This window comes from Nyctereutes procyonoides, unplaced genomic scaffold (genome assembly GCF_905146905.1).
Source record: "Nyctereutes procyonoides isolate TBG_1078 unplaced genomic scaffold, NYPRO_anot_genome, whole genome shotgun sequence".
In the NCBI taxonomy this organism is placed as follows: Eukaryota; Metazoa; Chordata; class Mammalia; order Carnivora; family Canidae; genus Nyctereutes; species Nyctereutes procyonoides.
In genome coordinates this window covers 7,349,827-7,494,005 of record NW_026575148.1, presented here as the reverse complement: position 1 = coordinate 7,494,005, position 144,179 = coordinate 7,349,827, and the positions used below count along the sequence as shown (strand labels likewise).

Sequence of the window (144,179 nt, the reverse complement as noted above, 5' to 3'; positions counted from 1 at the left end):
ACATTAATCTATTTCTAATCAAAGTAATCTGTTATAAAAAGAGAGCTTAATTCATCTGTTTTTATCAGGTAATAAAATGGAAGTTAGGGGCTAATAAATGTCTATTATATTGCTACTAGCTGTAAAAGACATACCTCAGGTGTTTTATCTGCTGTAAAACAGCAGATGTTTCTGCTGAGATTCTGTGTAAAATCTTTGGAGCCAACAAAGCACTTTTCTTTGTGGTTGACAGGAGCCAAAAAGGGAGTCCTACTGAAGTCTTGTCCAATCTCTAGGGATTCTAAACAGCACTGCCATATTTCTTCTACTCAGCCTCAACTGGGAAGTGAAACATTACTAACTTTTTTCAATTATTTTCAGGTGAAGAAATGTTTTAACTTTTTGCCTTTATAAAGCATCATGTAAGTATGCTTTTCTTTCTTCCCCCAACTCCCACCTTTGGATTGTTTATTTTTTGGTTATTTTTTAACCACAGGTAAATTTTTAAAATGACTGAACTTGCTAAGTACGGCTCCTGACACAATATGAGTAAATTGAAAATCTTTCCCTTCAAAATAATAAAATCAACTTTGTGTTCTAGAGGTAGAGACTGCTAAAAAGTCACTTGGGGCAAATACTGCACAATATTTCTGCACAATTTTTATTTCATGTCAATTTGGGGATTATGGCTTTAGTAAATGCTTTGCCTGCATTGGATGATAATACCTCTGTGGCTTTTGTTAGCTATTTCATTTCTTGGCTGAAATTACTTTGAAATAAAGGAAAGTCTGTGTTTACTTTGTAACTATTTCATTAATAGGTTATATGTCACATTTTCTTATTGGTCAGATTTTATTGTGTAAAAACATGAAAGTTATTTCTACAGGATTTTATTAGCTATCCATGTTTCCAATGATAAAGTTGGAAACAAAATTTCATCTCCTTATCACATTGCAGACTTATTTTTTATTTCTACCCTTCATTATTTAACTGGCCTGTTATACAAAACAGGATTATTTAAGATTATCTCACAACATTGCTATGTCCTAAAATTTTCCATGACCCATATTTTGGATCATATTTTCAAGACTTTTAAATAGTGAATAATTTTATGCTTATCCAGGATCCAATCTTTCCATGACTGTTCCTGTTCTCCGTGTCCCCATTCACAGGTCTTTTCGCATAAAGCAGCCTTAAGAAGACATAGTTCAGAGGTTCTGAAAGCAAGAGAGATTTGGAAACCTCAAATCCCTCACTAGTCTTGAGCGTAGCTGTCAGTCTGACAGTATTAATTTATTAATTAATATTACAATTTTGTGTCAAGGTACAGGAAAGGCCCAAACAACTCCCATAAGTGGCATATCAAGGTAAAACCTTATTTAGACTCTCATCAGTAAAGCGAAACCAAGGCTATCATTTTTACCAAGGAATGATGCCCTTCACCCTAAATCCACAAGAGTTATTTGTTAAAAGCCATCCTAAAATTACCTACATCCTTACCTCTTATACCCAAGTTTCCCAAAAATGGTTAAACCATCATTTCCTAGCTTATCTAGAGCACAGAGTCCCCTCTGCTCCACCACCATGACTTCACAATCACTAGGGAAGTAGTGTGGGGGATGTCTTGAGGGATAAAGGGGCAAGAGGAAAGAGGAGACACCTGTTCTACCTCCTTTTCCCAGTCACCCTTGAGCAGACGTTGTGCTATGTCTGAAAATTTTCCAGAGACTTCCATCCACCAGCATAATTGCCACATAGAGATTGAGGGATGATTAGTGTATGTGCCAACTTGGCTATGCTATAGCATCCATTTATTTAATCGAACACTGATCTAGGTGTTGCTGTGAAATTATTTTTGTAAATGTGCTTAATATCTACAATCAGTTGACTTTAAGTAAAGGAGATTACCCTCAATACCATGAATGGGCCTCATCAATCAACTGACGGCCTTAAGAGTAAAAGCTGAGGTTTCCTGGAGAAGAAGAAATTTTGCCCCAAGACTGAAACATCAGCTCCTACCTGAGGTCCAGCCTGCATGCCTGCCTGCATCACAGATTTCATGCTTGTCAGTCCCCAACATCTCATTAGCCAATGCCTGAAAACAAATTTAGTTAGTTATTATACGTATTGATTCTGTTTCTCTGCAGAACCCTGACTGATACAGAGCCTAATTCCATTCCTGCTCCTTCCTAGTAAAATTATATACTGTGAATTAAGAGGAATTATGAATAGATATGCCTGTTCATATTGGAGAAGTACAGTTCTAAGAACTACCCTTAAACTTGGGAGGATTGCTGGAGAAAACCAGAACATAGCTGTCTTCCATGCTTGGCTATGTATACATAGGGACCACTGCACTAGATGTCTTTTTTATACCTTTTTTTTTTTTTGCCTCATTTTATTTTATTATTTTTTAAAGATTTTATTTATTTATTCATGAGTGACAGAGAGAGAGAGAGAGAGAGAGAGGCAGAGACACAGGCAGAGCGAGAAGCAGGCTCCATGCAGGGAGCCCGATGTGGGATTCGATCCCGGGACTCCAGGATCCCGTCCTGGGCCGAAGGCAGGCACTAAACTGCTGAGCCACCCGGGCTTCCCGTTTTGCCTCATTTTAAATATGTAATTGTATTTGTTATGGAGGAGGGAGAAACCAATGCCTATGAGAAAACAGATACCCTATATATAGAAAGGTATTATCTTTTATTGTTCTTTAGAAATCATATGCCCTGATAGTTCACCATAATAACATATATTGGATAAATTCTATGGGTCAGGAATTATGTTAGTTCTTTAATGCCCCAAACACACACACTAAGAATAATAGCAGAGAACCTAGGATTGTGAGTAACCACGTAATACTCCCAAATAAGTTGATGTCACCTGGAAATGGTAATGACAAATTTCCATTTCCACTTGTATATTTGGAGTGCCTTGGGAAAATCCACTCTTTTCTTACCCTGTTGCCCACCTTTATTGGTCTTTGCCACCTTGGTTTCTGAAAGTAGCAGGAATGGTAGCAGTATCTCCCAGTACCAAGATAGTCACAAGATGGGCTTTCGAGGTAAGGAATAATGAATGAGAGGCACCCTGAACCTCCACAGGTGCCCAAGCTCATTTGTTGACACTGGAAGTGTATTTGTGATGCTAATCTACTTTATACTCCTGATGGATGCAAAAAGTGATGGAATACAAACACTATGCAATTTAGACTCTGTTTAACTTCTCAATTATGGTGAAGTGGAAACTTTTCCAATAGTTACAGATGATTAGATGGAATTCTTCCTTCTTTGAAAAAATAGCAGTAAGCTACTATAAGGAATTATAGCAATGTATACCTACCACGTGCTCACTTACTTCAGGCTAATTTAAGTTATGCATAATTCTAAAAAAAAAAGTCCCAAAATTTGCAACAGAAAGAAAGCAGTATACTAGAAGGTCAATGAGATTATTTTTTAAAAATTGTCAAAAGTACACTGAAAACAGCAAAGATGTGACAAAGAATAAAAACTGCTATAAAAATACACCGAAACACCAGAGGAGATGCCCCACACACTTCAGTGTCCTCCTGTTCTATATTACATTACAGTATAATAACTGACATTTATAATGATGAGCCTAAGTCTACAAATTCTATTTAAGGTAGAAAAGGATATGATACATTTTAGAAAGATGTGCAAGGAAAAAAAATCTTTAAAAAAGGGTGGGTATAAAGTGAGTAAACTTGAGGAATACTATGTATTTTTAAAATCAATAAACTTATTCCCCAGGATTCTGCATAATGATGGTAACAGTAGCAGCCAACACTGATTGAGGATGTACTATGTGCCAGACATAATGCTTTAGCTTAATAATATCATTTAATCCTCACACCAGCCCCAAGGTAGTTACTTAATATTTCTATTTTACAGATAAGAAAACTAATGGAGTTATTTACTTATTCCAGGCCATTTTGTTAGTAAGGATAGGTGAGATTACAGTATCACAACCCCAAAATCTCAGTGATTTAAAACAAGTTTTATTTTTCATTCATGCTTCCTATCTCTTGTGGCTTGGCTAGGACTTCATTCTCTGTAGAATGATGAGGCATCTGTTGTCTGATATGAAGCTGGCTGCTATGCAGGGGGAAGAGAAAGATGGTGACTTATGCCCTGACTCCTTCCTAGAGATCACATGGTCATGACCTACTTCAAGGAGGAGAAGAAGTATAAACCTACCAAGTCCTAAAAGGAGGAAACCAAAATATTAGTGAATAGCCCTTATGACTTTAAGCACAATCACATAACTAGAAAGTGGGTGGAGGAGAATTCAAATTCATGCATCCTAAAAACATTGAATTTAGAATAAAGACTACAGAGGTCTCTAAGTCATGTGTAGTTATCAAGGAGAGTGATTGGGGGAAGATACCCTTTAGAGAATTTTGTTCTCTCCCTGCAAAAGTGTTATTTTACAGATCTTACTTAAATGTTGTCATGTTAGGGGAAATTACATAGTTTCAAGGCAAACTTTCCCTTTGTACAAGTTATGGGATTAACCAGTATGTTTAATACCAAAGGGGTATTTATTTTCAGGGGTCAAATGCCCCTTTTGCATTGTCTAGGGATAACACAAATAGACAGTAATAACCACTGACATCTCTGGCACCACGTCTATGCTTACTTAATCTAAGCAAGCCTCCTTATCAAGTAATTTGTACCCGGGAGTAAACAAATGAAGGATGATTCCTATTTTGTTCTTCTGATAGTTTGCACTGAGCTCTACTGGTTTATATCTCGAAATAGTTTTTCTGCATATTTTCCTCGGTAGCCTATATTGGGAAAGTGAAATGTGCTCAACTTTATACTTTACAGATTTGCAAAAGTGTGTTGGATGTTTACATATTTTCTGTATGACTTCAATGTAGGGAATTATTCCTTACAAAATTCTTGCAGAAGAGAAGGAATAGCACAGGGATTAAGTACATAGATATTCAAGTTTTCCACAGGACAAAGTAAGCAGCACAACACAGTACCAGCAGCTAAATTACCTGGAATAAATTGAAAGAACTATCTCAGATTTTATATTGGCCTTAGGATTTTTCAAAATGAAATGCATGTGGTTTTACTTTCCACATGAAGTAAACTTGTCCTATATAAACTTTAATATAAAATTTTGTGACCTTAGAAGAATGAGACACATTCCACATTTTGTGGCTTAGCTCACACAGTCTATGATCCATCTAAACAAAATTTCTCAATCTCTAAGTAGGGTCAAAAATTTTAAGTTCTAGTTTTAATTCTGAGTATGCCTAAATGCTTAAAGGGTGCCTACTATTTTTACATCTTGTTTTCTTAGGATTTACAATGGCCACAGGCATACACGGGTGCCCCAAAACAAAGATTTATTGATTTATGATACTAATACCAAACATTATATAACCATTAATTGTTACTCTTTTAAACATGAGTCATCTACTGAAGAACTATGAAAGAAATGTTTTCATAGTACATGAAAGTTAAACTGGAATTTATTACAGCTGAAAATGGGCCTGCTAAGTTATAAGAAAGGCTGAGGAGGACTTCTTACTCTCTAAACAAAAGATGTATCACATACTTTGAGCCTAATTGATAAGAGATGAGAAAATGTTAAAGAGAGATCTTACTTAAGAAACAAAATACAGATAGAAAAGGAGAAAAACAGAAAAATGTCTTTGGGATCTATCACTTCATCAACCCTTAGGATCTGCTCTTTGATAACATTTTGACCTTAGATTTAGGGCTTATGCATAGTAAGGAACAAGTTCCTTCTATTCCAACTGTATTCATTGGAGAAATGAAATTTTTTTAATTTTTCTTGTCAATATCTGTCAGAGGTCCAGCCCTGGAAGGATTGCAGCACAGGTGAAACAGCTAAGCCAAAATCATCACCCAACACTCTGAAAGAGTATCACCTCTTTCTTCTACATTATCCACGACAAATCCTAATAATTGATAAGACAGGGGACAGCAACATTGACTAAAATTCTAAGCTCCTAAAAGCTTATAAGTTAAGAATTAAAACAGAAAAATAAAAGTAGGAAAAAAAATAAGATGGTCCCCAAATTTGAGAGAGTACAAAAGCAAGAAGGCAAAGGACATGTGACAGAAATCATTTTAGTAACAGAGCTGTGCGTCCTGTGTGCATGATATACAGTACAGGAAAAATAAATAAGTAAAACCTGGTATCTGCCTTCAAAATTCTTATCAAGTGCAATGTGCCCGATATACAGTACTCAGTAATTATGACTCATTATCATCCTTCTTCTCAGTATCTGGGTGATATTGAGAAGGTCAACCCCTTTCTCTGAGCTTAAGTTTCCTCACTTGTAAAATTAAAATATTAATAACTATAATTCACAGGAGTAATATGAATATTAAATGAATATATATTAGAGGTGATACTGTAATTGTGCCAAAAGTATGTTATGTACCTTACAAAACAGACACTTAGACACGTTTCCCAAAACCCATTTTAAAGAACACATTTTCTAAAAATTCAACAATTATAAAGATTATTTTTTTAAGATTTCATTTATTTATTCATGATAGAGAGACAGAGAGAGGCAGAGACACAGACAGAGGGAGAAACAGGCTCCATGCCAGGAGCCCGACACGGGACCCGATCCCAGGACTCCAGGATCATGCCCTGGGCCAAAGGCAGGCGCCAAACTGCTGGGCCATCCAGGGATCCCCAAATTCAACAATCATAAACACAGAAGTTTGAAAGTGAGTTGAGATCATAATGGTTTCTTATATATCTTATTATATCTTCAGGTTTGTAAGTGGAAATTCATAGGATTCCAAAAGGTACAGTTAGTTAAATACACATCCACACCCACACAATTTATAGATTATTTTTTATGAAAGCTATCAAAACAGCTGTAAAAACGAGTAAGGAAGTTTTCTATTTACTGATAGACAAATATATCTAAGATAACAGATGAAAAAAACAAAATAAATGTAAAATGGTAGAAATGGGAGCCAAGATTATATATTTTTGTCTGTCTGTATTTACATAAAGAAATTTTAGAAGGGTACAAAAGAAGCCAATCAAATGGGTACCATAAAATCTTTAAAAAAATAAAAAATAAAAAATAATTTTGGGGATCCCTGGGTGGCGCAGCGGTTTGGCGCCTGCCTTTGGCCCAGGGCGCGATCCTGGAGACCCGGGATCGAATCCCACGTCGGGCTTCCGGTGCATGGAGCCTGCTTCTCCCTCTGCCTGTGTCTCTGCCTCTCTCTCTCTCTGTGACTATCATAAATAAATAAAAAATTAAAAAAAAAAAAGTTTAAAAAAAATAATTTTGGTAGACGTTAATGGTACCTGTTTTATCACAAAAATGCTGTGTCACAGACAACACTAAGACAATAATTATTTATTCTTAAAGATCTACAGGTAACTGAGACTTGGTTAATCCAAGCGTGGCTCTATTAACAGAGGCTGTGCTTCCTCACTCAGATCTGCTCCCCATGTCTCTCCTTCTCCTTTTTTTTTTAAATATTTTATTTATTTATTCATGAGAGACACAGACACAGGCAGAGGGAGAGCAGGCTCCAGGCAGGGAGCCTGACATGGGACTGGATCCCAGGTCTCTAGGATCACACCCTGGACTGAAGGCAGCGCTAAACCGCTGAGCCCGGGGCTGCCCTCTCCTTGAACCAGCAAAACAGAAGCACAAGACGACTAGTAGCTAGAAGTATATAAGCCCTCTTAAGTCTTACACTGAAAAATGACACAACTGTTGCTCATATGTCATTAGCCAAAGCAAGTCAAGGATTTAAGGAAGTACCCTATGCCCACAATGAAGCCATGGCAGGAGGGCAGATGCAGGAAGGGGCCCATGATTCAATCTATCACACCTGTTGGTAACTATAGACATCCTAAATATTCTAAAACTAGAACACTGAATCATAGGCCTAAGGAGTAGCAAAGAACAGGCATAACTTTCCTGAAGCTTGAACACTCCATGAGCATCATGTCTTGTCTTGACGACTATGTCAACACTGTCCATCTGGATCAAGAATGGAATCAAATGAAATGAAGTGGAAGACAAACTTATGTGCTCACAGGACCAAAAGAGATTTTGGAACACACTTTAGCCAACCAACGGGTTAGGGAACTGAGAGCTGTAGAGTTTAAGTACAGTTAGGCCACATCACTTGCCGTCAGGGAAATACAAATCCAAACCACAATGAGATACCACCTCACACCAGTGAGAATGGGGAAAATTAACAAGACAGGAAACAACAAATGTTGGAGAGGATGTGGGGAAAGGGGAACACTCTTGCAATGTTGGTGGGAATGTGAACTGGTACAGCCACTGTGGAAAACTGTGTGGAGGTTCCTCAAAGAGTTAAAAATAGACCTGCCCTACAACTGCTGAGGATTTACCCCACAGAAATAGATGCAGTGAAATGGCAGGAGACCTGTACCCTTCAGAGCAGCAATGTCCATAATAGCCAAACTGTGGAAGGAGCCTTGGTGTCCATTAAAGATGAATGGATATGGAAGCTGTGGTCTATAGAAACAAAGGAATATTACTCAGCCATCAGAAATGATGGATACCCACCATTTACTTCAACATGATTGGAACTGGAGGGTATTATGCCTAGTGAAGTAAGTCAATCGGAGAAGGACAAACATTATATAGTCTAATTCATTTGGGAAATATAAAAAATAGTGAAAGGGAATAAAGGGGAAAGGAGAGAAAATGAGTGGGAAATATCAGAGAGGGTGACAGACCATGAGAGACACGTAACTCTGGGAAACGAACAAGGGGTAGTGGAAGGGGAGGTGGGAGGGGGGATGGGGTGACTGGGTGACGGACACTGAGGAGGGCACATGACAGGATGAGCACTGGATGATAGCTGTATGTTGGCAAATTGAACTCCAATAAAAAAATAATTTTTCTTTAAAGTACAGTTAGGATACACAAGAACTTGAGAGTTAATTTAAGTAACGACTCATAAAAATCTTAAGAGGTACATCAAAAAGTTTGTTAAATGCAGGATCTTCTAGGTTGATTAAAGTTCCTTTGAGTCCAGGTCATGAGCCGAGCCAGGAAAGAGGGAAAACTGCAGTGACATTAACTACCAACAGCACACACAAATATAAATCAGAACAGATTTCATGCATACAAGGGAATTATGATTTAGAGATAGATCTAAACATACATGAATAATAAAAGTGCATATTATGTTTTGTTTTGAAAATTTTCATTATTTTTTTAACTTAAAAGATTTCAAGGGTATTCAAAAAAATAAATTTCTGTCCTTTACCAGACACTGACTCCATCTGTCCCCCAGAGCAAAATACTGTTAGTTTTCCTATGTATTTCTCTATAAATGTACTACACATTACAGGTTTATAAAGATAAAAATACTAGGCATTTGCATCTTAGGTATACATTTCTGAAGACCCGGCATAATTCAATACCTATTTTCCCAAAGGATTGTTAAAGTATGATGAGTATTATTTTTTTAACCAGTTCAAGTGACAATGGCATTAGAAACAATATATAATTCACTAGTCCTACTAGCTTGAAAAAGTATGCAATTCTTAACTAATTATTTTTAATTTGGGGAAAGTCGCAGCATTTTATTTATATGGAAATGCAGAAGGGCATAGAATAGCCAAACGTCTAGAAGAACAAAGTTGGCAGAGTCACACTATCTAATTTTTGACTTACAGTATAGCTACAGTCATTAAGACAATATGGTACAGTATCATAGCATGGACATAAGGATAGGTTAACAGGTTAATAGAACAGTACATACATATTCTTGATGGTTTCCTCACACTAATTATTGTGTTTGAACTAACAATTCACTAAAAGGACTAAATCTTTTTCATATTTATCCATGTTAGCCTCACCCTCATTTTGCTTAGCTGATCATCTGGAGCAAATATAGGACTTTACATTTATCACCCTATGTTTTATCTTATTAGGTGCTGCTCTTCTTTTTAGCTGAGATCTTTCTGGATTTTCACTCTGTAATTAATATATTCTAATATATTCTCTATCTCTTCATGTTTCTTACTGTCTGTGAATTTGGTAATCGTGTTATTTAGCACTCTTTTGGTTATAATTATTAAAGATTCAACTAAAACTGGCCTAAGCCAAAGAGGAAATGTATTGACTCACACAATCAATAAGTCCAGAGTAGATTCAGATACAACTGGATCCAGGTAATCAAATAATACCACCTGAGTGTTCTCCCTCTCTCAACATCATTTTCCTCGATTGATTATCACATTCACTCCGGGAGCCATGGATGAAGTAAGCCTCCCTTCAATCACATGGACTGAGGAGTGAAAATGGGAAAAGGTGATTTTCCAGGGAAAACAAGGCACTATAATCAGGTTGTAAGAGAATGGACATCATAGAAAGGAAAAATGAGATACTTACATTACAGCACTCATCTAGATTGCTGACAAAAAATGCTGGGCATGGCCAAATGAAAGGATAAATAAAATGCTTACAAACATAAAGATATTGTCTTCAAAAATAAACTATTTTTTTATTTGGTTTTAAAGCATGGTGTCAGGAGAAATAAGTGAATGTTGTTAGGTCTAAAGGAAGTAGAATTATTATCACCTCCACATGCTCAATACTGGTTAAGGTTTAATTGCCCTATTCTATTTATATTGAATCCAAAAACTAGAAAAGGCCTATGTCTTAGATGGCCAGGCTGCTACTATAACAAAATGCCATTAGCTGATCTGTGGCTTTAAACAACAGATATTTATTTCTCACAATCCTGGAAACTAGAAAGTCCAAGATCAAGGTGCCAGCAGAGTTGATACTTGGTAAGTGCTCTCTTCCTGGATTGTAGACAGCTGCCTGAGAAGTGTGTCTAAATGGCCTTTCCTTACTGTGTGCTCATAGAGAGAAAGCTTGTATGTCTTTTCCTCTTTTTATAAGGGTATTAATTCCATCATGGGAGTACCATGCCTATAACCTCAACTAAACCTAAATCTCTCCCAAAAGCTCCACCTCTTAATACTATTACACTGGTGGGGGTAGGGTTTCAACATAAGAATCTTGACTGGTCAGAAACATTCAGTCTCTAACAGTCCACAAAAGACCTGTAACCAAGTTCAAATGTCAACAGAATGGCCGAAGGAGAAAAGTCTATCTAGCCATTATTCACACAATGAAAACCAAAAGAACTAAGGTAGTTGATCCAATCTTGCACCCAGAAGTAGCATTATTCTTAAAGAAGCTTAATCTGCAAGTACACAGAAGAATATTCTCTGTACCACCTCCAACATTTCTCACTTGGACCAGAAACTTGTATTTAAGTCAACAAATCAAGAAAAAAGCCTCCGAAGATTCTACTAAACACAAATGTCCCATAGGCAGGAAGTCAAAGCACAAGAGATTACACTTAATGGAAGTAAACTGGTCAATTAATTGAAGAATATGACACCAAAACTACATCTTAAAAATCCACAAAAATATCTGATAATTATGTGATTGAGGGAAACTGGAAATGCAAGATACAAAATGGGTGATGCCAAAAAAGAAAAGAAAATTACAGGTTATTATACCAATTAGGGCTTTTAAAATATGTTTTAGCTTAGATATTTAGCTATTGCAGGGCTGTCATTTTCATTTGCTGGATCTACAGAGAGAAAACAGGGTATCAGAGGAGTTTCCTACAATGTCTAGTTCTTAGAATATAAAAAGAGATCTTAAAAGCATAGTAAGTAATAAGGGAATTAGTAAACCTGCCCTAAAACATGCTACCAGCCCCAGTCCAAGCACTATTTGCCCATTATGGCTTTGCTTTAGGGTCAATCTCACCATCCTGAAGTTTACACTTTCAAGTTTAGTGCCCATTATGATGACAGCTACAAGAAATACCACTACCTTTGGTGCCCCAAGATAACATTATACCCCTACCCCTGGCAACAGAGGGCTCAATTTCTAAGTCTCAGTCTACAACTAGATCAGCAGATAAATCACTTAATTCCTATAAAACTGAACTACCATTTATTTACCTAAACCAATGGAGAAGAAAAAGGGAGCAATAATGCCCAATAGATAATGCAACATTTTGAAGAAGTGGCCTAGCTAGACATGCTCATTCATTATCCAAACCCGACTATTCTGCCCAACTTCTAACTGCAGTCTGCTCTTACAGGTTTGGGATGTTTAAGTGGGGATGAAGAGGTTAACTTGAAAAATCATAATTCAGGGATCCCTGGGTGGCGCAGCGGTTTGGCGCCTGCCTTTGGCCCAGGGCGCGATCCTGGAGACCCAGGATCGAATCCCACATCGGGCTCCCGGTACATGGAGCCTGCTTCTCCCTCTGCCTATGTCTCTGCGCCTCTCTCTCTCTCTCTCTCTCTCTCTCTCTCTCTGTGACTATCATAAATAAATAAAAATTTAAAAAAAGAAAAATCATAATTCAAAACTAATTAGTCCACTGATTGAAAAAATATGTCAACTTAATTTTTTTAAAGATTTTATTTATTTATTCATGAGAGACAGAGAGAGAGGCAGAAATATAGGCAGAGGGTGAGGCAGGCTCCTTGTGGGAGCCCAATACAGGACTGGATCCTGGGACCCCAGGATCACGACCTTAGCCAAAGGCAGATGCTTAACTGCTGAGCTACCCAGGCATCCCAACCACTTAATCTTAAACAAGGGCATTCATTTACTACATAAAAAAATTTTAGGCTTCCATGAAAAATGAATAAACTGACTGGTAATATTGAATAATTCAAAACACAAGACAAATACACAAGATTTATTAACAATAATGCAATATTTTATTTTTAATAATTTGTTTTGAAAATCAGTAATGAAATCAATTTTATTTTTTGCATATTTTGATGTTCATTAATTTTATTGACTGTACTTGATATATACTATGCATTATAGCGTACTTTTCTTTTTTTCATCTCTTGTTTCTGAAGTTCAATTTTTAAGACTTTATTTTTTAGAATAACAGCTTAAGATTTATAGGAAAATTGTGAAGAAGAGTTCCCATATGCCACACACCCAGTTTCCCCTATTATTAACACCTTTACATAGTTTATTTTAGTTTGAACTACTTTTATTTCCATTTGATTCTTATTTTTAATCAACATAGCCGATATACTTGATAATATCAAATAGTACTAAAAAGCTGATAGTCAAAATCATCAGTCCTTGCTATATTCTTCCGCATGAACAATTATTTTTATCCCTTTCACTATTTCTTCTAGTCATTTAACCTCTGTGCTTCTAAATAATATATTTATACCTAAATTCCTTAAATCATCAACATTCGAAATTTGAATAATTTTTTCCCAAATGCTCCATCATACTGATCACAGACCCATCAAAATTAATTGCTGAGTAGCACAGTGTAATCAAATAATCCATCCCTTTCATTTCTAGCCCCTATTTCAATATAGAACTTGCATCCTCTTGCTGCAGTTTGCAGCTGGCAGCTCTCTAGGCTCAATGCAAAGCTGAAACTTCCTTTGCCAATTACCTAAATTATATACTCTGTTCTTGGGCCTTGGACCCTTTTTGTCTTTCTTGGGTTGCACTCCCATTTTTTGGAATAGATCTTCCAGTCACTTCCTAAGAAAAGACTCCAAGTCTACCCTCACACTTGATTGGCTGAATATAGAATTCTAGGTTGAAAAGCCTTTTTTCTCAGAATTTTAGTGCAATTGCTTTATTGTCTTCAACCTTCCAAAATTTCTACTAGGATGTACTATGCCATTCTATTAGCTATTGTATATCATGTGGTCTCCCAACATTTCCTCTTTAATCCTAGGGTGCTGAAATTTTCTGAAGACATGTTTTAAAACTGTCTCTTTTCATTCACTGTGCTAGGCATAGTGCTAGACACTTCAGTGGACCCTTTCAAACTGAAGACTCATGTTCTAGCATCTTAGTTTTTGCTTTTTTTTTTTTCTAAAATAGTGTTGGAATCTCTCATCTACTCATGACTCCATTCCCACATTTTACCAGAAATCTTTTGAAGTAGTACTTTAAATGTATAGTCAACTCAATTATTAACTCTAATGGCACGTATATTGACTTTCGAAAATGGTCTAACTTTGGAATGTATAGTATTACAAGCCAAATAATAAAACTACTTAAAGAAAACTCAATTGCCTGAATTGAAGTTATCCAGTTTTCTTTTCTCCCTCCACATATAATTACCAAGAAAGGACTGACTGAATAAATAATGAAATATTTATATAATAGAACATCATATGATTCTTATTGTTGTTCTAAACCAATTGAGAATAAGCGGGAGACATCATGCCCTTTGCCACTAAATATTTCAGTGTGTATTTCCTAGGAACAAGTCATTCACATAATGCTTCTAATTTATGAAAAGGAGATTGAAAGAACAAGATATGCTCTTGCTAAAATTAAGCATATACATAGAAATTCTGTATATAATACATCTGCACTGGACATAGTCCAGAAAGATTTAATGGTAACAATACAGCGTGGCCTTTTGGTCATCTTTCATCCTATGATGCAGACCTCATAAAGCTTCAGAGCATGGCAACACAGCCAATATCCAGAACGTTTTTTAAAACCAAAATCAACTTACATTTTATAACTCATCTTTGATATGCAAAGAATTCTAATGTGCTAAATTTAAATGTTGGTTTGCTCTGTATGTGTGCCACCCCTTCTTCTTACTCTATTTTAAAAGCTGGAGCTGTCCTAATTTGTGAGTATGAAAAAGAAAAAAAAAAGACTACTGTATTTGGACTTGCTATTTAAAACACCTCAATGTAATTCTCTCCTTCATGTGTGTTTTGGAATTTTCCCCTATCAGAAAGCTTATCAGGGTCAAGATCTGAGAATTAAAAGGAAGGGAAATGTGGTTTACTGGAAGCTTATAACTGTGGTCACTTAAAAGTTCTTTTCTAGGGGTGCCTGGGTGGCTCCACAGTTGAGCGTCTACCTTCAGCTCAGGGCGTGATCCTGGGGTCCTGGGACTGAGCCCCACATCAGGCTCCCTGTGAGGAGCCTGCTTCTTTCTCTGCCTGTGTCTTCCTCTCTTGGTGTGTCTCTCATGAAGAAATAAATAAAATATTCCAAAAAAAAAATCCTCCAATCTAGTCTTTAAGTAAAGATTTGAAACAAATTCCATCCAAAGTTTTTTTTAATTCTACATAACCAAACACCATTAACACACCCAAATAATCTAAGAACTGCCTTTTAAATAATCTCTCTTAACTAAAATACCTGTGATTTTTACTGTGAAATAAACATAGTTTGTGCAAGTAATCACAATGAGAATATGTACAAAAATTTGATGATTTGAAAATTAATTTCAAGAACTGATGATGAATGTTAATTCAGTAAAAAAGCATTTGTTTGTAAGATCAAGTAAGTACTTTACTGTAAGATCAAGTTCTCTCTTGAGTTATATAGATCTCTAGAATGTTTGAGATGGTTTCAAAGATAAATACGTATTGCAACATGATTAGTAGCAGCTTTAGGTTTTTGTGGCAAACAAAAGCCAGTGCTCTTTGCACTTAAAAGTGTTTAGTAACACCTTACCAAATGCAGTGGACATCTGTTGTTTGTGCCTACCTGGCATCTACTAGGGATCTGCTCTTCTCTCACCCCATGTGGATTTGGAGAATTTGTCAGAGATGGCTTTACTCTGACCTGACTTCATGAGCTGGGACAGCTCCAGGGCTAGTCAATCTTTATACCTTCTGTGTTCACAAATTGGTACATGGGGATGAACATATGACCCAAGAATAACCAGAGTTCCCTGATGAGAAGCAATATTTGGACTCCAGAGTCTTCCTCTGAACTCAACTTATAAAAGACCAGAGGAGCCTGGATGTGCCATTGGCCATCACTGACTACCACACACACAGAATCTGCTAGAGAATGATGTCAATACCCAGAGGAATACTGGATTGAGTGACGGGTCAAGAGAGCCAAGAAGTCTGTCGAGTCCCTGGATTCAGCTGTGCCAAGGCTAGTTCCACACTGGGACTTTGTAGTGAAAAGAGCCAATAAGTTCTCTTTTTGATGGACTTAATTTGAGTAGATTTTCTGTGTATTGTAACCAAACAGCCTGACTAACACACAAAGGCAAGGCCTTTTCAAAACACAATGTATAGGTAAGGCATATCTAAGTACACTTGAACTATGGTTGCCCCTAAATAGTACATCTACCAAGTAAAGATTATGAAGTTATATGAATGGAATGGAATGTTAGCTTATTTATTTTATAACTTTGCAAACATTTTCACTACTTACATACAAACAGCCCCAGACTATCTACTGTCAAAAAGAGAAAACATACCTGTGTGTGGAGGTAAACTGGAAAACTGGATGATAAACTCAAGCCAAAAGAGCACAGACACCCCTAATCTGGAAAACTTTTCAAAAGTCAGAGGTTTCATGTCTTTACATTATGCAAAAGACTATTAGATAATTTAGGTTCAAGTCTGAAGGTACTGTAGTTATAAAGAGAAGTTTAGAAAATTTACTGAAGAATGCAACTCAGAAGCTAAAAGACAAGTCTTGAAAACAGGGGCATGAAGTTGATTTATATCACATTCATGTTCTTGCACTACATTAAAAACATATTTCTTAACAAAATGTCTCATACTATAGATTTGCTCTTTAGGAAAACCTGAGATACAAGAAGTGCCCATTATAATCTTTAGTACAATAAAGAGAATTATATACCAATATCTACCAAGTTCTTTATGTAGTCCTGAGTGTTATATACCTTTCCCTTTTACTTCTCTTAGGGAAATAAATATACTTTTTTACCACAATGTAAAGAAATCTCATTGTCCAAAGATAGGTTGCAGTTATAGAGGCTGGAACTCATCTGTCACATGTCTAACATGTGAATTCTTTCCTATAGAGCACATTCTGGAAGCTGATTTTTGGAGTTGTTTTCCGTCTTGTTTTATTTTCCCCAGTTAACTCCCCAGTCAGGAGAGATATGTAATTCTAGACCAGGGAAATCATAGATGTACAATGTTATCTTCTAATTTGTTTTCTCAGTTCTCTCTATAAAAGCATCTGGCTTCTTTGTCTTACCTTTTCTTAATAGTGCCTCACAGTGCCTGGCACAAAGTGAGTACTCAATAATGTTAACTAAATGAACAAGTAGAACATTCCAAGGTAAAGAGCTTGAAAATGAACTGCCATGTTAAACTGGGAGCAAAGTGAAGGTCTCAGATGTTCTGTAACGTTCCAACAACACAAAGCCATAAGGCTAGTCCCAGACTAACTCTCGATTCCTAATCTAATGTTCATCCACTAAACCAGAATTTTTGGACATTTTTTAAAAATAATGTCCAAATGGGAAACATGTTCTCAGGGCATAAACTGAGATGTAATGAATTCTAAAATATCACTCACTATAACCCCCACTATAAAAATATCAAATGTTTTTTTTTAAATAATTAGCAAACACATCTGTATCTGAACTTTTCATTAATCATAAATTTTTGGAGATACATCTTAAAACAGATGGTGACAAACTAGTGTGTTAAGAGACCAAAGAAGTAGAAATCATTACACTAGACTCAGCTAATATGTACAGGTCTTTTCCCTAAGGACATCAGAGCCATCTCCTTGATTTTAACTCTGAGTTATTCTTCTTGAAGTCACCAGATCTTGAGATGATGTGTTCCTCCATTCTATACTCCTTGGTTATGCTATATTCCTCCCTAGAGTGTACTGGGAATTGAAAATCATATCATCCATTTTTGTATCACCAGTGCCTACCTTAAAGTCAAGTACTCAATAGAGATCAGTTTATTTTTATTTTATTTTTAAATATTTTATTTATTCATTCATTAGGGACACACAGAGAGAGGCAGAGACATAGGCAGAGGAAGAAGCAGACTCCCTGTGGGGAGCCTGATGTGGAACTCGATCCCAGGACCTGAGCTGAAGGCACACACTCAACCACTGAAGGCACCCCTAGAAGTCAGTTTATAAGACAAGTTAGTACAATTAATTTTTATTTTTTTATTTTATTTTATTTATTTATGATAGGCACACAGTGAGAGAAAGAGAGAGAGAGAGAGAGAGAGAGAGAGGCAGAGACACAGGCAGAGGGAGAAGCAGGCTCCATGCACCGGGAGCCCGATGTGGGACTCGATCCCGGGTCTCCAGGATCGCGCCCTGGGCCAAAGGCAGGCGCTAAACCGCTGCGCCACCCAGGGATCCCCAGTTAGTACAATTAGATATCCACATGCCCAATGATGAACTTAGACCCCCACCTCACACCATATGCAACAATTAACTCAGAAGGATCACAGACTTAAATGTAAGAAATAAATAGAAAAACTGTAGGAGGAAATCTCTGAGACCTTGAGTAAGAGAAAAGAATTTTAGATATTATGCTAAAGCACATTCCATAAAAGAAAAATTGATAAATGGATCTTAACCAACTTTAAAACTTCTGCACTACAAAAGACAGCTTTAAGAAAATAAAAAAAGACAAGGACTAGACTATAAGAAAATATTTACAAAACATATATCTGATGAAGAATTTATACCCAAAATATACAAATAACTCATACAATTCAATTATAAAAAGACAACTCATTTTTTTTTAAGAGAGGGAAACAGTATGTGCATGTGAGTGGGATGTGTGAGGGGCAGAGGGAGAAGAGAGAGAAAATTTCAAGCAGCCTCCGCTTTCAGCATGAGGCTTGATCTTATAACCTCTAGATCATGACCTGAGCTAAACCTGAAAGTTAGACACTTAACCAACTGAGCCACCCAGGTCCTCCAAAAGACAGCCCAATTTTAAAATGGGCAAAATATATGACTTGGTTTTTCACTATAAAGAAGATATGCAAGTGGTTAATGGCTAATAAAGTCATGAAAAGATGTGCAGCATCTGTAGTCATTAGGAAAATGTAACTTAAAATAAGAATGAGATACCATTTCACACCCATTAGGATAACAAATGTTGATGAGGATGTGGAGAAATGGGACCCCTCATATACTGCTAGTGAGAATATAAAATGCTGCAGACACTTTAAAAAACACTTTGGAAGTTTCTCAAAAAACTAAACATAAAACTACCAAATTACCCAGCAATTCCACTCCTAGATATCAATATAAGAAAAATTAAAACATGTCTACACCATGACTAGTATAGAAATTTTCAGTAAAAAAAAAAAAAAAAAGAAAAGGAAATTTTCATTGCTGAATAGCAGACCTGTTGATAATAGTCCCAAACTGGAAACAACCTGAATGTCAATCAACCAGTAAATGGATATGCTAAGTGTGGTACATCCATATAATGGAATACTATTTCACAATAGAAAGGAAGAACTACCAATACATGCTACATCACACAAAAACCTCAAAAACATTATGCAAAGAGAAAGAAGCCAGACACAAGAGACCACATATTGCATACTTCCATTTATATGAAGTGCCCGAAAAGGCAAATTTATAGACATAAAACAGATTGGTAGGTGCCTGGGCCTGGGAGTATTAATAGGATTAACTATAAATGGCCATAAGGGATCTTGTTGGGAAAATGAAAATGCTCTAAAGCTGATGTATGGTGATGGTTGCACCGCTCAGTAAAGTTACTAATAATCATTTAATTGTACACTTGAAATGGATAGATTTAATATGTAAAATACATCTTAGCAAGTTGTTTTTAAGTAGGAAAAGTGAATGAATCATTGCCTCATTTATACCCCTTGCAAAGATCCTTCTCTTCATTGTTGTTTAGTATTTCATTAAATAGGTACATCACCAATTCCCAGAAGTTCTCTACTCTTATTTTTAAGGTTCTTACCCTCCTTCTCCCCCACTCTCCAAAAGAAAAAAAGAAAAAAAAAACCCTCTCTCAAAAGCCCTTAGTACATTTTAGCATATTTGTCCTATTCCTTCCATTCATAGCAGGAAAACATGGGCCCTTTGCAAGCAGCCCATTCACATTTTTGTGGAGTCCTTATTCAGTTCACTTACCCTTGCCCCAGGATGCTAACAGTTTGGCAGAACAGATAAAGGATTCATAGAAATGACAAGATCCTACTGGATACAGATGTGGAAAAATAAAAAAAAAAGTCTTTCTTGTAAGAGGTGTCATCCAAATGAGACAATGCATGACGGTCAGAATCTCTACAAGTGGAAATGAACAGTATAAGACTTCCATGACCAGGGCCAACAGTGAGTACTCCCATTTCTGAGTGCTTTCAGCTATAGTTCCTGATCTTTCTCTTCTCAAGCCATGTTCACCTGCTATTGGCTGTTATTGTGCCTAACTAGTCAAACTTCAGCAGACAAAGAACCAAAGCTAAAGAAATAAATAAGCTTTCATCTGAGCCCTGTGATCGTCATCTCCACATCAATACATTAATGGTACCTCAGAAGTTACTATTTCACAAATGCTGTTTTTCTCAAACTTAAGCTCCTGACACCCAGAGAAAGTGTCACAGAGGGGAGGGCTAGAAGAACAGCAGGAGGCGAAGTCCTGCTAGAACTCAAGCATTAAAGTTCTAGGAAAAAAACACCTTGTTTAATAATAAACAAATCAGATGTATGGATCTTCCCTGATAAATATGCAAACCAAAAATTAGTATGTAGAATCTTATGTTTGATCATAAATTAAAATTGAATCCTGGCTTTAGTGGGAAACCCACTGAACCAGACAGTTTAATGATAGAGAATCTGTTGAATCCCTGTACAGAAAAATATTATTCAATTTGCTTCTTTAATTCCAAAGCATTCTTAGATTTTGAGCAACATGTATATGTAAAGTGTGACTGTTTTAAATATTTCTGTCCTTTGTTATTCGTTATGCAATAAAGAGATTCAGCCATTAAGCAAATACTTACAGAGTATCTACCATGTATCAGACATGGGACTAACATTGATGAATGAGGGTAGATACAGGTAAAGATGCGTAAGGAGTTTCAACTATAGTCCAATATTTATAAAAGTATGGTCTGTGGGCTAGCTGCCTCTGAATCAGCTGAAATGTTTTTAAAATGCAGATTGTTGGGCCCCACATCAAACCAAACGAATCAGAATCTCTGGGTAGAGCTCAGGAATACACATCTTAACAAGCTCTACAGGTGACTGTACACACCGAGTTTTAAGAATCATTGCTGGGCTGAGTCCTAGAAAGACTCATTCATATCACAAACAAGTATGGTACAGTAGAAAAATAGATGTCTCCATTAGATTCAGTGGTAATTATGTGCCAGAATGATCTTGTATAGTATTCTCAGTTCCGATAATTTTTACATGAGCTTTTAGAATAAAGTTTTCAAAGAAACTACTATAAAATTATACATATTATAAAATTAATTATCACTGTTAAAGGAAGGCACAAAAGAGGATGAGACTGACTCACCAGAGTCAAGAATATTCGAAAAAATTTTTGAGTTGGGTCTTAAGTTAGAGCTTTAAGCTGGGCCAGTAGCACACTCAAGAACTCCGTGAATGAAACTGCTGCTACCACTGATCCTACAAAGGGTTGGTTTCTGCCATCCACTCTATAGCCAGCAAAATAATGCCTTGTGACCAGCCTGTTTCCTTCTACAGATCACTTATGACTCAAGGTCTTCCTTAGGGCATCAAATTCCTAACTTAAATTTAAGTTACCTATCTGGACATTAGCTATAGGAAAACTGGGGAAAGCAGCTTGTTTTTATGCTACCGTGGGAGAGGTAAAATTCACAACACAGGAAACTATCAAACATGGAGTGGATGGTCAAGAGATATTAAGCTGCCTTGATGTCATTTGTCTACCACACAGTCCATTTCCAGAACCTAGGCTTTTAGCCATTCTGCTGCCCTGTTTATGATGGTGGCCAAGGAGCCAGGGGAAAGCAACTGTCTCATTTACCATCTCTGAGTCATGCACAGAAATTAAGAGGTTTTTCTTACTCATTCTAGCTGCTATAACAAAAATACCATAAACTGGGTGCCATATAAACAACAAAAATTTATTTCCCACAGTCTGGAAGCTAATAAGTCCAAGATCAAGGCACCAGCAGATTCGGTGTCCAATTAAGAGTGCACTTCATAGTACTCAGACTGTCTTTCTGCTATGTCCTCATACCAATGAGGGATCATCCTGTGGTCTCTTATATAAGGGCACTAATCCAATGCAGCATCATGACCTAATCACTTCCCAAAGGCCCTGCTTCCTAATACCATCACTGTGGGGATTAGGATTTAACATATGAATTTTGGAGAGACATAACCATTCAGTCCATTGCAGAGGCATCTGAAAGTGGCAGGGATGAAGATTTCACAAAGCATATTCCAAACCTCAAAGGGATTTAATGTAACTGTTTCCAAAGCCTGTACCTCTACCTAAATAGTCTCAATTGGGTCCTGACACAAGAGATAGGAATGAGAGAATATTTCCTACAGGAAGTAACTGAATCTGTTGATCTGCTGCTTCAGAAATCAATAATCCAACTTCAAGTATGCTAGGACCAAATCTTCATTTTCCACGTGTAAATTTCAGCAGCACTCAAATGGAAAATACTAAATAATTCAACAGGTCAACCAATGTCATTACCTAAGGTTATATCTTGAAGATAAGTTGGCAAGCTTATTAGGCTGCAGACCAGCTCAAATCAAAACATTTAACATGGTCCTTATTAGAGTTCTATCGAACAGTTCTAACCATTGATTCTTATCAGTGGAATTTGTCTTCTCTGCTTGTGATATAAAAACTAGGAATTCAGGACACTGGATTGGCTCAGTCGGTTAAGTGTCTGCCTTTGCTCGCTCAGGTCATGATCTCAAGGTCCTGGGATGGAGCCTCCCATCAGGCTCTCCGCTCAGTAGGGAGCCTGCTTCTCCCTCTGCCTGCCACACCCCTGTTTGTACTCATTTTCTCTCTCTCTCTCTCTTTCTTTCTGTCAAATAAATAAATAAAATATTTTTTAAAAATAAAATTAAAATTAAAAAAATAAAAACTCAGAATTCAACAGAATGCTTGTCTAAACATTTAAAGACATAAACTCTACGCAGGGTGGGATGAGTTCTCCTGGGGTTAGGTGTTGAATTCTTATAAAAATGTGAACATCTCGGCCCCGCAGCTCGGCTGCACCGCGCGCTCAGACCTCCTGGCTCGACTGGCGGCGCGGGCAGCGGTAAAATGTCTGTTCCAGGATCCTACCAGGCGGCCGCTGGGCCTTCCTCGGTGCCAACTGCGCCCCCATCCTATGAAGAGACGGTGGCCGTCAATAGTTACTTCCCTATGCCTCCTGCCCCTGTGCCAGGGCCGACCACGGGGCTGGTGACGGGCCCGGATGGCAAGGGCATGAATCCACCAGCCTACTACACCCAGCCAGTGCCCGTCCCCAACGCCAATGCAATCGCCGTGCAGACCATCTACGTGCAGCAACCCATCTCCTTTTTTGACCGTCCGATCCAGATGTGCTGTCCTTCCTGCAACAAGATGATTGTGACCCAGTTGTCCTATAATGCCGGTGCCCTCACCTGGCTCTCTTGCGGGAGCCTGTGCCTGCTGGGGTGCATCACGGGCTGCTGCTTCATCCCCTTCTGTGTGGACGCCCTGCAGGACGTGGACCACTACTGTCCCAACTGCAAAGCTCTCCTGGGCACCTACAAGCGTTTGTAGGACTCGGCCAGACCTGGAGGGAGCCGCATGCTGCCCGGAGTGCTCTACAACCCTCACCCGGCCCCATTCCACCTTGGTGGCCTCATCTCTCCAGGGGCTCCACCCTCGTGTCTTCTTTTGGGGGAAAAAATATATCGCAAAAAGTAACACACCTCCAAAAAACCCAGAGATTGCTGCTTGGAGTCATGCGCAGGACATGCAAAGACATTCACCTTGAATGCTGGTTCCCGCCTGCCGTGACCCCAAGGCACCCCACCTTAACTGTGACTGTCGCCCCTGTTTGAATATCTTCGGGTGGTTTGCCATGGGCCAGCTTCGTTTACTGGCCTCCGTGGGCCTTCCTGGGGGTGGTCTCAAACCGAGAAGCTGCGGCTTGCCTTATTTTTGAGACTGTCCTGGCCCGCAGGCGGCCAGCCCCACCTTCAGTGCCTGCCACCATGTGCATCTGTTCCCACTTCCGATGACAAAACTCTTGCCTTAGAAACAAAGGGCTTGCCTCTCAGAACCCTTTTTGTTAGCACACAAATTCACTTTGATTTCTTCATTCCTTTTTTCAGCACAAGGAGGAACAATTCACACCCACCACATTTATACCCTTGAGATCATAAATACGTGCTAGAAACATGTAGGGCCAGGTCTTGACCATGGATCTTTTCCTCAGTTCTCCGCACCAGACCCTCAGCCACTTTGCATGAAGGGCTTTTTTTCTAGTAGGGGAGTCATTTATATTCACCATTTTTATGACCCCCTTTGGGTCTTAAACACCTTTGAACATAATTTTGGAAGGAGGGATTTATAGAACCATTTTTCTTAACTGTAGGATTGTTACTACTTTCCTACTTCCCAAGGAAGGCACTCTTTTTTTTTTTTTTTTTTTTTTTTTTGGTTCTTAACAGAAAAAGCAATGGATGATTTTTATCCATGGCCTCTATGTGGGTTTAGTGCAGTTCTACAAAAACCTCTATAATGGAACTCTTCAAGTGGGACCCCTTTGGGGTTCCCAGTGGTGTGTTTAGAGAAACAGAGGAAAGCACAGTGTGAGCATCCAGGTACCATGGTGCTGGAGAGCTTGGGGACTTACCTGTTTCAAAGAAATTTGAATTCTGACTTTATTTTTCAGAGATACCATTCGTTGTATGGCATCAGAAGACATGATTTCTAAGAATCAGAAAACCAGAGTTCTCATTTAGCTGCTGCATCAGCTTTGAAAACAAGATAAAACTGGGCTCGAGTTTCGAGTGTCCCCATTTTGATAATAGACACAGAGAACGCACATGAATGATAATACATAGAAAGGAAGCCTAGACCTGGAACACACACACACACACAAAAATGTGTATATTGGCTGAAAATTATAGTTGTAACCAGTGATTCAGCTTATTCTTTTGATATTTTGAAAGTCCCAGTAATTATTTTTGCAATGAATACGGATATGACATAGTCCTTTGGTGTTACCTGCTTTTAAAAAATAAAGTCTTAAAAAAAATAAAAAAAAAATGTCAACATCTGCAAGTCTCATAGATTATACACAGTCTTCCTCCGTGAACTTCAACATACCTCCTTCACCCTTGAGCTCACATAAACTTGTCTTGGTCAGATTACTGATATCTGAAAAGCTGCTCCTAAGGGTAGAATAACAAGAAGATACTTTGGCTCCTAGGGGAAAAAATGGATAACTCATGATCAATGTAACTAAGAATCAACCATACAATCATATAAAGAATATTTTCAACTTTTTCTAGTCCTTTGAAAAATAATGTCCAGTGTGGTATTTAATGTTCTGATGTGAAGATCCTCAAAAATAAATACTTTTTCCCATGTAGTCTTCAGACAGGCAAATACTCTTCCGTTTATGACATAATAAAAAGTAAGTAGCACGTGAAGTTTTCATTTTTGTATTATCTACTAGGGAACTTGAAGCTAAAATTAGTGCTCTACTGCAATAATTACTGTTAGCTGGTTTTTAGATATAATTAACTTTTTCCTTTATTATTTTGCTTCTATTCTTTTAATAGTGTGTTATTAATTTCAAAGTCTCAAATTCTTTTTTTCAATTTACATTTCTATTGGTTGAATTTAACATAAATGTCACTCACTTTAAATGTAGTTTACGTTTTCACAATTGTATGTAATCTTATAAGCCATCACCACAATCAAGTTGTAGAATATTTCCAATCAGCCTAAAAAAATTTCCTCTCTGCAGTTGATCCCCTCCCAGTCTCAAGCAACCACTGATCTACTTTACTATAGTTTTATCTTTCCCAGAATTTCATATGAACAGAATAATACAGAATATAATTTTATGACCTCTCTTACTTAGCATAAAGTTTTTGAAATTCATCCATGCTGTTGTATTATCAGCATTTTGTTTCTTTTTTATTGTCAGAATTTCATGGCAGGGTTATATCACAACTTCTTTATCCATTAACCAGTTGATAGATAATTGGATTGTTTCATTTGAGGCTACTATAAATAATGTGGCTATAAATATTCGCATACAGGCCTTTGAATGAATATATACTTTCATTTCTCTTGGGTGTATTACTATGAAGTAGCAATGCTAGGTCCTATGATAAGTATATGCTTACTGTCTAAGACAGCAGTCAAGCTGTTTTCAGTCAAGTTGTTTTCCAAAGTAGCTGACCCATTTTGCAATTCTACCTACAATGTATGAAGAGTTTCAGTTGCTCCAAATCTTTGTCAATACTTGAGGTTGCCAGGGTTTTAATATTCGTCTTCCTAATGAATGTGTGGTGGTATCTCATTATGATTTTAATTTGCATTTCCCTGATGACTAGTAACGTTAAGCACCTTTTCAAGTGCTTATTGGTCATATTTGCATATTCTTTTTTGGATTGTCTGTTCAAACTCTTTGCCTATTTTTTGTTAGGTTGTTGTCTTATTATTGGTCATAAGAGTTCTCTTTATATTCTGAATCCAAGCCTTTTGTCAGATATATGCTTGGCAAATATCTTCCCTCAGTCTATGGTGCCTTTTCATGGTCTCAACTGTGTCTTTCACAAAGTGGGTCTAAATTTGTATTTACAATTTTTATTTATTTTTATTTAAATATTTAGTTTTCTTTTAAGATTCATGATTTCTATATCTATTTAAGAAATCTTTGCTTAGGGCAGCCCCAGTGGCTCAGCAGTTTAGTGCCGCCTTCGGCCCAGGATGGGATCCTGGAGTCCTGGGACTGAGTCCCAAGTCGGGCTCCCTGCATGGAGCCTGCTTCTCCCTCTGCCTGTGTCTCTGCCTCTCTCTCTCTCTCTCTCATGAATAAATAAAATCTTAAAAAAGAAAAGAAAAGAAGAAAAAAGAAAAGAAAAGAAAAGAAAAGGAAAGGAAAAGAAAAGAAAAAGAAAGAAAAGAAAAGAAAAATCTTTGCTTAACCCAGGGTTTCCCCTATTTGGGGGGAAGGATGAGGTTAGGAGCATTAAACTCTTAAATTTAGGTCTACAGTCCATATCAAGTTAATTTCTATATAAGGTTGAGGTGAGGGAAAAAAAATGAAAAGTTCATTTTTTCCACAGATATTTAGTTCTTCTAACACCTTTGTTGAAAAGATTGTCCTTTCCCCCACTGGATTACCTGGGCACTTTAATTGAAAATTAATTAATCTTGAGGCACCTGGGTGGCTCAGATGCTTAAGCATCTGTCTTCAGTTCAGGTTATGATCCCAGGGTTCTGGGATCAAGCCCCATATCAGGCTCCCCTCTCAGAGAGGAGCCTACTTTTCCCTCTCCTTCTACCCTTACCCCGCTTGTGCTCGCTTGCTCTTTCTCATTTTCAGTCTCTCTCTCTCAAATAAATCTATCTTTTTAAAAAAATAGAAAATCAATTAATTTTATAAAAGGGGATATATTCTAAGCTATTATCTTCCATTTCTATATGTCTACCCATATGTCAATACCACACGGTCTTCATTATTGTAGTTTTGTAATAAGTCCTAAAATGAGCCCAAATACTTCATTCTTCTTTTTCAAAATCATTTTGGCCGTTCTAGGTCCCTTGCCTTTCCATAATTTTTAGAATAACCTTGTCAACTTATTTTAATAAAATTTTCATTTTGGAATAATTTTAGATTTGCAGGGAAAGTGCAAAGATAATATGGAGAGTTCCCATATACTGCTCACCTAATTTGTTTCCCAGTGTTACCATTTTACATTACTGTGGTATATCTATCAAAACTAAGAAACCAACACTTGCATATTGCTATTAACTGATGGCTTTATTTGGATTTCACCAGTTTTTAAATGAATGTCCTCTTTCTGTTCCAAGATACCATCTAGAATATCACATTGCATTTAATCATCATGTCTTCCCTTTCTCCTCTAGTCTGTGATAGTTTTTAGCCTTTTCCTTGTTTTTCATGCATGACTTTTATGGTCTTGAGGAGTACTGATTAGATATTTTGTAAAATGTCCCATAATTTGGTTTATTTGATTTTTCCTCATGATTAGACTACACTCATGGTTTTCGGAAAGAATGCCACAGAAGCTCAGTATACTCACCACATAATGTCAGGAGGTATCTGCTATCCACATGGCATTACGAAGAAGGTTAACCTTGAAGTCATGCAACTTCATGGTTAACCATGAAGTCAGTCAATTTCCTTTTTTAAAAGCTTGCTAGGATTTTGACTGGGATTATAATGACTCTATATATCAATTTGGAAAAATTTCCATTTTAATAACTTATAGTTTTCCAACCCATAAACATGGTTTATCTCTCTACTTATTTTTTTTAAGATTTTATTTATTTATTTATTCATAGAGACAGAGAGAGAGGCAGAGACACAGGCAGAGGGAGAAGCAGGCACCATACAGAGAGCCCTACACGGGACTCCATCCAGGGTCTCCAGGATCACGCCCTGGGCTGCAGGCAGCGCTAAACCGCTGTGCCACCAGGGCTGCCCATCTCTCTACTTATTTAAGTCTTCTTTAATCTCCTTTGCCTCCTCCAAGCATGGATTTCTCAGCAGGATCTATCTGCCTGTCTACTCTCCTGTACCTTCAGTAGCTGCTTTTTATTATTATTATCCACATATTCCAGAGTCTATAGTTATCACCTGGTAAAGATCAATTCAATAAGATCTAAGCCACTGAAAGAAAAATCTAACATTATCTCAGATACTTTTTAAGGTACACAGGGAAAAATAATTTATATTATTATCTTTAAAATACCTAGAGAGACTAGAATCTTAATACAATCTGTGCTACATCAACTTGCAATCTTAAAGTTTACCACCAATTAGCAGTCTATGATCTGAAAGACAGCTTTTCTCTGTGTAAAAGGAATTTGATTATATGAAATTATGACTTCATACTTAGTTAAAATTCCAAACTCTAAAAGATCAAACATGAGAGAATCATATTAAAATTTTAGTAAAATTATTCAGTGTTATCCATGATGTTGTAAAATGGGCATAATCCTATAGAGTAATATATTTTTAATGATAATATAATTTTAACTATTTTGGAAATCAAATGTATATGAGCCTTAAAAATATTCATAACTTTGACCAAGTAATCCCACTTCTGAGACTCTGCCCTATGGAAATAACGCTAAATAGAGTCAGAGGATAGAGTGACTCTTATGCACAAAGATTTCTATCAAAGTGTTATTTATAATGTGAAAAAAACTTGATAGTACTTAAATATCCAGTAAGAAATTATTATATTCATAGAGCCACAAGCTTTAGTAACCCTATAGAATTAAGCAAATGTATATGTTGTATGAAGTCAACTCTTAATTTTTTTTATGTATGGAACAAAAACCTAGAAGTTAATATAACGTATTCCTAATGATGGCTAGTAGAACTACAGATGTTTTCTTTTTCTTCTTCCTGCTTGCTCTTTTTCAATACTGAGCCAAAAAAACAATAATATCTTTTTTAATCTTATAAATATTCACCTTATTTTTTAATTTCTGAACTGCAAAATTTAGAAAACTGGTTCAGCCTCTGTGCTTCATTGGTAAGGAAATTTTTGTTGTATTCCAGAGTCTATTTCTAAGGCTAAGGAAATGGCCACAGTTCACATTGGTAATATTTAATCAAAATGCTTTTTAAATTATTAGTCTCAAATAAGGTTAATTTTAATATGAATGGTCTAGAACCTGGAATATGAAAGAATTTTAAAGTTATGTTTCCAATGACCTTTTTTTTTTAAGATTTTATTTATTTATTTGAGAGAGTGAGCAAGAGAGAGAACACTAGCAAGGGGAGAAGCAGAAGCAGAAGGAGAAGCAGACTCCCCACCGGCCAGGGAGCCTGATACTGGGCTCAATTTGAGGACTCCAGGATCATGACCTAAGCTGAAGGCAGACACTTAACTGACTGAGCCACCCAGGTGCCCCACAATAAATATTTCAAATACTGAATTTAAAAAAGTAGAATTTTATTCTAAGTACTTTTCTAGTTATGAGATTTAAGATGCCTAGTGAATCTATAAGACATTTTATTTATTAAAAGCTCCTTGTTCCCTTGTTATGGTTACTACTATTTGTTTGTAGTTGCCCAAATAGAAATGACAAAGTACAATGTGATCTACATCAGGACTTTCTGTTATTACTAGTCCACCTTTACTGTTCAACTCTAATGAGCTAATGATACAGTACTAGCATTGCTGATTCATTATCTACTGAATCATACACTGAAAGTAATGACTTTTAACTTGGTTTTAAATATCCCAAACAATTTTTCCTGATATCTCTCTAAATAGAAAAATAAATAAATAACATTTTTAGTTTAACATTTCATACTATTGGAAGATAATCTAGATGGAATGTTTAGGGTTAGTAGAGTGTTTATCTTATCAAAAGTGGTCTGGTCTGTTTGGGTTACCGTTTGGATTCCGGCTAATCAGGTCTATTTACTAAGTTTAAGAACTTTCAACAATTAACAGTGTTCAAACAGCACCAATCTGCTATGTTATTTCAGCTGGGAAAGCAGCTATATGATCCAGTACAGCTTCCTTACTAAAAATAAATGATAGCACTTTCCACTCACTGGGGAGTTAGTTTTAGGTATGTCACACTGTCACACTGCATAACAAAACAAAAGAGTGTGAAACATCTAAATAATAAAATACCCAAAAGACATGCCATGTTTCTGGATTTAAAAAAATAATAAAGTAACTTTGCCAATAGAAACATCATAGCAGGAAGACAAAACAAATATAAAGTGAGTTTAAGAGGCAAATTATGGTCCTTTTCTATCAAGAACCATGACTTTCCTTGTTTTTAAAGACTGCTTAGTTATATTAGCAATTTTTAACACATGGTAGCTCAAATCAACAATACATTTGCTCTTCAGACTTTGACACTTCCCAAGCTGCTAGGCCTATGCTTAACCAAACAAGTACAGTAGCACAAGTGGAACATTTATGTAACACAGAAACTATAAATGTTCTTTGAGGAACAAAGAGGCCTACTCATTCTAGAAGATATGACAAAGGGATAAGAACATCAAATTTTAAAACAGATTTAAAACTCCTGAGGAAAATATACTTAGCTTATACTTGTTGTAGTCAAAAGTATCACACCACTTGTTTACTGAAAATAAAATATTCTTTCTTTTCTCTAAATAATTTTTAAAAATTCATTGATCTTTTATCTGGTGTTATACTCTATACTAAGGACTTTCATATATACTCTCATTGAATCCTTGTGATAATACTAAAAAGCGTAGATACTAACATTTATCTTCATTTTGCAGATAGAAAAACAGTCTAAAATTAAGTAATCTGCCCAAGGTCACTCAGGTAGTTCACACTGTAGTATGGTCTGAACACAGGAGGTCTAATTTAAGAGCCTGTGCTCTTACCCACTATAGGTAAATGAAAATGACACTAAAGAATTTTTAGAAGAGATATCAAAATACCTGAAATAAACATTCCTGCTAACAAAATCATAAAACATACTCTATCTGTAGCCTTTCTTTTCCCACTGACAGATATTTCCAGCTCTTTCTCCCCACTACTGCCCCTTCTTCTTCCACTTTCCAGCAAACACACACACACACACACACACACACACGCCGGCAGTAGCTTTGCTGATAGTACCTGTGATACTAAAAAATAGAGCAGGAAAAAGTTAATATTCTACTTCAAAAGTGGACTGAATGGTTAAGTGAGGCCTCAGAACTGGCAAGGGTGAGGAGGGGAGGAGACACCATTATTTGAACAATCGACTGGATGTTCCCACTTGTTTGTTTACTTGAGGTAAACTCATTTACAGGTATATAGGAACATGAAAAAAGTCTCCACAAAAGAGGTGGTTCCCGGATTTCTTTCACTTTTCTGCTCAAGCCAAAAAGCCTGCTGTTTACCTGTTTACCTAACAGAAACAAATATAAAAGGTTTTCCACAACAGAGTTTAAAAGGAGGACATTTCTCTGCACAAAGTAAGGCCTTACTGAAGCAGACATTACAAACAAGTGTTTTCCAATCTATAGAACTTTCTACAATGAAGGAAATGTTTGACATTTCTAATATTCGATATGTGGCTGTTGAGCAGTAGGAGTTAGGGACAAATTTTTAACTCCTCTAATTTAAATATTCGCATATGGCTAATGACTATCATATTAGACAAAATACCTATAGTCTTATCTCAATACCTACTATTCATTGAGTATCTACTATGCGTTACTTACCTCTGAAGAAGGTACAATTTTGTCCCCATTTCACAGATTAGGAAACTGACAGGCAGAGAGCCTCGTGGATTTAAATTCTGGATTTTATACCTACATCTGTCCCGCTCAAGGCCTGATACTTTCATTACCAGTGGTTTTTAATACCAGCAGCATATTAGATGGCAAGCTTTTAAAAAACACTCATCCTCAGGTCCCACTTCCCATAATTTATTTAATTGGTCTGGGACAGGGTCCAGGCACATACATATCATCGAAACTGCCAGTTTGTAACACCACTGGTGTGACTGAAGCCCCCTGTTACAGGACAGCCTTTTCCAAGAGGGAGCTGCAAAGAAGTTCTACCTCTACTTCTCTTAGGCATGGTTAACACTTAATGCTTAAAAAGAGTTCTCCTTCTTTATTGCATATCAGAGTAAATGACCAAGAGCAGCAACTCCTAGTTATGATATCACATAGCTGGTGTTTTGATAGAGCTGAGACCGGGAACCAGGTGTGGGTTCTATGTAAATGCTCCAGTTTCTGGAGTAGAGACAGCAAATGAGCGAAGGTCAAGAAAGATCAGCCCAGGGATCTAAAGCCCCAAGCAGCAAACCAGAGGCTGCAGGTGCTGTTTGACTATTTCTAGAGGTGGGAACACTCAGCAATCCCAGTCTTGTCAACTTTTGTCCTCCACCCTGTTTGCCACTCTGAAAGTCCTCTGTGCAGTATTTTTCACTCAGCCATGGTTATTTCTAACAGATATAACCCCAACCTGTCACACAGTTGGTGCTTAAAACTGTTAACTGTGAAATGAATGAGTGAGGATTTTGGAATTCAAGAGGCTGGGACCACTTAGCTTCCAGATGGGTGCACATATCTGAGTATGTGTTTGATTCAAAAAATCAAGTCAAAAAGTCCCTTCAAACCAACAGTTACCAGAAAACAGGGGGATAGGAGGATAAGCCAAATTGGTGAGAGGGAGTGGGAAATACAAGCTTTCAGTTACAAAATGAGATCATGAGAATAAAAGGCACAGTGTTTTATGGTGACAGATGGTAGCTACACTTGTGGTGAACCTAACATAAGGTACAGAGACGCAGAATCACTATGTTGTCCACCTGAAACTAATGTAACTTAATGTGTCAACGATACTAAAAATAATGTTAACAAAAATAATTATTTTTTAAAAAAGAAATTCAGTGTCCAATATAAATAGAAAGGACATCGGAAATAAAGTACCTGGTATAATTATCAAAAGAGATCAGTCACCAAATAGTAACTTTTTAACAGTTAAAAAAATACTTTGTACTTTAAAATAAAAACTGTTTTTCAACAGTTAAAAAAAAAAAGTTCCTTTAGAACCTTTGTACTTGCCTCAGAAAAGTGGGTAGAGAAGGACATCAGTCTCCAAGACAGGATTATTTTTTGTTTCAGAGGCTAAAAGCTTGGAAGGGATGAAATAAGAAGAAATAAGAATATCTACAAAAAGTTAAACAGGAATATATACCATACCCATACATATTCCAAGAGGCCTTTCAAGCACAGGCAACCTGCATTTACCCTTACTTGGTCTAGGAAACCACAAAATCAAGTTCTAGGGTTCAGAAACAAAGTCAACAAAGCAAGGGCCTGAAGGAAACTGCCACAAAAATAGAAAATGCTGCTGTAAACATTACTCCTCAGACTAGCCAAGTATGTCTTTCTCTCCTACAATGAAGGAGTAAAAATAAAAATAATCTGTGTTTGAGATTATGCTCAGGAATGGTGTGTGGCTATAAAACACACTGTGGAAATCATCTCTCCATTCAGAAACTCAGCACAGCTGCTCCAATAAGGAGCCTGTGTATGTTCTGAAGCTAAATGAACTTGTGTTCTAAGAATCTGTCTTTAGAGGTAATAGCTCTGGATGCCATGAGCAAAAATCTCAAGGATGATTGTAGCAAATGGCTTCAAACAGAAACATCTAGTCTGTTGGGAAGTGCCCTTTAGAATGGAGGACTTCAATTCTCTTGAAACAAAATCACCAACCATTCTTGCTGGCCTGCTGCTTATTAAAGTAGGGAAAACGTAGGTTTTTCAAGCTACAGCTGCAGATCGAGAATTAGTTTGCACCAGTTGATTTTGCTTTAGTAATGTAAAAAGTAAACCACCCAGAGAGAGCAGAAAGAATTAACCAAGGGCATCTAGAGATGTGAAAGAAGATAATGGTAGAAAAAGCCACTTCAAATATCTCCAAATTTGAATTTCAAACCATGGTTTCTTTTGAACCTTATCTATCTGCTATATCCTCCATCTCAACCTGCCTTTTTCTTTTCTTTCTTTCTTCCTTCCTTCCTAGTAATATATCCCCAAGTTTTTTTTTTTAATATTTTTTTATTTATTCATGAGATACACAGGCAGAGACAGAGGGAGAAGCAGGCTTCATGCAGGGAGCCTGATGTGGGACTCAATACCAGTGTGATACTGGGATCACGCCCTGAGCCAAAGGCAGACTCTCAACCACTGAGCCACCCAGGCGTCCCTATATGCCCAAGTTTTAAAAATAACACAGAGGTGTGTAAAATTACATGTTACAGTCTTCTAACTTCTATCTATTCTCAATCCTATTCCAAATCCCTAGATTTTTTTTTTTTAATCATTGCCTAGCTCTTAAATGTTAAAGAAATATAATGTCCCATGGGTAGATGTCCTAAGGAAGTTTGCCTGGTTTCAAATTTTCCATCAGGAGCCAGCTGTGTAAGGAGATAGAGAATCAAAAGATGGAGGTTCTACTCCATACTTCTTCCCAATTATGTGTGTGCCTTTGAAGAAATCTCTTTCCTCTGTGGAATTATTTTCCCTGTGTGGAATATAAGCGAAGTGAAAATACTGTCGGTTCACCTCTAATTCAAACCTTCTATACCAGCACCATCTAACATAAGTGAGCTACAAGGGTGAGCCACACTGATAATTTAAAATTTTTTAGTAACTGTATTAAAAAATAAGAAACAGATTAAACTAATTTTAATACTCTTTATTTATCCTAATATATCCAAATTATTAACATTTCAACATAGAATCAATATTAAAACATCAATATTTTAATATTATTATTAATGGTTTACAACCCAAAACTAAATCTTCAAATCTGGTGTGAATTTAACACAAGACATCTTAACTGAAACTAGCCATATTTCAAGGGCTCAGTAGTCACATGTCAATTAGTTGCTACTGTCTCGGGCAGCACAGTTTTATACTGGCATTGGGACATTATTCAAAAAAAGCTCTATTTCAATGTGGAACTAACTTCTACATCTCTATATTTGATCGCCTCTGTTACCAAAAAACATTATTATTATTTGTGGCAATATCTACCAGGAACAAATTGTTAAATCTACTTAGATTACTCACTAGGTACAGTATCAGAGCTTTGATTAATATCAGTGCTGCTTCTCTATAATACCATTAGTCTTTGAGTGAATTTTTATTGTCTGGTTGAGTCCTTCCTATTGAATTTTAAATCATTACCCTGAGCTTCATAATGACTAGGATAGAATATCACTGTTAATGAACAAGTTTAATTTTTATTTAAATTCAACTAATTAACATGTAATGTATTATTAGTTTCAGAAGTAGAGTTCAGTGATTCATCAGTCTTATATAACACCCTGTGCTCATTACATCATGTGCCCTCCTTAATGCTCATCACCCAGTTACCCCATTCCCCCACATTACTCCCCTCCAGCAAACCTCACTTTGTTTCCTATGATTAAGAATCTCTTGGGATGCCTGGGGGGCTCAGTGGTTAAGCGTCCCCCTTTAACTCAGGGTGTGATTCCAGGGTGACTCCCGCATCAAGCTCCTTGCAGGGAGACTGCTTCTCCCTCTTCCTAGGTCTCTGCTTCTCTCTTTCTGTGTCTCAAATGAATAAATAAATAAATAAAATCTCTTTTTTATTTAAAAAAAGAATCTCTTATGGTTTGTCTCTCTCTCTCTCTCTGATTTCTTGTTTTATTTTTCCTTCCCTTCCACCATGATCCTCTGTTTTGTTTCTTAAATTCCACATGAGTCAGATCATATGGTAATTATCTTTCTCTAATTGACTTACGTCACTTAACATAATACCCAGAGTTCCATCTACATCATTGCAAATGACAAGATGTCATCTTTTTGATGGCTGAGTAGTATTCCATTGTGTGTGTGTGTATGTATTATATATATACCACATATACAATATATACCACATCTTTTTTTTTAAAGATATCATTTATTTATTCATGAGAAACACAGAGAGAGAGAGAAGCAGAGACACAGGCAGTGGGAGAAGCAGGCTCCATGCAGGGAGCCCAACACGGAGCCTGATCCCAGGTCTCCAGGATCATGTCCTGGGCTGAAGGCAAGTGCTAAACCACTGAGCAACCCAGGCGTCCCTATACCACATCTTCTTTATCCATTCATTTGTCAATTGATATCTGGACTCTTTCCGGAGTTTGGCTATTGTGGACATTGGTGCTTTAAGTATTGGGGTGCAAGTGCCCCTTAGGATCACTACATTTGTATCTTTGAGGTAAATACCCAGTAGTGCAATTGCTAGGTGGTAGGGTAGCTCTATTTTCAACTATTTGAGGAACCTCCATACTCTTTTCCAGAGTGGCTGCACCAGCTTGCATTCCCACCAACAATATAAGAGGGTTCCTCTTTCTCTGCATCATCACCACATCTGTTGCTTCCTGAGTTGTTCATTTTAGCCATTCTGACTGGTGTGAGGCGGTATCTATTGCAGTTTTGATATGTATTAACCTGATGCTAAGTGCTATGGAGCATATTTTGATGTGTCGGTTGGCCATTTGTATGTCTACTTTGGAGAAATGTCTGTCTTCTGCCCATTTCTTGACTATTTATTTTGGGGGTCTTGATTGTGATAAGCTAGACACACCTTGAGACGTGCCTCTTTGGGTTAGGTTTATTCCTAAGAATCTTAAAGACATTTTGGTGCAAATGTAACTGGGATCAATTCCTTAATTGCTCCTTCTTCTCTCTCATTGTTAGTGTAGAGAAATGCAACTGATTCCTGTGCATTGATTTTATATCTGCCACACTGCTGAATTGCTGTATGAGTTCTAGCAATTTGGGGGTGGAGTCTTGTGGGTTTTCCACATAACTTTGTCATCTGCAAAGAGAGAGAGTTTGACTTCTTCTTTGCCAATTTGAATGCCTTTTATTTCTTTTTGTTGTCTGATTGCTGAGGCTAGGACTTCTAGTACTATGTTAAACAGCAGTCATGAAAGTGACATCCCTGTCGTGTTCCTGATCTTAGGGGAAAAGCTTCAGTGTTTCCCCACTAAGAAGGATATTCACTGTGGACTTTTCATAGATGGCTTTTATGATATTGAGGTATGTTCCCTCTATCCCTACACAGTGTAGGGATCCTTTCTTTAATCAAGAAAGGATGCTATATTTTGTCAAATGCTTTTTCTGCAGCAAATGAGAAGGTCATATGTCCTCTCTTTTATTAATGTAGTGTATCACCTTGATTGATTTGTGATTGTTGAACCCTGCAGCCCAGGAATAAATCCCACTTGGTAGGGGTGAATAATCCTTTTCATGTACTGTTGGATCCTACTAGCTAGTATCTTGGTATTTTGGCATCCATATTTCATCAGGGACATTAGTCTGTAATTCTCCTTTTTGTTGGGGTCTTTGTCTGGTTTTGGAGTCAAGGTAATGTTGGCCTCATAGAAAGAGTTTGGGAGTTTTCCTTCCACTTCTTTTTTGAAACAGCTTCAGAAAAATAGGTATTATTTCTTCTTTAAATGTTTGGTTGAATTCCCCTGGGAGCTATCCAGCCCTGGGCTTTTGTTTCTTGGGAGATTTTTGATTACTGCTTCAATTTCCTTGTTAGTTATGAGTCTGTTCCGATTTTCTATTTCTTCCTATTTCAGTAGTCTTTAAGTTTCCAGGAATGCATCCATTTCTTCCATATTGCACAGTTTGTTGGCATATAGTTGCTCATAATATGTTCTTATAATCGTTTGTATTTCTTCAGTGTTGGTTGTGATCTCTCCTCTTTCATTCATAATTTTATTTATTTGGGTCCTTTCTCTTTTCTTTTTGACAAATCTGTCCAGGGGTTTACCAATCTTATTCTTTCAGAGAACAAGCTCTTAGTTTTGTTGAACTGTTCTACTATTCTTTCGATCTCTATTTCATTGATTTCTGCTCTAATATTTATTAATTCTCTTCTCCTGCTGGGTTTAGACTTTATTTACTGTTCTTTCCCCAGAATCTTTAGGAGTAAGGTTAGGTTGTGCATTTGAGACTTTCTTCATTCTTGAGAAAGGCTGTATTGATATGTACTTCCTTCTTAGACCTGCCTTTGCTGCATCCCAAAGGTTTTGAGCAGTTGTGTTTTTGTTTTCATTTGTTTCCATGAATTTTTAAAATTCTTTAATTTCCTGGATGACCCATTCATTCTTTAGTAGGATGGTCTTAATCTCCATGTATTTGAGTTCCTTCCAAATTTCCTCTTGTGATTGAGTTCAAGTTTCAAAGCACTGTAGTCTGAAAATATGCAGTGAATGATCCCAATCTTTCAATACTACTTGAGAACTGATTTGTGACCCAGTATATGATCTGTTCTGGAAAATGTTCCATGTGCACTTGAAAAGAATTTGTATTCTGTTGCTTTAGGATGGAATACTCCAAATATATCCAAATATCTGAATGCATCTGGTCCAGTGTGTCATTCAAAGCCCTTGTTTCATTGTTGATCTTCTACTTAGATGATCTACCTCTCCATTGCAGTGAGCAGGGTGTTAAAGTTCCCTACTATGTATTATTATCAATGTATTTAATTTTGTTATTAATTGGTTTATATAATTGGCTGCTCCCACATTGAGGGCAAAAATATTTAAAATTCTTAGATCTTGTTGGATACACCCTTTAGTTATGATATAGTGTGGTTCCTCATCTCTTATTACAGTCTTTGGTTTAAAATCTAATTTGTCTGATATACGGATTGCCACCCCAGCTTTCTTATGAAGTCCATTAGCATGTTAAATGGTTTTCCACCCCCTCACTTTCCATTGGAGGTGTCGTTGGGTCTAAAGTGAGTCTTTTGCAGACAGCATATTGATGGGTCATGCTTTTTTATCCAATCTGATACTCTATGTCTTTTGATTGGGACATTAAGCCCACTTATATTCAGAGCAACTATTGAAAGATGTGAATTCAATGCCATTATTACCTGTAAGGTCACTGTTTCTGTATATTGTTTCTGTTCCTTTCCGGTCTACATTCGATGGGGCTCTCTCATCACTTACAAGATGCTCTTTAATATTTCTTGCAGGACTAGGTTAGTGGCCAGAAATTCTTTTAGTCTCTGTTCGTCCTGGAAGCTTTTTATCTCCTGTTTTGACGGACAGTCTTGCTGGATAGAGTATTTTTGACTGAATATTTTTCTTATTTATTACCCTGAACATATGCCAGTCCTTTCTGGCCTGCCAGATGTCTGCGAATAGGGCTTGTGCCAGTCTATTGTTTCTACCTTTGTAGGTTAAGGACCTCTTGCCCAGGGCTGCTTTCAGAATTTTCTTTTTTCTCTGAAATTTACAAGTTCCAATATTATATGTCAAGGTATTGACCTATTTTTATTGATTTTGAAGTGAGTTCTCTTTGCCTCCTGGACTTGAATGGCTGTTTCCTTCCCCAAATTAAGTAAGTTTTCCACTATAATTTGCTCCAATAAACTTCCTCCCCCTCCTTTCATCTTCTTCTGGGATCCCAATTATCCTAATATTGTTTTGCTTTACTGTATCACTTATCTCTTGAATTCTCCTCTCGAGATCCAGTAGTTCTCTTTTTCTCGGCTTCTTTATTCTCCTTCATTTATCTTCTATATCTCTAACTCTCTTTCTGTCTCATTTATCCTAGCAGTTCAAGCCTCCATGTTTTGTTGCATCTCATTATTCCGTTTTAATTTTGACTTGATTAGATTTTAGCCTCTTACTCTCCAGAAAGGGATTCTCTAGTGTATTCCCTGCTTTTTAAGCCCAGCTATTATCTTTATAATCATTATTCTGAACTTTAGTTCCAACATCCTCCTTATATTCATACTCATCAAGTCCCTGGCATTCAGTACTATCCCTTGTTCTCTTTTTTTTGAGATGAATTTTTCCATCTTGTCATGCTGTCCAGAGAAGAACTGATGAACAAGAAAACAAAATACTAAAATGACAACAATGACCCCAAAGAAATTTACACTAAATCAGAAGAGACCCCCCAAAAAAACCCAAAAAAAAACAAAAAAATAAATTTTTTTAAAAAAAGAGAATATAATGAGATAGGTGAACAGAACAATACACTGGATCCTGTGTGTATTTTGCTCTGTTTGTTAGAAAACTAGATCCCAAAATTGTAAAGAAAGAAAAACTTAAATAAGTATGAAAATAAGTACAATGAAAGGATAGAATATAAGAATGAAAACTAAAATACAAAAAAAAAAGAAAGAAAAATAAGAATATAAACAGGTGGAAAAAATAAGAAATCGGTTGAAAAGGACAAAAGAGAAAATATTTAAATTGAACAACTAAAGAATCATGAGGAAAATACCATTAATTCTATATACTATTTTCCCCTAGTCCTGGATTTTTATAGTTCTGTGTGATAGGTAAACTTGATTTTAGCCAAATGTTCTTGCTGATTTTCTGGGAGAGGGGCCTGTTGTGCTGATTCTCGGGTGTCTTTGCCCCGGGCAGAATTGTACCACCCTTGCCAGGGGGCCAGGCTAAGTAATCTGCTCCGGATGGCTCTATGTGGCTTTTGTTCCCTGAAGGCTTTCTGTGCAGCTCTACAGGATGCATGTGAAAATGGAGGCCTCCCAATCTCCAGCTCTGGAGCCAAAAGCTCAGGGCCTCAGTCCTCAGTGCGCCCTCAGGAAGAAGCAGCCAATACTCCTGTCTCCCTGGTCTCCATCCCCACTCCAAGCTCACCCAGCCTGTGATGGGGCGTTTCTATCTAAGTCCCTAAACCCCGATCCAAGTCTCCAAACCCTGCAGCCTCCAGAGGCTGCACACCAGGGTCGCTCCTCCTGGTGGAGGATGGGGGTGGGGAGGGTTCTCACTGGTTCTGCTGCTTGCTTGGCCCTTGCTCAGAGAGTGGTGGCTTGACCATGCCAAGGTCATGGTTTATGGCAACCCCGAGTGAGAGCCCACTCCTGGGCTTGCTAATTGTAGCCAAGTTCCCTGCTCAGATGGCTGGAAACTGCCACACTCAAGCACCCCCACTGTTTCTCTGATCCTGGGGCTCCCAAGGCCATACTGTCCCACATAGGATTCTGTGCCACTTCACCACCTGAGTGCCTTTCAGGCAGGGATGTCCCTCACTGGAGCAGACTGCTAAAAGTTCTGATTTTGTGCTGAACTGGTCTATCACTTTCTGGCAGCTGGCTTATGAGCCCCCACCCCCCACCCCACACAAGGTTTATCTTCCAATATATCAGCCTCAGATTCACTTCTCTGTACTTCCTACCTTGCAGAAAGTGGTGCTTTTCTATTTGTAGAATTAGAGATCGGTTGACTTCACAGGTGTTCAGAATGATTTGACAGCTATCTAGCTGCTGGGACCAGATGAAACTAAGGTCTCCTACTCTTCTGCCATCTTGAAACTGTCAATTAACAATCTTAAAAGTATCCTAGGCTTTTAAAAACCAGACTAAAATACTAGCTGACCTAAATGCTAGTATTTCCCCAGAAATGACCCACTTGCATGTCATCAATCATGTTCTGCACCTCTCAATCCTCTCACCAAGAAAATTTAATGTGTTATAAAACAAAGTATCAACAAGTAGTGAAGCTTTAGTGCATGAAGTATCGTTTAAATACTGCATTGTTCTTCAATAAATTCAACAAATAATTATTGAATACTTGCATAGGCCAGGCCATGCTTGACTTTAAGGAATTGTGTCTTAGTGATTTAATTTCAAAGATTTCCATCAGATTAGCCCAGGGCCTCTGGCCTATGTGTGATGGGGCAGGGGTTTAGATTTGCATTCCAGCATATCTCTTCCAATAGATGAACTTTCTCCCCAAATAGGACACATTTTTAAGTAGACCCTTTCCAGCCCTCTAAGTCCATTCTGCCTAAAAAACAAAACACGCTGGAATATGCTATATATCACCTTTGGTGTGTGTTTTAAATTTACAGTTCTATATTATTTCAAATGAAAAAAAATTTAACATAATCTTCTTGATCCAGCTATTTTTCCATTTTATTTTTTTAATTAGGATCCACACCCAAAGGGGGGCTTGAACTCATGACCCCAAGATCAAGAGTCACATGTTCTACCAAGTGAGCTGGCCAGACACCCCCTTCTTTTTTTAAGATTTTATTTTATTTTTATTATGTATGCTATAAATTTAAAAGTAGCACATGTTCATTGTAAAAGAATATATTCAAACAAACTGTAAGTATATAAAGTAAAAAGTGAAAGTTTTCCCCTCTCTTAATTAACCCAGGTTCATCCCTCAGAGGTGACCACTGTTAAGAGTTTCATGAGTATCACCCCACAATTGTCCAAGCATATATTAGTATGTATATACAACATACACATATGTATACACATGCAAATTTGGAAAAAGAATTTTTTAAGTAACATGATTATAAACAAAATTCAAATAGTACAAAAGCATGTAAAATAAAACGATCTAGGGGTGGCTGGGTGGCTCAGTCAGTTAACTGTCCAACTCTTGATTTCGGCCTGGTCATGATCTCAGGGTCCTGGGATTGAGCTGGTATTAGGCTTCTTGGAATTCTTTCTTTCCCCCTCCCTCTGTCTCTCTCCTGCTCATGCAGTCTTGCTGTCTCTAAAATAAATAAATAAATCTTTAAAAAATAAATAAAATAAAATGATCTATATTCACATACAATATTTGAGGGATTATTTTAAAATAAAGTAACAAAGGATTATGAAGAAAATCCAAATTATAAATTAAATGCAAATTGTAAAATGCAAAGTAAAATGTTCCCTATTCCACATTCCCACTACCCAAAAGTAATAACAAATGCCCACAACTCTTGTGTGTGTATCCTTTGTGAAGTTTTCTACGAGCACACAGGAATACACTCATTTTATATAGATAGATAGATAGATAGATAGATAGATAGATAGATATAGAGAGAATATGTATATGCCTAATGTAATTATGAAATATGTTTTTGGTGGTTTTTATTATGAAATATAATATATACATAGATAAGTGTGCAAAATAACAAAGTGAACCCCCATCCAATCACTGCCCGGATTGAGAAGTAAACCACTACCAGCCCCTTAGAAGCTCTCCTTGTAACTCCTCCTAAACACCACCCTCTTCCCCCATCCTTCTTCAAGGTTTCTAGTATCCTGACTTTCACTAACCAATTCCTTATTTTTCCTTTTAATTTTACTGCCTAAGCACACAACATTAAGAACTATAACTTCTACTGTTTTCAGATTTTAAATAAATGGAGTCACACCAAATGTATTCTTTTGTCTCTGGCGTATTTTTTTTTGTAGTACTTATTTATTTTTAGCTTAATACATCTTGAGTATCTTAGTCAACATATAGAGAATTACCTCATCCTTGTAATTTGATGGTATAGAAGTAAACAACCTGATATCCAAAGTATTTTCACTCTTTTGGTCATTATAAAAAATAACATTGTAAAGAACCTCTTAGGCATTCATTTTAATAATTTTTTTTAAAACTTAAAATGTAATCATACTGTCAATGTAAAATGAGGTGTCCTGTTAATAATTTCAGAATTCTTGAACAGATTTCAGTTCAAATACAATAAAATTTTAACAAGAGGTCTATCTTCCAAATTCTAGACTCGTTTCCAAAACTTCTATTTTGCTAAGAGATAATGAGACATCTTTGAAGCACATTAGTGTTGGTTTTTCAAAGGATAGTCCCTGGATTGCTGGCACCATAGTTCCTGGAAGATCTTATTAAAGTATATCTTTTCCAGCATTCAACATCTTTGGAGATGGACCTCATAAATTAGTTAAGATATAGTCTAAAGTGCTGTAACCAAGAGACTCCAAAATACAGTAGCGCCAACAAGATAGAAGTTGACTTCTTTCTCATTTAATAGGCCTGTACTATACAGGGAGGCCAATGGGAAGAAGGTAGGTCTATTTAAAGTGGTTCAAGGAATCAAAGTCATGTTGCCTTGTGGGTCTGTCAGTCTAAGGGTGCAGTCTTGCTTGCATGGTAGAAAACTGGTCTTTTACCTTGTCCATGGACTATCACGCTCTTAACAGAGGGAATGGGAATACATGGAAGTAGGGAGTAATCAATCCGTCAGGAAGTGCAGAAGTTGTATACACTCCCATTGGCAGAAAACATGGTCACATATAGTTACAACACAGCCCAGGGAAATGTAGTTTCCAGCTCTATTGGCCATGTGCCCTCCTAAAATTGACAAGGGCAGGGTTCAATTATTGAAAGAAAGAAGAGGATGGATATCAGGGAATAGTTAGCAGTCTCTGTGGCACCTGGGAATCTACATCGTTAGAAGCTCCAACTTCTCTGTCCTCAAGGTGTGACTGAAGCTATGCTCGTTCATATTTCGTTTTGTATCACTTCTCCCAAGTACCCCTGAAAGTCTGTGGACTACATACACTTACAAGGAAAACCAGAAATCCAAAAAAAAAACAAACAAACAAACAAAAAAAAAAAAAAACCAGTGACTATCAACAAAGTGCCAATTACATGCCAAATGCCTTACATGAACTGTTCCATTTCATCTTTACCAGTTTATGGGGGAAATACTGTTACTATGCCCCTGTTTATAGATAAGAAAACTACAATTTAGAGAAGTTCCTTGTCCAAGCATCACAATTACTCTGCAGTTAGTAAGTACTAGAACTTGAATCCAGAGTCTATGTGCTTACCTTTAGTTTATACAGTGAATGGTTATATTTAAAAGAAACTCTAATCTTAAAAATCTACACATGTTCAATAAAAAAAAAGTTGTTGGAGTCAATAATTTGGATATAAAGAACCAAAATCTGGGGGAATTGTTAGTAGAAGGCACCCAAGGCTGGCCTAGTCCTATTATTAATGATACTATAACTGACTCTGCTTACACTTTGCAAGGCACTGTTGCATATGATTTACCTATGCAACAACTCCATGTGTTAGGGCCTATACTCACTTCCAACTTATAGAAAAGAAAACTAGGGCACAGAGATGTTAAGTCACTTGGCCAAGGTCACACTGTTAAGAATAATGTGTTTAACCACTATGCTATACCACCAAAATACAAAGAGAAGTTGATAATTATGAGCCATATTTACCAAATCTGACATACGTTTCCATTTACAATGCATGTAATAGGTAAGAAGTCTTATTTCAGTGGCATTATAAAGTAGGCTTACTATTATAAAGATGTGTGAAGTTTGAAAGCTGTCTAATACATAGAATAAGCAATTAGCAGGTCCACCAAACAGTATGATGATTAACATCTTACTCTGTCATTATCAATTAATATTTACCAATTTCCATACTGAGCCCTGGAGATCTACTGGGTATATATGGTTCTTATTTTCCTTATGTCTCTTTTATGTAAAGATTCCCCCAAATTTACATTTGATTTTGGTCATAGCACAAGGAAGGTTGTACTTCCTCCAATGAACATTGTTAATTTTGCCCCCAAAGCTTCATCTCACTTTATTGCTTCATTGAACTTAAAACTGCCAAGCTGATGGTTTGTTGGATTATGGGTACAATTCTAACTATGAGAAAATAATAGGAATTGTTATTGTTTGAATTACTGAGAATTCCTAATGAATTATATCCATCATCTGGGGTGCATGAATTAATTCTCTTTGGTAATACAACAGTTCCATATCTTGACTTTGGTGTGACATAAATCTATACATGAAATGAAATTATATATAAGTGTACAGACACACACACACACATACAAGTAAAAAATGAAAATGGAACCGGGTCTGTAGTCCAGTTAACAATACCGTACTGATAAAGTTAATTTGTATATCAGGACCCATAAAATGGAAGACATCCCAGGGGCCCAGTCCATGTCACAAATATACACCTAAGTCAGCCTACATTCATAGGAAACACCTGTCAAGGAAACCTAACAAACACTAATAATAATCATCTAACTCTGCTTTAGCTAGCTAGCTAGAAAATAGGACCTGCTTGTCTTACAAGAAAATCCTCAAAATTCTAGTGAACCATGCCTGCTTCCATGTTGTCTCTCATAACATTCTATAAAACTTGCTCTACCTCAAAGTGTCTCAGGAACAATGTTCTACTACTTGTGAGGCACTGTATTTCTCCAATTCATGAACTGTTTTCCCTTTATTTATTTTTATTTTTATTTATTTATGATAGTCACAGAGAGAGAGAAAGAGAGGCAGAGACATAGGCAGAGGGAGAAGCAGGCTCCATGCACCGGGAGCCCGATGTGGGATTCGATCCCGGGTCTCCAGGATCACGCCCTGGGCCAAAGGCAGGCGCCAAACCGCTGCGCCACCCAGGGATCCCGTGTTTTCCCTTTAATAAGAGACATCAAACTTATTGCTAAATTGTATTATTTTTTGTTATTTGACAGTATCAATGTCAGTTTCTTGGTTTTGATATTATAATAACAGTCTTATCACATATTGTATTTGCATTACATGTAAGATGTCACCATCGGGAGTTAAGAGAATATTTATTATACAGGAGTCTACTAATTTTGCAACTTCTTGTGAGTCTCTAATTATTTCCAAATAAAATGTTTTTAAAGAAGGCAGGTGTGGAAGAGTGGTTTCCAGACCAGCTATGGATGGCATCCGCTTGTTAGAAATGCAAATCTCAGGCTCCAGAACTCCCTAATTAGAAAACAAGAACCTCATATATAATTCTTACGCACATTAAAGTTTAGAAGCACTGTTATATAAGAAATAAAAGTGATATTCAAGTATTTTTCATTCTATCAAAAAAAAAATAGTTCCTTCATTTCGATGTCAGGAAGGTTATTCCAGAAGCTCAGGGTCTGCTTCACTTGTATGCAGCCAGTTTAACTCTGTAAGTATTGGTTTAGAAGACCTTCCTCCAACATGAGGTTTAATACTCCACCTTGAAATTCTTAATAATTTTATCTTTGAGTTTCCATTTTGTAAATGAAGTCCTATGAGACCACAGAGCATACCCTGGGAGCATGGAGCCTCAGCTTACAATCAGCATACTTCCCTACCTTGCTGGGATGGGTTCTCAGCTGCTCTGGCACTTTGGGATCCTATTCCTTCAGGTTCTCATTCAGCAATTGCTGCTGCCCTCCAGCCCCAGCAGGGATCTGGGCACAAACAGAAGGGCTCCCTTGTTCTCTGAGACAACTCAGAGAGGTATGCTGGCAACCATCTGCATCTCAGACTGGCAGCACAATGGGGTGTTCACTGGCAACTGGTGGGTGGAAAACAGCCTTTCACCTACTGCTGATCCAGGTACCCACCACATTGCAGTAGGGAGGTTGCCCTACCCTCAGAGGTCCCTCATCCGCCATGGGTTCCCACACAGGGCAGGCCTAGGGGACACAGGGGCACATCCAGCGGCTGGTGGGAGGGGAAACCAAGCAGCCAGTGGGTGGTATGTGTACTTACCACCCACAGGATGGTACCCTGTGACAATCTGCATTCGCTGGGCAAGTATCCCCATGCCCAAGGCCATAAAACATTACATAGAAAATAAAAACACCATTACAGATAGAGAAAAAGACAGTGGAAGAAAAGAAAAAGCTTTATATTTTAATTTTCTTGCTTTTTGAACAGGGGGCTCCATATTTTCACTTTGCACTAGGCCTGGCAAATCATGTAATCAGTGCTGCAGAGGTCACTGGAAATCAAAGATGAACTTCCAGCATCTGCATGGCAGGGGCATGGGCCCAAAGGTGAACTCTAACGGGTCCCAAAAGCAGTCTTCATTACAAGATGGCTCCAAGAAACCCTCAGCAAGATAAGCTTTACCTGTCTCTCTCTTTAAAGGAGACTTTCCACCATGGAATATAAGCACCTATCTCCTAATTCTTTGTGTTTATATCTACTATTACCCAGGTATGCTTCCATATTTTCTACATTTTAAAAAGGAAGGTATGACCAAGAGTAACACTTTCTATATTTTTAAAAATTAAAATTCCTGAACGGCAGAATGGGGGAAAATACTGGGGCTTTGGAATAAGTCTGAGGAGAGAAAAACAATTTAAGGTTTTGAGGACTATTTATGTTTAATTCTTCCTTAATTCATTCATACAATTATTACTTATTGAGCCATTCCCTAAAAGATCACTAGTGAACTTAAACCACTTCCCTCTGAAACACTTTTTCCATAAATAATTTATTAATGAGTAAAAATGAGATTCAGAAATAAAGCACATTATTCTTCATTGTCTTGTTTCTGTACCCTGGGCAGAATCAATCTTCCTTTTACTTGCATCCTTTATCTTGAACCAATAATATTGTTGAGTATATCTCATGTATAACTTAGGAGAAAGCAAAGTTTAAAAACTGTTTTGTCTGGCAAGATGCTCTCAGTGAGTTTGTTTAATGGGATAAATGCAAAACTTCATCTGTAGTAAGATCCTACTTTGAATCTTATATAGAATTGAGGCTATAAAAAGATGGTATATAAAGTTCTTAGTAATGGTTGTTTTACGGTATGGGCTTGCTGGTGGTTTTATTTTTCTTCTTTCTATTTCTCTGTATTTTCCCAGTTTGTCTGTAGTGCATATTATAGGGGACACTAGTTCCATTACATGATAGGTCCCTAATGCCTCTGATACTTATTATTTTTTAATAGGAACCACTCAGATTTTTTCAGAAATGCACCTTGATCCTTTGGGTACTGCCACCAGTTCACTGACAGAAGTGACAAAACTTGAGTGTGAACTTCCCACATTTATGGGGTGTTAATGCATTCAATAGCTAATTAAGTCACCACTTGATAACCCAGTTCATTATAACATATCAGACTCTAAACACCAATTAATTTACTCTTCTGCTCTACATGAGCATACATATCTTGAATTTGTTAACTGAATCATGAAGTCATTTTTTTTTGAACAGTGATTTCCATATTTTGTTGTAGGACAATAAGTTAAAGCAGCCTAAAAACTCCTTATTACAGTTTCTGTTGAAAAACTGCTTGACTCTGAATCATGAGGAATTTACCATAATAAAGTATATCCAATATATACACACTAAATAATTGTAACTATTAATTTGTCACACTCTTAACAGCCATCAAGTAAGTTCTGTCTTCCCATAGTATTTTCTAGACAGAACTTAAACTATGAAATGAAAGGATAGGAAGCTTAAGTATGTAAGTCTGTACCCTGCTAATTAGGCTAGACTGTGAGAATCATCTAGTCTAGTGGTTCTCATTCCTCACTGCACATTAGAGTCCCCCAAAGAGTTTTTAAATATACAGAGGCCTGAACCCCACTCCAGATCAATTTAATCAGAATCGCAGGATGGAGCTTGGGCATGGCATCTCTTTTATGTACTAGTCATCATTTTGAGTGCTTTTACATATGTTAAATCATTTAATGCTATACCTCATTCCAAGTGTACTATTATCATCTCCACTCTATCTATAAGAAATTGAGGTTTGTGAGGTAAAGTGAAGTAAGTGGCAAATCTGAGATCATAACAGGCTGCATCACAGCCTATGTTATGTTACACAATCTCACAACCCTTTAAGCCTCCTTCCCAGAGCCTAGATCACTGCCATTCAATTCTTCATAATGCAGAATTCTACTGGACAAAATATAGCCAGAAATGAATAAATGCAGAAAATCCAGACTGATTGTAGGGTTAGCTAAAGACACCAGTGCAAATAGAAGAAATAACAGAAATCTGAAATGATTAAAATGCAAACAGCCAGGCCTGCTGGTAGTGATGAGGATCATGCTATCATTTTTTGAGTGCCATCTTACAGCAAAGAAAACTAAGGCACAGAGAGGTTAAGTAACTTGCCCAAAGTCACACACCTGGCAAGAGACAAGACAAATATCTAAACTGAGCCAATATGGCAGCCAAACCTTTGCAAAAGCAAAACGGAATGAAAAAAGCCATCTGCCAACTTATTGATTGATCAAATTCACAAATATTTATTTGGCCAATTGTGCAAAATGAAACCTTCCTCAAGAAGCTGAACTTGATTATTAATAAAATCTCATGGTATTAAATATGCAAACGAGTAGGAAGCTTTTCCTTATGAAGCTAACAATTTAGTGGGAGAGTTAAAATAGAAGCAAGATGAGATTCAAAAATTAAGTAAGAAATAGTATTGGATATTCTTTAATGTACCTTTCAACTCTGGAAGATTTTGTGAAATTCTTTGCCTTGTTAAAATTTCGCTTTGAAAAGTTAAAAAAGTTTCATATAAGCCAGATGCATTTATAAACCACAAGCTAAAGGCTTCAAAGGAAGGAAAAATAAGCTCTGGCTTAGGTGTTTTAATTCTGTAAACTGCAGTACTTTGTCTGAATTTAAATACCAAGTTGGCAAATTTGATTCCCTTCTTATGTACAAAAAGAACCAATTTACATCGCATTGTATTCACTTCTACAGTTGCTTTGAGTCCAGTAACTAGAAATGCTCCATTTTACCTAAGTATCAACAAAGGAAGGGAAAAAGCCTGTCCAAAACATATTTATGCTGTTCATATGGGCAGGCAGAAATGATGCCATGCTAGGTCTATAGAATACCTGGTAGAAAATTGGGATTTTGATTGCTTATGTTTGATGGGATTTTCAAATTACTTTTAAAAGTAGGTCATAAGTGCTTGTCTGAATTAGACAAAGATTCTCTAGGGATTCCTGCTGTGTTTTAAGAAATTTCCTTTGGCCCACAGGTGCCTTGTTCCCAGAAAGAAAAGTACCCTTACACAGGCAACAATTTCTATCTTGTCTCCAACATAGCCAAAATGGGGTGGAGGGACAGGATTTGACACTCCCTGGCTATAGTCAAGGGACCAATTAGTATATTCACAGCTAACTTAATGGGATCCTGAGTAACATCATTAAGGGCACAGTAGGCAATAAATGATTATAAAGAACCCTGTGAAATTCCCTAGATATCTATGCCTGGTCTACCTTCCTTATCCAATACCATCTGTGGAGGCACAGATGACCTAGAAATGGAAATTGTGTAACTAATAATTTCTAATTGAAATAAATCCAACTTGAGGCTATACATACTGCTCATTGCATGTTTTTTTTTTTTCATTGCATTTATATCTTACTTAGTTTATACCTGGGGAATCTAAACTAGTTATTGCTAATCTCTGAAGCTCAGAGATTAATCTATCTAATCTAATCCAATCTATTGGAACTCTGAAGCTCAATGATTAAATTTCATAACACTACTGTGCTAAGTGAAATAGTATTGTAAATTCAGTTGAGGGGGCACCAGGGTGGCTCACTCAGTTAAGAACCTGAGTCTTGATCTCAAGGTTGTGAGTTCAGGCTACTTTAAAAAAAAAAAAAAATCAGTTGAGGAACAACAATTTTCCCTAGGAAAATTTTGCAACTTCTTGAGAGATGACTCAGGGTGCCAAACTGAGTGAAGTTGTTGTTGAAATGCAGATTCTTGGTCAATTCCCAGACCTACTAAATCAAACCTTTGAGGGCCAGAGCCCAGGAACCTAAATTTTAACAAGTTCCCCAGGGGATTCTTATGCACACTGAGGTTTGAGAACTTTTGCCCTAGGGTATCACCAATCCAAAGCTAAAAATCACTTATTACTACCAAATGTTATAAAATGTTGAACTTCTGGCATGACTTCAACTATAGGAAACTAGCACTTGTTAGTGTTAGAAAAATTCCAGCCACAATTTGACTTTCTCATATTTAGGGGCATGATTCAGCATGTAGCACAGATGCTATACAGCATTGCTACAGAAATCTGCGCATCCTGTACAAAGCTGCAGTAACAGGCTCTATCCCAGTCCCTGCACAGGACTGGTACTACAACTGCTATGTCCCCAAATTAATCACTGTCATTCTCCTTCATCATGATGCTCTCTCATATTCCCAGAAGTACAGATGATGTTAATTTGAGATCACTCATAAAGCCTAGTACACTTTTCCCTTATCAGTATTTTGCAATGTATTTTTCTTATATTGTTCTTCTCAGTATATTTACTGACTGACCAGCACAAAAACTTGTCCCTATGGTTGCAAATTTCTTCAACCTCCTAACAGATATTCTGCTTTTAAATAATATTCATAAGTTCATCTGAACTAAGAAACTGACCAAAGAAAAGTGAAGAGGGATGAAATTGGCTCCAACATTCCAGGAGAAAAGCCATGTCATGTCCTCACAGTATGTGAGGTTATCCCCTTAGGCCGTAAGATTTCTTTCACCAAATCCAAAATGTAACAAGTAAGATCTTGGGCACAGAATTTTTGCCTTTTGGATGATATCAGAAATGTAAAAGCTTGTAAAACTATTAAAGAATTGGTAATGCAAGAACCTTTTTTATAGAAGTTTCCATGTTTGTTTGTTTGTTTTAGGAAAAAATAACAGCCGGTATAAACATTTGATGAAAACAACATTTATCTATATAACTAAGCTCATACATACTCTAGAACCTGGAATGTACCTGTTAAAAAATAAAAATTTCAATTGCTGAGTCACTAAAAATCAAACCTCTTTCATAAAATTTGCCCAATCAGACACCATTCAGCCTGGCTCTATAAGTGTCACTTCTGTCACTAAGACAGAAATCTTAAATGGGATGAATCATAACAGCTGGTTTCCACCAACTGTCACTCCACCAGACAGGAATCTGGTTGTCCATGGGTGTTAGGGTTCAGGCAGCTAAGGCTGGGTAGTGGGTCCTATAAAAAAGAGGGCAAGCCCATTTAGGGAACTTCTACAGAGGAGTAGCTTAGAAAACTGTGCTTTTGAAAATATTTCATTGACTGATTAATTTGAGAGAGAGAAAAAGAGAAGGTGGGGAGGGTCAGAAGAAAGGGAAGAGAGAGAATCTTAATGAGGGGTTCAATCTTAAATAGAGACTGGAGATCATGACCTAAACTAAAATCAAGAGTCAGAAGTTTGACTGAGCCACCCAGGTGCCCCAAATTTTTGCATTTTGATTGTGATGTAGAGAAAGCCCTAACTGAATCCCACAGTCCATGGGAGTCTTTTTCAATCCACTGAAGGAATATAAGAAGTATGACTATGGCCTATTCTGAATTTATAATTAGTATATAACTGAATGAAGACAGAAACATTAAAATTGTTGAGAAGTGATCCATTTGCTTGGAAGAAAGTCTCAAAGGAATTTGACTAGTGTACTGCAGAAGACTGGTTTCTTTCTAGCAAAGATGTTTGAAAGTTAATTCTACTATACAGCTACAATAATGCCATCACGTGATATCATTGAAAAGATAGACACATAGAGCAATAAAGAATAGAGAGTCCAGAAATACAACCACATAAATACTATGATCAGTTAATTTTGACATAGATATCGCAATTCAGTGGAGAAAAGATCATCTTTTGTACATATCCAAATGCAAAAAAAAAGGACGTAGACATATACCTCATATCTTACTCCAAGATTAACTCAAAATGGGCCACAGACCGAATATAAATATAAAACTGTAAAACATTTAGGGAAAACATATGCAAAAATTTTTGTGACTTTTAGCTAGGCAAAATTCTTAGGTATAACACCAAAAGCACTATCCATAAGAACTTGATAAATTGAGACTCCATCAAAATTAAAAATGTTTTCTTTGTCCTATAAAAAGACACATTTTACTCTGAATAAGACATTATAAAAGAATTTAAAATATGCCACAGACTAGAGTAAAACATTTGCAAATCACATATCTGACAAAGAACTTCTATAAATATGTGGAATTATATATATATGGAATTTTCAAACCTCAATGATATGAAACAACCAAATGTTTTAAATGGGCCAATGATGTGAAAAGACAATTCAGCCAAGAAGATATGAGGAAAGCAAATAAGCACAGGAAAAAATATTCTATATCATTAGTCATGAGGGAAATTCAAATTAAACCACAATATGATACTAATATACACTCTGTAGAATAATTAAAATTAAAAACAAGAAGAGTAACAATATGAAGTGCTGGTTAGTATGCAGAGAAACCTGAACTCTCAAATGCAAAATGGTACTGACCCTTTAGGAAAATAATCTGGCAGTTTATTATGAAGTTAAATACACACTCACTATAGGCAGTTAATTCCACTCTTAGGTATTTGCCCAAGAGAAATAAGACTTACATTGACTTCAAAACCATTGTGAATATTTATAGTGGCTTTATGCAGAATCACCAAAAACTGGGTACAATGCAAATGTTTTTCAGTCGGTGGCTAAAAACACTGTGGAGCATCCATATGATGAAATATCATTCATCAATAAAAAGGAACAAACTACAGATACACACAACAACATGGATGAATGAATTTCAAATGCATTATGCTAAGTGAAAGAAGCCACACTAAAAACGCTGCATCTGTATGATTCCATTTATGTGACATTCCAGAGAAGCAAAACCCATAAGGATAGAAAACACATCAGTGGTTGTCAAAAGAGTCAAGGAAAAAGGTATGAAGGAGTTTTTCAGCAGTGATAGAACTGCCCTGTTTATCATATACATAAAACAAAAAGAATAAATTTTACTGCATATAAGTTAAAAATAAATTTTAAAGAGCTTATTCTGAGCTAACACTTGAATATTTTACAGTAAACTTTCAGGGATCATTGTCATTGCATACCAAAAAGGCTCTCAAATTTTCTATTTTTTTTTTTAAGTTTTCGTTTTGTTTTGTTTTTTGAAAGAGAGCACAGAGGGAGAGGGAAAAGCATACTCCTCAATGATCAGAGAGCCTGATGTGAGGCTCAGTCCCAGGACCCCGAGATCATGACCTGAGCTAAAGGCAGATGCTTAAATGACTCAGCCACCCAGGTGCCCCCCAATATCTATTTTTAAAGTAAATTTCCAATGGCATGTTCCTGTTTTGGCAAATATTCAAAAATAACATCAATCGATCTGTTCAAACCTATATGCTTACAGTGAGTATGTAAAAAAAAAAAAAGCTTAACTTTAAAGTCACAAAATAAAAACTTTTTTTTTTTTTTTAAAGATTCAGGAACCTAAAAATGAGGCAAAAGTACTGATCCAATCAAGATTACAGAGGACAGACCTCTTCCTCCCTGCATGATTTGTCAACATTTGACAAAGCTAAATCATGCTGCTTGGCTTTCTATACTATTGAAGTTTAACACAATACGCTGACTCCAGTACTGCTATTTTCACCAGAAGTCAGAGTTGTAACAAATCATTAACATTTTGGACAGTTCTTGTCTTTAAGAAATGTATCTTTGTTAGAGACCAATATTCTTTGGCAGGTAAATCATATCATAGCTTATACTTTTTACATTTTTTTACATTTTTTTATGTTGGCTCAGTTGAAGAGAAATCATAATTCAAATATCCAGAGCATTTAAGTCACCTAAAATCATTTTACCCATAAAAGAAGGGACTTATTCAAGGTAAAATTAGAAGGACAGAATCAGAAACAAAGAGCAACTTGCCTTATTCTCAGTTTTAATGGCCCTGATTTCAAGGTAACAAACAAACCAAAAACATTTCAGTTAATAAATTATCTTTAAAATTATTTTGCTATGACAACTTAAAGGGGGGCATTATCACTTTAAATACCAATGTACACCCAGTGAAATTTATTCAATTAGTATGTGGCTACTACCAACAGCAAAGATCTCTTACTAAATTATTTTTGCACATTATCACTTTAGCTTCACACTTTTCATTATTTCCACTGATGGTTACCCTATTTCAAACCTCCAAATGATACAGAGTTATCTCTGATCATGGTCTTCCTGCTTATCCTCTCCCCAGTAAACTCGTGTTTCCGGTACATTTCAGATCAAAGTGCCTTCAGGCTCCCCCATTACTGACTGTATCACCTACTTTCTGCCATAACATAGCCAATGGACAAAGTGTGCAAGGTCAACACATCTTCATGAGTGTACACTGAATAAATGCAATGCCTAAGAAACAACTGTTAATTTTCCATCCCTTTTTCTCCCACTCCAAAATATTTGAAGGCAAGTGACTGAGAATGATGCCACTATTGGGAAAATCTTAGAAATATATACAGGGATACATACATATCTCAGGAATAAAATATTCCTATCAGTAACAGTGGCCCAACATGAATGGTCATGATTCTTTTTTTTTTTTTTTCATGGTCATGATTCTTAACGGGAAAGAGGTGGACAGCCCTTATGGTGGGTGAGGTTTGGGTAAACTTCCCAGTACTTTCACTTCTCCTCTTCATTCCTCAAAATGTCCCTCAGAAAACTCATCCAGCTCTAGGAGTCCTACTATTATTTCAATGGGATTGACTCTGAGGCCGAAGGACCACATTTCCAAATGCCTGAACATTTTCACTCATATATTATACCACTACTTCTAACCTAAACTAGCTCCCTTTCTGGTATCCTTATTTCCTTTTTATACCAATACTATCGACAAGCAAACAAACGTGAGACTAGTACTTATTTTTGATTCCTTATGCTCACTCACTTCTCATACTCAAATAAAGCTGTCAAATCAGTGAACTCTGCCTTCAAAGAGTCTTTCATATCCTTCTCCTCTTCTTTGTTCCCATTATCAATACACTAACACAGGCCTCATTACCTATCACCTCCTAATTCAGCTTCCTCTTTCTGGTATTCCCCCATTTCAATCCATTACCCATACTGCTATCATCTAGTTAATCCTAACATATAGATTAGACTATGTCACTTCCTGGTCAGAAGCCTCCAATGGTTCCCCATTGCTCACAGATAAAAGGCCATAACTCCTTCATCCAATATTGAAAGTTCTCTTCACAATCTGTCTTCAACCTGTCTTTTCTATCTCTGTTACAACTACCTTCATGTGCCCCATAGTCCAGTTAAACCAGATTACAGTCTTTTGCCAAAGTACCTTGTGATAGCAAACTAGTGCTCCTAGGATCCCAAAATTTAGAAAGCTCCAATGCTCTCATTATCACAATTACAAACCTTGGATTTCCTAAAGCTAACTCTTCCATGAAGCTTTTCCCAAATGAGCTGAAATATGTCCTAGCGATCCAGAACTTCCTACACCACTGAACTAGTGCCTGTATAGTACTTCTCATCTAATATCCCTTATCTTCGTATCTTGCATTCTGTATTAAACTATACTGATTTGTTTCCAATTCTGTAAATATTTTAACCTATAAGAGTCATGTTGACTCTTAAATTTCCAAAACTCAACACAATAGTGAAAGCTCCCAAACAGTAGGCCATAACAGATCAAAAGATCAAAGATGATAAATACGATACTTGATTGAAAACAAAACGCAATCAAGGTAGCTGCAATTCTAATCCTGCAAGTAGAAACACAAAAGCCTTCTGTGTTCATATGTGTGACACATTTATTCTGTATTTTTTGCCATAATATGTTCTAGAAACCAAGTCATAAAATATCATTTTCCCATGGGAAGAATGATGTTATTGGGGATTGTGCTTTTCAACAAAGACTCGTTATCAAATAAATCAGAGATAGGAACAACATGCAATAAAAGTAAGGATAACAACTGTAAATCTTTACAATTTAAAATTATAATATGAGCATTTTCAAATGGGGCATCCACATACTATGCATATTTGTTATACCAAGGGTTCCAATATATCACAAATTATCTATGATGACATAAAAATAGCTTTCATAAATCTCACTAAAGTCAATATGCTAGCTATAATAAACCAAAAATGAATTAATCACTTTGTCTTCTTACTATTAGGTTATTTGATATTTGTGTGGGGGTGTGGAGGGGATTCAAATCACTTAGTCTTACTTTCAAGATCAACAACAAAACCAACCCCTAAGCAGCTCAAAATGGTAGAACCAGCCATTTAAAAAAAATTAAGATTTTATTTATTCATTTGAGAAAAAGAGAGCATGAGTAGGGATGGGGTAGAGGGGGAGGGGGAGAGAGAATCTCAAGCAGACTCTGCAGCAAGCATGGAGGTGGTATAAGGTTTGATCTCCCAATCCTGAGACCATGGTCTGACCTAAATTCAAGAGTCAGACACTCGGGCAGCCCCGGTGGCATAGCGGTTTAGCGCCGCCTGCAGCCCAGGGTGTGGTCCTGGAGGCCCGGGATCGAGTCCCACATCGGGCTGCCCTGCATGGAGCCTGCTTCTCCCTCTGCCTGTGTCTCTTCCTCCTTTCTCTCTCTCTGAATAAATAAATAAATTAAAAAAAAAAAAAGAGTCAGACACTCAACCTACTGAGCCACCCAGATGCCCCTGCTTTTCTCTATAATAATTTTACTGTGACAACCTGAGCATTCACGATAATTCCTCAGACCTTAGAGCTATGTTCCAAGATAGAAGTGCTAGATTTGGAAAATAAAATCTTAGGTTGGAACAAGCTCTGTCACTTACCAACTGGGTGATACACAGTCTTTGTGAGTATCAGTTACCTCAAAGGTAAAATCAATACAAAACAAAAGCTACCTCACAGAGTAGAGAGAAAAATCAGAGACAATGTAACTTGGATGCTTTTAAACTGTAAAGTTCCATCAAGAATAAGCTATTACTGGGGCACGTGGCTGGCTCAGTCAATGGAGTGTACAGCTCTTGATCTCGAGGTTGTGAGTTCAAGCTCCACGCTGGGTATAGAGATTACTTGAAAATAAAATCTTTTTAAAAAAGAATAAGCTATTATTATCAATATAGTTCTTAATATTGATGGCATTTGGCTCACCATTAGCATGTTTATAAGTGAGAAGCTGAAGAGGTATTTTGTCTCCTCTGGTCTTCCCATGTCCTCAGTTTATTTAAATATATGTGTTCTTTTTTAGTACAAAACAAGACAGAAGTCACCATTAGTACTCTTCTCATTCTCAGAGCTTATTTAACACCTTTCAGGGCACCTTGCATTACAATGAAAAGCCATAAAAATAATTATTATGTGCAAGAAAGGGATACTTTGGTCACTATAGTGTGCAATTCTATGGACAGGACAAGTTTCTCAATCAGCATGGAAGGGAGAACTTTCTTGGCATGCAGGAGAATTCAACCAGAGTCTTTTGCTTTCAAAGAATTGTGCAACTTGGGGATCCCTGGGTGGCGCAGCGGTTTGGCACCTGTCTTTGGCCCAGGGCGCGATCCTGGAGACCCGGGATCGAATCCCACGTCAGGCTCCCGATGCATGGAGCCTGCTTCTCCCTCTGCCTATGTCTCTGCCTCTCTCTCTCTCTCTCTCTCTCTCTGACTATCATAAATAAATAAAAAAAAATTAAAAAAAAAAGAATTGTACAACTTGCCCAAGACTGCTCCTCAAGTAGGGAAAGGCAAACAATAAAGAGGGAAAGAAGGCCAAAGAAGTGTTAGTGAGTACTGAGTATTACCATCTTAGGAAGCCAGAGTTGTGTTTTTGATACATTTGAAAAAATAAACGATAGCTCTACTCACCTAGCCTTCTCTACTCAGCTCCACCAAGAGTGAAGAAAGGATCTGAACTGGAGGGGAGGATGAAAACATGGGTATGGGTGTGTGTGTGTGGGGGGGATACTTTCCTTACTCCCATAATTTTTTAAAGAATCAGACTGTCCTAAGAAGAGAAAAAAACTTTAGAGACTAAGAGAGTGTAGAGGTGGAAGTCTAGAGTCAGGATAGCTTCCCCAGGATTAGGAAGGGAAAAGGATGCCAATTCCAGGAAGAATGCAAATCAAGTCCACTGTCCTTTCACCATCCCTAGAAAGTGCACAGCTGGAGAGAGAGGCTAGATTCGATACCCAAAGCTGCCAGTCTCGGAAAAGTTCCCAGATGTGCTATACCTTCCAAGAAATCATGTAGACTACCACCATGAAATGTTTTGTGCCAAGCAGAACTTAGAAAGTTTCAGCCTCCTTTCTCATAATCTCCATCAGTGCCACTGTCAACCTCACTACCAAACAAACACACAATCTAAATAAAACCAGTATAGGGATCCCTGGGTGGCTCAGTGGTTTAGCGCCTGCCTTCAGCTCAGGATGTGATCCTAGAGTCCCGGGATCGAGTCCTGCATCAGGCTTCCTGCATGGAGCCTGCTTCTCTCTCTGCCTGTGTCTCTCATGAATAAATAAATAAAATCTTAAAAAATAATAATAATAAAACCAGTATGTTTTTTATGTAAGCCCAGTTTCAATTCGGGTCATCTGGTTCCTTCCATCTAGATTGCACGCAATCACAAACCATTCCTAAAGGGAAATTCTTGAGCTTCCAGTGGATAATATCAGCAGTGATGGAACAGACCAGTCTTCCTCATATATTCTGGGACCTTTGTAGCACCTCTGGATTTATTGTTCTACCATAAAGTGAGATGGCAACCTCAGAGTCAGATTTAGCAAAAATAATAATTATGATGATAACACAATGTGACATTTCTTATACTTAAATGGAGTGAAGTAAATAATAATCACAGGTTTACAATAATTGTTTAGCTTAAAATCTGTGTTTAGGCAATAAATATTTACGTGCTTTTCTTGTAGGTATTGCACTTTTATTCTCTATAAATATTCAGTGAATTTCTTTTAAAACTATCAAACTCCCATTTAACTTGTGTCAAAGGAAAGGAGAAGAATTTTTTTGCACAGAACTGAAAGTATAATGGTACAAGGTCAAACCCAATGGAGACAGGAGCCATCAGGGAGAGAGAATTCCAGGGAGAAAGAATTTCCATGTGGAAAAAGAATTGCCAGAGAGTTCCTGCTGTAACTCTATAAGATTCCGTGTTCTCTTTTCCTAACAGAAGCCAATGCATTATATGAAGACATTAGCAGGACTTTTTTACAGGCAGCTTTAAGAAAAACAAAACTACTAAGACAAGTATAAGATAGAACAGCCTTGTGCACTGGAAATCACTAAAGCAGAGGTTGAGAACTAGAAAGCTGGGGTTAACTCAGACACAATGAGGTTTTTTATGTCCACAAAATGTTTATGACAAATTTCAGATAGGATGCCAACAAGTAAAAATCAGAAAGCTCACATAAAATCTGTGATTTCCAGCTTTCTTTAAAAATTAGAAGACTGGACAACACTGGGCCCCTGCATGTTCACAACAATCAGCTGGACCAGGAAATTTGCTAAACCCTTTAGACACCCTCAGCTTACCACAGTCCAGCACCTTCAGTCCCTGTGGGACCGTCAGGCCGGTTTCATTTATTTTGAGTACTTAATAGCCCCTGAAGGCATCTGAACTAATGAGCTCAGCTCCAAAGGAGAAGTGAAAAATGGTCATTATATACATGGCAACCAGGAATAAGGGGTGGCACACCATTTGAAGACCAGCAAAGACAGATGTTCAGTCCTTTGCCCATTTTGTACACTAGATATCACAAACGGAGCAGACCCAATGTCAGTCTATTTTGCCTTTTCCTTGTGCTGAATTATCATATAAGACTTACTTCTTCTCATTTATTAATTCCAAAAGACTATTTAATGTATATAGTGACTAGAAGAGTAAGTCTCAATTAGAGACTTACCTCTCCTGGTTGTAATAGGTTAAACAGGTTGCCTTTGAATGAACAATGCCTCAGTTTACTCACTCATAAAATGAATGGGTTCAGCTAGCATAATCATTCTGATCATTTCAGTTGGCCTCTGCCCATCTATACCACCTCTACTTATCTAGAATCCACTCAGCTCTCCAGAGATATTCAAGTCCAACCGCCTCTACAAAACCTGTCCAGACTTCTCTTTTTTCTTAAATTTTTGAGCTAATCACCACTAATCCCCAGACTAGCATTTTCTAGTTCTCTAACTGCTCTGCTTAGAGTCCTTTGGTTCATTTGCCATAATCCTACAGAACATTCCTTTAAATAAGAGACTACAGTTTAATTTTAAAACCCACAGCATTTTACACTTAATTGGCATTCAATAATTGTTATTTACTCTGAATGATACAGAAAATATCTCTAAACTGTAAAACTTCCCAAAGAGCAACTTTCATCAGATCCCTCCACACGAATCACAACTTGCTCGGCCGATTCAGGTGGGCCTGAGGTGTACTATGTAATGAAGGCACGCACTACTAGAGGACTGTACTACTTTGCACCTGATCATTGCTTCCTTCCTCAGCTGAAAAGCTCAAAAGAAGAAAACTATAAACAAACAATAACTCACTATAATAAGATATTGCCCAGTGAAAGATTATGTTACCCACTGAAATAGGACCTGAGAAATTTTCCCACCACAATTAAGAAAATCAACTACTACTAAGGTGCTGGTCATACATAAAGTCATATTTTTCCCAAAAAGGGCAGTGACAAACCATCCTTGATCCTCTCCCATTCCTTGGGTGTCACCACAAGGCCTGAGTAACGAGACCACCGTGACATGTGGGCGGGGATTTGCCCACTTTCACCAGAAAAGTAATGAGATACAGCTTCTGCTTGTTCTGGTCAGATGCCTCCTCCCCCCCCCCCCCACACACCAAAATAATTAGGGTCTTAGCTATGCGGTCAGTCCTTCTCTATTAAAGTAGAGCAAACATGAGGAAAGAATAATTCAAGGAAGACATTTTTTGTGACTACTGTTGGGCCGGCGGGACCGGGGGGGGGGGGACGGACCGGGGGCACCAACAACATGGCGGCGGACCCTCCATCTTGTCACCCCCGCCTCAGGACTTTCCCGCCACCAGCGGACCCCGAGGACATGTCATCATGGGAAAACGGGAGCTAGCAGGAGACGGAACCGCACCTTACCCAGGCCCCATATAAGGGCATGGGCAGTTATCGCCCCAAACCGATTCCGCCAGTAATACGATTCCGCCAGCAATACGCCCCAAAACCTATCACCCCACACAGACACAACCCCTTACCCTCCCTTAAAAAGCCCGCATTTAGGGCGGGGGGATGGGGGTGGGGATGGGCCTCAGCGCTTTAGCGCCGCCTTCGGCCCAGGCCTGATCCTGGAGCCCCAGAAGCGAGTCCTGCATCCGGCCCCATGCATGGAGCCTGCCTCTCTGGGTCTCTCATGAATAAATAAAAAAATAAATAAAATCTTTAAAAATAAATATAAAGCCGGACTTCCCCTGTCTCACCCCCTTGCGGCCCCGGTACCTCACCGGACAGCACGTCAATTAAAAGCCTGCCTCCGGCAGGGCAGCCGGGTGGCTGGGGGGTTTGGCGCCGCCTTCAGCCCAGGGCGTGACCTGGAGTCCCGGGATCCAGGCCCACATCGGGCTCCCTGCATGGAGCCTGCTTCTCCCTCTGCCTGTGTCTCTGCCTCTGTGTCTCTCATAAATAAATAAAACATTAAAAAAAAGGCGGGGGGGGCCTGCCTCCACCGACTTTTGCCTGGCCTATTTCTTTTCTTTTCTTTTTTTTTTTTTTTTGGCGTATTTCATTTCACTACCAAACCGATCAAACCTGACAATTAACCTTAATTTCTTTAGTCAATGCATTTAAGGTAATTTACACTCTAGTCAACGGAATTGACACGTGTTAATCACGTCTTAACAGCTAGCAAATTCCAGTGGATGCAAATTGTCAACTTAAAAAAATGCTCTCCTGTGATGTAACCAGCAGCTAATACAGATGTTTCCACTTACCCCATACTCGGTGGACGGAGAATTAGTTCTATAATTCCTATTACACACATTCGATGCTCGCGGGGCAGAATCAAGAGGTGGTGTATCTGTAGGATGGGGAAGGGATTGATTCAGGGCGGGGGGGGGGGGGTTGGGGTGAGGAGGGGATGAATCGTTAAAAAAAACTCCCACTTGGATCTTTGGGGAAAATCTCAGCCCTACCCAATTTAAAAGGATGGGCACTACTGCTTAAAAGCCTTTCCATTTTTCTAGGGAATCCCTATAAAACGCAGCAAGGGTTTCAATCTGGGGGAAACAATTTTTTTTCTTTTTTTTTTTTACACACTGCCTTGTAACGGTTTCGATCCTTCCAATGGTTTATTTCTCCCTGGTGTTTTGCATCACCTGGTTAATTCGTCCTCCCCGACAGGAAGCCTGTCTGGCCACGCAAGCACCGCCTGAAGGGGGCTCCCGACGAGGCTCGGGGCTTAGCCACGCCGGCCCGGCCCGCACGCCCTCGCCCGCTCCGCGGAGCCTCGGAGCTGGGCCTTCCCACATCCATGTCAAGTGAAGTGAGCAGAGCTCAAGCAGAAACCGAAGGACGACAGGTGTCGACGTTTCTCTGAATTTAGGTCAATCCCAGTTCTACTCTCAAATGGTCCTCGGAAAGGATCATACTCCACACATCCCATAAAAAGACCCAACTCTGGCCCTGGGGCGAGCCCCGGAGCAACCGGATTTGTCCCTCTGGGGTCAGAGCCGGGCACACAGTGGGAAAGACCTAGAAGTTCACATTTTCCATCGCGCCGTGCTTGGCACAGCAAAGACACGTACGCCTTGGGTGCTGTACCTCAGGGGCTCCCCGTGTTCCAGCGCAGCCCCCAAAGCCTAGGGGCGGCTCGCTAATTTCAAGGTTCGGGTGAAACGCCCAAGAAGGGCGTGCTCCCCGTTGTCACCGGCCCTCCAACACTAAATGGAGTTTGGAGAAGATGCTCTCCAGGGACTCCGCCTACCTCGCCCTGCCTCACACGCACACACCAAGCTCCACAAGCGTCCGCGACCGTCGGGGGACGAAGGGCTTACTTGGTCACACTCTGCGGGTGGGGGTGGGGTGCGGGGTGGGGGGGTCCTCCTCTCCAGGCGCCAGCGGGGCAGGAAGACTCCCCTACTCCCCCGGGTCTCCACTACTCTCCCCCCAGGGGGCGGGGCTCCGAGTCCAGGTTACCAGGCCAGGCCACCTGGGCACCCAATTAGCGGGGGAGCCCCCGGGCCAGCCTGGCCAATCGCGGCCCGCGAGCCCAGACGACCACGCGTGACGTCAGATGTGATTAAGTTGGCGCGTCACCTCGACGTCAGCCTCTCTCACCTCGGACGTCCCGTCCCGGGAGCGAAACTCCGGCGACTTTGGGCCCCGCCCCCGGGAGGGTGGAGGGCGGCCAATGAAGGCGGTCCCGAGGGGGAGCGCGGCCAATGGGACGGGCCCGAGGGCGGGGCCAGCGCCCGGGGGCGGGGCCGGCGGCGGCGGTGGCAGCCCGAGGTCTGGCTGCGCGCAGTATATGATAGTACGTCAGCAGCGGGATGGCCGTAGCTGTGGCGGCGGCTGCAGAAGCCCAGGCAGCCGCGGCCGCAGTGGAGGCTGAAGCCCGAGCGGCGTCGGCGCCGGCACCCCGGGGAGTTTAAGATGGCGGCGGGGGGGGCGGCGGGCCTGCGGGAGGAGCAGCGCTACGGGCTGTCGTGCGGGCGGCTGGGACAGGACAACATCACGGTGCTGCATGTGAAGCTCACCGAGACGGCGATCCGCGCGCTGGAGACCTACCAGGGCCGCAAGGTGAGCGGGCCGGCCGGGGCGCCCGCGCCTCCCGGGGCTCGGGGCCGCCGAGCCGTGGCTCCCGGCGCTCCCGGCGCTCCCGGCGGCGGCGGCGAGGCCGGCAGGGCAGGGCCGGGCAGGGCCGGGCAGGGTCGCTGACGCCGCCGTCCCGGGCCGGCCGGGCGCCGGGGCGTCGGGAGGCGGGCGGGCGGGCGGGCGGGCGGCCCCTGGCGGCAGGGCCGAGGCAGCCGCAGCCCTGGCCCGGCCGCGCCGCCGCTGCGGGACTTTCCGACGGCGCCCGCGGGTTTCCTGGCGCTGCGCGTCCCGGGGCGGGAGGGGAGCCCTCGAGAGCCGGCGGAGATGACTCCGCGCTCTGGGACGGAGGGGGGAGGGGGCGGGCGCTGCGCCGGCCGCGAGCTGCCCGGGGGCCCCGGCAGCCCCGTGCGCGGAGGCGGGACGCACCTTGCGCTCCAAGGACTTGGGGCCGCAGGTACAGCGCCGGGCGGGGGGCACGCCTTGTACCCGCAGAAACTCGGGGACCCCGGAGAGGGACCAGCACCGTGCCCCGGAGAACCACACACACACACCCCGCGCTCCCCCCGGGAGCGACACTAAGGTCCGCGGAGGCTCCTCGGACCCAGACACCGGCTGTGTCTAGGGCTCACGCCCGCCCGGCGCGAGGAATAAGGACGGGGGGGGGGAGGGGATGGGTCCGCGGCGTGCGGGGCAGAGCCCCGGGTCTCGGCTTCCCGTGCACCCCGCGCCCCGCGTGCACCCCGCGCTCGGGAGAGCCCCCGCGGACGCCTAACACGGCTCCAGGACGGCTGGGGCTCCGAGAGACGCACGCGTGCCGCCGCCGCCGCCGCCGCCGCCGCCGGAGGACAAACCGTAGAAACGCGTCTTCTCGTTGGGGGAGGAAAAAAAAAAACAACAAAAAAAAAAACATGGCATTTAACAAGCGGGGGAGGAGGGTAGGGAGAGACCCGAGAAGACACGCCACGACCCAGTGTGCCTGGGGGAGCCGCTTACGGACATGAAGCGTCTGGATGTATAAAGCGGAGGGATAGAGACCCGATGAGAGATCGGTAACGTTTACAACTGAGAGGAGGGACAGTCGGAGGGGAGGAAAAAAAAAACAAAAAACAAAACAAGACAAAACAAAAAACCAAAAACCACCCCACGGGCCACACTGACAGTCCAGTCCATACCGAGACAACATGCTTCAGTTAACTGAAACAGGCACAGAGGGACACCCAGACGCAGACTCACATAGTTATTCAGATAAAAAGTGGAGAACGGAATTAACATCTGTTGAGCTCCCACTAGTGCCAGGTACTTTAAATGCATAGAAGGAAGACGGCTTTGGAAGCAGAGCTGCCAGAGAGGTGTGAAACCTGGTGGTTTTCAGTGGGAGCTTGTGAAGCTGGGTGAAGGGAGACTCCTCTCGAGAGGCCCCCTGCGCGCAGAGGGAGGCACATGGACTCCTGAGGGTGTAAGGTGTACATACAAGAGGCGCGCAGAGGTGAACTTGCCCAGGAGGGCACTCAGAATTGAGTGGGCCCGTATGTTATCCACCAGAAAAGTGTAAGGTGGAAAACACTCAGACTTGGGGGGAGAGGGAGGCGTTCATGCACAGGGGCGGGGGGGGGGGGGAGTACCTTCCGACACACTGAGAAATCCAGGCAAGAAGCCTCATTTGGGACTGGGGAGTGCATGTGCACCCGGTAATAGGAACGCAAGGAAATAGAAATGCAAAACTGCGTATGTCAGTAACTGCTCCCAGACAGGTACACCTGCCGGGGAGAGATCAGGACCTGCATGGAGTGGAAGGCCCATATGGGGGAGGCCAGATAGGCAAGCAGAAGGAGAGACGCAGACAATGGAGAGAAACTCAGCCCTGCAAGATGGAGAGATAAGCTTGCCAGTTCCAAAGGGAGGGCGTGGGAAGAAATGACACTGGGAAGAAGGTAGGTCAGGGTTGTGAAGAGAAAAACACACAGGCTGAAGAGGAAGAAGCCAGCAGGAGAAGGCCAACTTTCAGTCAGAGACGGACAGACACGTGGAGGGTAGGGAGATTCATCTCTGGGGACAGTAGGTCACCAACCACCTTGAGAGGACAAAAGGCAAACTGTACAATTGATGACAGCAAAATTGACAGACGTTCTACTTGGCAGGGAAGAGGTCGGTGAGGAGACCCGTAATGGGAAGGGATGGTGCCCGTGGAAAGTGATGTGCCAGTGCTCAGTGATCCAGGCTGAGGCCCACAAAGGAGATAATTGTTTTTCTACCTTCGTATCTGCCTTCTACATTTTAGTGCGATATGCTTGGGATTAAGGTTAAAATACTTTGACTCCAAAAGTCCTCACGTTTATATGCCAATACCTTCCAAGAAACAGAAGATCAAAAATTCTCTCTCAACCCACCACTTAGTTCTTGATTCTTTTTCTTTTTACTTTTTATAGTCAAAGGTACTGAAGTCAGTGGGTTTTGGGGTTTGTTTTGTTGGTTTTTTTGTTTTGTTTTGTTTTGTTTTTTTTGGTCCTAACTACCTCTTTGCTGATTAATGTCATTACTATATTTTTCCATCTCTGTGCATGCAAATTAACGAGTCTGCGTATTGAAGCAGAGAAGAGAAAGGGAGAAGACTTTTCCAAGTCCTTCCACCTTTCTGAGGGCGGAGCCAGGTAGACAGAGTTAGTCCTGGCATTCCTTTTCTCCTGAAAAGCTAGTGGCAGAAGCAGTGACATAAAAAGAGAAAGAAGAAATAAACCGACTGGGCCTTTGCAATTGGACACTGCTTTGTTTCTGACTTAACCAGCTTCTGACCACAGACCTCACTGTCATTTCAGCTACAAAATACTTTTTTTAAGGGTCTTGGAAAAGCGGGAATTGGGGTGAGAATATTAATCCCAGGTGGTTGAGAAGTGGGAAGAGGCTGTAGGAAAATAAATGAGGGACCTTTCAGGGGCCTGCAGTGTTCATACTTACTCTGGTGTGTTCAGCTAAGTCTCCTACAGATGTGTTCTCCGTGACCTTCCTCCTGGCTCAGGCCAGACCAGGGCTCTCCCATCATGGAATTGCCAGCAGTAAGCATCTGGCTAAGCTTTTATCTTCCAATACGAAGATAACTTACTTGGTTTTTTTTATACCTTACGCTCTTATCAGAAGTAGGACCCAGGACTTGAAATTGTAGCAGCTGTTTAGAAATACGTTGGCAATATATTGGCCAAATGGGAAGAAGTTTCTGGTGGTCAAGCCTATTCCCTCTTGAGGAAAAATGGCTTTATTTTTTTTTATTTATTTTATTTTTTGGGCTTTAATATTCATAGAAAACTGTCCCTACCATTCCTGTGCTCAGATAGGAAGGTTAATGCTTGACAGGTGGCCTTCAACTGACTTTGGCCTGTGCAAAGTTATGACTGTTATTCCTCATATTTGGATGACTTTCTAAGAGCCAGAAATTTCAACAGTTTCCTAAATTATGCATCAAAGTTATTTTTACTCCGATTACTTTGCCCACTAGATTTACTCTTCTAAATTAATCCGCTTGACCTAAGATTTCAGGGAGGTAAATTTGGGGACTTTAGTAGACTACGATTTAAGCAGAATGCAAAAGTTCTTTAGATATAATTAATTTAACTGGTATATGAGGTTATTATGGTACATAGAAACAGAATCTTCAGTTGGAAACAATTCCTCACTGTTTCAAAAGACAATCAAATCTAATTGACCATCATCATTCAAGTTTTCTATTTTTAGAGAAACGAAAAATGCTATCTTGAAAATCTTTCAACACAGGGATTAGGGGTAGGGGAGAGAGGAGAAATTGTGAGTCCAAGAATGGGAGTTAGAATTGGAGTAAGTATCTCCTAAAAGTTGTTTTCCACCCCATATGAATGCGGAAACAGTTTCAAATTGATCGTATATTAAAAAGTGTTAAATGGAAAGTAAATTTAGGCATAATAATACAGATATCTAGTATATATTACAAAGCTACTTTTTTTTTTTGAACTGTAGACAGGTTATTTTAAATGAGAGGAAAGTTGCTAAATAAAGTTACAAATTACAACTTTATATTCATCTTAAATTGATGTTTGTGATTGCGTGGTCTGTATAAGCGCTGCATACTTTAAGTGAATATATATTACTATAATTACATATTTCTTCCAAATGTATCCTAAAACTGTATTTAAAATTAAAACTCTTGATTCTACAATATATTTTAGCTAATTCAGTAATGTGTAGCTGGCTTATTCTGACGTTTATAGTAAGAAAAAATATCAAACTGTTATCAAATTCTGTCGTTGCTGAGCCTGTCAAATTATTTTTTTTTAATATTTAGTCTGTTTCGAAGATGGTGGCTCAAATAATATCATCATGTTTACCTATTACATAAAAACCCTTGCATAGGTGTGTTTGGCAGGGACTTTACATTCCCCATGACTAAAATCAGAAAGCGGATGTGTTTAAGAAGGTGTCTGTTATATTCTCTTGGCAACTCTAATTATTAGCTTTAAATGAATTTTCCTTCTTTGATAAGTGTCTTCTAGGAAAATGACAGTGTTTTGAAATTTTGTACAAATACACTTACATTTAATTTTGCATGAAAAACTCCCAGTATTGCCCGATATTATTTCCAATCAAAGCCTAAACCTCCAAGTTACTGCCCTTCACAATAGCTCCGTTTGTATGTTACTTGATCTTTTAAAATCACTGATTCCACAAGTCATGAGGCAGGTGATTTCCTCTTAACTGGTCTTTCTACCAGGTGAACTTTTTAGCATTTGATTTTATATTTATGGTTTAAGGCATAGAAAAGACTCCTACCTTAAACTTTTTTCTCATCTCCCATTTTTCTGCCTGTCCTCAATTTTGAGTGTGTATGTGTTCAATAATCTGCATTATAAATATAGAAGACCCTGTTCTTAAGGCATTACTTGAGGATCCAGACCTGCCAGCACAGAATTGCCACTGCCATAGGACATGTTTATTAACCAAAACAAAGAGGTTTGCATCATCACATTGTTTTTCTTGCACTTTTTGATTGTTACCAGGTTTAAGTTTAAAACATTAATCTTACTGACTTCTACCTTAGACCCATCTTCAGGCTGAACTTGATTTTACATGCTTTTCATTGAGTAAAGTCAAATTTGTACCTCGTGTTGCAGTTAAGTGTTTGAAATTTTTATTCAAATGATCAGGTGCTCAGTGCAAAGAAGAGTGCTCCTCCCAGAGAAAAGCAGTAGCCAGATTGCCTAAAAAGATAGACAGGGAACTTTGGCACCCGAATTGGAAGGAGAAAGAAAGAACATATGTGAAGGATTGGAACATGTTCAAGAAAAGAGTTTAAAAGGAAAGGGGCGTAGAATTCTTGGAATGATTTACAGGAAAGCTTATGGAAGACAATCACCAGATCCAGCCTTTCCATTTGCTCCATTTGCACTTGTAAAAAAAAAAAAAATCATGAAGGCAGTGCTCATAGTGCTTACTAGGTAAGTTGTGATAAAGCCAACAGAGGAAAATTAGAATTTCAGCTGAACCAATCCTGGGTCATTTTTAACAATTTTCAGTGACCACAGAGAGGCTCAGGAGCCTGGCACCAGAGTCCAGGTCAGGTATTTGCCCACTGGGCCAAATGTATTTGGAGTATTTGAAAAGATGTCCCTGAAATGTGATGATCTGGGCATTTGTACATTTAAGATCAGCTAAGTTTTAGAATAAAGAAAACGATGTGTATATAACCCCACATTTGACTGTCTTGCATATCTCAGTTCCATACTACATTTTCCATGACTTAAGGCAAAAATGTAGAAAAGCAGGTCTGGAGTAGAATACGGTAATTAATGGCCATATTTCCAGAGCCAAATTGAAACTGGAAAAAAAAAAAAAAAGACATAACTCAGCTCAAATTTACCAAGGAAAGTTGCTTTCTTTTCTTTTGCTCCCACCCTCTCTTTCTTCCTACCTATCTATAATTTCTGTCATGGCATTATAGCCTTTGAGAGCCCTGTTAAATATTTAGGAAAAACGAGTTTAAGAGCCTTCACTAATACTTTGCCAACAAAAGCCAAATCTAGCATTTCCGTGGCTGGCAGTTTAATATAGGCTATAAGAAGAGAGAATCTTATAATTAATTAGGCTGCCTGCTCCTTAAAATTCATGAGTCAAATTAGCACCCGGAATTGAACTCTATAGTCAGAGCATTTGGCTGCTGGTTTTATAGTAACTAGTTAGACAAATGGTATAAATGTCCTTTCTTATTGGGGATCCTATATATTATTGGTCTAAAAAGCATCCTCACGTCTTAAAGGATATTTGCAAGATTTTAGCAGGCAAGGACTAGGTGGGGGACTACAATTCCAGCAGAGGGAAGGACAGCGTTAGAAAAGTTACAGCAGGAAAAAAAAGACAAGTTACAGCAGGGTCTGAGGAATTCCAAGGAATACCATATTCTACTTAACCTGAAGTTAATATAGGAGAAAAATATAGTTGAATTTAAGAGAGGAAAGGGAAATTACAGAAGGTTAAATTTTATTCTGTCAACACTGGGAAGACACTGAATAGAAATATAAAGAGATTTGAGCTGTGTTTTAGGATTATCCTGGCCTCAGTGTTGCATGATAAATAGAACATGAATCTGGAAGGAAGTAGACAAGTTAGGATGAAGTATGTGCTCCAGGCCAGAGTAAACTAGGATGCTTATGGAAGACATTAGAGATGAATACAGTCTATAGACTTTAACAGGTTTTAAAGGAATAAGATTGAATTGAGATTTCTAGCCCTCAGGACTACAGGTATTCTTGGTAGAAAAAGGGGAAATCAGAAGTAGTTGGGAGAGTGAGGTGGGCACAGAGAAGATGAGTACCATTTTAGTAAATGTTTAATCTTTTGTTTGGTGACCAAGAGACTTAGATTTGATTAGGTGTTTTATATTTAAGAAGTGTATTCAGGAGTCTGACACTAGACTAGAACAGTGCTAAATTTTTCACATATCCTATAAACTTTGACATTTGAATGGAAATTTGGGGGGATTGGTGATATTTGGGAGGAAACTGAAATTATTAAGTGGGAGAAATTTTTGGTTTTGAGCAGAGTTTTTTTTGTTTATATTTTCAAAGATTTTATTTAATAACCTCTATAAATTGCAATTAACACCATCATCAAGCACAGATAATGTGAAAATATAATTTGATTATAACATGAAGATCAGACCTGTGTTTTCTGTCCCTAGTGACTAGAAACATTAACACTGTATAAAGTACCTGAATTTACATTTCCAACATCATTTTGAAATTATTTTGGAGGCCTTGAAGGAGGCAATGTCTTCACTTCCCCTTTTCTTCCATTTCTGTTTTGGTGTTTCGATTCTCTTTTTTGTTGTTAGTTTCATTGGGAAAAATTAAACAAAAAAAAATGTGACTTCATAAAGCTTTGGTTATACATATACATTTTAATGGACTAGGTATGGTTGCAGGGTCCTTGGAGATAATCTTGTCTAGAAGAATTTCCACTTATTCAAAGGTGAAGCCAGGCTTAAATTTACTGATAAGATTCACTGAGATGTTTAAGGATCTAGATATGCTTACCTAGAAACTTAAGTGTTGGCATGTTTAAAAATAACTTTTACTTCGTATCATTGCTTTTGATTTCCATTATCAGAAATCATGATGCCTCAGAACCAGAAAACATATACATGTAGTAGAAACTCAATTGAGTATCTTAAGATTTTTTTTTTAAGATTAAGAGGTAAGAGTCAGAATTATAACTGCCAAATATTCATTTATTCATTTAGCAAACACTTAGTAATTTTCTGGCATGTGCCAGGCATAGAACTATGCACTAGAGATAAAAAGCTGAGTAAGTCCTGGATGGTCCCTGCCATCAAGAAAGTGCTTGTACTTTAATACAAACAGGCAGATCTGTGAATAAATAATTGCAGTAAAGTCTTCGTTCAAGGGTACACCTAAAGAGAGAAGGATTATGTTTTAAGGATGTGTTTGAAAAGCAGTGTCTACTTCTTTACCTCCCATCCTCTGCTCAATTCACTCTAGGTTGTCTCTGTCACACCTCTTGAGATTGTACCTGACTAGGTCCCTTCATTGGTCCTCTCTCTGTTCCTCCCTACCTGACCTCAGCAGCATTCCAATCTGTTAACCACTGCTTCCTGTTACGGAAACAGTTGACTGATTTTCTTCCTGCGTCTCTGCCCATTTTTCAAGTCTCCTCTGCTGACCATCCTCATTTTTTGACTGGTCTTTGAATGTTGGAGATCCCAGCTCCCTTCTCTAGCTATTCATTCTCTCCAGGTGAACTCATTTAGTTTTATGGATTTAAATGTCATCTATATGTTAATGACTTCCAAATATTGATCTCCAGCTCTGACCTTCCTCTAGCTCCTGGCACTTTTTTTCCAACACTTCATCTTATCAAAGTTTAACAGGCATCTCAGTCTTAACAAATCCAAACACAGTTCTTGATTTCACTCCTCAAACCTTATATCTTCAGAAGTGTTCCCCATCTCACTAATTGGCAGCACCTGTCACCAGTTGCGTAGTAATTGGCTAGTAATTCTTGATTTGTCTCCTCATTTCTTACTGATCTATCAACAAGTCCTGTGAATCTCCAAATATCCAAAATCTAACCCCATCCTTCACAAATATTTCAGTCCCAGCCACCATTCTCTCTCAAGGACTTCCATAGACTTGCAGCTAGCCTCCAAACTTCCATTCTTAACCCCATAGTGTGTGCTCTACACAGCAGCCAGTGATCTTTTTAAAACATTAGGTATGATCATGCAGGTTCCTGGTTTCGAACCTTCTTATGGCTCCATTTGTAATAAATAAATAAATAAATAAATAAATAAATAAATAAATAAATAAATAAATAAATTATTTTTTCGTGAGAGACACGGGTGGGGGGGGGGAGGCGGGGGGAGAAGCAGGCTCCATGCAGGGAGCCTGATGTGGGATCGGATCCTGAGACTGCGAATCACGCCCTGAGCCAGGGGCAGGTGCTCAACCACTGAGCCACCCAGGCGTCCCTGTAAAAAGGTTTTAGATGGTTTATTTTATGAATTTCTTTACTTTAAAAATAAATCTTCCATTCCAAGTTCCTTTTACTGTTTCTCCTTGTGTTCTAGAGATCATGATCCCAAGAAAAATCTTTATTTGCATTTATAGTCAGATTTGACATGTGAGCTTTTTATATAGTCACAAAGCCTACATTAAGCTTTCTCAGAAAAGAAAAAAAAAGGTGGGATATTAGGCTTCAAGTATTGTTGTTTTAACAAGCCTGGGTCACAGCAACTAATATATATATATATATATATATATATATATATATATATATATTTTTTTTTTTTTTTTTTGCCTCATCAGATAGCTACAGTTTTTCTCAAAACAAGGATTATATTAAGTAAATCAGATTTTAACCTTTTCTCACTACTGTTTTCGGAATCCTTTTATATTTCATTCTTTTCTGCGTACTCTATGACTCAAGAGACTAGGAGTCTTTTCTATGCTATAATGACTAGAAAGACATTATTCTTTATTGCACATTCACTTTAATCTGGTTCTTCCAAATTTGTAGAGACGTTTCTCATATGTGAGGCAGGATTGACTAATGAAGCAAAGTACTAGATTTTGTGAAGCCTAGTGATTCTTTTTTGGCATTTAATAAAATATTGGGGCAAAGAAGGAGATACTGTTTAAGGTAGCTTTGATTATCATTTATCAATAACTTTTACATGCATGCTATCATTCTAAACATTACTTTAGAATGTAGCTAGCTTTTGACTAGGGCTAAATATATTTGATTTCTCTAGGAGCAAGTGTCTGATTTCCTGCACTATTTCCTGCTTTTGCTCCAGTTTATTTTCTGCCTCTTCTCTCCCTACCTAGATAGGTTTTAATTACACTGGTTAAAATATAATTATTAAGTGGTCTTTGGTTTCTCTATCAGGTTAAGTCTTTAAAAACAATAAAATGACTTTCTAAATTAGAAAAAAAAACACAACCACAAGTTCTTAAAATCTTTTAAGAAAGAAATGATTTTTATACAAATTGTATCCCAAGGAAACTAATAAATACTTTTTATTATTTGTGTAAGTGACAACAAATTCAAGTACTTGATAGTATCCTTAAACTGTAGTGCAAACCAAAAAAAGCTGTTAGTGCTTATCAGTTCTTATGAATTCTTAGTTTTCTAACTTTCAGATGTTTCACATTTTCTATAACCATTGTTAAAGAGTGGCAGGAGAGGCTAGCTTTGTAAAGTGGTGGTTAAGACCACGTTTCTTAAAAAAAAAAAAAAAAAACACCACATTTCTTAAATTGAGACTGGGTTTGAGTCCCAGGCTACTTACTAGCTGTATAACCTTTGGTAATTCCTGGGGCTTAGCAGAGAATTGAAATCACAAAGGTGATCTCAGAATTCCTGGAGGTGATAGTAAGAAGGATTATAGTGCCTGACGTGTTTTAAGCATTCAGTAAATAGTAACTAAGTAGTAAGAAGCAATTCCACTTAAAGCAGTCACTTGAACCATTACCATTTCTAGAAAGTTTTCTGGGTTTTGGCAAAGTTCCAAAATTATATTTGACTTTGGAAATTTTTTGCACTATCTTGATCATGATTTAAAATGCAACTTAGGCGTTCAGATAAATACTACTTAATAAATGCCTATTGATTGATTAAATAATTGAAGTTAACTTTGAGTTGAGTCAGAGTTCCATGATGGGCTAAGAAGAAAAACTAAAGATGTATCAAGTATGTACCTAATCTGAGGGGATGAAGTTAGATCTCTATAATGTGTTTCTTAAGAGACTCTCTTCTAGGCCCAGAATGCTATTTGTTATGTTTGTATATTCATATAACCAGTGGTGCTTGGTAAAGAAAAAGTAAATCATATATTTGTCTACATAGATGAGTAATATGTAAATATTCAAGAGATAGTTATAAACAACTTTCATAGAATAAGTAACTTTCTTTATTCAACCCCAGAAAACCGTAACTCTGCTCCTTCTCTTCCACTATCATGTCAGAAATTATTATTACTCAGCAAAATTGAGATTACTTAGTAGCATTACTTAGTAAATTACTTTTATAGTCCTGATACATTGTGAGGAATAGTTTCTGGAAATAAATGGACATAGATTTATTTGGTCATAGAGCAATTTTTGTTGCAGTAGAATTGGCTTGTAATGGCAAATGTGAAAAGTGTAATGACACTTTTGAGCATTTTAGTATTGCCCACACTTCTATGCTTAAGAATGTCTTATATTTCCTAAGAGATCAGAGAGTTAATTCAAGGAACTCTAATAACAGTGAAACAACTAAGAGTTGAACAGAACCTTTTGACTACAAAACACCTTTATCAGGTTGTTGAAGCATTTGTCAAAAGGAGTTTCCCTAGTCAGTTTCATTCAGTCTGTGCTGTGTTTCTTGCTGGATGAAGATACTAGATCACTATCTTACTTAGAGCTCAACTACTATTCAGTTAAACTCTAGAATTACTTGATCTTCAAAGGAGCTATTTGGTGCAATATTTAATTAAAGCTAAAAATCAAAATTTGAAGCCCTTGTTGAAACTCATTTGTAATAGGAATGTACTTAGTAAGTCAAACATTTATTTTAAAATACGGGTCCTTATCACCTGTAATTACATTATCTTTTAGAATTGAATTAAATATATATATATATGATCAGTTGAGGTCATGTTTAGACTAAAGAACATTTAGACAAAGAGCTAACATGCATGAAACATTTGCTCATATTGGTATTGACTTTCAGAATTCCTGGTAGCTATCCCATTAACACAGTGGTCAGATGCATAATAAGTGGTATAGAGTTCTAGCTGTCTCTTGTGCATTTTTAAAGCATTCTAGAACTAGTAACATCTTCTTGTCTAAAATTGGGATTAAAATCAATGAAGCATTGGACTTTCATGTATTTTTCTCTTCTGGGTTGTCAGATAATCTTAAAGGAGTTTTTTAGTAACAGTGATCTTAGTATGTATGTCCTATTTGGCTAAGCATGCATAACTATTCCATAGAGAGGGTTTTATTACTTTTTAAATGAAGAATGATAACATACATATTCCTTATACATGATCCTTAAAGCAAAAAAAAAAAGTTATTGTTTAGTTTTTATTTAATCAGAAACTGAAGCCTGGAAATTGTAATCATTTTTTGAAATTCATTTTCCTTGGAAACAAAATGCTCCCCCACTCCCCCAAAAAAGAAAAAGAAACAAAATGCCAGAATTGAATGAGCATTTAAGGACTTTTAAATGTTCAGCACTGTGAGGTAACCTGTTACAGAGGCAAGAAAGGAAAGTGTTCTGTGTTTAGGACTTCGGAGGCTGGCTTTCAAGTCGGGCTTTCAAGTCCAGCTTTCCTAATCACTAGTTTGATGTTCCTCCACAATACCCTTTACCTGTTAGAGACTCGTTTATCTCCCTCTGAAATGGGTGATAATGATGCCTTCCTACCATCCAGGACTGGTTTTAGGAGGCTCACTAGAGACAATGGATATAAAAATGCCCTGTACATTACAAAACTATGTAAACAAAAATGATCATTTCTGTTGAGGAATCAAACAACAGAGATAGAACTGTAAGCATATTGGAAGGTTAGATTCTAAATTCAAGTCCTGAAACAAAAAAATCTGGTTAAAGTCAAAGCTACTCTTACAAGTCCCTAAACTAAAGTGAAGTGTGGTTGTATTATTTTGTCTACAACCATGAATAGTAATGTGTAAAGTATATGTATATAGTAATATGCTGCTATAAAGTAGTACAAAAAGAATATGGCCAGAATGATTTTACAATCACTTTTTTCTTTAGATGAGCATAATGTAGATAAATACTTTAAGTTAAATATGTGTTAGACTCCTCTGTGTCATAATAACTAGGAGTAAGACAACCTATGAAAATAATACACCTCCAGTGTAGTGGAATCCTAGACAGGCATCTGGAAAAACAGCAGCTGACAAGAGTTAACTCAAAGTGGGCATAGGTGAGAGCAAAATAGTGGTATCCATGTTTGGTTTGGCTGTGAAAGGTTTAATATTTTAAAATCTGAATCCTTTCTCAGGTGGGCATTTATTCTCCAGGTACTTGCCAGTCCTTGTTGCTTTTACATCAGTCTCTTTAACATTTACCTGCCTTAAACACATTGAGCCTTTGATTCCTGATTTTTCCAAAGGAAGGCCTACCTGAAGAAACTGATCTTAAACTTGAATGTTAAGTAAGTTATTAGTATGAATTGACAAAATAGTGTTTGAGAAGGCATACCAGCTTGAAGGAAAGAAGGGAAGTAGAAATAGAGGAAAGAGTGCCTGGCTGGCTCTGTCAGTGGAGCATGCGACTTTTGATTTGGGGGTTGTGAGTTTGAGCCCCACATTGGATGTAGAGATTACTTAAAAGTAAAATCTTAAAAAAAAAAAAAAAAGGAAAATGTTTACATAACAAAAAGGGTTAACAACAGCTGAGGCACAGTTGAAAGAAGTAGAAGATGAATTTGGTTAGTCCTGTCACGTGGACGGCTTTGGTTGGCTTTGATGGAACCCACTGCAGCCTGTGTGACATGCTGGGATGGTATCCGAGAGAGGCTCTGTTAGCTCTTTGAACAATGGGCAGTATTTGGAAGGAATTGAGGGGAGGAAGGAAGGCCTTTATCTAGGTGCTCAGTGATAGGGGCCTGAAACAGTCCAGAGGTTTTCAAAATAGAGACTAAGAGCCTAATTTGAGGGAATCTGGAGCTGACTTGCCAAAAATGATGATTCAGAGCCATGAAGCCACCTCTGCTTCATTTTTCTTTGATGCCTGATACTCAAGCTTTCAGCACATTTTATCATTCTTTCTTGAGAAAGTCAGCCTATTCCCCCACCTCCTGTTTGCGCTGGATAAAATCATACTAATTTAGGCCTTATCACTAGAGTATTTCTAAATAAAGCATCCGCTGGAGCTAATGTCTAATCCTTTTCCCTAGCCCCAATCCATCTCTTTCCCTCTTTCTTACACATGACGGAAAGAGCTGCTTTCCCTGAAACACTTCTTTCAGCAGCTCACTTTGTTATTCCAAAAATTAGAAGGCCCTCCAATTGTTGATCACGTCAAAGGCAAGACTTAAAGGCCATCCCTAAGGGGGTAATGGAGGAGATTAGGGCAGGGTTATTTCACAGGGTGATAAACCTTTTGAAATCCTGAGATCTAAAATTTAAATTACTGTCCTATTTATTCTGTAGTGTATAGAAACTAAAACTGAAGACAAATTTTGAGGTCAAGGAAAGATTAGGCAGGGATCGCCAGGTCCAATTCTCATCCTTTGTGTTGTGTTTCAAGTGTGAAAGAAATCTGTACACAGACACAGACCTGCCCTTTGCTCACACAGCGTCTATTTCTGTCTCCTTGCTTTTTGGCTCAGGGCATTCCCTTTCCCTGGAGTTTGTCTTTTCAAAATTGCTTCTAAGGACCATCTTTTCCATAAGCCCTTTGGCTTTTCTAGTATTTCCTCTAACCCATAGTCTTCCTTTTGAGAATTCTTTCTGCACCTCCCAGTAGCACTTAGCCTCGTATTTAATCATTCTCACATGTTCCTCAACTAAAATGTGAACTCTGGCATGAAGGAGTAGGCCTCCATACTCTTGAATCTCCCGGAGCAGATGGTGTAGAGCACAAGGTAAAAGAAAACGGCTTCGCAGAATAGGAGGATTGAGTCCTGGGTTCTGGTCCCAGCTTAGTTATTAATGGGACACATGGCCTGTGGGGGGTAGGCCTTGGCTGTATTATCTATGATTCAGAATTCTGCTAATTCTAGCATTGTGTAATGAATGGCCTAATAGAATATGGTTGGGGGAAAGGAAAAACAGACTGTTAATTAAATTTAAAGTTGTGACCCTGGGGAGCCAAGAAGATTGAAGTACACTTGCCAGAAAAGTATGAGAGAGATGCCATTTTGGTTGAGGGAGGGGTGCCAGTTTTGCTGTTGTTGAGTTTCGAATGCAAAGTGTCCCTAGACAGTAATAGTAATAAGTACTTGGCTGTGGAGAAAGGGAGTTGAGAAATAGAGCAGAGATTCAAAGTCATCATCAAACAGGTGAAGTGAGCCTCCAGGAGGGAGTGGATCTAGAAAGAGCAAAGTGAAGGACACTAGCTTTTGAAATGAAAGGCATGGTACAAGAGCTAAGAGGACTGCGTAGAAGGAAATTGTGATAATGACAGAGAAGTGAGCAATTTGAAAATTGAGAAAAGTTAGCATTTGACCAAGAAGAATTGAAATTGATGAAGAATTTCAAATTCCAGTGGTGAACTTAAGACAGCTTCTGAGTTGCAGAAAGTCAGAGAGGAAATTATAACCAGCCTCAAAGGAGTTTGGAAAAAGCATTCTCATAGAGAAACATAATGGTGACTTTCTATACAGGAAATCATGACTGGGATTATGGCAGATACTTACAGCATTTCTTCTAAATACATAACTCTATGATAAAATATTAAAGTTATGAAGAGGGCAAAGCTTGTTATAAAATAAAACGTTCAAAAATTATATTCTCCTGGTGAAAATCTTGTAAGAAAACTGGTAACCTGTTTGACCCTCAACTAGAAACTAACCTGTGGTAAAATGTGAGAATCTGGACTGGAAAACCACAGTTCATTATCAAGTACTTTAATTTTCTATTTATAGTATCCTTTTAGAGTTTTGTAAAGTTCCCCCAATTATCTCTTCCCTCCCCCTACCCTTTTAAAAACCTATTAAGAAACTAAGCAAAAAAAAAAAGAAAGAAAGAAACTAAGCAAGAATGTGTTTTAATGTGACATTTAATTAATATACTAATCATTTTTTTTGCCAAATTGCATCATTTTCAAAAACCTGAGTACACTTCCAAAATATACCTGTGGTTGCGTATTCAGAGAAATGTCAACAAGATGATCTTGCTCTAATTAAGGCATCTTAATATGATAATATATAAACCTAGGTAATTACGTAATGAAAAGATATTTCCATAGACTATAGCACTGACCAGATGCACAGATTTAAAGTTTAAAAATTTAGTTCTGTGACACATTAACAAGGTTGACCTGTTTGTTTCTTATATTTCTTTTAATAGAATTTAATTCCTTTTCGACCTTCGATTCAGTTCCAAGGGCTCCAAGGGGTGAGTACTCTTGTTGATTCAGCAAGAAAATCTAATATTCTTCTTACATACTATTATATTTAATCTCTTAAAATTTAACTTGTGCCTCAATATAAGGTCACTCGTACTTTGTGAACTTCATGACTAAATATAAATTTAGTAAATGTAAATTTGAGTTATCTTTTCCTGATTTATTTAAAAATAATTTAGATATACTTATTGAGAGTAGTTTTCCCCCAAAATCATGAATAATGGCATTTTTTTACCTTTTTTGAAGTAAAATATGTTACAGTATTATGAGAAATTTTTTTAGCCACAGTTAAGCAACCATAATTATTTTCAGCAAGTTATAATTATGTGATTATTGTTACTATTGAACTTTTGCTGTCTGCAGACTTAATTTTTTTTATTGTACATACTAAGAAATGAAATGTATAAATAGGAGTTTTTCCAGTACACAGAATAAATATTATGTATCTTACTGCTGCATTTAAAAGCATAATAAATAATAACTCAAAATATACCTATGAATTTTGTTTATAATAAACTTTATAGGAATAGTGTCGGTATTATTTTAAAATTATTAACTATTAGAGTTTAGTATTAATAAAAAGTCTCCATCATTCCTTCCCTGAATATGCATTTCTGAATTTGTGTCTATATATTGACTGTAGTATGGAACTTTGGAACATCTGTAAATGGATTTTAGTGGTCTAGAAAAAAAGACAAGCAGAAGGAGGGAGATCATATTCCTGCTAATTATGAATCTACCTTTGTAAATCTTTGTTTATCATGCCACAAAATGAAAATATTCAATGTAAATCAGTACCGTCTTTCTAAACTTTATAACTTGAAAATATTTGAAGAGTCAAGAGTTTTAATTATATCATTCAATACCAGCTTAAGAGTACTAGTAAATAATGCTAACTTGAAGGAGGTGTTTGTGTGGATGTCAGAAGACTATCTGTGTGATAGCTTTACAATTAAGTCTTTTTTTTTTCTCCCCTAGTAACTGAGTGTTTATGAATGGGATCCTAATTACAGCAAGCATTCTTCTGCGTTTTGTTTTATGGCTTGTTAGGTAGTCCTTAGCACCTGCTGGCACTATTTTTGAGGTATTAGTTTTGGTGGTTTATTTAAGGCTTCTTAAATTTTCTCACAAAATTTAATGGCATCGGTAATCTCTGAAACGATGATCCAGAGGCAAGCTTGAGTCCATGAACCCTGGAGGGCTCCAAGGATTTTCAGTAAAGGGTTATCTGAAATGAGAGGTCAAGACCTAGGAGAATAGTGTAAGGTTTTAGCTGCTTTTCCCTCACTAGCAGCTGTTACCTTGTTTGGGATCTGCCTCTTCCCTTAAATCTCCATTTTCACAGGAGACAGAGGCTAGGGAAATGCAAGAGAACATTTTACTAGGAGGCATCAGTTAGGTGGAATATTGATAAACCAACATGTACAGGCTTCAAACTCTTGATTCAGACACACGCAGCTTTTAGCAGTCTTAGAATATGGTTTTCTCCGGCACACTATTTGCCCCCTAGAGGCCCCAGGCACCATTGTAAAGCTGGCAGTTTATATTTGAGACCTTGCGTGTCCTTTTCTGAATTCTCTTACCTACCTCCCCCAGGCTTTCCTGTGCGTCCTGGCTTCCTCAGTTTATCTTTGCAAGCTCCATTCCCCCTTCTATTCCATTCCTTGCCTGGGTGTAGTTCACTGATAAAGATAACTTAGACGTGAGTGACTGATAGGATTAAATCTTAATGGGTGTTCGAATTTTAACCCAAATGAATGGTTATTAGATTTTAGTAGAGTGGGGGAGGGGCAGGAGGCTGTAGACCCAGAGCGATGGAATACTTGGCCCTACCTTGCTTACTTTGCTTTCTGTCTCCTCTACCCCTCTACACCCACCCCCACCCGCAGCCCCCTTTTTATTATTCTAACTCGGAACAAAATATATGGACTCAGCATTGTTTCTGACCCTGCAGCTGCATTCCATCCACCCTTCCCCCCCTTCTCTTTGCAGAGCTCTCACCAGCCCTTTGGGACTTAGTAAAAACAAAGAGTCATTACAGGGGAGAGAGTGGGTTGGCACAGCCCACAGGGAATACGCAGAGCCACAAATGTGAGGGTCTTCTGTACAGTGCTCCTCTGTTATTCTCGAGAGCCATGATAATTTAACATTGCCTTGCTGATTGCTTTAAAAGCCCTGAAGAAGTATGCTTACAGTTTTCCTATGTGGAAAATGTTCAGGACTTTTAAGAAGACTTTATGTTTCAAATTTACATTTCCCACAAAAGATAGTTTTTCTTAATGAGAAATGCTAATACAGTGTTTCAGGAATTTTGAGTTTTTCTGGAAAGGATTTGGCAAATCTAACAAATGTCTTTTACATCAAATGTAATCAAAAAAAGACATGAACTGTCATGATGGTGTCATATTTAGGCATATTTTAAATATAACTGAAGTACTGTTAAAATATCATTTCAAAAGTGACCATTTAGTGTTAAGAGTATTTTATTTTCCTCATGCTAAGCACTGCATGGTTACTGCTGTTCCTTGTTACTAATTTTAGGATTTTTCTTGCCTCAGTAATGTCTTTAGAAGGTCAGAATTTGGGTCTTGGCAGGTTAGCTTTTAAGCATATTTACTTTTATGCCTGAACATGTTCTCTTAGGTTGAAGTCTTCCTCTAAATAAATGCAGCCTGGAACATTAAACAAACTATAGCAGTATGCTGTTAATGAGTGTAACTGCTAAGAACCATTGACTACCTAGATTTTTATCATTGCAGTTAGCCTGCAGCATTAAAAAACTGTAAATTGTATCTTTCACAATCCTCACCCCTTTTCCTTAGTGGAAGACAGTGCTCAGTAAATTGAGTGATCATCGAAGGTATTTTCTAGAATCAGAAAGATTGAGAAAATACCAATGGGAGCAGTTGAATATGATTTCTAAACTCATGAATATCAGGAGCTGAATAAATCAGCGAAAAATGCCTTGTGGATTCTGAAGGGTATGGGTCACCAAATTATCCTCACAGTTCTAATCACATCTAGGATGCTCATAACTAATGGTTTATTAGGATTACAAATTTCAATAGATCATTCTAATTGAACTGAAAAGGTAGCTGGTAAGAGGCACATGAGCTACAGTAACGAAGTGTTACAGTGTTGTGAGGGGTGTATTGGTAAAATGCACCTGGTTTCCAAAAGCTGTCAGGTAAACTTTATAGAAATCATTTGTTTATTTATAGAAATATAGTTCTGCCTCTTGTATTTTAACTGGATACTGAAAATGTAGCAGGTGAAATTTGCCAAAAATATGTGTTCCGGTAAAGTTTTTAAAAATACGCTCTGTAAGGGCACCTGGCTGGCTCAGTGCTTAAGGGTCTGCCTTCAGCTCAGGGCGTGATCCTGGGGTCCTTGGGTCCTGGGATCGAGTCCTGCATCAGGCTGCCTGCCCAGAGCCTGCTTCTCCCTCTGCCTGTGTCTCTGCCTCTCTGTGTGTGTTTCTCATGAATAAATAAATAAAATCTTAAAAAAAATACACTGTATTTTTATGTTTGTTGAAGGTTTCTTGTGTAAAGACACAATAGAGACAGAGCTGTAATTACAGTCTGTCTTCACACTACCAGGGGAAAGTTCTTCCCAGTATACTGTGCGGTTTTGAAAGAAGAGGTACTGGAAGCAACTAGACTCATTGTTTTCAAGTAATGGCAGTTTTCTACTGACCTAATTATTCTTCACAATAAATTTAAGCAGGTGCTTAATCAATGGTTGTGCTAATAGGTTTGTTGTTGTATTCGTTTCTTACTTATTGCATAAACATTCTTTTAGTCCTCACTGGTGCCAAGTACTTTGCTAAGTGCTTAGTGTGCAGATACAGGGATGTGTAAGATGTGAGTCTCGCCCTCAGGGAACTCAGAGTCTGACAAGCACACACAGACCAGTACTCAGGAAAGAATTAATAATGTAGAACTTAACCCAGAGTTCGCCACTCAGACCTTCTGTGTAAATAAGACTGTCAGGAATGAGGCTCAGGTGTGTATTTCTGATTGGTATGAATCAGCATTTTAGACAAAGATTTCAGTGCGTGCAAAATACGTCCTGGTGGTAGATAAGTAAAATTCCTGAAGGCCTATTAAAATCTGTGTACCCATATACAAAAAGGTAAATCTATGGTATCATTCAGATAAAAACTGAAATGGCAAGGTTTTCAATAGCAAATAACAGCCACTTCTGCTGACCTTTGGTGGCCTTGCGGAGTGCACTTGCCTGCAGCCTCAGGGACTCCTGTCCAGAGAATGACTATCCCCAGAGCAGGGAGAAATAATGTTAACTTTGTCACAGTAATTGGGATTCCAGACCTCGGTATTTATGAGAATGTTGTTCCAGAATTTTCTGATTTAATTGCTTACTTCAGACTCAGCCATCCCAGAGGCTTTAGAAAATAGAACTTAGTTTGGCATATATAATTCAGAAATTATTTTTAAGAAGAAGACTGAAAATACAAAATATTTTCTATAAGTACCGTGTAGTGTCTCCTACAAAATAGTGAGTCACACATACGTTTCCAGGAATGAACAAGGAATAACCAGCCAAACAAGTTTTAAATGTATGTCTTCCAAAAGACACTGTGACCTTCTGAAGATTAAATCAGCATTTAACTGCTAACTTTAAAGGCTTGAATAATGCTATAAAACTCTTACAGTAGAGTCATTAACTGAAAAGAACAGAGGGTTGCATTTTTCTTTTAAGCATTCAGAAATATTTTATCAATTGCTTATTTTCCTTTGCAGGATCGGGGAAAAGATCAAGTATGAAATACTAAATTATACAGTATTTGAAATTAGTAGGCAGTTTCAACCCACCTACAGATACTTTCTGCAGACTACCCTTCTCTAACCTACTTGATACCTGGGAAGCAAAGATAACTATCCGTTTTAAACAGCAGGAGAGATAAAAATAAATCACCAACACTGCCATTCCTTCGTAGATGATATGCCTGTGCTCCAACTGCTTTCCCCTGCTGTTTTTGGTTTGGCTACCCCACTGATTTTGCCAATGGTTGTGTTTAGTCAGTCTGCTCAAAAGTTGCTAACAGTTACCTTTAGACACTCAGCTCTGAATGTAATTAATACTAGAAGGATGTTAGAATTATACCTTTTTGTAATGGCAGTTCTGTTTTAATTTTTTAATATTATGGTGGTTAACATGTATATAGATAAATTTTAATATTTGCATTGAATTATGACTCTTATCCATCTATTAATATACTAAGGTATCAATACAATAGTAAATAGCCTAATTTGAAAGAAATATTTAACTTCAATATATATCCAAGATTATATTATATATAACATAATTTTATATGTCATATAATATATAACATATACTTTATATGTATAAAAGCTCATTTGGCCAGGAGTATGGGCTGACATTGTAGAAACTCATTTTATCTTAAAAAATAATTGAACCATAGTTTGAAGTTTTAAGCTATTGTATATTGCCCAATTTGTCTATTTTATGCTGCCATACACTGCCCTCCTTTTCTTCAGGATAAGAACTAACAGCAGGGTTTCTAAAGAAGGAGAGCAATGGGCTAAATTCGGTGTCCATTGTTTCACACCTTGGGTAGGTAACAGGACAGGCACCAGGGGACACGGCCCATCCCCTGTCCTGGAAGAGTACAAAAATGACAGAGGGTGGGAGCATGACTTTGCCTTTGTGTTTGTGGTGCCTGCAGAAACTCTCAAAGTACTTGCTGACCACACCTTCACACAGATTCAGTGTGGGCTACAAAAGGACAAGCCTCCCAAAATACGAGCACAAACAGGAACTGATGGCATTCTGCTCTGTCCTTCACCACACTGCAGTCACTTTGGAAAGCAGCTGGAACTATGAGTAAAATCTGAAGCAGCTACAAATACCATAAATTGCATTCTTAGCAGTGAGTTATGCTGTCTACATTCAACAAGCATTTATGAATACTCACTGTGTACCATGCTCCACGATAGACACTGTGTAGACAAAGGTAAATAGGGCTTTGAAATGCCAGCTCTTGTTCCTAACTGACATCATCTATTTGTCAATAAAATGTGCCATTGATGGCTTTGCCTTTTTGCTTCCCACCAAAACTGAAACTTGTGAAATTGAGTCGCCTGTGTTACAGAAATTTTCACTTTAATAGCACTCACTTATTTAAGCTTGGATAATAATATTTCCCATTCTATAATACCTTGTGTTTCCTATAGTTAAACCACGCCTAAATTTGAACCATGAGCATTACTTCAGTATCTTTTGACCTCTTACTGTGTCAGGATGCTATTTTAGGCACATAAAATGAGTTTATAAGAGCTTTATTCAAAAGAAAAGTCTAATTTAAATAAACAGGAAAAACAACTTAGAATATGGCCAAGCCATAGATCTTATTTCAAACAATATTTTGAAATTTTCATTTTAACATTTAATGCCTTTGGAATTGGAATGCATCTCATTATGGATGGCATCTTAGTATTGTCATAGTCGTTAGCATTTTATATTATGCAGTGGTACATAAAATCAGTCTTACAATTGCTGGCATCGTAGATTCAATGAATTACGAATTACGGCGCTGCAATGGAAATATTTGGAGAGTCTGTGTGTCCTGTGATAAGATTTTATCTAATAAAATTTTTTCAAGTTTTCTTTCCTGACCCCACCCTTGACTAGCTTGCTCAGTTAGCTCCATATGTTAGATTATCTGGGAGAATTTACAGAGAAGGTATACTTTAATAACCATTCTTGAATTGTGATCTAACTGAAAAGAACAAAAGTATGAAATTATAATGTTCTCAAATTTGTTTTTAAGCTAAAAACCTCCCCTATTAAAGTAACTTGTTTTGAAAACAAGTTTGGTTTTTTTTGGGGGGGGGGGTGTTTGTTTTTTGAAAACAAGTTTAGAAGAGTTTTACTGAGCTAAAGACTTCAAAAATCCAGAGACATGCCTTGAGGCTAATGAATTTGCCCTTATCAGGCTAAGAGTTTTCAAATTTCTCTAACTCCTCTTATAATTTATACTACATTTAGCATACATGTATAGTAATCCATTCAATTATTTTGATAGATTCCAATTATTTTTCAATGATTACAGATAAAATTAAATATTTATTACATGCTAAGAACTCTATACTAAGCACTTTACATATATCATTCTCATTTAATCCTCACAGGAATGCTGTGAAGCAGATACTCCCATTTTGCCGATGTGTATACACACCATGGCTCTGAAGTTAGTTTTTGAAGCTCACACAATTAGTGGGTAAAGGAGCCTACAATCCACTGTAGCCTCTGATTCCAGAGCTTGTTGTCATCACTACAGTGATCCCCACCTGCCTATAACAGATGTTCAATAAGCATTTTACTTATTCTCACATTCATGTAGACATCTATTGAGTACCTCTCCAACTAGCAAGAGGAAGAGCCAACAGTTAGGAAGGTCTCAGAGAAGTAGTTTGAACTGGGCTTTGAAGGATTACCAAGAGTTGGCTGATCAAAGGAGGTGAAAATGCTTTTCAATCCCATACTGCAGCATGAGCAAAGTGGCAAAAACGGTTTGTCAAATGTTCCCACCTTCTTAAGGAGTTTGAATTTCACCTTGGAGATCAATACTTATTTGTAAAATTTTCCTGTGAGTTTCTGATGAAGTCTGAAGAGCACAACTTTAAAATATGATAGCTAGGTTTGCTTTAATTAGGAATATTATAAGTATGCAAATGTATAGGTGTATGTACATTCTGTTCTCTGAAGGAGGTTTGCAAAGCACATTGAGAAACAATTCATGATAAGGAAAAACATTTCACATTGTGACCCCTTACACAATACCTATACACATTCACCCAGCTTAAAACAGGAGTTTCATAGCACAGTATTGTTTCTTTATCAGTATACTCTGATATATTCTATTTCATTTTAAAGAATCCTGGTCATTATCCGCTAAATTAATGTTGTGACCTTCCAGTGGGTCACAGTCTGTGGTTTAAAAAAGCACTGCAGGAAATTATCTATTTAAAAAATTTTAACCAGGGAGTCATGTGGTCAAGTTTGCATTTTAATATGCTTATCCAGTAGCTCCCCTTAGTTACTCCTTTTATATGGAAAAGAGGGAAAGAAAGGAGTCAAGGTGGCTCCATATTTAGGATGAGTATTTGGTTGGGCAGTTTATTAAATCTGAAATAGATGAAAAACATTGAGGCAGGAGGCAAGGGGTGTGTTTAATTTGGGACATGCTGTACATGAGATGTTTAGGTGATACGCTGTACCTTGTTCTGTCAAGATGGAGCTGTCTGGAAGGCAGTGGCATCTGGGAGTTTGGAACAAAAGGATTTTTGAGAAACAACTCCAAAGGACATTTTATAGGATTTAATAATACATGGAAGTTCTGTAGTAAGAAGGCAAAAAGGTGTATTTACAGATGGAATTGTGGTATTAAGCTATATTTAAGGAGTTTTTTTTCAACTGTTAAAAATACTGATTGACTTATGAGTGTTGGTACTTTTAATTATTAACCGGGAATTTAAAGTTCCTTTTGCCAAATTTTGTTGACACCAATTTAGAGTGGTAGCAAATAGAGGATAAACTCTGCATATTGATTCAGTGGAAAAGTATACAACAGTGAAAACTCAAGTGGGCAGAAGACAGCATATGGCATTGCACCATTTTTATAAATTTTTATTAACCAACAAAATTAATATGTTGTATGTATGCACACATGATAAAATTATTGAAAACAAAAGAAACAATCGTGAGAAAAGTCAGAGTAGTTGTTACGTTTGGTAGAGAAAGGCACGCAGGCATAAGGGATTGGAATGGAGCACATGGTTAGATTATTGCTAATGTTCTATTTCTGAGTTGGGCAGTGAGTTCATAGGTATTCATTATATTGTCAAGTTTCATAACTCAAGCTGCATTTTGTAGAAGTGTATCACATAAAGTTTGTTCTCATTAACTTTAAATATAATCTGTCATTTTATCTTCACAGATTAAAAGAGAAAAGCCAGACATATTTCAGTAGCTGTCAGAAAAGGCATTTGATAAAAATTCAATATTAAATCTGTTTAAAAACATAAGGGCATAAGTAAATAGGGAACAGAAAGAATTCTTCCATAGCATGATAAAAAAAAAATATCTTTATGAAACTAATAGCCAGTTACATACTTAGTGATAAGACAATATAAATACCTTTATTAATGTTAGCAATAAACACACATGCCCACTATCATCTCTCTAGTTTAACATTGTTCTGAGAATGCTCAGTAATGGAAAAGAAAATGAAATAAAAGCTATGGGTAATAGATAAGTTTGCCCATATCTGCAGATAATCCAAGTAAACCAAGTGCAAAATTTAAGGATTTCTTAAGGTAGTCACTTCAGAAATAACTTTCAAAATCTAGCTTAATATTCAGCAGTTGGAGTAAAAAGACATTTCTTTCAAAATCAAAGAAAGAACAGGATTATTTTTTTAAAGACTTACTAGGGAGTGGGAGGGGTCCCGGGGGAGGGGAAAGGAAGAGAGAATTTCTCTTTTTTAAAATTGGTCCCCCTAAACACTAGCAGTTAGAATTTCAATGTAAAAATGATTTCATTTATGATACCAACCAAAAATTACCAAAATGAAATACCAAAAATTAAGTGTAGGTCATACTATTCTAGACCTGTCTAAAGAGCTTTATATTACTTTCATGATGGGTATAAGAGAAAATATAAGTGGTAAATGGCAAGACTATCCATTTAGGTAAGAAGCTTTTTAAATTGTCGTTTCATCTCCTTAATTAATCAATAGGAAATAAGACATCATATATACCATTATACTAATTTAAAAAAATACAGGAAACACAAATGTAAACCTACAAAGTAAATATGAAGTGCTCTACACCAAAATGTCGTTGCTAGTAATCTATATGAGATTTTTTTTACATATGTATTTGTTTGTCTCTTTCCTAATTGCTCTATATACATAAATGTTTTGAGATGCTAAGTTTAAATATGTCAGGAATCTAGGAGAAAAAACTAAATACTAAAGGTCTAAAAAATTATGTTGACAATGAACATAGAGAAGGCACGTCTTAAGAAATTATCTAGAGCTGGACACCAGCTAAATATCTTGCTAGTCAACTACTTGATAGAGCTGCTTTGTCATCTATCAATGGAAAAAGAAAGTTTCCTCCCTGTCTGTGATCTTTCTCCCCATTAGAAGGAAGGTAACAAGCAGAGTCACTGCTGTTAACAAGGGTATGAGAGGAAAGGCCACTTTTTTGAGTTAACAGTTTTCATTTTGGAGCAGTGGTACTGTGATGTGCCCTAGGAATGGGTCTCGTCTCGAAAGGACAAATGGGAATGAAAAGAAGTAGTCAGCTGAATTTAAAAAGATAAAATTCTTAGGGACTTAAGAGGTAATATAACTCAGAATGCAGAAGAAGACTAAAGAAGGATAATTAAGTTGGGCCCACAGTATTAGAGGGTTGGTAGTTAAATTAGCCTTAGCAAAAGGGCAGTCTTTTACAATACTTAAACAGCTTAGTGTTTAATAATCATTTAGTAAGTTATATTGGGGATATCTTATTTTAGACTGAGAATATAGGGCACAGTTATATTTATGAATGTAGTAACACTCTACTAATCTATACTAAGAAATTCTTTGACTAATGTGAATGCTCTTTAGTTTTCTCTTAATCTAATTGTGTTAGTAATTCATTGAAATCAGTATTCACAGATTAGGAAGGAACACTTGAGGGTGTTCCATTCCCACTGAAGGGTAAGATGATGCTGACTTACATATCCACAGCTACTTAGAAGTTTTGTATTTGGCTATAAAGAAAAACTTTGTTCTAGGAATGCTTGGTATTTTGTTCTTGTTTTTTTTAGTAGGATAGTGTTTCTGTTCCTTCATAGAAAACTTGAAGCATAAGATAATCATGATTCCACGATTAACTTTGGATAGTCTTATTGTTTCACAATTTCTGATCCTGTAAAAAACAAAGAACCTCTAATTTTTAAAAAATAAGGTGATTGAGTTATGAAAGGCAAATGTGAAAGTGATTACTTAAAATCTAATTACTTTTTAAAGCAGTCTTTATTGCTTTTTTGATTGAAAAACTAATGAATATACATTTTAGCATTGTATGTAAAGTACATACAAAGATGAATACATGTGTTAATAATAATGAAAACCAGCTAGTGTTGGATTTCTTCTAGTCTTTTTTTCATATTCACGCATAGGTTGTAGTCACTGTGTATTTACTGTTTTTTTATATCCTGCTTTTTCCATTTAACATGAGCATTTTCCTATGTCATTAAATAGTAAAAGCTATTTCTAAATAACTACCTAACATTTCATTTTATATATAAACATTTATTTTAGCTATATTCCTATTACTTATATAGTTTTTATGTAATAGTAATGGTAAATTCTGTGTGTAAATCTTTACTTTCGTTTCTAATGATTTCTTCAGGCTAGATACCTAGATATGGAATTACTAGGTCAGAAGCATGAATGTTTAGATTTTTTGATGACTGGGCTAATGCACTCATGTACCCCTCACTCCCAGAAAGCCGCTGCTCTTTCCACAGCTGTTTGAAAGTGCCTGTCACTAGGTGTTTTCCCTGGCCAATACACATTTTCTTAATTTCAAAAACAATCATTTGATAATGTTTAAAAACTGTTGTACATTGTGACTTGCTTGATAATATCTGGCACAGGTAAAACGCAATATTGTTGAAGTACTATCCAATGTTTACTGTCTCCACTGATACTGCTAGGAGTGGTTTTGAGTTTTTCATTTAATTTCATTTATTTTTCCCAATATAGTGTGGAGAGGTTTTTATTTTAGTAATTCAGGGACTTTCTTTGAAATAACTGTTCTACCTTTTAAAATAATTACTCTATTTTTTTTTGTATATTTTTTACTATTTCTTTACAATTGCTGATAGTTGTAATAATTTAGTGCTTTTGAGTTTCCACTTTCCTCTTTAGATGCCTTTCTTCCTTAAAAGAATATTACAAACTTTCATGAAATCTACTTGTATGAATTATCTTTTTTATGGGGCAGTGCACTGAATTATTGGCAAGGGGATAAAATGTTTTGCTACTTCATATAGTTTCAGTGTTCTAAAGGAACCTGTGGTGTGTGGTTCTGCCTCTTAGCAGAATCACATAACTATCTAGAAGATAATTTTTTTTAATTTTTATTTATTTATGATAGTCACAGAGAGAGAGAGAGGGAGAGAGAGAGAGAGAGGCAGAGACACAGGCAGAGGGAGAAGCAGGCTCCATGCACCGGGAGCCCGATGGTGGGACTCGATCCCGGGTCTCCAGGATCGCGCCCTGGGCCAAAGGCAGGCGCCAAACCGCTGCGCCACCCAGGGATCCCCTAGAAGATAATTAAACAACAGCTTTGGTTATAAACTATCCAAATATAATAATTGTCCATATGTAAATCTTTGCCCTTTTTTGCCAACATACATTCCCTTATTTTAAGGCAGAGGTTTGATGGTTTTTCCAATAGCTTAAGTATAGTGTCCTTAACAATGAATCTTTTTAGCCCTGTATTTTTTAGAATTATAAATCAATTTTCTGAGACTTTATAGGTCCTCTTACTTACATTAGACCTGTTGAGTTTCTTAGAACTGCAGTTTCTAATTTATTAGCTCTTGATGCACTGTTATACAAACAGCTTTAAACATGTTAAATAATTTTACTTCCTTTATTATAGTCCTTAAGAAAACTAGCACATGAATTTGACTTATGAAAACTGAATAGAAATAAATTTTATGAAGTGGACCCCATCTCAGGAATGTATTTTCAGGGTAGATATTTGGAAAGAGGTCTATAAAAATTAAAATACTATATAGGCTTTATTCATTTTTAGGGCTACCTATAGCTTTGACACTAAAAATCACAAACTTTAAAATATGTTTTCATTTATGAAGATTGTAAACTTTCAAGCCGCAAAGTTGTGGTGTTCGAGAACTCTTAATTCTGTTTTCTTTGTTTCTTTGTTGTGCTGTAGCTACTATCTAGGGCTCTGAAGGTGGCATATTTTTTTATGGATAAGGCATTTGGGAACAGTGTTTGCTCCCCTTCTTGAGTAGCGGCAGGCATCTGTAATTTTTCAGCTTGCATGGACACTTGTTGTGGACCATTTGTTCTTGTACCTAATTTCTCTGTACTTTGAGTTTGAAACATTTAGAAATACTGCTAGTCTTTTTAGTTGTTTCCCCAGATAGTTTGACTTCTTTTTAAGCTAACACTGAAATTTGACCTTGAAAGTTTCTAGTCCCTTACTTTTTATAAATACTGAGGATTCAGATTAAGTATTGTCAGCTTTTTTTTTTTTCAGTATTGTCAGCTTTTGATGTTTCATGAGACACTTATTATCCGTCCTGTGCCAGTTGAAAATTACTTCAAAAACCAAATACATCATTATGTATGTGTTTGGAGCAAGCTAAAATCAGTGGAGCTCTCCAATGGGGTCTTTTATATTACTAGGGCAAACATTTGGGGGCACACACTACAGGCTGGACATTGTGCCAGGCACCTTTAGAAGAGTGATTTCTTTAAATTTCACAACAGTCCTATTAGATAAATAATATCATTGCCCTCATTTTGCTGATGAGGAACCTAGGGGTTAATCTGGTTAAGTTATTTGCCCAAGGTAACACAGAGGTAGAATGCAGAGCCAAGTTGGAAACTGGGCACCATGCTCCAGAACTCGTTATGCAGCACACTAGAGCTGTTCTGTTTACACTGCTCCCTTTTTCCTCTGTGTGTAAGAGTTTTCACTTTTCTCAAACAATTGAGGAAGACCTGGCGTAGAACTGGAAGTACAGAGGGATCCAATAATAAAACATTTTAAAAAGCAAAGAGAACAAAACAGCAGAACACCATTTTTTATCTTTAGTATCCTTCTAATATTTGGCACTAATTTCCATTAAAAAATGGCATGTAAGAGTTTATATTCCGTACACGCTTCTGTAACTGTCATTTTTAAGAAGTGACTAAAATTTAATAAATAAAATTATAGCCCCCAACTGTACTACATCTTGTAGCTGTTTCTCTTTCCTTAGCATAGAGCCTTGGTTTTGTGTCTTGGGTCCCCAGAGCCTAGAATTCTGTGATGTCACCACAGTGACTGCCTCAGCAGTCCCAGCCCCTCATCATCCCTTTCCTCAACCAGAACAATACTGACTCTATTTGTAATACGTGGTGGGTTTTCCCATAATATTTATTCTGAAAAAGATTTAGCTTTTTTTAAAAAAAAAAAAGTATGATTATTGTTGGTGAAAAACAGAGAAATAAGAATTGAGCATACTTCCAAATCTATATGAAAATATTCCTCAAGCTTCAATATTATTTATGTTATTGAATTTATTTTATTTTTTTTATTTTATTTATTTATTCATGACAGACACAGAGAAAGAGAGGCAGAGACACAGGCAGAGGGAGAAGCAGGCTCCATGCAGGGAGCCTGATGTGGGACTCGATCCTGGGTCTCCAGGATCACGCCCTGGGCTGAAGGCAGGCGCTAAACCACTGAGCCACCGGGGCTGCCCCTGTGTTATTGAATTTAATGAGCTTTCATGGTAACATTGGTTTGGGATAAAACCATGTGTTTTGTGAAATCTAGGACTTTGGCCACTTTTAGCAGTTTATGTTGATCTTGAGGATTCACATCTGCTAAGTAACAGTCTCCTCTAGATTTACACAGCTATTACTGATAGCCATCCATGATTCTATTCTCACTCATATTTTGGCCACAGTTCTTCCTGGCATTTGCAAAAAGTGCTTTCCTCAAGGCTTCAGGAGAGCAAAAAGGAGAGAAGATTGGGAATGAATTTGGAAATTGACATATTTAAGAATTTGTTTTTCTTGTAGAATTCAAGTTTGGGCTTTGTTTCTGAGAAAAAGAAAATTTTTTAAAAGAAAATTCTGCTTTCTACTTGACCAAGAGAATTACTAAACTTAGAATTATTTAGTGTGGTCTCTCGGTAAGTTCTTGAAATGCAAAATGGTCTAGAGGCCACTAATATGTTCAAGTGGAATTTGGTGAGAACAAAGTATTCTGTGAGTATTTTAATAAAGATGAAGATACTTTTTAAAAAGAAAAATGTATAATGTAAATGTAAGTTCCACAAATCCGGGCAGCCACTTGGCCTGGGTTTCAGGGCTAAACATAGCACAAGAGAGGTCAGAAATTTTCTCATCCTGACGTTTGTACCACACAGCATGCAGCTGTGTGGGACTTTTTTTTTTTTTCTCCTCCTTTCATTCTGCTATTTATTTTTGCCTGCTCTAGGGAGCCCTGGTTTTCCATAGACTCTTAAGTGATCTATTTCACTATTTCAGATACTGCTCTAATTTTTTAGTATTCCTAGTGTAAAGCTTCATCTAAATGAATGTAATCTAGTCCCATGTTTCTTCAGAAGAATCCAACAAATATTTATTAGGTATAAATTGTGTTCCAGATACATATGAAAGTAAGACCATGGTCCTTTCCCCCAACTAACTGGTAGGAAGAAGACACATAAACAAGGACTTTAGCATGCAGCATAGTAAAGGCAGCATTTAAAGGTAAGCCCAAGAGGTTATGGGGACCCAGAAAAGGAGCTTTTTTTTTTTTTTTTTTATGGTAATCATTTCTGATAAATTACTCAGGACAAAGTTCCTTTCTCAGGTGCAAACACGCTTTCTGATAGAAGTCTCTTGTTAGGCCAGGAATTTTGTTTTGTTTTGTTTTCTTTTTTTTTTAAGATTTTATTCATTCATTCATGACAGACAGAGAGAGAGAGAGAGAGAGGCAGAGACACAGGCAGGGAGAGAAGCAGCCTCCATGCAGGGAGCCCAACGTGGGACTCAGTCCTGGATCTCCAGGATCACACCCCAGGCCGAAGGCAGCACTAAGCTGCTGGGCCACCGGGCTCCCCAAAAAGGAGCTTTAAACTGGAGAAGGAAAGGCTCCCTAAGAGAATGGCTCCTGAGATGAGTATTTAAAATAAAGAGTAAGTTAGCACAAGCCAAGGCAAGAAGTGGGAACATAAAATATAAGGTGGAGAGTGAGGGCCAGGTCTGTTGGGAAGGAACCTCATACATCCTATTAAGGAGCTTAGACTAAGAGGTAGAAAAGTGGTAGTAGAGAGTCATGAAGAAATAAATGAAACTTGGAAATGACATGGTCAGATTGGCATTTTATGAAACTAGTTTTGGCAGCCAAATGGTTAAAGAAGGAGCTCCAGAACAAAAGTAGAGGCTTAAAGACAAGTTGTCCAAGCAAAAGATATTGAGTCAAAGCAGAGGAGGGAGAGGAAAACATACATTTGAGAGACCATTTAGGAAATGAAAGCAGTAGGACTTGTGATTATCTGGATATTGGGGGGCATGAGGTGGTATGAGGAAAAAAAAAGAGTCAGAGGTTGACTCACTCCCCAGGATGCCAGTAACCTCAGTAACTAGATAAATGGTGGTTTATTAACTGGGAGATAAACATAGTGGGGGGGGGGCAGATTTAGGGATAAGATGAGAATTCTTTTCTATATTAGCATTGATTCTATGGAATATATTTAAATTTTAGAAGGGACTACTTAATAAAAGGAAAATGAAAAGCAGCTTTATGGTCAGAGTTATGGAACTCAATGGGAGATTTTAGGTTTTGCTGCCAAAGAAAGACTTATGGATTAGCCCAGCCATGAAGTTTGAAAAACTTCTGAGATTCTCTATGTGGTTGTCTAACTTTTCTTCTAAAAGCTTCTTTGGCATTTTCTCAATTTTTTAGTAATCTTTTTTTAAGATTGTATTTATTAGAGCGAGCACAAGCAGGGTGAGGGGCAGAGGGAGAAGCAGGCTCCCCATTGAGCAGAGAGCTCGGCGTGGGGCTCCATCCCAGGACCCTGACATCATGACCTGAGCCACCCAGGTGCCCCTGTAGTCATTTATAAATCCATGTTTTGTATTCTGTTATGCTTCATAGTCTGTATACAGTATCTCTCTAGTACCTGCTGTTTGCATCTTTCCCCTGCCAATAACTGTCATCCCCCCCATTTATTCTTGGAAATACCCAGCTACCAACCAACTATACCCAGCCACCTGGTCTCTTCTAAATTTTTAACCATGAACCTACAAAATGAGTCATAACAAAACTCACTTTGAAGCCTCTTTTTTAGCTGGTGAAACCAGCAGCGGTCAGTTGTATTTCAGTGCACTTAGCTAGTATGTATTGTGTTATATGAAGGTTCTTACATCATATCCCAAATACCATATATACTGTGTGTATAAATATATGAGTATATGTGTACATACATATATACAGGTATATGTGGACACACATATACACATGCACACATACTCATTTTTTTAAATTTTATTTATGTATTCAAGAGAGACACAGAGACAGAGAGGCAGAGAGAGAAGCAGACTCCCTGCAGGGAACCCAATGTGGGACTCAATCCAGGGACTCCAGGATCACACCCTGAGCCAAAGGTAGACGCCAACCGCTGAGCCACCCAGGTGTCCCACACACTCATACTCTAAAACAATCCCATTCTACCAGGGAAAAACACCTTGGTATCATCCTTGATTTCTCTCTTTCTTTCATTCCTCACACTTAGTATATCTAGGAATCCTGCTGCACCTATCTGCAAAATATATCCTAAATCCCTCCACTTCTTCCCATCTCCTGATCTTGTTCCTGGATTTCTAGACATAGGTGCTATAAAGGCAGAGATCTTTGTAGCTTTTGTTCATTATTGTGTCACAGAAACATAAACACAGTAGCCACTCAATATGTTGTTGCTTACTTATAACCAATCAAAATTAGTTTTGAAATGTTACTCTCAATGGTGTTTTCCCCAAGATGGCCATAAATTTGAAAGAACACTTTAGAGATGAGAATGCAATTCTCAAGAAAGATTTTTCTAATAAGACTATATATCCAAAAAAAAAAAAAAAGACTATATATCCCACAGAAGTAACAGAGCCAAGGGAGCTAAATATTGGCCTACCCTACCACTCATCGACTACTTTTTAAGGAATTCTAATACTGGATCTAAAGCAGCTAAGTGAAGAAAAATAAAGAAAGCTATTCTGCTTTACTTTTTTCTGTAATAACATTTTGATAGAGGAAGGATACAGGAAATAGATTTATTTTGTCCTGAATTATTCATATTAATTGCTACATGGCCTGAATTTTTTTGGATAACTGCCAGTATTTCTCTTTGTGCTAGATAAAGTTAGCATTTTGCAGTACTCTCTTCAGTACAGTATCTATCATGTGGAAATTTCAGATGTTACCTTGTATGCGTGAGATCCTTTCCAACCCTTGCTATTCCTTGTCAATAGGAATATTTAGCTGTTACTGATTTCCCTAATACTTAACTTTTTCTACTGCTAGTAAAAGATACCCTTCCCTCCTACACCCCCATATCCACCCCGGTATTGATTTTCACATCTGGGCAGCTCTGACAGGCTTTTTTTCCTTCCCTAACCCCATAATGGTAGGCCAACAGTCATAACTGCCACTGATTTGAAAAATAGGACTTGTGGCTTTCAGGTTAAGGTTTCTATTTTCTGTTCTGATTCTAGATTATTCATTTTGCCCCTCAACTCTGGAACAGTACATGCAAATGCATTTCTCTAGCTAAACTGAGTTTTCTAGATTTTTAGGAAATCACGGAATCATGAAGAGGCTGGAAAGGGTTTGAAAACAGAGAGGGCAGCCTGGGTGGCTCAGCCATTTAGTGCTGCCTTCAGCCCAGGGCCTGATCCTGTCGGGCTCCATGCATGGAGCCTGCTTCTCTCTCTCTCTCTCTCTCTCTCTCTCTCTCTCTCTCTCTCTCTCTCTCTCTGTCTTGTGAATAGAATAAAATAAAATAAAATCTTTTTTAAAAAATGAAAACAACAGAGAATTTTAATGTTTTAAATGTTTGTAGCAATTTTTTATACAAGCTAAGACATAGTTTATATATAGGAAAATAACAGATGTATTAGTAATAATAATAAGAGATCAGCTATTCCACTAAGATACTAGAGGAAATGGAGAAGGTAGGTTCCGAGGTTTTAGAAAATGGGAAACTATTATTCAGTATGAAAGGACCTACAGCAAAGAAAGTCATTTACTTAACCTAGCATTTCCCAAATTTATTTCAGGATAGAACCTTTTCCATGTAAGGAAACTTTTCAGCACACTTTGGAAATATTGGTGAAAAGAAAGCAGATACTTTGGTTCTAGTCCTGGCTTAGCATTAATTAACATTAATTAATGTTAAAAATTAACATTTTTATTCATTCAACAAACATGTATGGAGTGACTGTTTTGTGGCACACTCTTATTTGGGATGCTGGTGATACATTCAGGTAACAAACCAGGATTGTCCTTCCAAGGATTGTCCTTCCAAGGATTGTATCTGGTCAGGGGAGAAAGACATAAACATCATCTGTAAGTAGTATAGTTACTAAGTGTTTTAGACAAACATGGAGCAGGGTCAAGGGGTCAGGAGTACAGGGGTTGCAATTTTAAATAGTCATAATCTTGAGCAATCATTGAGTGTCTCTGTTTTTCTAATCTATAAAATGAAGAAATTCAACTAATTTGATCTCAAAGGCCCTGCCAGAACTATGGGTTTGCTTTAATCACCAAGGGTTGTCATATCCAACTGTGTTACTGCTGGGTCATGAGCATCTTACTGAGCATTTATAATCACCAAGGGTGGATATTAAAATTCAAAGAAAAGTCTGTAAGTTCAAATCATTTGTTAATGTCCACAAAAGAACAATGCATTCATTTTAAATAAATGCAAAAAAAAATCAGATGGTCCTCTTTTTAATCTAGCATGTAACTCAATCCAGTATTGAGTAGATAGTACATAAGGGTAAGAAACCTCTGCTGTAAAGATACCAGTGGCCTCTAAGCAGATGTTAGCATGTCTATGAAAATATGCATCAGTGTACACATTGTGCTACTGCCCTTCATTTTTATGTAAATAAGAGGTCTGTGACTCGCTGTTAAAATGACCTTCTAGACAGTATTCCATTTCTATATGCCTGAGCTTGTATCTCAGAATAATTAGAAGTTTTGACTTAAACATCTTGGTATACAGTGTTTATGTAATTATAAATGTCTGAAAGTTTTCCTGAAACTTTCTTTGTAGCTTTTTATCAGAGACAGACTGGAGTTTGGAAGGAGGGCTACGGAGTGTGGTCCCAAGCCTTTGATTTTCAGCCCCCTCATTTTTGGAATAAAAATTAAAGTTAATTTTTCCAATTGCCCAGAACATGGTGGTATATTTTTATATTGTCTTGAATAAGAAACTGTTTGGAATCATGGTCTTTGATATTTTTAAGTAAAATTTCATTAGGCATTTAGCTCAAAATTTCAAGTAGACCATGTGTCCCAAAAATATAATGGTATTCCACTGACCTGCAGGAAAAGCTTAAAATACTATAAATAAACTTGAGAAATTCCTATCAAACAAAGGGTTGCTCTTCCAAGATTGTTTCTAAATCAGACCCCGGTTATTTCTTTTCCTATAACAGTAGCCCAGTCCCCCAAAGCTGACCCTAGGGCTTCAGTAATAATCATTTCATATTGATCCCCTTCTCTTTCATATTCCATAATTTTAAAGGCCAGTTTATAAGAAAATACTTTGTAACCATCCTGGAAGAAAGAACTGACTACTGCTTTACTATCTAGACAAGCTGTGGAGTAGGCTCCTATATATCAGAGAGAGGAGTGATGAGTATCCCCAAGTTCCCCCGAAAGTCTAGTCTCTGAAATGGCCTAGATTTGACAAGGTCTCGAATCCTACTTTAGCTGTGGCCTTCAGCAGTCCCACAGGCTCTGGTCCACTCAGAGATCCCCATAATTTAGTTCTGAAGTTCCCACTCATCCACCCTCATCTGCTCTATCATACACAACCTGCTTTTTTTATTAAGTTTCTTGCATTAGTGCCCATGGGGGCCAAACTGTTATGCAGACTTACCAGCTACGAACATAAGAGCACCTTCCTATATCTTTTTCATTCTTAAGTATATGGTTATTGGTAGAAATAAAATTTGTATCTAATTTACACCACCTTCCAGAAATTAGACTTTTGAGATTTTAAAGATGTGAAAGTTGCTTGGCAACATCTTGCTCTCAGATCTTTTACAGGAAAAGCCTGAGATTAACTCAGGCTATACCATCTGCATTGCTGCTGCTCTGAAAACCACTGAGGAAAGGTGACATAGAAATTCAGAACTCTGTTTCGTCGTCATTCCTTAACCTCCATCCCCACCCCGGTTCCATAGCTGGAAAAAATACTATGGTATACATCAAAATTCACCTCTGGGTCCCAAAATGAATGTGATTTGCTTTGAGGCCTGTCTCTGCCCCAATCTGCATAATACTCACCTAGACACACACCATAGAATAGTGGAATAGTGGTTAGAAGAAATTGTTGAGAAGTCCTGCTGTCATTCTCTGTCATGCTCCCTTTCTTCCAAAGACCTGAGGACAAAGCTTGCTTGTCACTGGTAGTTAGCAGCCTGAGACCCTTATCTACCTGTGAGGTATGTATATATAAGAAATAAGGGGGAATGGTGAGGACTACAAACACTCCAGATTAGTGTTACTTTGTTTTGTTTTTCTTTTAGGTTGAAAACTATACCAAATAAATTAAGTAGGTAATGGAAAGAAAGAAAGAAAGAAAGAAAGAAAGAAAGAAAGAAAGAAAGAAAGAAAGAAAGAAAGAAAGAAAGAAAGAAAGAAAGAAAGAAAGAAAAAGAAAGGAAGGAAGGAAGGAAGGAAGGAAGGAAGGAAGGAAGAAAGAAAGAAAGAAAGAAAGAAAGAAAGAAAGAAAGAAAGAAAGAAAGAAAAGAAAAGAAAGAAAACTATACCAGTCTTTTCTCATTGTTATTGATGGTGAGGGTTTTGGAACTCATTAGGAAAACTGAATTCTCAGAGACCATAACTACAAAGGTTCATTTTCTTTATACTGAACCGATCCTTTCTCATTTTGAGAGTTCTTAGTAAATTATTATCTCTTTCTAAGCGCTGTTTTTTAATTGATATCTGAAATAGGCATTCCAAAAGAAGTATTTTTGCTTATTTGCTGACTTTATGATCTTTAGAAGTTGAAGAAATTAATTTTCTGTAGGTACTTAAATCTTCATTCCCTCTCTGACTAAATATAATTTAAATATGGCTCAGGTGCACTTATATGTCTTTTATTATTGTCTGATCACAAGTTTTAAAAAAAAGTATAGTGTTGCAAATAAGTTGGTTCCTTCCATTTGATATGAATTGGCAACTTTTTATCCTAAGATATTAGTTTTCCTTCTACTTCATTAATATTCAAAAGTCACTAAAGTCAGAATTCTCTGACTTCTTTCCTAAGGGATCTACCTCTGTTTTTGATCTATGGTTTCTAAACGTTGGCCCTACTGACATTTTAGACTAGATAATTCTTTGTTGTGGGGGCTATCCTGTGCACTATAAGGTGACAGTAGTACCCACCCAGACCATATGTCCCCAGGGGGGCAAAACTGCAAAACTGAGAGCAGCTGTTCTGATCCATGTGTAACACATACTTCCAAAAGCTTCAGTGGGGATCCAAACGCTTTTAACTTTTTAAATCTGATTCTTCTGTATTCAGTTTCTGTTATTTTAAATGACTGCAGTGTTTTGGGTTTTTTCTATTCAAGATACTTTTAAAGAAAGAGTATGAAAACCCTCCATGCCCACCATCAGGGCAGACCCTATTATTTTAAGGAGCACCCACAGTAATTAATTCACACAAGATATTTTTGTTATTGAACTTTCCATATTTACACAAGATACTCTGGTTGTGTGTTTAAAATTTTTTTAATGTATAGGAAGGTAATTTTTACCTTAAAATGTATAAGCATTACTTCAGAAGAATCACAGTTTAGAGGATGAGAAGAAAGGAAAAGTCTACATTTAATTATTATAAAGGTTTGATAACAGCTTTCTTGAAATGTTCTGTTTCATATATGTCTAAGCTTAAGGACTCCTGTAATTAAGGTAAAAGTTTTTAGTGAAAGGATACTGAACATCTATAGAATTTTAGTAAAAAGTCTAGTCACTCTTGAAAAGTAAAGATAGAAAAAAACTGTATGATTCCACTTTTTAAAAATGTAATTTAGAAACTCCTCAAAGGGCCAGTCTTCCATACTTTGCTGGGTGAAGTGCTTCTGCATCTCCAGGCCTGGGCTGCACAGGAGTTAAGACCTTAGACCTCCAGTGAAACCAGAGCCTAGCCTGGAGAGGAGCCTGCAACTACTGTGGAAATCTTCCCACCCAGGTTAGGCACATCTATGTGAGGCTTAAGGGGGGAGGAAAGTGGAAGTTAAGTGTGTGAGAGCTGGAGAAAGGATTCCATTCAAGCGTTCACACCTTCTTTACCTGTCCACCTTCTCTCCTGGGCCTTTAAGGAGGCTTGACCTACAGTACACATTCCTTCTCTATCAGCAGAACCCTGCTGTTCTTCAAAATATAGAAGCAGACAGATGTCAGGGAGTGCTGTTAGACACTAGCCTGAAGGTGGACTTTCTGTTCCCTTATGTCTCACACAGCTCCCATTCTCCCATACCTCTATAGGATTAAGATGTAATACATCGCATTCTGCTTCACCAGTGTATGTGTGCCAACTAGGCATTCAGTTTGCACACCCTCAAGGGTGTGCAAGAACTCATAAGACAGCCTGATGAGAAAAGTAAATTAAGACCTGCTCACAAAGTTCCACCATTTTAGAGCTAGGGGAAAATTTGAGAAATAAATAAAAGTAACTTTAGGGACCAAAAAGTATAATTTATAGAGTAGATGATAAATGTAGAAGCTTATTACTCTAGCAGTTGGGGGATCCCTGGGTGGCGAAGCAGTTTGGCGCCTGCCTTTGGCCTAGGGCGCGATCCTGGAGACCCGGGATTGAGTCCCATGTCAGGCTCCCTGCATGGAGCCTGCTTCTCCCTCTGCCTGTGTCTCTGCCTGTGTGTGTGTGTGTGTGTGTGTGTGTCTATCATGAATAAATTAGTAAAATCTTAAAAAAAAAAAAAAACTACTCTAGCAGTTGGAACTAATTTATTTATTTTTTTTTTATTTTATTTTATTTATTTATAATAGTCACACACAGAGAGAGAGAGAGAGAGGCAGAGACACAGGCAGAGGGAGAAGCAGGCTCCATGCACCGGGAGCCCGATGTGGGATTCGATCCCGGGTCTCCAGGATCGCGCCCTGGGCCAAAGGCAGGCGCCAAACCGCTGCGCCACCCAGGGATCCCAGTTGGAACTAATTTAAAATAAGGAGTCAAAGATCATTTAAATTCATGGATGACGGAGGTTGAATGGAGTATATTATGTAATATTCATTACCTACGGTAAAATCTTTACGTTAGTATTCTAAATCTCCTCTGAAGAGATGTTTTTTATTTATTTCTACCCCTTGTTCATTCATTCCTTCAAACATTTATTGCATGTCTGCTATGCACTAGACACTGCAGATTATCTTCCTTCTTAGTTTACGTTTTGGTTTTGGTTGGGGTGGAGAAGGCAGGTGGGCAGTGGTGGTTGGAATTGGTAACTTCAAACAAACTCTTTTCCTTAGGTCAAAGGTTAGGTGTCTTTTAGAATGAGCAAGTAAGAGTTGCTTGTAGGGTGTCCTGCGTGGCCCAGTTATACATGCTCATGCTTACTAGCGCATTCGTTTATGTCTGTCTGTCGCAGCCAGTTAGTTCTGAGTCTTAATCTGACCATAATGGAAAGGGCAGCTTTGCGGGGGGCGGAGGAATGAGAACTGGAGAATATCCCCCCTCCTCGTCTCCTAAATTACTAAGACTCTGTGTATTGGGGGGCTGGAAAACAGGAAATCATATTTTATATTCTTGCCAATGAATCCTTTTTATAAAATTATCACCTTACACCAAGGTAGCCCCTGTAAATCCAAAAGAAAGGTTTTAGGAGCTGGAAAGGGTGGAGCCATTTAAAGACAGAAGTTTTCAGTTCATTTGTTCACAGATGTTTACTGAGGTCCTACTATGTACCAGGAAAATATGCCTAATACAGGGGCTCAGTGATCTAGAGCAACCCCGTCCTTTCACTTTGGGGCCTACCCATCTAATAGAGAAACAACCTTGAGTAAGAGCATAAAAAACATTTGCCTTTTCCACAGTGTTGCATGGGGCTCAGCTTTGGAATACCCCACAGAATCATCTTTCCAGGCTGCTGACCCTATTCTGTAAACATGAGGGTAAGAGAATCTTAAGGCAGAGAAAAATACCCGTCTGTGTTTTGGTGTGAATGTTAACTATGGCATTCACCTTATGCTGCTAGTAATTCTTGAAAAATACTACTCAAAGAAACAAGAATTAAAATGAAATGTGCATATAATTAGAGGGTAAAGATTGGGACATAGACTCTGTTCAGAGATCATTTAAATATCTAGAAGCTATTCATCAGGAGGAGCATGCTAGCCAGAGACAGAACCTTGCAGCTCAAAAGAGAAAGAGCTTTTTTAGCAAATTGACTAATAACTCTTCCCTGTGAACTGTAATCATTTGCTAGTTTGAAATGAGGGTTTCTCTTACTGATCTGAAGTGATTACTGACACTTAAGGGTAGAAAATGGAAATAAGAGTGATGTGGTGATTTTTAGGTGTACTTGCTTGATTCCTTCAATGATTTGGTAATTTAAATGTTCAAGAGGGCCTGCATATTAAAAATGAAGGTCACTTGTAAAACAGTTAAGTCAGTTATCAGATCATTGTTTGTCAGATTTATATTTTGAGATGTTTCTCTTTTTCCCCTCACTTTAGCTTGTCAAAATTCCTAAGAATGATCCCCCCAATGAAGTGCATACTTTTAACTTCTATTTGTCAAATGTGGGTAAAGACAACCCTCAGGGCAGCTTTGACTGCATCCAGCAAACATTCTCCAGGTAAGTGCCTTTCAAGATATGCTGAAGGGAGAGTAATTTTTCGAGAGTTTTTTTTTAAATTAATAAAATATATAATAGTCATTCCATAAATGTTTATTGAATTGAATTATAGAGTTCTTTTATTTAGAAATAATTGAGCACCTACTATGTGCTAGTAGTTATATTTGTCACTGTGGGATACAATCATAAAAATTGTAAGGTTCTTGCCTTCAGAAATTTTTAAGGTATAGATTTTTTTTTTATCTATACAACAGTTTTTTCAAATTAAAAACAAGCTTAAGAATTTTTTAAGTTTTTATTCACTGTATTTATGTAAGAGTACCTTAATGTATACTCAGGGTTCATACTCAAGAGTAAAGGAGTAAAAGAAATATGTACCTTGTATATGCCTTTCTTCCCTGTGCAAGCCTTGTTTTAAGATAGGTTTTCAGAAATGGCTCATGCTGCAACATAATGGAAACTAGAAATTAACCCCAGTATAGCAGTCACTTCTAATTTAAAAAGAAAAAAAAGGAGGGAGGAAGACAAGAATATACACCCACATCCCAGGGTACCATGGAACCCTTATCTACTTAGGTCCTCCGTAAACAATAAGCTACTTGTTTGACTCATCTTTGCTGTGGTTGTTTCTTATTAAAGAATGGGTGCCTTGAGTAGGGGGAGTTTGTTCTGCCGGTGGTTAAAGACAAGGCCTTAGAACCCCCAACATCCCGAGAACATTGAAATTGGCCCAAAGTGCCCCAAGCTATCCATCCCTATCTCTCATCTGTGCAGTACTTGAAACTGTGTGCACGCTTGCTGTGTGTGTGGGAGAAAGGAAAGGAAATCTATGTTGCAAGGGAGCTTGGGAGGCAGAGGTACAAAAGAAGATACTTCACTAAAAGAGTTCTAAATTTCTGCTCCCATTTAGGATAACTAAATAAGTTTCTGTTCTATCTTATATGCCATTTTCCCTGAGTAAATGTTAATTTTGCTTTTTAAAAGTTGCCCACCCCCAAATAAAGTTTTTGGTATAAATTGTGTATGTTATAGATTATATAGGCTTTTCTATACTATGTCCTGTGATAGCTATTGGCCATATGTGGCTATTTACATTTCAATCAATAGAAATGAAATAAAATTTAAGATTTAGTTATTCACTCAAATTTACCACGTATTATTGACTCAGTAGCCACGTGGCTAATGGCTATCATAATGGACAGCACAGATACAGAACATTTTCACAATTACAGAAATTACTGTGGGACAGCATCGCAAAAGATTACAGAATCATCAAGTATAAGGGTCCTTGGTGATTGTGTAGTTCAACCCCTTCATTTCACAGATGATTTATTCATAGTTACACAGCTGGTTAGTTGGTGACAAGGCTGAATAAGAACTGAGTCCAGTTCTGACTGGTATTCTTTACACACCACAGGACACACCAATTTCAAATTCTTGTGGTGCTATTACTTATAATGCTTGTCTTTAGAGAATTACTTTATTATAGTGAGAACACTTTGACCTCAAATTCAATTATGTCCCATTAGAAATTTTATTGAGGAACAATCCCCTCTTTAAAATAAGTGATAGGGCAGCCCGGGTGGCTCAGCAGTTTAGCGCCGCCTTCAGCCCAGGATGTGATCCTGGAGACCCAGGATCGAGTCCCACGTCAGGCTCCTTGCAGGAAGCCTGCTTCTCCCTCTGCCTGTGTCCCTGCCTCTCTCTCTGTGTGTCTTCCATGAATGAATAAATAAAATCTTAAAAAAATAAAACAAGTAATAGCATCATAGGTAATATGGTTTCTTTCTTAGATCATAAACACCCTGTGTGTTTATTTCTACCTTTCTTGTTTGGAGAAAGATTTAAAGTCACTTACAAAATGCTACATGATGCAGCAGGAAAAATGAAACCATTATTGTGAGAAAATTGGGGTAAAGACAGTAGTATGATCCAAGTGTGTTTTATAAAAGTATGATCCAACTATGAAAGTATGATTTAAGATGCTTTATAAAATGGTTTTATAGAAGTATAAATTGAAATTTGCCACTGTGAAAATAAAAGCCCTGAAACTTTGAGTTCTCAACCTGGCAAGCAAATTTTTTTTATGATTTTGTGTTCCACCTTTTCTGTTCAATTGAATTTTTATTTTCCCCATGGATCTTGTCTCTGCTATAGTTCAACTTCTCCTTGAACCTCACTTTTATCATACCTAAAATGGAGGAAATCCCAAAGTTAAAATTACCTTTCAAAAATTCTTTAAATCTGTCCATTCACAGCCCTCATAGTTTAAGGGCAAACAGCCTTGTACGGTAGTAATGCACAGCCTATTATAGGAAACTGAGCCAGGCTAGAGAAAGACTCTAGGAATGCTTACATGCATATGTCAAAGAAATTAAACTTCTAAGGTAACTCTGTTGAAAGGGGATGAGTGGACAGTTCTAGAGAGTATCTTCTTGCCTACAGGGTTTAGCTCTATTTTGTTTAATAGATCTGTTTCTTGACTTTGAATGGTATAAGCTGTAACTTCATCACGATTGGCAATAAGTTCAGCTTGTTCTATTTAAATTACTTAATAAATAAATTAATAATTTCCGGGGAGGAGATGCTGAAGTTCAAACTTCCTGCCACCAAATCTTCATACTGTAATCTTTTTCTTCCCACTTCTCCTCCTCCATCCTGCTTCCTCTGAGGGTTAGACCTTCCTCCTTCGCTTCCCTGATTTTTTCAGCATTCATGCATGCTCAAGTGTGTTGCATAAAAAAATGAAAAGAAAAGCAAAAGCAACTTGCATTGCACTTACTCTGAAATCTGGCTTCATGCTTCATTCAACTGAAACATGCTCCCCCAACAGGGCCTTGACCTCCTTGCCACTGAATCCACTGGATGCTTATTGGGTCCTTATTCTCCTGGACTTGTTGCCAGCATTTTACACTGTTGATCACTCTGATTCTTGAAGCATTCTATTCCAGTGGCTTCCATGACACGTTACTCTTTGAATTTCCCCTTACCTCTTTGGCTATACCTTTTCAGCCTTCTTGGTCTTCTTTTCATCTTCCTCTTGCTTAAATATTAGTGTTCTTCACAGTTGGTTCCCTCCTTAGACCTCTCTTCATTTCCTCAAAGTCACCATGTCCAACACCGCATTCATTTTCTTTCTTCCAGCCCTACCTCAGTGCCTCAATAAATGGTAGCGCCACACACCTAGTAGCCTGGGTATGATCTTTTAACTTGTTTCCATCTCTTCCTGCAGCTAATCACTTACCAAACCCTGTCAATTTTTTCTGTTCACTATGTCTGGAATCTGCTTACTCTTCTGCATTCATACTGCCCCACACCAGTTCAAGCTCTCCTTGCCAGTAATCCATCAGTAGCCTCCTAAGTGGTCTCTTGCTTTCCCTTTTGTGCCCTCTATCTCCCAATCTGTTCTTCATCCAAACTGATCCAGATATTTCATCCAGGATGAGATATTTTCTCTCCCCTGTTTTCAGTCTCTGTTTTTCTTGGGGACTAAGTCCAAAATCCTCCATAGCCCTATGTGATCTTCTTCTCATGCCCTTCAGCCTCATCTCTAATTGTCCTTTTCACCTTTCTTTGGCCAAACTGAAAACTTCCTCCTTATTTCTCCTAGGCCAGCACAGGTTAGTTCTCCTCCCAGAAAATTTCTTTCCCTCCCCACCCCACACCCCCACAGCCCCTGTAGACATCCCTCTAAATCAGCTTCGGCATCACTCCCTCTAGGAAGCCTTTGCCTTGGCCATGATCCAGGTGAAGTACCTTCCTGGGGGTTCCCTGCCCCCCTGTCATTTGTCACACTGTGTCATAATTTCCAGTATGTTCATCCTTGTCACGCATTAGACAGCTCCTTGAAAGGACCACATCTGTCTTAGTCCTGGTCTCAGTCTGACCCTCACATATTGCCTGGCCTAATAAATATCTTTTGAGATTTATTTCCTGCCTAATGAATATCTTTGAGATTATTGAACTGTTTTTTTAAATAACATTTATACAGTTATTAGAAATTTATAAAAATTTTATCCTATTTCTTAGCATCATAACAAAGCTAGTTTGGAAGTAGAGTATCAGAGCTATAGTGACATTTTCATTACTCCCATATTCCAGTCTGTTTTAAGGCCATAGTAATTTCTTTTTAAAATACCAGTGTAGGGACACCTGGGTGGTTCAGTCAGTTGTCTACCTTTGGCTCAGTTCATGATCCCAGGGTCCTGAAATTGAGTCCTGCTTTGGGACCCCTGCTCAGCAAAGGAGTCTCCTTCTCCTCTCCTCATCTCTCCCTGCCGCTGCTCATGCTCTGTCTTTTGCTCACTCTCTCTCAAATAAATAAAATCTTTAAATATATAAATTTTAAAAAGATAACATGATCCCTTAATATTAGCGTAATACTTTGAAATAGAGCCATCTTCTGGGCTTCATGATTTTTTTAAATAAAAGTTTTTCAAAAAATATTTATAAAAATCTCTTGACCAGTATTTTCTTTAATATTACACACACACACACAAACAGGTCATCTTATGTAGAGATTTAACAAAATGGTAAATAGAGTCTACGAATGTTTAAGATATTTGGGCTAATAATAAATCATAAATGTTTGGCAATATTTTGCCTGAAAATAAATTATCTTATTAAAGATAGCATTTCATTGGGTCCGTTTCATCTAGTCAGTTCTAAAGCATGCATATTATGGTTCCACTAAAAGTAAACTTTAAACATTTTTCATATCAGTGGTAGATAATTTTTTATAAAATGAAAGATCTACAGTGCTCATTGAGTCTGTGGTCCTCAATACAAATAATAATTTTATCCAAAATTTTACAGATTGGGCCTTTAAGAGTTTTACCTATTAAAAATGTAGGGGGAAGGAAGTGGTTATGGAATGGAAAGGAATTTAAATATTTTACATTTCAGCATTTTGAATTATTAATATTAGTTATTTCCAAATTGCAAATCTATTATTAGGGCTACTGATTTTAGAATTATACAGTTCTCACTTGCCTTTATTGTGGAAAATGAGGGATATCTCATAACAAAGCCATCGTCTTACTTGACAGCTCTGGAGCCTCCCAGCTCAATTGCCTGGGATTTATACAAGATAAAATTACAGTGTGTGCAACAAACGACTCGTATCAGATGACACGAGAAAGAATGACCCAGGCAGAGGAGGAATCCCGCAACCGAAGCACAAAAGTTATCAAACCCGGTGGACCATATGTAGGTTTGTATAGATATCGTTCTCCTTCTCACTGATTGATTGGAATAATTCAAGACCACTGTAGGTAAATACTGGTAATACTAACTTAATATTAACACAGAATTAGTTTCCAGAACATTTTGAATAACATAATCAAAAATCATCTGTTCTCTTTATACCAATAATAAACTGAACAGATAGAAAAGTTCTACTTTCATAAATCCGGAATCCTTTGTTACTTTTACAATGTTGGGATCTGGTCCTGTTACTTTGCTATGTAAGTTTGTAATAGTGGTACTGTTGTGTGTTCTTTGACACTGAACGATGTATTCAATGATGGACTGTATAGGTCTTGTTTGGCATACTTGTAGGGTTATTTTTACAGTAAAATCTATTAGTAGATTTTAAGATTAAGAGTTTTTCCATTAGTAGAATTTCAGAGGATCTCTGCACAAGGAATTCTTATTGCAAAATATAAAACGTGCTTATAGCAAAGCACGAGGGTGATGCCTTTTTGGTACCTAGCTTGTGATGTCATTCATGGATTCTCATCTTCATCTATCCATTAAGAAGCTGCCCCAGCCCCATCATCTTTATCATCAACTCACTCAAATATCCATCAGACTGAAGGGTAGTAAGACCTGACCAGCAAGATGAGTCTCTCCATTATGAGCAGTGACCCTAACAATTTTAGAGTTGATTGGCAGTGACTATTAACAGTAATAGGAAGAATTATCAGGAGTGAAGATGAGCTCTTTGAGGCTTTGGTCAGCTTAATAACATAAGTCATCATAGGTAAATGATAGAAAGATAGTAATTTGAAAATATAAATGCATACAAAAACAGTTTCTTGAATAACCAAATTCTTTAATCAACATCATTCCATGGCTTGGTATAATTTTACTTCTGTATTTTCCCATTGCTGACCAGCTACAGTACATTCAGCTTTGAGAAACTCCACTGGTGTCTTTAATAAGTATTTCTTTGGAACAAAGCCAGTGCTCCTGGGACTTGGTGCTTAGCTTAGATACATTTAGTTTGGTTTAACAACAATTCATGGCTTCCCCAGGTATCTGTACCCATGGGGTCCAGTCCCAACCCAGTAAGTTACCAGCAGTGAGATTTTTCATCTTCCCTTTCCTTCTGAATGAGGTAACAACTTCCAACCTCCTTTCTTTTTATTCTCACAAGTAACTTTTCTCTGCAATAGGCTAAATCTCAAATTGTTTTTGAAATGTACAAGATGTACCACAGTTACATTTAAGTATGAACAATGAACTTGCTGTCCTTATTGCTTTGAAAGTATTTTTTTTTTATTCTGTCCAGTACCACCATTTTATAAACAGTGAGACAAGTTGGTGTGTTTGATAAAGGAATGGAAGACTGAAGCCATCAAAATTATTTTTTTGTCTCAACAGAACTAGCTGAAAAACTTTACCTTGATTTATTCCAAAGTTTGCCAATCAGCAGTGACCACTGTATCTTTCTACTGAATGACCCTTGGGTATCCCCTCTGGTCACGAATGTGTCTGTTTCGATAGGGTCAGGTATAGTTTATCTGCAAAGCATGTTACACAGCAGATTTCTCCACACCCATAATCTAATGCATGCTCTTCCTAATAGTACAGTAACTGTAGAACTTGCAGGGTTTCTTCAAGGCACTACAATTTTTTTACATTTTTTACGAGTGACCATGTAAAATTTGAGGTTATCTAAACTTTAAACTTGAGCCATATTACATCCATCCCATTCTCAGACTAGCCTGCCTTCCTATGTACACACATGCGTTTGCCCCATGAGCTGTCTCTGCTGTAGTCCCTGCCAGCCAGTATACTGCACTCTGCTGGGTTCTCAGTGCCCTGGTCACTCACCAGCACAGTACATCGATCTTCTCTGGTCCTCCATCTTGTCTTTAACCTCTTCAGCCTTTTGTCCTATGCGTCACATAACCCAGCTCCTTTTAACTTTTCTTAAGATGGTCTGTATACCAACCCTTTAATTATTTTTATTGCTGTCCCTGGACTGCCTTCATTTCTTCACCTCAGAATTCAAAACTTTGATTTTTTTTTTTTTACTTTGCTTTGTTATGGCATGTTTTGACCTTTTTCTTCTAATCTTACCCATTGCTAGTCCTTTACCATGTTTCTTTCCTTTGAGGTGGCTCAATTTGTATCTTCCTTTTTTTTTTTTTTTAGTACCTCAGGACTATATGACTCATTCATTTCTTTTAAATGCTAGTCATTCAGCCTTCAGTACTAATATTACCCAACACTTATGGAGAGCTTGCTGTGCACAAGACACTGGTTAGCACTATACATGAAGTTACTCAGATCTCAAAACCATCCCATGAGAGAAGTTATGATTACATCTCCATTTTATGTGTCATGTAATTGGTATCAACAAATAGCAAATGATACAGATTTGGCCTTTTAACAAATTGTATTATTTTCTTAAGACAATAGGAGATACCTCTTTAGCTCATCATTGAGTATATAATATGAAATGATACCAGGAGCTCACCTTTGCCACCTTTAGAAATATCAGCAGAACAAGGCTTCTCTCATCAGTGTCAGCCTGGGTAGAAGACAAATAGGAATAATTCTGGTCTCACTGAAAGGTTGTGGTTGACATAATTCTAGGCCAAGCCTCTGGCAGTTGAATTAGGGCACAAGCCCTGTTTAAGGGAATAAAGACTATACTCCTAAAGGTCACCCAGGAATATGAGTTTTTATAACTCTTGTAGACTGAAAAAATACAAACTCTATTTTGCATGGGAGGGAGGCAGGAGAGTCTTTAACCTGGGAAACACCATTAGTTCTTCAGAATATTTCCACTTCTAGTCGTGACATTTATATCAGTGGTGAGTACTGTTGTGTTACAATCCTTTCACTTTGTTTTAAAAAAAAAAACTCATATCACTAATTACCACTGCTTCCATTTACCAATATGTCTGCTCACTGATTTCTACCTAAATTCTGGAACTTTATTGAATTACAAATTTTTATTACATGCTAATATTTATTTAGGTGTATAAACAAAACCCAAACAACCTAATTTCTAGGATTCTTTTTCCAATTTTCCAACACCCCCCCCCCATCCTCTTTATTTATAATGGGTTGATACATGTGTGAATGACCTTGGACAAATCATTTAATATCTGTGGACCTTAATTTTCTCAATTATTAGATAAGGGGTATTTGAACTGGATAACATCGAAGGTCCTTTGTATTTCTAACATTTTGTGACTATTAGGTATATATATATATTTAGATAATGAACCTTTCACAGGGAAAAAAGAGCATAAATGTCAAATGGTGGAGATGATTTCCATTGCAGTGGATTATGTATTTAATGATGACAGTCACCCCATCATCAAGGTCCTGCCAGTGTTTTTTAAAGCATTGGGTCAGTGTTGCCAGGGCTTCTGGTCAGGTTCCACAGAACAAACAACCGCAGAAGATGGCTACAGCCCCTGCTCCCTTTCTATTGTACTGTTTTAACAACTTCCTTTTAGATTGTTTACTCAGAGCCTCTAGACAGAGGGATAAATACTTTTACCATCTCATATTAAATGGAGATGCTAGAAGTGGACTCCTTGTTATGAAACAGTGGTTCAGATATAGTCCCAGGTTACCCAACTGTCAGACCCACTGCTGCTGTTTATATAAGGAGCCCAGGGAATTGATTAGCAGTTGGGTCTGGGAAGAGAATTAGGTTCTCCCACTGGCTTTATTAGAAGGTCTTTTCTGAGGCAAATGTAAAAAAATAAAAATAAAGCTTTCTGCCCACTTTGAACCTGACATTTTCTTGCCTTACTTTTCTTTCTATTTTTCCTTTAGCATCTCAGTTCTGTAACTATTTAGAGCACTGATTTTTTTTTTTTTTTCATCTCTAGCTTGTCTTACCTTAAACCAGAGGACTCCTTCCTGGTTGAATAGGCACAGACTAATGGGGAGGCAACAAACAAGTGATCTTTGCATAAAACTCATTTGGCCCAGTGTGCCTGGATTGCTGTATCCATTTAAAGGAAAAAAGAGAGTGGGGCATCTGGCTACCTTAGTTAGTAGAACATGCAACTCTTAATCTCTGGGTCCTGAGTTCAAGTCTCAAGTTGGGCATAGAGCTTACATTAAAAAAAAAAAAAAGAGTAAAAGATAAAAATGAAATAAAGGTAGAGTGAGGGTACTAGGGATTAGGAGATTCATATACCAGTAACAGCCTAGCATTAGGTCCCAGGTGAGACTCCACTGCTGTCATATCCCTGACCAGATTCTAATTTCTTGTTGAACATTATACTTACACCCCTCTTAGGGGCAAAATGAGCCTCCCTTATTTGTCTGCGCTGTGCTTACTTCAGAGAGGGGCCAGGGTAAACTCAGGAGACCTTGGGGGCTCTCCTGAGACTGAGGATCAGAGGTGGGTCAGACACACAGAGGAGGGAGGGCAGCCTGGAACACACTGGTAGTACTGTCAGTTTTTGTTTCTATTTTTATTTGCCTTCCTTTCTCGCTTAAATTCATTCTAAAAGATCAATCATGGTATGTGTGAGCCGAGCTAAAAAACATTCTCTGTCCACTCCTCCCTAGAGAAGAGTGGTAGGGAGGGCTCCATAGTCAGCTTTGTTTGGGGAAGTAGAAGCTACAGGTCTCAAAGAGGAGGGAAGTGTGGAATTTATAGGCATTTCCTAAACTTTTGTGACCCTGGCTTTATTTCCCCCCACACAAATTTCCTATTAAAATTCCAGGGAACAGTACTCTTTGTTAATACTGTTACAACTGAGAAGTGGTAGACTGAAAGGTTTGCATTTGTCACATTAGAACTTTCAGTGTTTCTTCAGATCCTGGCAATGTGGGAATACCACACTGATTCTGGCTCCTCTGCTGTCTACTTGTTATCTTACTGACATTCACTTTGACACTTTGCTAGTCATCAAATACTGATTCAAAGTCTGCTAGGGAACAAATCAGCCACAGCCCTGCCCATGTGCAGCTTACAGCCTAACATGAAGCAATGGCAGACATCAGGTATTTGTTCATTAAAAAAAAAAAAAAAACTTTCCCACAAAGAAGTACATGTAGGAAAACTAGGGTACTAATAACAGAACCCTTTCAAATGCTAAGTGAGCACTTTACCATCTGAGCTTATCCCATTGAAAGCCTCAGTTTTCTCATCTGTGACATGACCATGCCTATTTCGTCAGGTTACTGTGAGGCTTAATGTGTATAAAGGTTTTAGCACCGTGTCCCCACACCACCACGTAATTGATTCATGGTAAATATTAGTTCCCTGCCCATCTGACACTGATCTAGCTATCTCTAAATTAAGAAAACTACAGAAACCAGATCTAAATCTAATGTACCTTAATAACTTTTCTTATCACTGGGCAGTGTTCCTTTAATTTTGAGTTCCTTTGTTGTGCACTATTTTGATCTGATACTTGCAATTCATTATGTCCGGACAGTAGAGAAATACAAGAGCCAGTGAGATATTTCCTTTCCCCTTTATTCTAGACAGGATTGTGTCAAACAGCACCTCTGGCTAGGCCTCAGGACCCCAGCATGGACAGAATTACTGTTCAGTAAAAACTCCTGCCCCATTAAACCGTTTTCAGACCAGACAGACCACAGCACTTAAGAGACTGCTTTTACTTACCCATTGATTCTGCTTGCTAGTCTTGTTCCAGATGCACTTGCCCTACATTGTATGTCATTACCAGCTCCCCCTACTCTTTAACCAGAGGGCACAGAACTGGAGGTTTAGAGTGTACTAAAGGTGCTAAAAGATTCCACCTTAGAAACTATAAAATGAGGGTCTTAAACATTTTAATTCTGGTTTTTTCTTCAGCAAGCAATGGTTACCAGGTTTTGTCAGTGACAAGCTATGTTCTGATGGCTCTACACATCCACATAGTATCCAGGTCACTTCAGCCCACAAATATTTTCTAGAAGTAGCCACTTGCCACTTACCAATGTTAAGTTTAAGCAGAGAATGGGCTAATTACCAAATGGCAGTTGCATGGCAGGAATGATGTGAAGGCCTCCTTTTTGCCATTTTCTGTTGCTCTAAGTCACCTGTGTAGCCTTAGCCCTGCAGTAGAGATGTGTCTGCTTGTCTGGCCCTCTCAGACTGTTTTGAGGTTGATTGGTTTTGGTTTTGGTTTTTGACTCCTAAAATTTGTTATGGCTTATTAAAAAGGAGTATGTCTAGTGGATGCCCTTCTGGGTGTTGACTTCAAATAATGCCCTGACTCCCCTCTTTGTGGTTTCTGAATCCGTGAGATTAAGGTAATTTCCCAGCTCAGCCAAAACTAGGTTCTTAATGAAATACAACAAGTATTTCTCATGTTTCACATTTGCTATATTCATGTCTGCCAAAGAAATGACATATAATATGTAGATTTAAGTTCTGTAAATAGCATGGAAAAACATGGAAATTACTTTATTTCCACTTAATATGAACTACCTAGGACTTAAAATTTCTAGTCTGTTGCTACAGTGTGTTTCACTAATGCACCATATGTAGCTAAGTGACCAGAATAAGTCTATATACATATTTATTCCAATAAATGGTTCTATCAAAACAATGTCAAATCCATAATTTTAGGCCATTTTTTCAAAATGCTTTCTGTTTGTATATCTCTTTAAAGTAAAAACTGAAATAAAGTAGCCTTAATTCCCTCCAGATATAAAGAAGTACCTAAATCAGAGTTGAGGAAACTGAGATGCTCATTATGTTCTTACCTGCGAATATGTAACAATGTCATTTCCCCTGGAATTTAGGGAAAAGAGTGCAAATTCGGAAAGCACCTCAAGCTGTTTCAGATGCAGTACCTGAGAGGAAACGGTCAACCCCCATGAATCCTGCAAATACGATTCGAAAGACACACAGCAGCAGCAGTGTTTCTCAGCGGCCATATAGGGACAGAGTGATTCACTTACTGGCACTGAAGGCCTATAAGAAACCTGAGCTGTTGGCTCGACTGCAGAAAGATGGTGTCAATCAAAAAGACAAGAACTCCCTCGGAGCAATTCTGCAACAGGTGAGACACATGGAGAGAGTTCCTTCCCTGTACCTTCTTGTTGAGAAGCTCATTTAAAAAGTCTTCTTATTGTTATTTGAGGTAGAGAAATTTCAGGATTATCTTGATCAATGGTGTATGAATTATAACTCTTGAATACTAAGTCATCTTGTTTTAAACATTTAATTAAAAACTAATTGAACTGTAGGTATCTATAGTAGGTTTTATAAATTAGAGGGTACTGAATTGTTGAATTTTAAAAAAATTAAGTTCAAATCATTCTCTTCATTTGGATTAAACAAATTTTGCTCTGAAATTCCATAAAAAAAAGTAAGAAGTTTTTGTTATCTGTTTTTTGGTCTTGAATCACCTAAACTATTGCTGTAATATTGATTCATTTATGTAGGTGAGGTTGTATCAGTCTTTGGTTGGTATAAACTAGAATATTTTTACCTACTAGTTTTAAATGCGTCTTGCCCTGCATGCTCTTTCTTTACTCTGCCTTTTTCTACCACTGAGAATGCTGAGATCATTCACTTGTTTTCATTAAGGGATATGAATGAGTATTAGCTTTGATCAGTTACCTTAATATCACAAACTTAAGTGTAAAAGTAGATCATGAATTTTTTTTGAAGTCACTAATTTGTCAAACTATAACTTCCTATACTTTTCATACTGATTTTTGGTCATAAATGTTGATTAGCATTCGAATCAAAAGATACTTTTCTCCAAAGCAGTAACATTTCCAAAGTTCTTAAATTTCACCATTAAAAAATACAAACTTACAGGTTTTCATTAATTCGAAAAATAACACTTTTAAGTCTTTTTTCACCTATTCCCTTACATTCAAGTCATGATACTAAAATGTTTTGAAAGAATAAAACCAAAATTTCCAGTTCTGGGTTAATCAATCTCCAACGTCTTGGGCATTCTCAAGGATCTTATTAAATTACTTGAGTACTTTTTGGAAAAACTTAATTTAAATCCATATGTCACATAACAGTTTTAAGAGCTCAAAAGACAGGATGAAAGAATGAATAAAGATAAGAATGCATGTGTTTTCTTTAAATTTTTTATTTGGGGACGGAGGGAGGTTCAGGTTACAAATCACAAAATACCTGGTGACTGAATCTACAGAAACATTGTAAATGATCTCCTAGGTTGGAGGATAAGATGAAAAAATGATGGCAAAGGCAATTTTTTTTTTTTTCGGCAAAGGCAATTTATTCACAAAGAGGCTACTACTGGTGTCAGTAGTTATGTAATTATGTATATGTATGTAGACAATAAAGATTTTTAAAAGTAGGTGTGCTTAACTCAGCCGCAAATGGGACATAAGTATCATTAGCGTTGATCATTTGGCAGAATCTAGAGCATAGTCTCATCCTAACTGCAAGTTAGAATCTTCTGTAGAGCTTTTTAAAAATGCCAGTGTGTGCACTCATACCCAGACCCACTGACTATCCATTGGTCTGGGATACTCAGACTGAGCCAATCAATGACTGAGATGAGAGGGATGGCAAAGGAACAAGTGTATGGAGGGGAATCAGGAATTCTGTTTGGAAGGCGTCTCTTAGACATATCCAAATGGTGATAGATTTTCATTAGTTACATGTAAGGGTCTGGTGTTCGGAAGATAGTTGGAACTGGAGTTATAAATTGGGAGATAGCAGCGTATCAATTGGCTATCGAAAGCTTTAGAGCTGGGGCACTTGGCTGGCTCAGTTGGAGGAGCATTATGGCTCTTGATCTCAGGAGCTTGAATTTGAGCCCCACGTTGGGTGTAGAGATTACTTAAATAAGAAGAGAAGAAGAAAGCCTAGGGCTGAAGGAAATATCTTAGGAGATGATGACAATGAAGAAAACAGGGCGGATAACAGGTCCTAAGCATTCCAGCATATAGAGAAGAATGCACAGAAAAAGATAAGGAAAAAAAGAGGGAGGAGGAGGAAAGCAGGGCAAGGCCCCATTATGAAGCTTAGAGATGAGGCTGGGTTTTGTTGGTCTATGCAGTCCTGAGGATAATAAGAAAACTAAGCATTGTTGGTATTTTTTCCACTTTGAGAAATCTGGTTGTGTCTCATCTTAATGTATTTGCAAATTTGAATCCTAAGCCTACCATTTTCTACTTTATTAAACAGCATTAACATTAGCTTAATGTTAAGCTGTAAGAAAAGCATAAACTACCATGATATATTTGATAGTACTTTATTTTAAAAAAGACACAGAAACAAGTGAAGTTATTTAAAAAGACCATTCTGGTAGGAAATGATAGGAAGGATGCCTTTCTGCCAGACTTAAAAAAGGACTCTTGGTTTGGCACCTGAACTCATACATTTGTATCGTTAATGGAATCTAGGCCTGGACACTCTAGGAATTGCAGTTACACGATAGAAAAAGATTACACTTAAGATTAAACTGGCTGACTAATGACAGTAGTTTGGGGGTTGTTTTGCTGTATGTTCCCATTTGTTGGTTTTCGGGAATTTCAAGGACTTTGAATAAGTGGATCTTCAGGAGAACTGGCAACTACAAGAAGCAGCCTTAGCAAGCCAAGAAATGACAGACAAGGACATCAGAATTGATACTTTTTATGGAGATAATTTCTGCTGATTACTGAAGGGAAAGTTTATAACCCAACATTTGGGCACTCTTTGGTTTCTACTTAATACAAATGACCAAGGATTTTTACTGTGATTCAAAAGTAATGGAGTTAAAGACCAGAAGTTAATAATGAAGTTGTTAAAAAAAATAATAATAATAATGAAGTTGTTAAACCTAACTCTAAGACTAGAAAAACCTGATTTAAAAAAGTAAAAATAAATAAACCTCCTTCCACTCTTTGCCTAATGTAGGCTGTTGGAATAGAAATATGACATGAAGTGGATGTTCAAGGAAAAAATACTTAGCTACTTATACAAAGTTTTAATTTCCCAAATGAAGTCAAACAGCATTTATTGAGATCTGGCATATGCAAAACTAGCAGTCCCTTTGGAACCAATTGGTACAGTTATTTTCACTGTAAATGCAAAAATGTTGCCTGTTTTGGGTTAGAAAGTAGCAAAAAGATCTAATGCTGTGTTTTCACACCATGTACCAGGTAGCCAATCTGAATCCAAAGGACCTCTCATATACTTTAAAGGATTATGTTTTTAAAGAGCTTCAAAGAGACTGGCCTGGATACAATGAACTAGACAGACGGTCATTAGAGTCCGTGCTCTCAAGGTAAGTTTTTTTTTTCTTTAAAAATGGTGCAAATAAGTAATTATTTTAGTCATTGTTACTGTAAGACATTAAGGAGGAAGAGAGAAGCAAAGGTAAACTTTTTATCATGAACATTTGAAGATTCTCTCCATAATTGGAACCTGTGTATCCTTTACAGAAAACTAAATCCATCTCAGAATGCTGCCAGCACCAGCCGTTCAGAATCTCCTGTATGTCCTAGTAGAGATACTGCATCTTCTCCTCAGGTATTCATAAAATTATATAATCATAGCCCTGAAATGAACCTCAGAGGCCACCTACTTCAGGTGGTCTGATTTGTGCTCGAGAGAAGTGAGGCCTAGAGAAGCAGCATAGCTTGCCTACCCAAAGTCACATGGCTAGTTAGTTCACGGCAGAGCTCTGTCTAGAATTCAGGTCCCACAGCCCAGACCTCTTTTTCCTTACACAAGCACTGTTTGACAAAGTGCTTAATATCTACTTTGCTTTTCTATATTTAAAGTTTACATTGTATTATAAGATTATCTCCTTTTCTATTAGGTCACTAAATAGAAGATTTACCTAGTTCCATATCCTATCTCAGATTATACAGAAAATAGAAGATATTTAATACTATCTGAAACATGTTCAAGAAAACTATTTTGGGGGGAAAATGTTTTTAAAACAAGAAAAAAAAAATCTCTCTTTCATACAGGTCTCCTTAACGTACTTTTTTCAGTTAGATCCCAGTCAGAGTACTCCATTTAGACCTCAGCTCTTTCCAGCTTAAAGTTTCCCCCAAGTGATTCCTTGGTTCCCTGGTTCGGGGACTGACAATGAGACAGACCTATGTACTCCAGTGCTATTGATCAAGTGCTCCTCTATCTGGACCCTCCTCTCAGGGATTAGGAAATTGAAAACATGTGTGAGAACAGTAAGCATGCTGTGGGCAAAAGGCTATTGATACATTGAAAACTGTTAGAAACCTATTGTGAGGAGCAGAGGAAGAACAAAATAAAAGCAATTATATCCTTGTGTGTACATTGTCTATAGAAGCCTCACTTTTAATGCCAGCTACCATGAAGTTATTTGTACTCTGATCTAATTATGTAATGGCTGCCAAATCGATGATACTAAATTGAAAACAGAATTAATGGGATGATTAACTATTATTTTCTTTCAGCTGAAGTTTAGGCCACATCTTTACATTGGATATATGATTTGTACTTTTCAACTATCTGAATTTCCTTTTCAATTTAAATATTATTGCTGGATTGGGCTAGCACTAGCATAATTTTTTAAAATTTTTGAAATCCATATCATTTTAGTGGACTAGTCATTAAGACTTAAACTTTCCAATCCTTTGAAGAGATATACTTACAAGGGAAGAAACTGAATAGCATTGCATCAACGATGGAGATACTTAGAGAAATTCCTTTGAAAGTGCTGGCTGTTCCCATTTGAAGACAAGTGAAATAATAAATAACAGCCAAAATATTTATAACTGGAGCATCTTAACACATTAGAGGAGATTAAATAAGTGTAAGCTTTTATTGCCCTTTGCCTCCCCTTAGTTCTGACAGCGTGAAATGGTACAAACTGCTTTCTCCGCTTTCTCAATATAACGAGGTCAACTCTGGCTCACAGAGGAAGGAGGTTACCTCTATTTAATACTCTCTGAAGTGGTATAGTCCACATAGATTGGCATAGTCTCTCGAAGAACTTAAGAGTGCAGCTCTATGATCAGAAAGTATAAAGTACTCCAAGAAACATATTTGCCAGATTCTGTTTTTTTGTTAGACGTGAAAATTTATTTCCCTTTTGTTTTTATGGATTGTCTGTTCCTGCTTGAGCTTGCAGAATGGTTAACACAATGCCGATGATAAACTTAAGAATGAATAAAATCGTTCCGTTGTTCATGTGGTAACTGGTGATGCATGTGTTGAGTTGTCATACAAACTGGCTCATTTTTTTTCTGCTTCCCTCCCCCTACAGAAACGGCTTTTAGATTCAGATTTCATTGATCCTTTAATGAATAAAAAAGCTCGAATATCTCACCTGACAAACAGAGTGCCGCCAACATTAAATGGCCATTTGAATCCCACCAGTGAGAAATCTGCTGCAGGCCTCCTGCCGCCCCCTGCAGCCGCTGCCATCCCTACCCCTCCACCGCTGCCTCCAACCCACCTGCCTGTCTCTAATCCTCCTCAGACTGTAAACTCTAACTCCAATTCCCCTAGCACTCCAGAAGGCCGGGGGACTCAAGACCTACCTGTTGACAGTTTTAGTCAAAACGGTAGTATCTATGAGGACCAGCAAGACAAATATACCTCTAGGACTTCTCTGGAAACCTTACCCCCTGGTTCAGTTCTACTACAGTGTCCAAAGCCTATGGAAGAAAACCATTCAATGTCTCACAAAAAGTCCAAAAAGAAGTCTAAAAAACACAAGGAAAAGGACCAAATTAAAAAGCATGACATTGAGATGACAGAAGAAAAGGAAGAGGACCTTAAAAGAGAAGAGGAAATTGCCAAGTTGAACAACTCCAGTCCAGATTCCAATGAAGGTATGTTTTATACTTGTAAAGCCAACAGCATGTGTTCAGTGAATGGGCAGTGCAGACTAATGATTGTGAGAGATTATGCTGTTTATAACTAGTATTGCTTTCTTATCAAATGACCTTCTGTTATTAATCTTAGTGTTGTGCTTTTGAGCAGATTTTTTTCTTGCATTTAACAGCAGTGGATTTCTGTCTCTTTTTAGCAAACTATTAAACAGTTTCTATATTTAAGAATAAGATGATAACATTTGAAAATGACTTTATTATCCTCTAGAGACCCTCTTCTAGAAGGTAGGCTATGTTGCTTTTTTCCCTGTCAGGGTACTGCACAACCTCACATGACCTATTATATGCCAGTCTTGAACTAATTTAACCAGACATGCAATTAGTGATAAAAATAATTCTTTTCCTTCTTTGCCAAAGAAACAGGGTCACCCCTGCCTTAATTAATATTAACACAGGGGAAATGTCAAATTCTTTATAAAAACAGGCAAGGTAAGATTGCGTATGCAGATCCATCACATCATCTTTATTCAGAGCGAAAGCAGTTTTTCTTATGTAAAGCTGTTGGCAATTTGCTTGATAGAACTTAAATTCCTTTTTAATTTTAAGAACACTGTTCTAGTAAACTAGTATTAATTGTTACTAGTAAAATTTAACTATTTCAAGCTTTTGAAAACTTTAAAAGCCAGATAGCTAGAGATGCAAAGAAGCTTGTAACAATGCTTTATTTCTAAAGGAAAGCTAATCAGAAAGACGACTTACCTGAGGTGTAATGATCTTTGACACCTAGTGACAAAATTTTATTTTTCTTATTTAAAAGTTGTCCTCTAAAACTTAATATCCCCCTGCCAGCACATCAGAGATTCAAGCCCATCATTTAGCGTTGTTGCCAATTTTAAACCCAGCTGAACTAAAGCAAAATTCTCTAGGAAAATGCAACTTTAGAAAAGTTACTTTAATGAATGGAGTTTAAGGAGTGTTACATTTCTGTAATTTTCCCATAATACTAGAAGTCTCCAATCCTTAGATTTAATTGACCATTTTTACCACATGAAACTTTGCAGAATAGTATGATGCAGCGTCTTCATTGACCTGGATTGAGTATACTGCACATCAAAGCTTATCTGTTGAAATATTTAGATCAGTAGGGTACTGTATAGTGGCCCAAAAGGTAGCTGTAAGCTTTTCCCCTCAAATACTATCGTACTTGAATTTGCCAGGTCAGGAAAAGGCAAGAGGTAATAAAACTTTGTGTTCAGAGTTGGCAAGCCGTGTTCCTGGTTATATCCACACTTTCTACCCTGAGGTGGTGATTCTGAGTCAGCCTGGTGCTGGGAGGACTGGATCCCATAAGTTGAGACCTACAGTAGAGTTTGAGTGAGACCTATTCTCTGAATCTGTCCCTGAGAATGTAGTACTTCTCAAAGCCAATTGAGATTATCACAAAATACTGAGGATGGATCCAGACCCACATCCCCTGAATCTGTTGGAATTTATCTGATGTCTGTGACAAAGAGGAAGCCAGGTGACATACACTTAATGCCTTTTCCTTTAAGACTCAGGCTTTAGTTGCACATACAGGTGCGCGCACACATGTGACTATGAACAATAAGCCCACAATCTGCATAATTTACTTAGTATTTAATTTAAAATATTAAACCAAGAAATGACTAAATTTTCACTTTTGTTTACATTGAACATGTATGTTTTGCCAGCAGGCAGGGTTAGGATTTGAGTTATTCTACCATGAAAGATAAAAAATTACCCTATAAAAGTCTAAATATACCCTCAGGAAATGGAGCATTCCCACAAACAGACTACTGACTGAGGGATTTTACACACTTTCAGAGCATAGCTCTGAATGACTGGCAGTCTACTTATTTGTCTATTTATTTATTTTGTCCTCTTAAAAACGAATCCATAGTATTATGAGATGTAGAGATGAGAGGAGTGTAATTCGGGATTCAGTAATGACTTATTTTAAATTACTTTCAACTGATAGGGGAAGACTTGCTCACTGCTTCCCCTGTCTGCATACAAAAAGGGTAGCAATGAAATACAGTGACCAGAGCAGACTGCTACCTGACTTCATTGTCTCATCTGCCTTGTTTGAATCCTATGAAAAGTAGATGTTGATGTAAAATTTGTATCTTCCATTGTCTGGCTGCATCTGCCACCACAATCTTTGAATTGCTGGGCAGATGCCACAACTGTTACGGAAAGAATAGAAGATTGACCTTGGGTTAAGATGGAATTCCTTTATTGTGCAGACACTGCAGTAGCCAGGGTGCTTTCAATGCCTGGCGTCAGTTCTGCTGGCCCTGGTCATAGGGCCTCTATTGTTCATGTTCAATTGTATTCCTTGCTCACTGTTGCTTATTGAGATGGAAGAATAGAATTTGAGGAAGAGTGTTCCAGATGTTTCTGATCTATTTTAGAATTATAGGCATTTTATAACCATACTGTTTGGTGAAAGCTTGAATTTTTTTTCATTGTAGGAGTTAAAGAGGGTTGCACTGCCTCCACGGAGCCTTCTTCAACAATTGAACTCCCAGATTATTTGATGTAAGTTCAGATGTCTGCCAATGGGAGAGAACTGTTTAATTTTAGAAAGTTTGCAAATTCTTTTCCCATAATTTGCAAATCAGAAAAGAGGTTCCAGAAATAGAGTCTTGGAGCCACCCCTGCATTTGAAAGGCTGCCATTAAGCCTGCTCGTCCCAAATCCACCCCTGTCTGCCTGAGCAGGTTGCACCTCCCCCTGCTCTGAGCTCTGTTCCATGGCCTTTAAGTATAGAGAAGCCTGTCTTTTGTTCTGGGGCCAGGCCAAGCATTTGATTATGGAAGATTTCAGGGATCTGACTCTTCAAAGCTGACAGTCTATCAATGCACATTCACTTGTTCCCCCCAAAGAGAGAGTTTATTACTGATAAAGAGCTTAAACCTCCACAGTTCATACAAAGTGGAGATAGATGGATTTTCATTTCAATAAAGCTCTGCCATCGAATTAATTTTAAGAGTAGAGAATAGTAAAATTTGATCATTCCACTTCAGTACTGGTTATAAGGTTTGTCCTGTTATGGCAACAAGTTGCTAAACGCTGAGCTGGGGACATTTTTGTAACTGGTTATCACAGAAATTATAACTTGTACACATAATTCTAGCTTTTTCATAGACTCAAAGGCTTCTGGAAGAAGAAATAATTAAGTTGCAAGAGCCTGGAAAAATGGAGATTGGAAGAGCAAACAGATTTGGCTGTAGATAGCTTTGAAAATGAACAAATGGGCAAAATAATTTGAATGTAGATTGGAAAATGAACTCTGAGCTATATGAACACTTTTTCTCTCAGTAGCATCTCATAGTGGACAAAGTTAAACTATGCTGTTTAGCCCTCCATGTACCATGAAATATTCATTTCTAGAGTAGAGAACATTTTATACTGAAAATGTGTTACTTTTGCTTAACAGTAGTGCGAAAGCTATACTTAATGGGGAATGATACAGCATGAAACCATAATGCTGGTTATCATCTCTTAACTAAAAAGAACCCAAGAAACCATGCTGAGTACTCTCTCATCTGAGGTGGTATGGTTTTAGAGTTCTGGGAGGGAGCTTTGGAAAGCAGCCACCACTGAATTGGCCCAGGAAGGGTTGGTTGGGGGATAGCTCGCGGCTCCACTGATGAGGGGTCCCACTTCTCCTTAAAAGTCTTATGAAAGTTGGTCCCCTCCAAATGACAGCTGCAGTACTGTGCTCTCATTCTCTTATGATGGATTTTAATTCCCCTTTTTTTTTGTAATGGTGATATAGATTGATTATATGTGACAAAATCACAGGGGGAGACTAAAAAATAATTGTAATCTTTTCCCTATGGATTTAGGATGTTGCTGTGTTTTGTCAGCTTAACCAGTTAGTTCTATATTAAAAACTTGTTTTTAACTCCCTAATCTTAAGGATGGTTGCTGCATCTGCTTCAGCGTGTTTTGATGTTTGTCATGTTTCTGGCTGTTAAAAATCATGAAAGTACGTAACCTCTGTGATTGTTTGCTCAATTTATTTTATCCTGAAACTGATAGAAAAACAGCAAATTTTCTTAAAATGGTGAGAAACCATGAATTTAAAAAAACAAAAAAAACACCGAAATTACAGAACTTAAACTTCCGGTTGTTTCGTAAGAAAACTAAAAAGGACATAACAATAAAACCTTAATGATCAGCCTCTGAATAATTCATACTTAAACTACAATATTCCTAATTTTTATATAATAAGAATACTTCTGTTACTTGTGTTTGTGAAATAGCCAAACCCTTTAAAAGTTTATTCCATCACTGCATAGGAACCAACTAGAGAACCGTAATAGTTTTTGTTAAAAACAGTGAAATGCTTTTCGTTAAAATGCCAGTATAACCAAATAATCTTCTATAATAGCAACACAGCTGTTGGCTAGTTTGGTATTTTTCCCTAAGGAAATTAAATATAATAATGAGGGTATAGACTTGGGTCTGATTTTGAGAAAGCAGGATATTTTATAAAGCAAATTAAGCCTAGTTTCACAAGCACTTTAGCCATTTTGCTTACATACACTTATCCCCAGGAACCTCTTTTCCTGCCCTGGGCTTCCTCTGGTGTGCAGTCAGGACAGCCCTGTCTAGGAGAGGACAGCTTGCTGTTTGGCTGGCCACGTTCCTTTTACAGCAAAGACACCAGCAGGATGCTTTAAATCAGCATACTACTGCTGTCTCAATTACACTTAGAAAAATAAACCTCCACAGTGTCTAACTCAGCATGAATAAAAATATTAATGGGGACATTAAGGTTGCTCAGTTGCATCACTTTTCTCACATTTCCAACCAGACATTTTGCTGTCTAAAACCATTTTTGTAGAGGACTGAACTCCAGGGTTTTCCCACAGTCCAGAATATATATGCATGCCTGGGGCATGCTGAACCACCTGATACCTGCCTGAAAATTGCTTTCAAATCTCAATTTTTAATCTCAAAAAGTCCAGGGAATTTTGCATTCTGTGATAGGAACACAGAGTACAGAGACCCAGGCAGACTCTGGTGTGATCCCACTTCCCAGAACCACAAATAATATTAACCTTGTCTTAATAATAAAATGCAGTTTTAATTTGCTTACTGCTGAATAAACTGACACTGGGAAAATGGCCTTCACTCACCAGTTTCGTAGAGTTATCCACAACCTGAAGTAAAACAGGTTTATGACATTTTTATTAAAGTAAATTAGAATAATAGTAGACACTGATGTTCAGTTACAGACTATGATACTTAAGTGTTGAAAAAGAACTAGAGAAATATGCCTTTTTTTTCTTTTTCTAGTCTCTCATTTCAAAAGAGACAATTACTCTTTTGTATTTTATACATTTGCCTAGTCAAACGTGGGAGGAAAGAAGTAGAGGGAACAAGCCGGAGGCACCTAGCTGGCAGCAGGTGTAAACAGTCAAAAGGCAGACTTCCTCATATAAAGCAGCAGATCTAGAGAGAGCTTTGACTTCAGCATTTAGTGACTATGTGACACTCTGGTTTCATGTCACTCACCAACTCCTGTTTCCATGTGACGCAAAACAGATGGGTTGGCCTCTGCCGCTAGTGTAGTAGTGAATTATTTTGGATAGAGAAAAGCTTAGAAAGCCAAATCTATGTAAGTGTTGTTTTCTAGTCACACTTCAGTTCCACTGCCAACATGTCTTTTTCACATTTACTTTCCTTCACTGACGGTCTTAAGCTCTCCTGTGGGATAATTTCACCTGGAGGTTGTCTGAAGGAGTGACATGGCACCAAACAGTGACAGACCAGCATTCGATGTAGGGAAACATGCTTGGATGCAGTTTCTAAGTATTGGGTTTAAATGTAAGATGTGAATGATGTTGACTATAGTCTCTCTTCATTTATCTCATTTCTTTATTCTTTTTAGAAAATATATTGCTATTGTCTCCTATGAGCAACGCCAAAATTACAAGGATGACTTCAATGCTGAGTATGATGAGTACAGGGCCTTGCATGCCAGGATGGAGACGGTAGCTAGAAGATTTATCAAACTAGATGCACAACGAAAGCGGCTTTCTCCAGGCTCAAAAGAGTATCAGGTAAACATGTTTGCTCCTAGATAGGCTGACTTCCATATTTTACCCTATTGGTTCTCTCCTGGCCCTTCCCCAGACACCCTATTGGCCTTCAGAGCATGTCTTCCGGCAAACCAGCCTCTCTGCAGCTTTTGGTCTTCATTTAAAATTAGCTAGAAAACTAATAAATAAGTTAATACAGTGAACTATATTTCTGTCAGTGGAAAAAAGTAACTTTTTAAACAACATAGTATGTATAAAATATATAACATGCGTTATATTTACTATATAACATAATAAAGTATCGAGAAAAAAAGCAAACACAACTAAATAGGAAAAAAGTTGGATTTGGGATTCACTGAAACTTTTGATTGCACTGCCAACTCAGGCTATAGCTGCTAGAGCTGGTGCTGTTCCCCAAATTGTTATATCAAGTACATTAAAAAAAAAACAACAACCTCAATCTGGCATATAATAGGAAAGATAGAGATATAGAATATAAACAGGGTTTAATACCACGGAGATTTGGGGTTTAAATGAAAAAAAGTTTGGTATTTCCAGCTCTTCCAGAGACTGACATATGTTAACACATACTAATCTGTTTTCACTTTCAAACTTTAAGTAGCAGTATTACCACAACTGACAAACCAGTAGAAACCAGACAGACCCATGTACTCGTTGTTCTCATAGTTAATAAGCAAAAGGATTAATACAAATGAATGTTCCCCTCCTTGTGTAAGCCACATAACTTGTTGCACTTCACAACCATAGATGGTGCCTTCACTCTGGCCTCCCACTGTTGTTCTGACAGGAATCTACATGAGAGAATGAATGGGTTTCCCACAATGGGGAAAACAGACTGCTTAGAGTTATAGAAGACTTTGTCAGAGGAATTAGTATTTGAGGGTGCAGGAGGTCTTGATATGGTGGTTTGGGGTTTATTTTTTTATGTATAGTTATTTACCAGTATACTATGATTATATTTAAACTAAAATATAATTCCAAGGACTACTTAGTGGTTAGGAGGAGGCTCCAGAACTAGACTGGGTTTGATTCCCAGCTGCACCATTTAATATTTGTGTGACTTTGTGAGCAAGTTATCTAACCTTAATCAAAATCCCCATCCATAAAATAAGGTGATTATAAAGTTGTGCAGAACAGATGTCAGCATTTGGTATTTGGTAACTGCTTAAATCCATACTATGTAAGGTCACATTAGTATTAACCAGGTTCTCCTAATAGCTACCTAATATTCCTCCCTAGAGGCGATCAATAGTACTTGTTTCCAGTGTATTCTTTCAGAGGTCTGTGTATGTGTTTGTAAGATATATATACACAAAATTCACATGTGGGCCATATGTAGTTAAATTTAGGATATCATCAATCACAATATGTACCATTGTCTTATGTTCCAGTAAGTTAAACTGTGATACGTTACTTATCTGATCTCATTAAAATGAAATGTGCATCTTAGAAGTAATGAAGTTCTTAGAATATGTCATTCTGTTTCTAGACGAATAATATCAAACTGTATTAATCATTCTGCACTTTGCTTTTTTCACTAAACAATATAATGCACCGTAGGGAACTTTATATAAGTGCGGGAAGCACTTTTTAATGACCTCTTAGTATTCCTCTGTATGGATTAACAGACATTTAGATTCTGTTTACTGTATTTTGCTTTATAAACAGTACTGTAGCAAGTAACCTTGTACACACAGCATTTCACTCAGGCACAAGCACATTTGAAAGAGAAGTATAAATGCTGAGTCAGTTCTGCATTTGCTATTTTGATAGCAGTTGCCAAATTGCCTTCTTTAAAGATTGTACCAATTTACATTCCCATCATCAGTATTTCCCACACCCTTGCTGAATGTGTTAGCTGTATATATTGCCAAAAAAAAAGTTCCCTTCTGATTTTAATTTTTAATTTTGTAGAATGTTCACGAAGAAGTCTTACAAGAATATCAGAAGATCAAGCAGGTAGGAATCATCAGTGTGGGTTTCCTGACCCCATAGTTGGGAAGTATTACAAATTGTGCAACCTAATTCCTCCCTGTTTTTTTCCTCTACAGTCCAGTCCCAATTATCATGAAGAAAAATATAGATGCGAGTATCTTCATAACAAGCTGGCTCACATCAAAAGACTAATAGGTGAATTTGACCAACAACAAGCAGAGTCATGGCACTAGATCTCTGCTTGGACCGGAAGATGTGAATAAACTTAAGCTTATTTATTTAAAATTCCAAATGAGTTGCTCTAAGATTCTAAAAAAATGAAACTTTGCTTGTTGAAAGTTTCAGTATTAGTAAACTTGAGTTATTTACTTTTTTTTTTTTTTTTCCACTTTACTTTGCTTCCCTGCATTTTTGAAGCTGCTTTTTCTGGTCCTTCTCTCCCCACCCTCACCCTACCCCCCAAGACTTATGTTTGTCAATAGAAATAATTTTTTTTTTTTAGATATTGGGGATCCAGTGTCTATACTTTAAATCAGTTCTTTTCCTTAAAAACTTATGTTAGTCATTAGAAGTGATTTTTTTTAAGATATTGGGGATCCAATGTCCATACTTCAAAGTTATGTGTGTTTAAAAAACAAGTCATGTGCAAAGTGAAATGCTTTTGGATAAACATAAGCCTATTTTCTGACCTTTCTTAATGCAAACTCTTTGCCTTAAATGGTAGAATATTTAGAAATTTGCACAAAATACAAAAAAAAATTTAAACATTGTTTTGGAGGGTTAAGAAACAGAAAGGTGTACATGTGTGTGCATAGATATGCACCCACAGATGTACATACAGGCTGACTTGATCTAGACAGTAAATCCGCCCTGCAAGTTAACCCCCCATTGCAATGGTTGCCTTAAGGTGTTTGCTAGTTGTGTACATAGTGTGGTTAATCATTAGCTACACAGCTTCCCACTTGGTTAGAGCAATGGGAAGCATACTGTGGCCTACCAGCGTCTGAAAGCGTGTGCTCGACCTGTATGTGTGCAGAGGTGGTGTGGATGTGAGCGTGCATGGAGGAAAAAAGCTGCTACTCTCAGTAGGCCAAACGCTCAGGTTAAACAACTGACGAGTGTTACTGTAGGGGTTTTGTTTTGTTTTGTTTTCCTGTCAAATTGCTACTTCTATTGTAGAAGACAAAAGCATTTCCATTTCAACAGTTTGTCAGCTTTATTAATGTTGGGCAAAATCAATATGTTATGAAAATGAAACAGATCTATAGTTTTGGGGCAAAATTATAAAAATTAAACATGTAGGTAACCTATTTATATACTGCTATAAAGTATTTTTTGAAGAGAGATATGCAAAGAAGCTATTACCTACATGAAATGTATATTTAAAGATTTTTTTTTTTTCATCCTGGGAGCCAGGAATAAAAAAAAAAAAAAAGAGAGAGAGCGGATATATTTAACCATAACATACTGTGATTCATCAAACAGCACAAACTTTCATTTCATGGAGTTTATCTGTTGACGTTGATTTAAACTATCATTTGTTTTATCATGTGGGAACATAAGTTATGTGGTCAAAAATATAAGGATTTTGAACTAATGTTGATTCAAGTTGTGTTGTCTTATCGTATTGTCTTTTCAAAGTGCTGCCAGTTGAAAAGGGAAGCATTATGTTTACAAATCTGTTTTGAAATGTTTGCCAAAATTTTGGTAGTATCTTTAATAAAGATGTTTGTCTCCAGCATCCAAAAAATAAATAAATAAATAAATAACTTTGTTGTGTATCAGTGTAAACCAGAAAATGTTGGTATCTAGAAAACCTGAGAGAGCATTTAGATGAACTGTTCTCTTTGCAGTTATCCTAAAGCATTAACTGGAAGTGTAGATACTATAGAAGAGTATACAAAAGTAAACAGACTATGCAAAGACTGATAAAAGACCATGTGCACTATAACTCTATAACATCACTACAGAAATGAGATTTCTTATATAGCGTGGACCTCTTAAGGAATTGGTTTCTTTTCACACTGAGATCCCTGGTGCTCTTCCTTTTACCTCAGAATGGGTACAATCATTACTAAATGTTCATTGATTTCAAATTTTGAGTTGTAAAAAGATAGGTACGGAAACTTAATTGGGGATAACTTTGTTGCATATGTTATGGTGGAGGCTCCTGAGGGATTTGTCTGTAGGTAATGACCTCAGTGGTGTCGTTTCTTGGACATCTTGGCCTTTTAATCAAAGATTTCTGCTGCTATTTGCTATGAGCAGTGTTTCTCAAAAGCAAGGTGCTTAGACCATTTGCATCACCCAAATTAGAATCTCTGGGTGTAGGGCCCAGGTATCCACACTTTTGTAAATATCCTCCAGGTGACTTTTGCAAGTGAAGGCATGAGAACCATTGGCTTAGGTAAGGTGTTAAATCTTTGGGTCTTGAGATATCAAAGTCTTGAAGTTGAACTATTGGCTTTTTTTTTTTTTTTAACCCCATCCTTGTCAGCAGGTACAAATCACTCTTCCCCTCTACAAGATTGTGAGGCACCCTCTCAACTCTTTCACTGCCAACTCTTATTTCAGAACTTGTTTAGGAACAAACCTTCTAGTTGGTCCTTAGTCCTTGGAGCTCCCACCGACATACATCAGCACATCTTCTGGTTTACAAATTGGGTAATAATGGAAGCTGGAGATATGTTATGAAAATCCAGCACTGCACATTCATAGACTTGACAACCTACCTATAAAAGCCTTAATTTAGATATCTGATGTGCACATTGGGCAGATCCTTGCAAGATCTGTATCAGTTGCAAATCTGAGTTATGAATCACTCAATCTGCTATTACCTGAGGCTGCATCTCTTTGAAGATGAGCATTGAGCCTGTTAAAATGCTTAAAATCGCCCTTTACCTAGTACTGCAAAACTTTTACTCGCAACTGCTGCAGGAATGAGTGGCCACTTAGTGCCAGTTACTCTGGTAGAAGAATTTCTTTAGTCATTTTGAGAGACCCAGTAAGTATAAAACAGCATTATCAAGGTGAGAGAATGCATTATTTATCACATTTCATCTAAAATAATTTGAAACACTTTTGGAAATTTTTACCAACAGCAGATTAACTCCAGACTGAATGAGCAGCCTATTTAATATAAACCAAAAGGAACATTGACTAGATGTGATTTTGTTTTTTAAGTAGGGATTCTATTTCCTATCTTGTCATGTATTTCCCTTGGAATACTTGAGAGGGGGTAACGTCTAACTCTAGTGATGGATGTTCAGTGCTTGCTCTCACAAAAATAATTGGTGTGATCAGTTTATGTCATTGCTCCATGCACACCGATCATTAAAAAATTCAGTATTAACTTTCCTTTCATCTCTAATTGATCTTCTAAACCTTATAGGAGTTTTCTTTTTCCTTAAGTATTTCACCTCATTATGTAAAACAAATGCGTACTTGAATGTTGGAAGCAAGACACTGAAATGAGGATTAGACACAAGTGGTCCATTAGTTCCAGCACTCTCCTTGGTTGCCTTATCCCTTCCATTAGTGCATTCTTTGCTTCTGGAACCTGGCTGAAACCCTTCAACCAGTCCATGGTGTTTCTGGCAGTGTGAGTGTTGAGTCCTGTATGCTTGGTATATGCCCTTGCTACTTTTGAAGTTCATACAGTTTATTTCTTGCCTGAGTATTACTAAATCCTTTTCTTATGTATACCAGATGGGGGAAAAATTATAGCCAGCATTACGAGGAACCTTTTGTAAAAGGATATTAACTGACACTACTAAATGAAGGCAACAGAAGATATTATCATTGTTCTTTGTAATCTGAAACTAAACAAGGCTGGGAGGCTCATTTCAAAATATTTTGAAGTGGAGTGTGTGTGTGTATACACACACACTTGTTTCTCAGTTGTTACACCCAAACCATGTTAGGACTCTCAAAGGTAAAATGTCACAGGGATTTTTCAGTTGTTACAAAGTTCAGCAGCTGTGGTGGTCCCTTTTGTTCTACACCAATTTCAGTTCAATAAAAATGTTAACTTTGCAATTCTGGTAATTGTTTTTCCTTTGTCTCATTTCAAGGCTCTTAAATTTATCTTAAAAAAAAAAACCCACAACAAAGTGCTCTCTGATGCTCTATTGTAAATGATCCTCCTAGAACAGAGATACTTCTTGTTGGTGACTCTAGGAATCTGGGGCCAGGTATCTGCTCCAGGATCCTGCCTGGTGTGTGTGTGTGTGTGTGTGTGTGTGTGTGTGTGTGTGTGTGTGTGTGTGTGTTTTAAGATTTTATTTATTCATGAGAGACACACAGAGGCACAGACACAGGCAGAGGGAGAAGCAGGCTCCATTCCACGCAGGGAGCCTGACGTGAGACTCAATCCTGGGTCTCCAGGACCAAACCCTGGGCTGAAGGCGGTGCTAAACCACTGGGCCACCTGGGCTTCCCAATCCTGCCTGTTTTCTAAGTGTATCGCATGCCCTCCAGAGGTGATATCTACTCAAACAATAATCACAGTTACCATTTAATAAGAGCTTCCTGGGGCTTACACACTTTATGCATACGTTGTCCCATTACTCTTCCCTACAACCCTGTTCTCCCCATTTTATAGTTGAGTGAACTGAGGCTTAGAGAATTAAGGGACTTGTCCTTGACACAGCTAGCAAACAGTGGAAGCTAGGAAGCCTTCCCCCAGCATCTGTGTTCCTAACCACTTCTCCATCCTGCCCCTCATAATGCTGGCCCCTTAGTGTGAGCTTCACAAAGTGATCATTCCAGTAACACCACGCCGGCTACACAAACTCTTGATTCTCAAAGGAGACTAGGCTGGAGGGGTAGGGTAATACCTCGTAGGTTATTTTCAGTGAGTTGATTTTGTCAGAAATGATTGATAAATGTGAAGGAAAGCCAAAATACTTTGAGAAAAAGTATGTTTCCTTTGTTTTTGAATGTGTGCTGTGGTGACAGCGGGCTATTTGAGGTAGAGCAGGGCAGTGCAGGTAGAAACCAGGGAAGGGTACAGTCCTGGAATCAGACCCTCTCCTCTTCAGACTAAAAGGCTGTCTCAGTAACAGACTCTAGCTTAAGAGCTGTCCAGTCTGAATTAGACATAAGGATATCTCTCCTAGCTGGGTCCTTAACTTCCAGTTTCTACAAGTTCTCTGAAGGGATAATGGAAAGCGAAAGGAAGAAATCCTCAACTAAACATTGATACAGAAAACCTAGAACGACGATCAGTGCCAGGCATGATTCTAATTAGGTTTAGGAAGAACCTCATGGATGAATGACGTTCCTAACGTTATAATTGTGTCTGCATCCCATCCCCACCCACCTAACATTTAACGCTGTACTTGCCTCTTAACTCCTTTCCTCAGCTATAAAGTGAAAACATGCCTTCTCACTGGGGCATGGAAGAGGCTCCATCATAGTTGGTAAAGCACTGACGAGTTCCACGAAAAACTATCTAAATTATGGATTGTCTGCTGAATGCAAAAGAGAGAGTTTGTTGGTTGGAGTTTCCTGGCAAGGATGAGTCCTTTTTGACTGGTCGCAGAGAGGGCAAAGGCAGAGAGAGGCCTGAGGTTTCAAGGTGGAGTGTTTGGGGTTTGTTTTATTGAATGCCGAGACCTATATGGACCTGCTCCACTGGTTTTTACCTTTCTGAGATTGGGACAGGAGGCTGGCAGTGGCAGGAAGTAGCTCTGATATTTTAGGATTGCTCAATTCTCAAGCTGGGGTCAGATGATCCTGCTATGTGTGGCAGTAGAGATGTGTCATTTACAACTCCTGCCTGCTGAATTCAACTGGCCAGCCAGGCTGGTTTGTCTTTCTGTAATTAGATCCTTGCTACAATATGGACATTTGTAGATGGGTGATAAGAATTCCATTTCTGGGTTTGTGAAATGTAGGAGAGTGCTTCCTAAAGATAAGCCCACATGGTTAGCCACCATGCTGGAGTTCTAGAGCTGGGGCTTCTAGAGGAATGGCTACCTGCCTTTCTATATTTCATGGATTTCTCAGGGCTCACCAAAGTCCACCGTGGTGGACACAGACAGCATGATCCACTTTGCCAGTTTCATCACCTGTTATGCCCACTGCACACTGGTCATACAGACCTGCCTTGAGGTTCTCCGATAACCCGAAGTGCTCCACCTATCCCAAGGCCTTACTCAATACTTGTCTCTACTGTACTGCCAGGCCCATCATCCACCCCTTCCTCACTCAGCTAAGTTTGCCCCCTCCCCCCCCCAAGATCTTCCCTTAACATCATCTGCCTCCAGGACGCCATCCCTAACCTCTCGGGCTAACTCCGGTCATGCTGGTATACACTCTCTTTCATCTCCTACTTCTCCTTTGTGGCATTTATCACAATTATAACTAAGTACTAGTTGTATTGATTAGGTTCCCTGAGAGTAGAGACTTCTCTTGTTTTCTAGAGGCTCCCAGCTCCTCGTCTAGGACCTGGCATAGAGAAGGTGCTCAATAATAATTTATCCAAAGAATGAATGAGGCAGGCTATTCTTGTATGTCCTATTTAAAATTCATGTGGCCAGAGGATTTGGATTACTGCAAGACTCTGCTGTGTCACTTAGGTTTATGTGCCTTGCCATAAACCATGATTTAAGAATTAAATCATGATTTAGGAATTAGTCATGATTTAGGAATTAGTTACTGACAGCAGACTGACTTGACTTGCCTTTGGGCGTCCCTTTGCTATGATTAACCAACTGGACACCTTCAAAGGGCATGTCTCTTTCCAATGTGGCATTCATACCTCTAGTCACCTCTGGAGTATGAGCATCTCAACAGTCTACAACACTTTGTAATGTAAAATTAAATGATTTTAAAAGTTACTTTTATTTACCATAACTGAGAGGTTCGGATTTCATATCCTTTTTTTTTTTTCTATCACTTTCCTCCACTTCTCAAAGACATGGTAGCAGGTAACAGTCTAGAGACAATGTTGTATGTCATTTTTCTCTCTTCATTAAAGCATCTCTAGCCTGACGTTTCTTTAAATTCGACACGAGCTTGTGTTTACACTTCCTTTATGGCTAGCATTTCTGTAACCTTCCAAGCACAGACATTTTGAGGACAGGAGAAGGACCGTGGGATAATATATATTACCATGGGATAATATTAATATCCAATAATGATAGAACTAGCAAAGCCCATTAACAGCATCCAGAACAAGTGTCTGGATTTCATAGACGATGATGAAATGAAGATGTTCATATGATGGCCACACAGAGCAGGATGAGACCCAGGAGCTTACAGACTCTTCCTAGTGAGGGGCTGATAATAGCCCAGCAACCACTAATGACAAACAGTACAAAGATGGAGTCACTCAGTGCCAGACAAGACACACCATACCCAAGTGGTTCCGTGCAGTCAAGCCAGCCAGCCAGGCTTAGGGGTCCGGTCTGCCACTCAATCTGCAGACCACAGGCAGGTTGGTAAAGCCCTGCAGCTTCAGTTTCCCACCCATGAAGGGGGGGGGACGGTACCTATCTCAGAGTGTTAGGGTAATGTATAGGCAGGATGGTGCATGGCCCCTCCGCTAGTAAGTTTTCCGTATGTATTTTTTTTATGTCCTAATTATTTCTTTCCATCGATATATTTAGATTTGGAGAGTTTTGTTACAATATACCTGACAAATAAGCAGCCAGCCAGGACTAAAAACCCTATTGGGTTCATTTAGATTTTTGCATAGCAGGGATTGAGCCCGTCTTGTATGAGAAACACAATCCAGAACGTTTTTAAGGCTCTGCTCCTTATTACTAAGCTTTCTCTGTGAATCTTTCCAAGCATCAACCTTAGCTTCCCTTAACATCCAGGCTACCGATTAACTTAATGCTGATGCATTTGTCCCAATCTTGAGCTTAACTTTGAATATTCTATTAATTCCCTCTGCCACTTGTCTTCATAGGGAAGTTTTAAAAAGAGCCTTGTTGTCTGAGTGCTTCTTGCCCATGCAGGTACTGGGGGGGGGGGGGGGGGGCGGCGCCTGGCACAGTTCATTTCAGGTAAGATGCTTTGGGGGAAAGTCTGCTGTGGAAATGACTGTCTTACACCTGTAAGCTTTTCCTTCTCTCAAGGTTAGAGTTCATTTAAGTCAGCCTTGCCAAGCGAGTGCCAAGAGGGTCTCTAGGGGTCTTGTGGCCACCTGAGCCACAGAGCTCTCTGCAGCTGAGAACAGGCTATAAGGGGACACTGGGGACTGTTGGCAAAGCCACCTCCTATCCTCCCTCACCCTTCCTTCCTCTCTCTGCCCCTGATGACAAGTCTTTGTTGCCATGGTAGCCAATTATCACCACCCCACCTGCTCCTCCCTTCACTTAACTCACTGTTCTCGCCTGAATGAACTATTATGGCTCCTCCCTTCTGTTAACTTGCATATTTTATCACTTCTCCTGTCTTTGGTTACAGGGAAGGCCAGTTCAAAACCAAGAACAAATGTGAGCAAAACATGAAAATGCTTTGGTATGCGGTACAGAGAGTAAGAGAACGACCCCCTGGGTTTGAGTCCTAGTTCTGAGATTCACCAACGGGTGACCCAGAGCAATTTGCCTAATCCCCTGGCTCTTCCTTCCAACATCTCTGATGAATTAGGATAATACCTATATTCCATAGTTATGCAAGGATCAAACAGAGGTGGCATTCAAGGAGAGGGACTAGGCGGGGCCATCATAAAGAACACTATTCTCACACGTGCCTCTGCAAACACACTTTGGTGGCTGTTTCCTTGCCCTCAGGAATGGAATCTCTGGCAGATCTCAATTCCTCCAGTAAGGTTGTTCTTGAGAAGTCCTGTGGTCACTCTCGGCGTAAGTTTCATTTCATAACTAGTAAGTCCAGCCTTCTGTAGCAGCCAAACTCTGAAATTCATTTAAAATTAAAGCCTCTCTCCCCTTCCAATTCAGGCTTGCCAAGTGATTTCTTGTCACGCTCTCCACTGACCCACCACTCAGCTACCCCCAGGGTTGATGGAGGAGAGAGAAGGGCTGCAGAGACGGGCTCCCAGCATCCCTGGAATCTGGCCTTAGCTTCCTGCAGGCGTTATCAAAACCCATCCTGGGTGCCTCAAAAGGTGCCCCGCTGATCTCCTCCAGCCTTTCAGGGTGTCGACAGGACATCACCTTTGGCCAGACCTCCAACAGCACACGTAGATGCACACACACGCACGCCCCTTTTTGGGTAGGGAGCTAGTAGCTTGGGGCCTCTTCCTAAAGGGCCATGCCAACATGGCAACTACAAATGTTCTATCTGGTCACACCCACGCTCACACCCCAGCCATAAACAAAAATAAGCACTTTGAGCCTGCCACCCTTCAGAGTGTAGCGACTTCCTGAAGGCATCCTCCACTCTGCTGTAGGGCTGTTTTGTTTTGTGTGTTTTTTTCAGGCAAATACCAGCCCTCTGTATTCCCCAAGCTTGAGTAGTCACTAATCAGGGGCATTTTGTTTGTTTAAACCACATTATTGAAATATGACTGACATGTAAAAAGTACCTATTTGATGGATACAACTCACTGAGTTTGGGGGAAGGATACACCTATAAAACCATCACCACCATCACGGTTACAAACATACCTAATCACCTCCCAAAGTTCCCTCTCACGCCCTTTGTTAACTATCATTTTTGTGTATGTAGTAAGCATTAGACTGTATACTGAATCTCCCAAACTTGCATAACCGAAACTTTGTACCCTTTGACCATCACACCTCTTCATTTCCCCCTCCACTAGCCCCTAGTGATCACCATCCTACTCTGCTTCTATGAGTTTTGCTTTTTAGATCATACATGTGAAAAAATACAGTATTTGTCTTTCTCTGTCTGGCTTATTTCATTTAGCATAATGTCCTCCTGGTCTATTCATATTGTTGCAAATGGCAGGACTTCATTTTAAGGCTGAACTATTCCAGTGTGTGTGTACACAGCGCATTTTCTTTATCCATTCATCAGTCTATGGACATTTAGGTGGCTGTTTCCTTATCTTGGCTAGTGTGAACAGTGTTGCATTGAAAGGAGTGCAGATTATCTCTCTGAGACCTTAATTTCTTTGAATAAATATCCAAAGCAGGATTGCTGGATCCTATGGTAGCTCTGTTTCTCATTTTCAGAACTTGCCTACTGTTTTCCATACTGGCTGCACCAACTTAGACTCCCACCAGCAGTGGCCCAGATTTCCTTTACTCCACGTCCACACCAACACTTAAGTAGTCTTCGTCAAGCCTCTATCTACCATTAGCCCGTGGTAAGGGGAAACCCTCTGATTTACCACATCGGCTGACTTCTCAACTGAAAGCCCTGATGCCAGTGAGAGGGTCCACAAGCTAAGAGGAGTAAAACCGGGTATTTCAACAAACTGCGGGCCCTGCACGTGTCATCTGGGATCTTGCTTTA

General features: G+C 38.1%; 2 protein-coding genes across 2 annotated transcripts; both read left to right on the top strand.

Moving 5' to 3' along the window:
* The first annotated feature begins 23,087 nt into the window (after positions 1 to 23,087).
* On the top strand, positions 23,088 to 23,597 carry LOC129501677 (lipopolysaccharide-induced tumor necrosis factor-alpha factor homolog). Its single transcript, XM_055312876.1, has one exon. It carries the CDS (start codon positions 23,112 to 23,114, stop codon positions 23,595 to 23,597), a length of 486 nt encoding a protein of 161 aa, XP_055168851.1. The 5' UTR covers positions 23,088 to 23,111.
* A 41,839-nt stretch (positions 23,598 to 65,436) lies between these two features.
* On the top strand, positions 65,437 to 135,551 carry ELL2 (elongation factor for RNA polymerase II 2). The gene is made up of 12 exons (XM_055312791.1): positions 65,437 to 65,711; positions 81,794 to 81,841; positions 107,651 to 107,772; positions 112,821 to 112,984; positions 119,740 to 119,999; positions 123,079 to 123,203; positions 123,361 to 123,448; positions 125,175 to 125,745; positions 128,241 to 128,307; positions 131,675 to 131,846; positions 133,761 to 133,805; positions 133,898 to 135,551. Exons 1-12 carry the CDS (start codon positions 65,565 to 65,567, stop codon positions 134,012 to 134,014), a joined length of 1,926 nt encoding a protein of 641 aa, XP_055168766.1. The 5' UTR covers positions 65,437 to 65,564; the 3' UTR covers positions 134,015 to 135,551.
* The last annotated feature ends 8,628 nt before the right edge of the window (positions 135,552 to 144,179 follow it).

Excerpts from the sequence above, each read along its gene's own strand:
- LOC129501677 (XM_055312876.1), top strand. The coding sequence starts at position 23,112 with ATGTCTGTTCCAGGATCCTACCAGGCGGCCGCTGGGCCTTCCTCGGTG.
- ELL2 (XM_055312791.1), top strand. The coding sequence starts at position 65,565 with ATGGCGGCGGGGGGGGCGGCGGGCCTGCGGGAGGAGCAGCGCTACGGG. Across the intron at positions 81,842-107,650 it reads AGTTCCAAGGGCTCCAAGGG|CTTGTCAAAATTCCTAAGAA; the intron begins GTGAGTACTCTT and ends CCCTCACTTTAG. Across the intron at positions 125,746-128,240 it reads CAGTCCAGATTCCAATGAAG|GAGTTAAAGAGGGTTGCACT; the intron begins GTATGTTTTATA and ends TTTTCATTGTAG.